This window comes from Pantherophis guttatus, chromosome 1, assembly GCF_059756535.1.
Source record: "Pantherophis guttatus breed Tessera chromosome 1, ASM5975653v1, whole genome shotgun sequence".
Lineage (NCBI taxonomy): Eukaryota > Metazoa > Chordata > Lepidosauria > Squamata > Colubridae > Pantherophis > Pantherophis guttatus.
In genome coordinates this window covers 118,607,539-118,725,180 of record NC_142063.1, presented here as the reverse complement: position 1 = coordinate 118,725,180, position 117,642 = coordinate 118,607,539, and the positions used below count along the sequence as shown (strand labels likewise).

Below are 117,642 nucleotides of genomic sequence, written 5' to 3'. Positions count from 1 at the left end.
TTCACGTCTTGCTTAATGACTATTAATGACTTAGTGATGGAGTTGGCGACCCCACTGTGGTTATTAAGCAAAATCTACTGTACTTTAGGAGAAAAGGCTACTAGAAGCCTTTTCTTATTTATTACCAATCTAGAAGTCTAGTATTTACCACCAATTTTCCCACAGTACAACTGATCACAGCTGCCCATACAAATCAGCAGCCTAATTTACACATCTTGCTAAGCCACCATGTGGCTTATTTGATTCTTACGTAGTTTTTGATATGAAATCTACCAAGAATATGATTTAAGGTAGAACTAAAGAATCCTCGGCCTAACGTGTGAACCCAATTTTTTTTTCTTCCCTCATCCAGAGATCCGTTGCTTTTCAAAATCAGAGACGTTTAACCTCTTTTCACTGGATTTTTCTAACAGCTCCCTTGTATTTATTCCGTCAATTGATTATCATGCACTTTTATGAGTCAATACGAATAGGGCTACTGGATCTGGACTGCAGACCAGAGGTGATATTCAGCAGGTTCTGATAGGTTCTGGAGAACTAGTAGCGGAAATTTTGAGTAGTTCGGAGAACTGGCAAATACCACCTCTGGCTGGCCCCTGAGTGGGATGGGAATGGAGATTTTGCAATATCCTTCTGCCAGAAGTGGGGAAGGAATGGGGATTTTGCAGTATCTTTCCCCTGGAGTGGGGTGGGAATGGAGATTTTGCAGTATCCTTCCCCTGCCACGCCCACCAAGCCACCCCACCCCCACAGAACCGGTAGTAAAAAAATATGAATTTCATCACTGCTGCAGACCAATAGATAATGGAAAAATTGAATGGTTTCATATCCTTTTGCTGTCATCTAATGGCTATCTTGATTTTTGCAACACGAGCCTGGTACTAAAACAATATTCAGTGAGACCTGGTAGGCTCTAGTGTCTTACTCACCCAGGCCAAGATTACCTCACCTTGGGATAGGGCCTTAAGTAAGTAATAATTGTCAATTCTCCATATAGCCACCATGAAGGAGCAGCTAGTAAACTAGGACACAGGTGAAAAGATGCATTTCTTCTCTCTCTATCCTATCGTTTCCACCCACAATGAATTTCTGCCCTTGCCTTAATTTTCTTTTATTACCACCAGATATAAATAAAAACCAGATTCATAATTATTAGTAAGACCAGCACTTTATGAATCTTCCTTCTCTCACCAACACAATAGTTGAAAAGGATTTTCAGTCAGTTACTACTTAGTCCTTTCTTTTTAACCAGCGAGACTGAAACAAATGCGATCTGCAAATTGATCTGAAAACAGTTTATGAAAATCAAACAAGACATTTCAAAATCAGAACTTATGAAAATGCGCCTCCTTTCCCTGAGGATTCCTCTGGTTCCATACAGAACGCTGGCAATACTCACAGCTGTAAGTATTTTCCTCTCCCCACCTACCCAGTTCATCTTGTGAAGGAAGACATTTATCCGTGTCAATGGTGGTAGGGCAAGGTGACTCTGGTCCTCTATTTCTCCCCTTTACTAGCAAGTCTGGGTCACCAAGCAACGTATTTTGCACCCGACAGCTGCTTGTAGGACAACTTGTGGTCCCATCACTATGAGCAGGCTAAGAATAAACAGAGTCTATGCTTCCTCTAAATTTGATTTCCATAACCACCTTGGTGGATCTGCTAAATGTTCTAGGGACCAGAGCTTTTCCATTGCGTGAGAAGCCATCACAAATGTCCAGGGTAAGGTAGCAGCCCCCCTTTTTAGTTTCAAGCTCCATCGTGCAGGAGACATTCAATGGTTTTTTCAGTTGCTTGGCTATGATTCATCCTCTGATTCATCCTCCTCTTCATCCTCCTCTTCTTCAGGCTCCTCTTCTTCAGGCTCCTCTTCTTCAGGCTCCTTTTCTTCAGGCTCCTCCTGAGTTTCGGGTTCATCCTGAGTTTCAGATTCAGCCTCCACACTACCTGCTTCTAATTCCTCAGGCCCAGCTTTCGATAGGCTGACCTTGCTGTCGATGTCTGAGCCACTAGGCATCTCACTCCCTTGGTGAGCCCACATGTCAGAGTAGAGGCCCCCTTTCTTTAGCAGCTGCTCGTGCCTGCAAAATGGAGCAAAAGTTAATTTAAAAGACTCCACAGAAAAGCACATCCCTTGCTTATGTTGCTCTGGACCTTCGCAGCGGAACTTTCCCAACATCACATGTACCTATCCCGTACAGTGCACTACCATCCTGTAAAGCCTGTCCTTTTGTCACAGGCGGTGATGGCTTTCCCAATCTGGACATTTGTCAGAAGGTTTGGTGATGGAGGGGATAAGCGGGAAATTAAGGGAGTAACAAGAAGGGCTCAACCTTTCTGACCCTTCCCCCCAGCTTCCACAGTACTGTCTTCCATCCTTAGAATGGGAGGAAGGTACGCCAGAATGAAACTCATTGCCCCAGGGCAATCCTCTTACCTTGCCTTGGGAATGAGGCCTGTAAAGTCACTGCCCTCACATGGGGACAGCACTTATCTGCACTTGCTGGTCTCTGGAGAGCAAAGGGCAGGGAAGGGGAAGACAGCTTTCTTCTCTGCAGCCTGCCCTGGCCCTCCTCTCCACCCAGACTAGTGCAGTTCTTTCACCTTTCCTGTTGCTCTCACATGTAAACAGAGGCAGGGAGGGTTCTCCGATAGACTGAAATCAATCCAAACAAATACTGGGGCTTCAGGAGAAGAATTTTCCTGCCAAATGGGTTTCACTTGCTGCCTCTATTGATACTTTGCACTAAACTGACTGGGTAGAGGGCAGGTGAGGAAGACAAGGGTGTGGGGGAATCAATGCCCAGAAAATAGTGCCATGATGGGGATGGGGTATGTGTGGAATAAATAAGGCTTGCGCTGAGCAAGGTTGACCAATAATTTGCATCTGAGGCTAATACTCCACTTCTGATTTGACTGTCTCAAACTAACCTTTTGGCAAAGTAATCTAAGGCAGTAGTAGAATCAACAATAATAATTGTCCTGTTGCCGTGATTCCACTGTCTATTTTGAACAGGACTTGAAAATGGGGAAATCCGCACTTCTGTTAAAACTTGTTTAGTGGAAAATAAAGTGGGGAGAATATAGCGGTTCACTTCCTCCTTTCCTAGGAATTGGCTTTTTAAACACAAGAAAAGCTGTTGTCACAGTCTCTTTTACTCTCTGAGATTTTTTGTATTTGTTTACCTTCCACGCTCTATCACATGGCCATTCCGGATAACAAGAATTTGATCAGCCTTAACTATGGTTGATAACCTATAAAGGACAGATAATCACTATTATTTAGAAGCCAGTATGTACAGTTCGACAGCTGTCAATAACATACAACACATGACGTGCACAGTTTGTCATCTCAGATGTAATCTGTCTCTGGGGAAAGATCTATACAAGGATGATGCTACCACAAAATGTTCTGAAGAGTGGAAGATGTACAACATAGCAACACGAATATCACATAAGATTTATATACCACTCCATAGTGCTTTACAGCACTCTCTAAATGATTTACAAATGTCAGCATATTGCCCCCAACAATTTGGTTCCTCATTTTACCAACCTCGGATGGAAGGCTGAGTTAATCTTTTTTTTTTCTTTTTGTAAACAGGTTTTACTAGAATTTTTCCTTCATCATACATATTTTATGAACAGAGTGTTGACCGGGTCACATCTTATACAACTTATATATTTTAATCTTTATAATCTATTCCAACGCAAATTTCTCTGGAAGGCTAAGTTAATCTTGAGCTGGTCAGGATCAAACTCCTGGCAGTGGGCAGAATTAGCCAATATTGCATTCTAACCAGTGGTGGGATTCTGCTGGTTCTAGGGGGTTCGGCTGAACCCTTTGTTAAATTGCTGGCTCACCCCGCCCCTTGCCCCGCCCCTCCGCACCACTATTTATTGCCAATAAATAGTGGTGGGCGAGGGGCGGGCGAGCCAGCAATTTAACAAACGGTTCGGTGTTTTTTTGTAATTTTATTGGCCCGTGGAGCTTCAGCATAGGCTAATTAACCCCTTGATTCTATCGGCCTCCCGACTTTCAGCTGATTTGCTCTCAGCTGTTTTGCTCAGGGCTCTGCTGCTTGCTTGCAAAGAGTGCAGATTTTTTTTCCTCTATCGATGCTGAAAAACAAAACTGAAAGTAAAGCAGGCTGTTGGCTTTGCTGTTGCTGCAACGTTGGAAAATTAGGCAGGCAAATTTATGTTCTTTTTCCTCACCAAAAAAGGTAGGTGCAAACTACCTTTAGTGGAAAGGTAGTTTTCCCTAAAGAGGTAGTTCCTCTTTAGGGAAAAAGAGGAGAGTTCAAGATTTTAAAACACAAAAAGAAAAAAAGCTCTATTTAAATAGGGAATTGTAATAATTGAGATACTATTAATTGTATATTGTGTTGAAAGCAGAAATGGTTAAATTGTGGTTTGGAGGAATATATGGGGGAAATTATTTGGTTTATTATTATTGGTAAATATAATTAATAGATTTGTAAGAAATTGGATTGCATGGAAATAATTGGAATATTCATGTTCATATTGATTAATATACAAAAAAGATAGTTATATAACTAATTGATTTATATTAAAATGTTGAATTTATATTAAACAACTGTAATATTACATAATTAACCAATGTGAGGATGGATATAAAAATAGATGACAATGAGAAGGGGTATAATATAGAATAGAAGGGAAAAATTGAATTTGATTAAGATTAGAGATGAGGATGAAGGGTAATATTGTTTTTTTTAAAAAAATAGATAAGGAATAAATATGGCAAAAAGGAAATATAGAAATTGTAAATTTAATTGAAATGACTAAACACTGTTTAAATTTGTGAACCGGCCAAATACTCTGTTCAAAGAAAATACATTGTATGTTTGTATGTGTGTTTCTAATTACTGCTATTTATTCATATTTATTCTCTTTTATTCTTTAAAGTTTAACAATTCATTCTTTATCTTAATATCTTTATGTTTGGGGTTGCCTTTCTTCCATTTCATCTTTTTTACTGTACAGCAATCTTTCTCCTCAAACCTACCACCTCTCTCTTTTCTTTCCTTCTTACTTTCTCTTCCCCCTCCCTCGTCTTCTCCTCCTCTCTTCCTCCCTCACTTACCCTCACTCCTACTCTAATTTCCCTTCTCTTCCTCCCTTCTCTTCCTTCCCTGTCTCTCCTTCTTTCTTCCATCTCTCTTCTCCTTCCTTCATCCCTCTCTATTGCTGTATCCTTTTATGCATATGGATTATTCAGAGGGCTGAAAAAGTTATTTTTGACTGGTCCTCACACTTTTGACCACTCCTCGAACTTATGACTGTCCTCACATTTTACGTTTTTTGCCCTATCTTGTCACCATGGTGAAGAGAAGCAGTTGTGAAATGAGTGACACGGTTGTTAAGAATGTTACAATGGGCATAAATGATGACCAGTCATAAGGGTGAGGACTGGTCAAAAGTGCGAAGACCGGTCAGAAATCACTTTTTTCAGCCCTCTGAATAGTCCCTATGTACATAGGGACTAGTCAGAAGGCTGAAAAAGTTATTTTTGACCGGTCTTCGCACTTTTGACCAGTCCTCGCACTTACGACTGTCCTCACATTTTATGTTTTGCGCCCTATCTTGTCACCGTGGTGAAGACAAGTAGTGGTGAAATGACTGACACAGTTATTAAGAATCCCACAACGGGCATAAATATGAGGAAGGTCATAAGTGCGAGGACCGGTCAAAAATGTGAAGACCAGTCAGAAATGACTTTTTTCAGCCCTCTGAATAGTCCCTATGTGCATATGGAGTAGTCAGAAGGCTGAAAAAGTTATTTTTGACCGGTTCTCGCACTTTTGACCAGTCCTTGAACTTACGACTGTCCTCACATTTTACGTTTTACGCCCTATCATGTCACCATGGTGAAGGAAGTAGTGGTGAAATGACTGACACGGTTGTTAAGAATGCCGCAATGGACATAAATGTGAGGATGGTCATAAGTGTGAGGACCAGTCAGAAATGACTTTTTTCAGCCCTCTGAGTAGTCCCTATGCACATAGCCATGCCCACCCGGTCACATGACCACCAAGCCACACAACCCAACTAAGCCACGCCCACAGAACCGGTTGTTAAAAATACTGAATCCCACCACTGATTCTAACCACTGCACCACTACGGTTCAGTGTGTAATGTATGTAATGAGTAGAATATTTAATATTTAGCAAAGCTGTCTTAAGATGTCTTGAACTCTCTTGGAATTCTAGCCATTCCAGATCCTATAGTGCTAATTCAGACATATGTAACAGCATTCAGGTGTGCGCCAACTATCTATAGTGTATCAACCCTTGTTTTCCCAACCTTGATGACTAATGTCTTGGAAAAAGGGGAGAGTAGCCGCAAATTGCTAAAAAGCCAAGGAACTCTCCTGAGGTGATTTCCTCTGATGCTGGATGCAACAAAGACGAAGCAAAAGAATATAACTCAACATAAAGGGTCTTTGGCAATTCTCTGCTAAACTGGGTTTCTTAAGGGCAGGACTCATCCCTGAAGGAAATTCCTCTGCAATATCCTGTCCAGATGCTCTGGAATCTAATCGTAATATAGGAAAAAAGTAAAATAGAAGGCAGGTACCTGCACATATCTCTTGGATACATATAATTCAAACTGACGTTAAGTGTCACATTCCATTTATGAGAATTCTCTAAAATTCTCTTGCTTTTGGCAAAGATTCTAAAGAAAATTCCTATACATCAAACTGAATGAGAATTGGCAGAAACAAATACAAATTTTATCTGTCTAGCCCTACAAAAGACCTAGCATCATTGCCTTTTCCTGTCCACTAAAATTGGGAAAAGATGCTTTCTAAACAATTAATAAATTATACATTATACATTATACATTATACATTATACATTATACATTATACTTATATTATATTATATTATATTATATTATATTATATTATATTATATTATATTATATTATATTATTATATTATATTATATTATATTATATATAATAAATTATACATTATATATTGTAATAATATACATTAATAAATGCTCCAACGTCGAGGTCCAGACACTATTCTTTATCCCATCAGACCTACAATGTTTTCCTTGCTATTTGCTCACTGACTTTACATTTTTAAAAGATCTTTTAAATATTAGGATGCAAAGCTTTCATTCTCATCTTTATTCCTACCAATGCCTCTGTGTTCCTTATGCATTATAGAAGAGTAAAAGGAGTAGGTAACCAGATTATTGCTTAAAAATTGTTAGATTCAGAAAAAAGAGATTAAACTAGAGAAAATGACCCAAAATATCCTGGGATGAGCAATTGTAGGGGATGACTGACTATCCCTCTACCATGTGACCTGATTATGTTTGTGATGGCCCTCTCACAAAATGGCTGTTACTGTTAAAACATTCTATTAAATGGGTAAAATGGGTAAAACATCCATTTCAAATGTGTTCCATGGTACAAAAAGATACTAAAGGTTCATTAGTGAAGCCGCATCAGTCAAAAAACGTGAAAGTTTCCAAATTTATAACAGGCTCTAAATTTGTCAAATGTAACTAAGGTCTTCCCCAAACTAGGAGGGCTGTACAACACTTCAGGAATAATTCAGGAAAAGTGCTTTGGATGAGCAGGAGCACAAATAGACCACTTCTATGCTGATCTTTAAAGCAGCTATATCTTTTTCCTACAATTTGGCATGTTGGAGATATTTCGAGAATGCAGCTTGCAAAATGCCCAGCCAGCCAGAGGCTGAAGCTGCAGTAGTACACTAGGAAGATACCAAGCCTGGGAGCTTGAGCATTACTATAATGCACAGCAGATAAAACAGTATCCACATCCAGAGACAAGGCAGTACTGAATACCAGATGCTGTGGAAGAAGAGGAGAGAGCTACTGCCTCTTTGCCCAACCCAAAATTTCTGGATTACATGAACATCTGGACTTACCCAGAGTGACTTCTATACTTTTCTTGCTAAAGAAGTTGAAGTCAGAGCTGCTTTAAGGATCCAGTTCAAGTTTTTTATCAATATTTAACAAATACGATTGCAGGCAAATGGAACAAAACAAGACAAGACATGCATCTGACCCTCTTTGTACAACAAGAACAGATTTCCTTTAGCTAGGATTATGCTTAAAACCTGTGATTTAAAATTCTTATGAAATGACATTTCATCTTACCTGTGAGCCACAATAATAGTGGTGCGATTGGCGCATACTTTAGCCAGCGATGACTGGATTTTTCTTTCCGTCTTAGTGTCCAGTGCTGATGTTGCCTGTAAGAGTCAGCACATTGTAGGACATTGCAAAGGGGGATATAGAGGAAGGTAATGGACCCTGAACTCCTTTTAGTGTCAAGTCACTGGCATATTAGTACCTATAAGCCACCCATGTTGTTTCGGTGCCATGATAAACAGCTGAGAGAAGCTCTTTGTAGTTCTATACTATTGTTATTGTGGGGAGAACTACTCAGGAACAGGATATAAATGGTCTGAGGGAATGGGGAAGAGAAACATGGTTGTAAAGAATAACAGAATTTGTGATGTTATCCTCCTCCCAAATGCTCCCAGAATTCAGACTTAAAAAAAAAAAAAGGCATGGAAGGGCAAAATGCAAATGTAACTTCGAATGTGGGAAACAAATAGATAGAAGTACAAGTAATTTTTGATTTATGACTGGTCCCTTAGCAACTTTTCAAAGCTATGATGGACCTTCCTGGAGGTACCTACAATCCAAATTCAAAGTTCGGAGGCTGTGCGCCCCCCCCCCCCCCCCCAAAATCATGACTGCACTTCAAGCACTCAGCAACTGAGCCACATTTATGGCTGTTTGCAGCTTCCCACAGTCATGTAACCACATTTTACGATGGTTTTGCCACTCCCACCCTCCACCAAAACAGCATTTACTTCCAGTTCTCAGCAAAATCATGCTCATAGTGAAGCACTGGTTCACTTTATGACTGTGGTTGTTTGTTTAATGATGTTGTGGCTCCGTCCTCCGAGCCTATCTTATCGGAGGAAGAAGGCTCCGAACATGAAGGAGAGGAGACGGCCAGGCCTCCCTTTCCAGGACCCTCCTCTCTGGCAATGCCTCAGGTGTCTCCCAAAGAAGAAGAGATTGGCCAGGAGCCAGGTGTTTCCGAGCCGTCGGATAGTGACGAAGAAACATTGTGGTTGGACCTACGCCAGCGTCGGAGAGACAAGTTTGCGCAGCAGAAAAGGAGGCGTGCCAGAGATTAAGCTGAGTCACTGGACCACACCCCACAGGCTATAAAAGGGAGTGTGGTGGCCATTCGGACTCTGTGACGGACAAAGCTAAATCTCTGGCGAGTCACTTTGCACCTTTGGACACAACGCCTATTTGCTGTGGATTTAATTACAAACTGGACTATTCAAACTGTGTGTATTTTTGTCTGTGTTATCGGAGTAAAAGTTCTTGGCAGGCAGCTACAAAGTTGCTGCCAAGTTCCTTATCACTGACGTTGAGTGTTTGAAGAGTTTATTTAACCCTCGGCTGGCTAGTTGGGTGCGTGTGTGGGACGGGGACAGAACAAATGACTATTGCAAAACAGTCATAAAATTGGGTTGGTCGTGTGGATGATCATTGTGAGTTACAATCATGATGAACAGGCTTCATTACCGTTGTAACTTGTGGACTACTTGAATACTTGCCACACAGGCTTGCAATGTGAAATGCAACCACCAATTGTGTCCTTTTCTAGGCTACTCCATTGGATATTAAACTTGATTCTTCTGTTCTCCTCCCTCCCATCAGCAAATATCCCATATCCAATAGATTGTTCTCTCTAAGGAACAGGTGGACCTTCTCTGGGACTGAGACAGATGTTAAGACAATCCTTCTCCATTACCTCATCAAACAAGAGGATGTCAGGGTTCTTCAAGATGGTGCGGGCAATAGCAACTCGTTGCTTTTCCCCACCACTCAGCTTCAGGCCTCGCTCACCAACCTGCGTCTCGTAACCTTTCAGGCATAAGCACAGAGGAAAGTAAAACTCTATGTAAAAAAGGAAGGCCATTGAGATACAAATTGCTGCTTTCTGCCATTTGGGCAGAGCATTTAAAATCTTTATGACTATTTCTAGTAGCAGTAGCACCATCCTAGATTTACCAGCAAAGAATATTTGGTGTTGCAGTAGACACTCTTAAAAAAAACCAACATTTCCTAAGCAGGTCACTTAAAAAATATGAAAAGGAAATAGGATGATTTTGCAAACTGAGACATAGAGGCCAATCTTATTTCTTTCACTAGTCAGGATCTCATTCATCAATTGGTCTTAGAAGACTGGTGGGATAGGGTGAGGCTGAACTGATTTGGCCCCTTAGTTTTGGTAACTGTTGGTCAACTTTTCCCATCTGACTTCCCAGATATGCCATCCCACAATGTCTATACTCACAGAAAAATGGGCTGGATGGGAACGATCGGAATTATTGTTCAACACGCAGAGCCTGGTTACTTGAAAGACCACCTGCCTCTCCTATTACCTGCTCAACTGGTTCAATCCAACAGGGTTGACATGCTCTGGATTCCTTCGAACAAATGACGCCACTAAATGGGACCTGAGAGCATGCCTTCTCTATTGCAGCATCTGCCCTCTGGAATGAAGTTCCCTAGAGATCAGAGTGGCTCCCACTCTGATGGCATTCTGGATGGTCTTAAAAGACCTGGTTATTATCTCAAGCTTTTCATTTTAGGCTGGGATAGTTCGAGCACCTTGTAGAATTGGCTGGATTTACCATCTTATTGCTTTCTAACTGAATATTCTATTCAAATATTTCTATTTGAATATTGTTGTTGGGTTTTATTTTGTGAGCTACCCAAATTTGATGACATGTAGATGGTGTCCAAGTCAAATAAATTAATAATAATAATAATAAAGGCTTCAGATAAGATTCAGATAAGAACAAAGGAGGTGCCTTTATACCAGGGATGAAATGCTCCCGGTTCGGACCGGATCACTCGATCCGGTAGCGATGGCAGCGGGTGGTTCGGAGAACCGGTAGCAAAACTCCCTGCGCCCCCCCCCCGCATGCCCAGCTGAGCCACACGATCATTAGAGGCTTTTTTTAAAAAAACTTTTAAAAGCATTTTTTCTAAAACCTCTTCGGCCGAAAAAATGCTTTTATAAGTAAAAAAAAAGCCTCTGATGATCACGCGGCTCAGCTGGGATCATCAGAGGCTTTTAAAAGCATTTTTTCTACAACCTCTTCAGCCGAAGAGGCTGTAGAAAAAAATGATTTTAAAAGCCTCTGACGATCCCAGCTGAGTTGTCTGTTCGTCACATGCTTTTAAAAGCACTTTTTTTACAACCTCTTCGGCCGAAGAGTTGTAGAAAAAATGCTTTTAAAAGAAAAAAAAAAAACTTGGCCACACCCACCAAGTCACACCACCACCACCAAGCCATGCCCACAGAACCGGTAATAACAAATTTTACATTTCACCACTGCTTTATACCAAATCAAATTATTGGTTCATACAGATCAAGAATAGTCCTGGCTCCCCCACCACACAACATCTCAAAATGTAGCTTGCTATTATTTGCACAGACCTACAGAGCTGTCAATGGCTTCCGTTTGGAATGTTCCCCAACTGTATCTGCAGAAATTAAGGAGTAAATCTGAGTCCTGTACTCAATCATCGAACAGGCATCCCAGGGTAATCACGTGAGATCAAGGCAAAGTGGTAGATAAAGCTGAGGTCGTCCTTACCATCAGGAAATGTGAGGATACGATCATGGATATTAGCAGTCATGGCAGCCTCCATAACTTCTTCATTGGTAGCATCAATACGGCCATATCGGATGTTGTTGCAAATGGTATCATTGAAGAGGACGGTATCCTGAGGCACTACCCCAATATGGGAACGCACAGAGACCTGCTTTGCCTGTGGATGTGGGCAGATGGAGGATGAAGTGAGAAACTGTGCAATTCACCTAGGTTATGGCTTAGAACAGTGATGGCTAATCTTTTCAGCACTGAGTGCAGAAACTGGAGTGTGTGTGCGTACGCAGGAGTGCCAGAACCCAGAAGAGAGCAGCTGGTCAGTGCACATGTGCGCGTGCCGGACAGCTGGTCTTCGCGCGACAGAATCCAAAAGAGCAACTTGCGACAGTGTGCATGCCCACAGAGAAGAGTCTGCGTGCCACCTCTGTCACGCGTGCCATAGGTTCGCCATCACGGGCTTAGAATATAGCTGGCATTTTCACACCCACACCAGTCTGATGGATAGTTAGCTTCAGGATAAACGCTAAAGACATTATGAATTATCAGGGCTTCCCATCCTGCACCAAGGTGAGGGAAACCCCAAATGACACCGATTCAGAAAGCCCACAATACAATTCAGAGAGTTGGCATTTCCAAACAGCCTTCCCTAACCAGCTACTCTTTTTATGTGCTTAGAGTGAAGCACATAATCTATCTGGATTGTAAGTACTGTTTGAAGTAAGCCCTGCTTAAGATAAACTAAACATTCTCCGAATAGCTCAAGCCTTAATGTTCTCAGTTTGCAGAATGCATTGTATGTCTATTGTCTCTGCTCAGCATCATAATAAGCAGTAGCTCAACCTTTTTAGTCACTTTGACGAATACAAGGGGAGGCAGAAAACAAAGGAATGCAAATGACTGCAGTGCTGCTGTGTTTCTATCTACTCTAGAGAATTGTGGCACTTTAAACCAGAAACCATCCCAAATCATGGACAGGCTCAATCATCTCTGGGGAGTTTGATTATTATATGACAAATTCTAGGGGAAATTGTTTGACTGGCAAAAATTTAAAAAAAAAAAGCCTGTGGGACACTGCGTTATGAACATGCACCCTGTAGGAAATCATGTATCTTGCAACTTGCCAAAACTATTTGTCATCTATCTCTAGATGCCATTTTATCCCTATCTCCTTCCATTGTTTCCTAGCATTGATTCCAGTAACCAGGACAGATCTGATGAATGAGATAGATCCTTAAGGAAAGGTATAACCATAGGGAGTAATAGAGAGAAAATTAAGAGGATGGATTTGGGGAACCACAGTAGAATAAGAACAGACACCAAACAGCTCTAATAGACATGAAAGAACCAGCTGTCCTTTGATATTCCCCCACCCCCAAAGACTATGGGCCATCTAAGAATCTCCCTCAATCTCCCTCCCGTAGTCCTTCCCCAGTGAGCTTGGGTGGCCACAGGAGAAGTGGAGGCCTGCTGAGCACAAACCTTTAATCTACCTTTAAATGGAATCATATGTCTGTTGCTGTGGCAATAAACATGAACAAGCAATTAAGCAGCTGGGTTGTGTCATCAAGCCTTGAGGAGCTCCGAGAGGAGAAGCATAAGTGGGTATATAACACATGCAAAGAGTGTATGCCAACTTGGCTCTATATAGGGGATCACACTGTACAGCAGAGGTATGGCACCTCTGGACCTCAGGGTATTGTTGATAGATAACTCCTAGCATCTTCTGCCACTGGATAGGGCCACTTGGAGTTACACTTTTAGTTTTCTGAAGGGAATGGGACAACTCGCCACAGACAACTTGCCACGAGACAACTCACCACAGGACAACTAGCTGTGGGACAATTCAGCAATTCAATTTAATCCTTTAAAATAGTTCAAAAATTATTTTAATTTTTGTCATTCACATTTCATTTTGTCCCTCCTTTGGCATCCTTTCTTTAATGATTCTATTCCACTATGTCTTTGATATTAGTCCCGTGGCGAGTTGGCCATGGCAAGTTGGCTATGGCAAGTTGTCATAGACCCTTCTGGAGAGCCAGTTTTTCATTTGTAGAGCCATTCATTTTCTGGATCATAAAGCATAGATAAGCAAAATATCCCTCCAACAATTTTTAATTTGACTTCACATATACAGAATGCATGTGAGAAACTAAACTATCTATATAACTTTCTTGCAAACAAATTCTGGTCAGACAATGGTTTCTCATATCCCCGACTTTAAACTGCTCCTATTCTCTCCCTTTTGTATTAGTACTAACTCCTCAGTACTAACTCCTCAGTACTTAGGCTTGTTTTCCTCTGATAGATTGTATTTCTCTATATTTGTGAGGTCAGAGCAGATTTTTTTTTGCCCTCAAATCTATTTATCTTAACATTTCATGGTATTTCCTAGCAGTTTAATTTTACATTTTGATGTAAAATTCTTCAAAATATCCAATTGCTTTAATCATCTCCAATAACTTGGTGCCACTAGGAGTCCTGATCAGTTAGGCAAGCTTAAAAACATGTTTCAATAGAGATCGCAGGAGGGCATATTCAGCTATATTCCTCTGCTGACTGGTCCCAATACAGTAATGCAAAGAAGTACATACAAGCTATGGTATGTAAGGTGAGGCTGAAACTTGGCAATTTATCTAGACAAATATTTTGGGGTACACTTCCCATCCTCCTCCCACCCCACTACCGTTGAAATGAACCTTCTCCATGCCTTCATCCATGATGGATGATCCTTTTATCATCAATACTTCCCAGTGTGTTTGTTACCTTAGAGATATCCTGCCCATCTATTCGTATGCAGCCTCCCCACACGTCATAAAAGCGGAACAGCAGGCGGACAATGGTACTCTTTCCTGACCCAGAAGGTCCCACCTGGAGAGAAAGAGAAAGCAAAGTGTTCCTATGGATTAACCCTGTGGGAAGAAATAGAAAGTAGACAGACTTAAGTTTCAACCTCTGCTTTTAACCCCTTATTTGGGGCCTGTCACTATTCCTATCAGATGGGAGACAAAAGAAAGCACTGTACGATTACAGAACATTTACAACAGAGCCATTTCTATCTCCTTACCAGTGCTATAGTTTGTCCAGGCATTGCGGTAAAGGAAACGTCATGTAAAATTTCCTTCCTGTGTGGAGAATAACAAAAGAGAGCAGTCACCCATCTCTCAACCATCACTGCTCTCCTGAAGCTCCCTGGTGAGATCTCCCACACGATGCCCTCCTCTGTTCCAGAAACAGACTTCCTCCAGTTTGCTGGGGAAGCAGCAGAACAGTTTGAATAACAATGACCACAAGCAACCTAGGTTAGGATTATGATACAGATAAAAGAAAGAAGGTTTTTGAACTATTTTACTATATTTACTAATTCCCCAAACAACTTTCAAGAAAGGTCCCTATCTTTCTCACTGGTCATAATTCAGAAGGTTTCTTTCTGACCTTTTATCTCATCCAGGGTTGGAAAGCTTTAATGAGATAGAATATGGTTCATATTCATATTGTCACCATCACTATATTTTCTCTTTCTTTCCTATGTTCACTGAGTATCTATTCTCCAGGTGACCTGCCTACTGTTGGAAAGATGTTGTTCAACCCTTCTTTTTCAAATTAACGTACAATTTTGTCACCATCAACACTATTTCCTTCTCTACTCACCCTTCTGTGTAGCCAAAATGGACGTTTTCGAATTCCACACGTCCTGACAGGAATCGAAGATCTCCAGCACCTGGTTCATCCTTCACCTACAAGTTAACACATCTGTGATATTTTCTGTATTAAGATCCTGGCTGGCTAAGTTGGCAGAGGCAGGAAGATTTGCCCCAGTGACTAAGAAGTTGCTCTTGGAAGCCATTTATAGCAGGGGTGTCCAACCTTGGCAATTTTAAGACTTGTGGACTTCAACTCCCAGAATTCCTCAGCCAGCAAAGCAAAGCTGGCTTAGGAATTCTGGGAGCTGAAGTCCACAAATTTTAAAGTTGCCAAGGTTGGAGACCCCTGATTTATAGTACAGAAGTGCCATCCCTGAGGTAGAACACTTGTTTTTCAGGCACAAAATTCAGTTTGTAGCAGTTGCAATAAATAAAAGCTAGATAGCAGATGGTAAGAAAGGCTTCTTTTGGAAGCTCTGAACAGTTGCTACCACAGTAGAAAAGTCTGATCTGGAACCTCATATTTCTATGTTCCAGAGATACACCTTGGAGAGGGCCAGATATAGATTCTAATGGTGACAAACCTAATTGCCAGTATTATGATGAAAAATTATCAGTCTGAAAATAGAAAATGCTATTTGGCTCCTGGCTAACTCAAATATAGCTATTTTTTTAAAAAAAAAACAAGTTACAACAGTGGCCAAACTAAGATATATCCTGTAAATTAATTAGGTTCTCTTCAATTTGTGTCCATCATCGATGCAGAGACTTCCAGATCCTAGAGCTGTCAGCCAAGAGGTTCAGGCCACTGTTGGAAGGTAGCTCTAAAGCAGCTGAATGACATCAGATTGGGAAAGGCTAAATTAAACTGCCATCCCTAAGCAGTGCAGTCATGGGAAGTTTTTAAGGACTGCTTTATTTAGTGACAGAAATTCCAGTCCCAATTAGGGTCATTAAACAATGATTACTGGCAGTTTATAATGTATGGGTTATAACATGCAATGAAGGGAAAATAAGATGATCCACTATAATCCGATACACAGATTCTCCACAGGTATGATGTGCCTTACCTCCTGTTCCTCACTGAAGAGCTCAAACATATTCTCCATGTCAACAAATGAGGACTGGATCATTCTGGAAAGGAAAAGCAGAAGCTCCATTGCACCAAAGTTATGAAGGTTTCAGAAAAGGAAAGGGGGTGAAGCAGACAAGTACTTATATCCCAATACAGCAATATTTTATACCTTAAGCATGAACATAAACCGCATCAGTCCCAGATTTTTAACACATATTCACATAGTAAATTATCTCATACCTTTTTGAAGATATCTTTGATAGGGGAAGTGTAAAGGAGAGGGCAACTTAAATTATTACAAACAATTCTTTTTAATGAAATCGACATATAATTCCTAGGGTTGCATTTTATTTTTCATATCTGAGCTCAACTTTCTAGGCATGAGAAATTCTAATGGTAATTTCTTTCATTGCTGGACATAAGAATTATTCATGCAAAAGGAATTATTATAATAAGAAAATTTGTACTTGAATAAAACAGAATATACTATTTAATATTTTTCCATGACTTATGATTACTTTTCAATAACCAACTAGTTACTAAACTTTATATTTTGTTAATTACCAAGATTTTTCTCTATATTCTCTATATTGATTAAACAATTAGCCCATTACAAAAAAGCTGAAGTACAAGCTGAAGTACAAGGGAAACATTCATTTGTACTTATTTTAGTTGTCGTATATCTCAAGGCAAAGATTCAACCTTGCCTGTGATATACTATATTCTGTGAGTTTTCTTTCCTACAAGATTAACAGACTGTTATAATCTGAAATTTTAAAATAAGTCTATATTTCAGCAATTAGTCTAATTCATCTTTTACATCAAGCATCTTAGAAATGGATACATTTCTATTTGCTGCCAGTCTCTGTATAAAAGTGTTAGACAAACGCTATTCACAAGAGTCATGATGGGCACAAAATAGATTGCTACCAATTGCCAGGTAATCTGAAATAGATTGTGCTGGGTGGCTATATAAATTTGTCAACAAATAAACAAAACGCCTGAATGCATTGTTCCTGAATTCTTACACCGTTCATCTGAGGTGCTCATCTAACCTGGTCCCTGTTCACAGTTCTGTTTATTGCTGATGTAGGTATTATTATTAGATTCAGATTAATAGTTCTTTTCTTGTTATGGGGAAAATCTGAGAAATGAGATATGGTGCTCTGCTTGGAGCAGGCTGTAAATCAAATAATGGTATAAACCCAGTTTAACTCCCTAAGCTCATTGACTCAATTCTCTTTGTTTCACTCCAAATGGCTAATAAATATACAACAAAGTAGCCTAGCAATCAAATTACCTGTAATATGTGCCAAACCAATTCAGTGGGGTATACAGCTGAATAATGTATGTGCCAAAGAGAACATAATCGCCTACCTGGAGGAAATAGGAAGAATATATCCATTTTTGCAATAATAATTGTTCCCTCCCACACAATACATTGAATAGGGAGTTTTCAAATTCAGATTCACATGATGAATCCTGAAGATCAAGTGACCAAGAGACCTGTTATATTTACTTCTCTTGTCTTTTGTTCAATGAAGGTGACTTATTTTTTATTTAAGTAGATTATAGGTTTGAGATATTCAACATTTCAAAAAAAATCAAGAGAAAATGTCCTATTGATATGCAGAGAATAGAAATACAAACATCACATATTCTGTTGAAGCAGAGGGATTGACCTAGGTCCTAGGACGATACCATGTGCAATATATACGTTTCTGCTGCATTTGTTTAAAAAAAATGATTAAGCCTCTCTTTGAATGTATAAGCCTATCACAGAATGACTTACATATTTTCCATTAATCCAGCCTTGAGACTGAAGAGGCTGAGCAAGGTAAAGTTCAATTTATATGACAACAACCAGTTATATCTCAGTTTTTCTGTCTTCTCCTCCCATCAATTAAATGGTAGATTTCCGTGTGTTCTAACACAGAGCTCATTTGTTGGACCAAGTTCCATATTTGGGGCAGTTTAAGGCTTTCTAGCGCTATATATGATCAAAACTACACCCCTCAATCTGTGGTTGATACATATGAAAGAAAAAAGATAAAGCAAACATTTCCATTGCTTATTTTTCTCCAAATCCATATGGCAGAGGAAGGAAGGAAGGAAGGAAGGAAGGAAGGAAGGAAGGAAGGAAGGAAGGAAGGAAGGAAGGAAGGAAGGAAGGAAGGAAGGAATTTATCAATTAAATCAACCTTAAGTCTCTGTTCTAAATCTTTCAGATTGCAGATGGAGGTTTACATGTCTCATATTAGGGAACAGTTTAGGCTAGCAACTTTTTTTCTGGCTTACTACTTTTCTCTGTGAAGAGATGTGAGGAAAACAGAAAATATGTGAATTTTTGTCTAGAGCTGAGGTGTAAATTAAGAATCTCAGTGACACTTAGACTATAGTCTAACACAAGTGGAAACCAGGTTGAAAATTATTCATGCATGGAAGAGTTTTTAACTTTGTACACTACTCAGTCACGTATGTGACATGGGTGGCTATATATTGAGTGAGTGAGTGAGTGATGAGTGAGTTAGTGAGGAAGGAAGGAAGGAAGGAAGGAACGGAGAGAGAGAGAGAGAGAGAGAGAGAGAAAGAAAGAAAGAAAGAAAGAAAGAAAGAAAGAAAGAAAGAAAGAAAGAAAGAAAGAAAGAAAGAAAGAAAGAAGGAAAGCTTGGCCTCTTGTAAGCAACTCCAACTCAGCATGGTCAATGGTCAGATCACAGAAGAAACACAAGTTCTTCACCACTTACTAATGTTTTTCAGAGAGGAAAGAAGAGTTAAAATAATCCCTTCCTGGAACCCTAAATGATGTTTCAAACTAGGCTGATGGTAAGACTGTTATACCTGCAGCATTCCTTGCAGCAAAAATTAATTGGAGTGGTTCAGTAACTCCCAGGTTTTTATTTTGTTTTGATTAGCATTTAATCAAGCTCAGTGTGAATGTGCCAGCCAGGTTACATTTTTATAGCCGTACTTCTCCATGACCTCCTCTGGTTTTAAAAAGTGCCTCCTGTCCCTCAGATTTCACTCCATGTGGGGAATGTGTTTTCACATCTGGAGTACAAACCCAAAACATCCGGATTTCTTTCTTCTGATGTTTGTGGAAACCAGCTCCCATTTGGCGAGGCCCACCCCACTCTCCTGCTTAGATCTCCTAACCTAATTGGTGACAAATCTTTTCCAGCTTGGCCTCTTGTTTGCAAAAGCTTTTGTTCTCCGAGGTCCAATTCTCCAGTTGGTTTTGTTTTAATCTTCTCCGCCCTGGTTGCCCATTTTTTCTCAGCATGCCCAGAGACTTACCTTCAGATCTTAAATTCAGAAAAAACTAGTTTATAGAATATTACATTAAATTCTTAAATTCAGAAAACACTAGTTTATAGAATAGCACAAAGACTTTTGTCCATCAGCCACCACGTCTCACAACTAAAATTAAAGACATCCAGCAACTTCTTTCATATTTTTGTGTGGCAAGTTCTTCCAGCTATTTAATTACTAGAGCAGTCCTGCTTTTCCTGGGACTCTGCACCTCATCGCAAGACTACCAGTGTTAGGCAGAGAAACCTAGCGCTGCTATATTTCCAGTATCCATTTCATGAATGTATTTTAAACAGGTCCGGTGCCTGTTTCTTTGCAAGCAGAGATATGTAGAACTACTCAGTGTTTAACTACAGACATTTTAAAAACATTGCTAAGTTTTGTAAAGGAGCACTGCAATGGTCTAAAAACTTCTTAACTCGTGGCAAATCATTCAGGAAGCCCGATGCTTCATCTGGAGGGGCCTCAGCTGTAAGCACGAGTTGTAGACTGGTTCTTGTTTCAGATTCTCCATACAGAGAGAATTCCAAAGCACTTCCAGTATGCAGTCAGCAAGAACTTACATAGAGCTTCTTCTTAATCACATAAGAAGCACATAGGAGGGATCCAGCCAGCAGTCCCAGACCAATCACCAGATTCTGTGTCTGATTTAACAGGGCCAGAGAGGCATTCACTTTCCATTCTGAAACCTACCAAAAGAAAAGGAAGAAAAAAAAAATCAAGAGCAGCATGGTGTAATCCTGAAAAACTCTGCAGCCCACAGAAATCGTTCAAAAAAACTTGCACCCTCTAGTCTCTACATCAGAGACCAATGAGGCATCCAGGAATGGACGAGTTATGTCTTCTTCATCCTTCTGCAGGACAATTTAGATCAACCACCTAATGCTTTTCTAGAATATTTCTCTCCTCTGGATATGCTGATTCTCCTATTTACAGGACAGGTTTCTGAGCCTATCCAAACTCTCCACAACAGAAAATCCTGCCCATGGCCTTGCGTGACCAAGCCTGCAGAATTTGGGCAGCAATTGAGCAGCTATATAGATAGTCCTCGGCTTACTACCATTTGTTTAGTGACCATTTGAAGTTACAATGGCACTGGGAAAAGTGACTTATGACTGTTTTCCACACTTACGATCATTGAAACATGCCTGTAGTCACGTGATCAAAATATGGATGCTTGGCAATTGGTTCATATTTATGACAGTTGTGGTGTCCCGGGATCATGTGATTACCTTTTGCTATCTTCTGACAAGCAAAGTCAACAGGGAAGCCAAATTCACTTAAGAACTTACTAATATAACAACTGTAGTGATTCACTTAACAACTATGGTCAGGAAGGTCGTAAAATGGGGCAACATTCACTTAACGACCACAGTTGAGCCCCTAAACTTCAGTTGTTAAATTGAGGACTATCTACTGTTTACTAGCAGATGGAGAGAATAATCTTTAACAAACATGCCAATGTTACAAAATCCCAGGAAACGTCTCCGATTTGCCATATCTTAAATCTCCCTTGTTATGATGTTCTTACTGAGTCCCTTCCTAGATGCTCATGTGCATCCCACTTCCTTCCCCAAGAAAATGGAACTATTCTTTCCCTTCCAAATTACTGTATGCATGTGCCCATACATTCAAACATAGGAGTATAGAGTTGATAGATAGGCAGACAGACAGGCCTCCCTCCCTCCATTTTTGCTGGTACTGAAGGGGAAACAGAAAAAGAAAGACTGAAAACCCCAAGAGTGCTTTATAACAGATGTGAAACAAGTCCAAACATTGAATTGATCCTTCTATACCTGATACTTGACAATGGCGTCATTGAAGCGTCTAGCCTCATAGTCCTCTGCATTGTAATACTTCACCTGCAACAAACGAAACCAGGGACTGGTCAGTAGAGAAATGATGTTCCCTACTCTAAGTCACCCAACTTTTATTCTAAGTTAATTCTTGACACACAAAGATATATTCATTAAACCTGGATTGGGGGGGGGGGAGGAAGAGGTTGAGCATTAGATCCAAGTGGAAATCTCTTTCTCCTCTAAGCAAAAACATGAAACTGAAGCAATTTCCAGCAATACACGGGGGGGGGGGGGGGGGGGAAGGCAGCCAGAATGGTTTGCTGCCACTCCTTGCCCTTCCTATTCCCACCCACCAGCTATGATAGGTGGAGGTCCTAAGTACCGTCTCAAAGTTGAGAAGTGAGTCAACAGCTCGAGATTTGGCATCATTGTCACGAAGATTCATGTCGCGGCGGTACTTTGTTCGCCATTCAGTCAGTATTATAGTCAGTGCTACATGGGAAAAAAAAGAGGCCAACTATCACTATAGCAAATTCACACAGGCATTATCAGAAATGGGATATGATTCCTTCCATTTCGACTCATAACCAAGACTATTAAAAAAAAATGGCATAGAGAAAAGCGTTTTTTAAAATTAAAATTATTTCAGCATGTATCTATTCAGCAAATTATTCAGCAAATTATTTCGGTATATATCTATATACATACACACTACTTCTTTCACCCTAATAAGAGACAGCTGAACAAAAGGTAAGCAGTGATAGCTCCTCTAGGAATGTACAAATTGTTCTGACCACAGAATAGCCATGCCTTTGTCCTAAACTCTGTCTTGAATTCAAGAAAAAATGAGACATTTTGTTTCACTTTGTCCGAGTGTTCAAATATCCTTCATTTTTTTAAAGAAAATCCTATAGGGTTTTAGAATACATTAATTAGCAAAACGGGAACATTCCACTTCTGCAGTCAATAGCATGAGATAGCGGGTGGAGAAGAAGGTGGGGCTAAGGACAAGTAAACAAGACATGGAAAAAATTGCTTTTTTTTTCTTAAAAAAGAAAAAGATTTTAGACAAGAAAAAGATTACTCCTTACTTGATACTAGGTTGACTGTTTATTTTTTTAAAATGTATTTGCTCTGGGAAAGTTAATGTTTCTGAATTCTGATATTGTCCCTGATTCCCCCCTCCCCTTTTTTTGGGCAGACTTCCAAAAATTATGTTATTTGCTTTGCCGATAACCAAATGCAAGAGTATTCTGTGCATATGCAACAGACCTAAACTGCCAGCCAAAAGTCTGTTTTTGATGTTGTTCCACTTTTATGATCTATTCAGAAGCCAATGCATTGTAGCTACTGCTTGTCGCTGCACTCATGTTGTTTGTGCAGGCACATTAAGGATTCCATTGTGTGAAATAGGGATTTTATTTGAGCCAAGTTTTTTTTTTTTTTTTAAGATTTGCTGGTAAGAGGCAATGAATTACACTTGCACCTATTTTGTGGCTTGTCGGATGAAATACAGAAAGTCATGGGCATCTTTCACTACCATTCACATTTCTCATTATTTCCTATGTTTGCACAGTCACAAGTTTTTTTACTTTTGTCCTATATGAAGACAATCCATTAAAACACTTTGAATAAGCATTCTGAACGGGACACTTTTATTTTAAGATTTTGGGCATTTCCCCCCATATTGTTTCCATTTCCCATTTAGGAATAAGTAGCTAAGCAGGGCCTTCTACTCTGACTTGCAAAAGAGCATTTCGTGCAAACTCACTATTAAATATGCTTAATACATATAATTTGCAGAGATACAATTAAATTAAAGATTGGACCAAGAGAAAATTTCTCATGCTTCTCCCAAAAGAGAGCAATCTGTTGGGGGTTGAAGGATTAAATTTTCAACGTTCATTGGGGTTGGAGGAGAGAAATACTGAACTCCATAGTAGGCAGGACAACATTATGACATTACTTATTCAAGGCTATTAGGGCATTTCATGGAGATTAGGTTTTGTGGCGACTTTAGTTAATTTGTGGCTTATATTTCATTTGGTTTTCTACTGAAAAATGACCCCCAAAAAATCCTTCCCTCCATTTTTCAGCAGTTTTACTTGGTGACTTTTGTAGCTTTATAAACCACATGCCACTCATGGATTACCTACCCCTATTTTAATCGCACCAGAACCAACAAGACAAATTAGTCATGCCTAATTTAAGTCCTACTGTGTTAAATTAGTGCTCCAATAGGCAAGAGTCTGAATCTATCTCAATGCAAAGTTAGCTTATTGTCTGAGATTTGCGTAAGATACTTTATGTCAGATCACAACAAAAAACTATGTATGTCTGTCATACTACCTGTATAGGTTCACTTCCTTTACTTATGAGATCTGAGAAGAGTAGAAGAGATACAGAATTCTCTCTCAGGGCAGCTGAAGGTCAAAGAACTTCATCCTGGGTGTCATTTACCTTGCTAAAATGAGACCCTGCTTGTTCAGCAATGTATTCAGAGAACTATTTGGATCAGTATCCCAGCAGGAGCAAAGTGTTAAAATCCCTTTTAATTATCTAGGTTGGGAACTGGATCAGGACTGAATCATCTGCTCTTTTTCTAAAACAGCCTCTCCTCCAAATATCTTGGCAATGTAACTCCAGAAGACCCGGCTATTCTGACCATTGGCCTTCACGGCTGGAAATTCTGGGTTGTAATCTTATTAAATTATAATTCCTAATTCCCTTAGGTCAGCACCATAGGCTTAATTCTGAAGACAATGGAAACCTTTCTCTGCCTTCCCCCCCCACACACACCCATACTGCTGCCCCTGGCATCAAAAAACTCACTGAGGTAAAGGCTCATGCAGAGGAAGATGATGAGGCCGAACCAGCCGCTGAAGGTAATGGCGAAATACACAATAGCAATTATAATATCGGCCACCGTGGGTAAGATGCTGAATATGATGTAACTGTAGGATGAGAGGGTGGTAAACTAAGATCACACAGTGTACAACAAGGCCCTTCCAAAACTCCTCCATTCCCCCACCCCGACTGGGATGAAAAGGAGAAGAGCTCACTACAGGAATCCCCGCCAGCTGTTGAACACTGACGGATTCCCACCAGTCAGACATGTCCTCATACCTGAGTAAGTTGTTGATGCTGCTAGTGCCTCGGTCAACGCTGCGTAACACCTCGCCAGTCTTGCGCTCCAAGTGCCAGCGAAGAGACAGGTTATGCAGGTGCCGGAGGAGCTCTACCTGGACTTCGCGGCTGGTGAACTGTTGCACGCGGATCCACAGAAAGGTGCGCATGTTGCTAATGAAGCCGGTTGTTCCTACGGCAAGCAGGTGTATTGTTCTTTCAGTGCATGCGCTTTTGATTCAGCTGAAAACCTGACTGTACTCCCAATATTTTGAACAGGAAGAATTCTTCCCTAATCTGGGGCCTGTCAGAAATAGTAGATTTCAATTGCTCAGAATCCCCAACCCATTTGGCCAAGTCTTGCATCAGTTTTGTAATTCTCCAGCCATCGTGATCCATTTATATTTTCCCCACAAATTCTTTTAGCTACACGGGAGCTGAGCACGCGAGCGTTTAAAGCTTCCAACCGTGCAAGTTTAAATAGGGTGGGGAGACACACATCTCATGACCGCAGTCTGTGGTTTATATTCCTATATTAGATAGGAAAGGGAAGTAGAAGAAATGCTTTTGTTCCAAAGCTGTTTGCCTCCGCTCCAACTACTTCCATTTCAAAAATTCAGTTATGCTGTAAAGCTGAGCTGGTATGTTTCTTGAACTGCATAAGGGTAATCAATGAAATGTCATACAGATGTTAAAGTGGAGGACAGGCATCCCATAGCAACTTTCAGCCAATCATATACACCTTATAATTTTCACACAATGACTTACCTGCTCCTCCTCCCTGAAGGAACTTCAGGAATGCATAGATGCAAATGGTCTGAAGCACTATGTGCCACGTCACTCTCTCTGTGAGGTCATCCACTAGAGGGTAGGAGGACAACAGTTAACCTGAAAGCCACAATCCTTTAACCCAACTTATTTGCCTGTCCACTGCCAATCCCCTCCATATAGCCTTTAGCCATTATTCACTGATCAATTGCCTGATTGCTCCTCATTGCTTTCTTTTGCATGCATAAAGTCACAGTTAGAAAAACTGTCTGGGAATGATGGGAGTAGCAGTTCAACACATTTGTAGAGTGCCAGGTTGCTAGTAGTTTGTGACTCAGGACTTCTGCCCTGCATTCAGCATGAGGTTAGGGTTAGAGTTAGAGGTTCCACACCAGCACTGCCATGGGAGGGAGGGGTGAGAGGTGGGGGAGGCAAGAACGGAGCAGAAAAAAGAAATTTTGTGTTACATACACAACTAATGCCAACATATTTTGCTCCGTTCCTTCTATCCTATCCTCCAGCAAGTTAGGCAGAATCCTAGTGGGGCCGGTCTCAGGCAATAAATCTCAAAACTGAGATGCTATGCCATCTGGCTCATGTCATAGCATGGCATGCTGGCCTGAGCAGTTCCAGAGTAGACTGGCCTCACTAGATCAAGAGGAAGCAGGGTTAAAATCAGAATTACCCAGCAGTGCCCTACTAATGAATCTCTTCTGATAGGACAAATCTCTCTTGCGGAAAGAAAGGGTAAGTACAATCCAGGTATCTTAGGAGGTGTTCTGTCAAGCTAGGATCTAAGAGAAGCCACCTAGATGCAGCTTGAGGTGGAGAAGAGACATTCATCATCAGTCATGGATGGTTAATAGGCAGGAAACAGCTTGATGAGTATCAAGTGGCCTCCTACTGGGAGCTCTTCACCTTCATCCCAGCATCCTATCCCCAAATTGCTTTGAATTCAAAGCAGTCTATTTTTTTTTCAATCCTCTTACCCATGTGTAAAGATCTTCAAAGAGGCCTTTCTTCCAGTGTTGGGACGGAAATAAATATCTTATGTTCTGACAAAAAGAAAACAGTGGGAGGGGCCTTCTCCGTGGTAGTGCCCGATTTTAAAGCTTTTCTTGAATGAAATATAGCCAGCAGCACTCCCTTTCCTTTTTTGGTGCCCCTATCAAAACACTGCCTGTTTTAAACCTTTGAATCTCCATCTGACTGCTGAGGAACGTTTGAGTCATTTTAGGTGCTGCTGCCTTGGGATCCCCTGGGAGCAGGTAACGCTTTCCACTCTTGGATTCATTTTCCACACCTGAACAGGCAACCCAGAACTAAAGTGTCATACTCTGGGTCAGATCCTGCTCTCCCCATGAGGATTTTCCTTCAGCAGTAACGGGGATGGGGTTTTCTGAATATCTCCCTCAAGATCGTCCAGCCGGAGAGCCTCCAGTGGAATCTCCTCGCTGCCTTTGTTCCCCCTTTCAAGGAACCGCACAGCAACAAAGGCCCCACTCCCAACCCCCTGCTAGGCTGCTGGGAGATACAAAGGCCCCTTGTTTGTTTGCCGCCAGCGGCACTTTGCTGGGTAATCCTAACTGGCAGGGTGGGTGACCCCATCTGGCAGTGCCCCCCTTTTGCCTTTCAATCCTTCCACATGGTGGGAAGAAGGGATCAGGAAGAGACTTCTCCTCCCACCCACCACCCACTTCCATTTTATTTTATTTTGCACATGGTAGGTGATGTTAAAACCATCTTGTTCCCAAACAAAGGTATAAAGTATACTATTTTACAAGGAGAAAATGGCAAATGCAAGGAGGGATAGTTGGGGAAATGGGGGCAAGTGACCTCGAAGGAATATGTGTCACTGATTTTTTTTTTTTAAACTTAAAATGGTCGTTCCCCCCCCTTTTTTTTAGCATGAAGAACCAACGCTGGCAGTGAGTGTCCCAAAGCCACAAAGTGAGGCAACACATTTCAAGCCAGATTTCCTTGAGTAAATTTCAGATTCACATTTCAACTCTCTGTGTCTCTCCAACTTCTGTCCACCTCATGATATGGAACAAAAATATGTGCCAAATTTCAACCTTAGAAATAGAGACGTTCGATAGGGAGAAAAGTTTGACAGACCCACCATCCAGGCAGAGGCTTTAATTGTCCTGCATCCACATGTAACCCTCCTATGTTTTCCCACCAAAATACTGAATGGGAAGCTGGTAGTGCTCTAACTTCCTCATGACATGTGTGTCTCTCGACACATATAAATCCAGGGTTATACTGCACATTACTTTAAAAATAATAGCATTATTTTTTTAATAATGTTATTTATTATTAAATAACAAAGCAGGGAAAACAATTAAATGAAGGGCCAACAGATTTACAAAGAAATAAGGTTTAAATGTAGAATTAAGCATTTGTAAGTGCCCAGAATGTAATCAATGTACTAAACATTGATAACTCTAGAAATCCAAAAGTTGACATCACTCCAGAGCTTTAGATATACAATGGAACAATTCAGAAGGATCATTAATTAAGCCTGTCATTGGTACATAATTTAATTTTGAGTCATTGAATGAGTCATGATTTAAATGTATTAGAAATGTATTTGTATTACTGGGATTACTATTTCTTTGGGGGATTTTGTTTTATACACCACCAGAAGTCCATATGGTATATGTTGAGTCTAGCGGTATACAAATGAAGAATTGAAATAATAATACTATATGTCCCACTGTAACCCCACCTAAATTATAGATGACTGAATTATAGATTAGTAATAGATTACTAATCATAGACTGATGTAGAACTAATCTACGAACAAAATATTTACCAAACTCATTCCTCTGGCTTGTAAATTGTTAAGAACCGAGATCCTTAATTCTATTCCTGAAAACTGACAGGTAGCCGAATTCCCTCCCCACCCCCCCACCCATCCATCCATAATAGTAGTACAAGTGAGTCAAAAGAAACAGGTAACTACTTGGGCATTAAGTGTATATGTGGAAGATGCTGGTAGCTGCTAGCTTTTGAGAGTTGAAAGCACAAAAGTTTCTACCAGAAACTGTGGATCAGCACACATAGACTACCCGTAGTCCTTGGTCACTCTGTGCTTAGCCCATAATTATCCAGCTCATCTTCACCTGCCAGGTGAATAGGCTGCTCTTTTGCTGCAGTAGAGAGCTGGGAGTCACATCCCACTCACTTGAATGGGAAGGTCTTCAGGGAACTTTGAGAAGCACCGTTAATCCCCAACACCCTGCTAATGGATACTGATGTGGTATGCATCGCATCAGAATTGTGACATTCATTATGGATAAACACTGACACTGGCAGTGTGTTTTATGAAACATTGCTCCTTCCACTACAGCTTCAGGTAGAGCACCATAAGCAACAGCAAGACTGTTAAGAAAATGGGACGAGGCTGAAGTGACCTGCTCAGGAGCACCATACCCTGTTCCACCCTTCCTATGTGCGCATGTGTGTGAGCGATTGAACAAGTATACTGGATATGGGCAGTCTAAAAGCTTCATAACTAAAGCATGTCCATCATTTCCTATTGGCAAAGGCAGGAGACTGAGCAAAATGGACTGCTGGCTTGACTCAGCAGGGATAACCACATTCGTAAGCCCATTGCTGGACAAGTGTGAGCTTTAGAGTACAGGCTGTCCTCGATTTACAACATTTAGTGACATCTGAAGCTACAGAGGCACTGGAAAAAGTGGCTTTTGATTGTTTTCCACGCTTACAACCGTGGCAGCATCCCCGTGATAAAAATTCAGACGCTTGGCAACTGACTCATATTTATGATGATTGCAGTGCTCTGAAGTCATGTGATCACCTTTTGCGACCTTCTGACAAGCAAAATCAATGGGGAAGCCAGGCTCACTTAACAACCGTGTTACTAACTGAGCAGTTGCAATGATTCACGTAACTACTGTTGTAAAAATGGGGCAAACTTCACTTAACAACTGTCTTGCTTAGCAACAGAAATTTTAGGCTCAACTGAGGTCATAAGTCGAGGACTCCCTATACCAGGCAGCTGCATTCAGACAAGGCCATGGGCACAGGATCTGATTAAAATCTGCAGAGCAGAGCCTCTTGCAGGTGGGTCCGAGGAGGAGTGTTCCTGCCTTGAAGCTACTTAGCATGTAGGACAGAGCCGTCCTGCTCCCAGATTCCTTCTCATCCAGCCATTTTGTATGCCGTTTACAGTTCCATGCCTCCCGCCTACAGGGATTCTTTTGTAAAGTCTAAAAGTCAGGGCTGAAAGGCAGGTCTAGAGTCCATCCCCTCTATTCAAATACCTCTCAATAGCTGCCCTGAATTGGCACTCACAGTGCCCACCAGGGCATGGGAACCTGGCAAACACCAACAGTTTCTACTAACAAAGAGCTAGCATTCCTCTCAGAAATTCAACAGAGAGTTAGTCTAGAAACATGCAAGATGGGAGGTCATAGTGGGGGCTCAGGATTGAAGATCTGGTGAGAGAATAAGAAGAGGTGTTCGGGAGAATTTAAAAAGCTACTGAATTCACATTTTCCCAGTCAAAAACTTCACCTTGATCCCCAGCCCTATAAAATCATAATCCCGTCACTACCCAAATTATGTGCTGTAATTTTGCAGATAAAGATGCAATTTTCCACCTAGAGATCAAAATGTACACGAGATGGAGACATTGGAGGTGGAAGAAGGGAAGGGAAGTGGGCAGAGAAAGTGGGGAATAACACAAGAGTGGTTGGAGAAGTGCAAGGTGAAGCCGCAGTTTTTTTACCAGGAAACGGCTTCCCTGAAGGGGTGAGTCCTGATGAAGAACAAAGATAGAAGACAGAAAATGTTGATGAAAAAGAGAGGTTTTCTAGGTGACGTGAAAATGAAATGGCAGAACTATCAAGAGTACCTTTGCTGGTAGAAATGGTGTGCGCACACTGCATTTGTTTTAGAATATGTGTGGTATTAAGGAATGAGTTCTGCAAAATGCCTCTCTCATCTGCTATTTTTCAACATGAAAGGTACGTTTATCCCATAAAGGAGCACTCGGATCTGATTTCTCTCTCTCAAAACTGCAACTCCAAGCGCTTTGTTATCCCAATCCATTGCATCACTTTTTGCAGATATATGGAAGTGCCTCTAAGGGACAAGAGGAACATGTCCTGACACATATAAAGCTCTTTCCCACCACCTATATATGTGTCAAGCCTTTTGCTGGCAGTCACTCTGGGGAGTGAAGTTGGTTAAGAGCCTCATCAAACATTACTTTGCAATCCGTGCTTAAGACAAGTGCTTGTTAAGGACTCACAACCTGGAGGGCTTCCAGATGGCTAGGGCTCACCAGAAACAAATATTTGTAATTACCAGAAATTTAACAGCTAATACCAAGTAACTGAGCTGGGTTCGTTGTACTTGACCCTTTCGATGAAAATATTCTGCATTCTGTAAGCAGTTGTGTAAGGGCACCCTCTGCTGGCTAATTTGGCGCACTAAGTAAAATAGAGGGCATTTCTTACACTGTCATCCTCCCTGCTGTACAGTACTTGCAAAACTCTCCCAGACACAGAGAAATCAACCCGCTAGCTCGGAGAACAAACCTTCAACCCCTATGGCACCAATGCAAGGGTGAGCAACCTGAAACCTGTTCCTCTTTGATTCTCCCCTGATTATATCACTGAGTTTGAGTTTCTTATTATTTTGACATGGGAAACAGAACCAGACGAGAAAAGTAAATTGAAAATAGGCTTAGCATAAATATAAAATGCAATGAAGAAAACTCTACATACCCTCTCCAGAAAAATAAATAAATCCCAATTTGCCCATATGCGTCACACAGTTCCTCTTGTTTTGTACCATCAATCAACTCTCTATAACTTGTTTTGTACCATCAATCAACTCACTCTTAAACCAGGGGTTTCTCAATCTCAGCAATCTTAAAGTGTGTGGACTTCAGCTCCCAGAATTCCTTAGTCAATGCTTAAAGTTGCTAAGATTGAGAAACACTGCCTTAAACCTTCCCACACATCATTAAGTGCAATTCCTGCTTGACCAGCCCTGCCCTAGAGGCAGCACTATGCCTGCCTGCAAGTCACCCACTCTTCTTACCGATATGCTTGTAGTAGATGGGCACAAAGACATTGATGGCACGCTCCATCCCCATAAGCATCAGGCAGAATATCACCATGCCCTGAAGTGGGTAGTTCTTCTTTGGCCACATGTATTGCATAAGGATGAGTATTTTCTGGCCCATATCCTTCCACGTGGAGGTGTTCTGCCTGGCATCTGGAAGCAGGGGCTAAAATAAGAGAAGAGAAATAAGTAAATGGGAAGGGAGGCGATTTGGGGCAGGTTTGCTAGAAATATTTGAGAAGGTTGGCACTTGTTCAATAAGGCAGAGACAAGAACTGACAAGTAAAAAAGAAAGGGACTTGAAGGATAAGCATCCCAGACTCACTTTAGATAGTAAGTTGGGCGGCATATAAATAAATAAGGAAAACAGACTTTTCTCATTAAAAGGCATAGAAAATAGCCTTTCCCATCCTGGTACACTCTCCAGAATGCCGAGGCTGCACTCTCAAAATCCTAGGCCACCATCTTGGTCATTTGGAACAGAATTCTGGGAAATGTGTTTTCAACTTACATAAGACTAGGGAAAGAAGAAATTAGGAATGATCAAACAATCCAATGACTTTTCAGGTATCTAATTTCAGGGGAAGAAAGCAACCTAGGAAAATATAATTAGAAAGAGTCCAGAGGGCAAAGGTTTTATCCAGAGCCATATTCATGAACACTGCTAACTAATAAATTAACACACATATAAGTAGGAAATGAGTTACAATGAGCCATGGCTTCAGAGGCTCCTCTTTTTGTTCCTTCTTCCTAGGCAACCAAGCAGACCACAAGCCACAATTCATTGTCTGGCCCAGAATTGTGGTTGCAAATAATCCCTACTTAGTTTGAATGGTTCAACTTTAAAATAAAGTAACTTATTTGAAACTAACTTTAACTTAATCTTTAATAATTTGCTACTGAAAAAGACACAAGTGATGAGTCTAAAAGTGATGAGTGTCTAAAAACAGAGTCTATTCCCAGTTGGGGGAGGGGCATGTGAGCTTAAAGTTCATGAAATCTTTTTCCCTTTGTGTATCATAGTGTAGTGGAAAAGTAGACAACAGTTTGCAGGCCAGGAGATGCAAAGCAGTTTTTATGAGTTAAGGACTGCAGTGGGGAGGTATATAATGCAAACAGGATTAGCTTTTTCCTTGTTTCTGGCGATGATTTTTCTTGTTAATAGCATTATTTTAAAACTATGTTAACGCCTACTATTACTCACATTACAGCTTTTCCACATGCTTCCTTCTGGCCACAGACTGACTGTTCCTCCTTTATGTCATATCCAAACATAGCTTTTGACTGTGTCTATTTCCAGATCTGACACTATGGGGTGGAATTCTTCCTAATCCTGGGAAAGGTTGTAGTCCAGTGGAAATTGTCACTTTTATGCAGAAGGTCCCAAGTATCTCCAGATAGAGTAAGAACAGACTCTGATCTGAAATCCTGGTAAATTGTTGCCAATTAGTCTACAGTATGTAAACTAGATTGACCAATGGTCTACTTTGGTGTAGCAGCTTTCTGTGTTTCTATTACACTGGGACTCTAATAATTTCTCTTTCTCAAGTCATTCTTCAAATGAAACATGGGAATATCTGATCCCTAGTATGCCAGTTGTATATTCACATATACATATATCCACATATTTGATAGTAAATACCCATACATCATCTGCTATATTTCTAAATATATAAATATTTAAAGAATAGATTTCTTATGCAACTAAAGCCTCAAAGTATTTCAAAAGTTGCTATATTCATAATGATATACCATATTTATCTTCAATGTTTTGTTGCAACAAATACAGTACACCTATCCCACTGAGGTTTTTAAAGTGTACTTTTATACATTAGGAATCATAGAGCTGAAAGCGGACTTGAAGGTCTTCTACTCCATTCCACTGACCAAGGCAGGAGACTTTATACCATACTAGACATATGGTTGTCCAATCTTTTCTTGAAAACCTCAAGCGATGTAGCACCACAAGTCTGGAGGCAAGCTGTTCCACTGATTAATCATTATCACTGTCAGGAAATTCCTCCTTATTTCCATATTGGATCTCCTTTTGACGAGCTTCTAGCCATTGCTTCTTGTCCTGTCCTCAGATCCTACAGAGAATAAATCAACCCCCTCTTCCCTGTGGCAGCCCTTCAAGTAATGGAAGACAACTGTCAGGTCTCCCCCAAGACTTCTCTTCATTAGGCTAAATGCTCTTCATTAGCCTTCATTAGGCTAAATCATGTAATTTAGATTCCAGACCCCTTATCATCTTTGTTGTCTTCTCTGCATTCTTTCTAGGGCCTCACCATCTTTTTTGCATCATGGTGACCAGAACTGGATGCCGTATTCCAAGGGTGACCTCACTAGCGCAGTATAGAGCAGTACTATCACTTCCTGTGACCTTGATACTATCCCTCTGCTGATGTAGCTTAGGACTGGGCTGGCTTTTCTGGCAGCTGCAGCACACTGTTGTTTCATACTTAAGTGGTAGTCCATCAGGACTAATTAGGATATTTTTATATAAAGCTATATAAATATTTGACCTGTGATCAATTAGATGCCCTGGAAAGCTAAAACAAGACATAATGATTACTCCTGCTCTAAATAACTATGAAGTAGCAATATAGAAATACTACTTGCATGTTTCATAGAAACAATAACAGGGAACAGCAGTTGGTGGTTGAGCTGCTGCTGGATTTCAAGTCTCACAATCTCTAAGTACTCACTGGTCTATATTATAATAAGATCTAGGTCTAAAATTCCTTATCCAATAATAATAATAACAACAACAACAACAACAACAACAACAAATAACAGCATTATATAAACTCTTCTTTTCAGGGAGAGTCTTATCATACCTTTCAATTTGTTCTACAAATATTATGACAAGATGAAACTAGACATGTATCTATTTTTAAAGCATGTTTTATCATGTTAATATCAGGTTATAATATTAAAATATGCTTATTAACACTTATCAATCTGTAACGCATAGAGGGACCTTACTTTTAAAATAGTGTGCATATGTGGAAGAGAGGAATGATCCATCTCCTTCCCAACCATAACTTAGCACTTTTAAACCATTTTTTCCTAGTCTAGCACACATAACTAGATGTGAACTGAGTGGGAGTAAATAGTTTCAAAATATCTGAGCACATCAAGGGATAGAGACCAAACCCTTATCTGGCTTCTTTCAAGGGGCCATTTATTGATAAGAAACTTAGATATCACACTACTTCAAATTCTGTAGATAAATAGCCATTTATTAGATAGACATATGTATTACAAACTTAGCACTCATATTTCCTACGAAGAATCTTGAGCATCTGCAAGCATTATTCTCAGCCTTTTCTCATTAAGTCTGGTTAGTTTCTGAATAGCATGTACAAAGAGCTGCTGGTAGATTAACTATCAGTCTGACTCAAAACCACTGGATTAGCCTCATAGTATGTTCATGTCCTGATAACTTTACATTTTTCCTTTATTTTTCTTTCTCTGATACAGTACAGTGGTAGAGGCTCCCATAGAGCTGAATGATTCTGAGAAATTCAGCAGGGGTTGCTGTTCCATTACTGGGTACCTGGTTTGGTATGTTTGCAGTAAGGGATGAATTGATTTTTACTGTAACAAAACCCGATTTAAAGTCCCTGAGATTTCTACAGCGGTATAAGGCTAAAGAATCCACACCTTTTCGTCAAGCTTTCTTTTGCTTTTCAGAGTTTCAGTCAGAAGTCCTCATTGCTTGAGTCAGTTTTAGCTGAAGGGGCCAGGGACTGAATTTGGGATCTTTGGCATATCAAGCAGCTGCTTAGTTACTAGGCTGTCAGTATTTGGGTTCAAGTAAAAGATGTTACTCTATAACATAATGATGTTTCTAATCCCAATCCTATCTCCAATTGAGATCAGCAACCTGGCAACCAGGAAAAGGAATCCTCCAGATGCATTGAACTAAACTCTCATAAAACCCATCAAAGTCGTGAAGAGAATGATGGGAACTGGCAAGATTTTCTACGACAAGTTCATTGCCATCTTCGGAATGGTACCTCCCTCTCACAACCTATTGCTGGCAGATGGCTGGGGTGGAGGAGGGACTAAAAGAGGAACATTAACTGTAAAGGTGTTTAGCACATTATTCGCAGCTACTTTAAGGAGTTGGTGAAAGGAGCTACATTTCGGCCCCACGAGCTCTGAAGCACTTCTCTTCAAAAAAAACAAAACAAAAAAACCACAGCAAGATTTATCTTGGATAGAGGAAAAGAAACTCACCTCGCTGATTTCCACATCACGCTCATCTTCATTGATTAAAAGCATGTAGGGTTTTCGGGGCAGCCCTGGGGCCTTGATCCCCAAAACGAAGAGGGTGAAGGTGCTGATGTAACGCAGGAACCACAGGCTGAACTGGACCTGGGAGGAATGGATTCAGGTCAGTGGCACTCTTCGGCAAGAGCTCCCCTTCTTCCTGCCCCACCCCTCCAATGGCTACAAACCAGCAGGCAGCTCTTCTTCTCCTCCAACGCCCAATTCCACAGTCAAACGGAGGAGAAGCTGGCATTTCACTGGCCAAACATAAAACTCTAAAGCGCGCGGCCAAAGATTGGTCCACCAAGAAATGATGGTCAAAGCACTGAAAACACTAGTTTATGAATAATGTAACCAAGAATAGAGAGAACTGCATCAATTACAAAAAGGCCCCACATTTTTTTATTTTGTATTTTTTTTGTAGCAAATCCCAGAGACAGCCCCTCCCAGTAGCTTTAGGGAGCGCTTAGTGGTAATCCTGACACCCCAACCCCCCCCAAAGGCACTTGATTCCACTACCTGGGGGAAGGCACTTCCTGTGGCTCCTTCACGCCTCTTCCTGTCCTGTGAGGCCTGCAAGTGCAGCACAGAAGCCCTAGGAAAGCTCGGTCATGTGAAGGGATCAGGGCCAGGAGAGGCTAGCATTTAAATGTGGGCTATTAAACAGATGGGAGATGAGTTTTCGGGGACCATCTCACTGGCAGTTTGCTCTCCAGGGACAAGCTGAACAAGCCAAACATTATTACTGTTACTTCTCCTTGGATCCACTTGTGCTAGCTAGGGCATTCTTAACCTACAGTGACACACACATCCTTTGTTCCAGAAAGCTGTCCTTTAGATAGGATAGTATAGTATACCGTGTTTCCCCGAAAATAAGACCCTGTCTTATATTTTTTTTGAACCCTGAAATAAGCGCTTGGCCTTATTGCCGTGCACTCAAAAGCCTGATTGGGCTTATTATCAGGGGATGTCTTATTTTGGGGGAACCAGTGTAGTATAGTATAGTATAGTATAGTATAGTATAGTATAGTATAGTATAGTATAGTATAGTATAGTATAGTATAGTATAGTATAGTATAGTATAGTATAGTATAGTATAGTATAGTATGAGTATGAGTATGAGTATGAGTATGAGTATAGTATAGTATATAGTATAGTATAGTATAGTATAGTATAAGTATAGTATAAGTATAGTGTATAGTATAGTATAGTATAGTATAGTATAGTATAGTATAGTATAGGAATAGAATAGAATAGAATAGAATAGAATAGAATAGAATAGAATAGAATAGAATAAGCTGGAAGGGACCTTGGAGGTCTTCTAATCCAGTCCCCTGCTCATTTATTTAATTATATATTCCCTCGGTGTCGCTCTTGAATTTTCCTTTGGAATGCAAAGTTATAAACAGAAATGATTGTTCTTGTCCAAATGAATCTCTTTCTGGTTTGGCCCCCCCACTCCCCCCACTTTCAGGTTTGCTTTCTATTTTTTCCAAGAAAATATGGTTACTATACTTTAACCTCATACAATATGCAACGGGATAAGAAACCAATAGCTGCTACTCCTGCTCTTGCCACACCTTCTACAGGTAGTCCTCGACTTACGACAGCAATTGAGCCCAAAATTTATATCGCTAGGTGAGAAATTTGTTAATTGAGTTTTGCCCCATTTTAGGATGTTTCTTGCCACATTTGTTTAAGTGAATCAATGCAGTTGTTAAGTTAGTAACATGGTTATTAAGTGAATCTGGCTTCCCCATTGACTTTGATTGTTTGGCAAAATGTGATCACATGACTCTGGGACACTGCATCCGTCATAAATATGAACCAGTTTTCAAGTGTCTGAATTTAAATCACGTGACCATGGGATCCTGCACCACTGCCACAGTCATAAGTGTGAAAAAGGGTCATAAGTCACTTTTTCAGTGCTGTCGTAACTCCAAATGGTCACTAAACAAACTGTTGTAAATCGAGGACTACTATAAATTTATGTGGGGACCCATCAGTGATAGTTACGCCCAAGTTCCAACTTTTAAGTGATTGTATGAACTGGCAGTGTGGAGTGGCAAAGCTGCCTACTCAGAGAAACAAACCTGAGGTTGGCCTATAGTAGTACTGTAATTCAGATAAGTAGCTTAGTAACAAATACAAATTAGAAGACCCTGTGACCTTCCAGATATTTTTGAATTCCAACTCCCCATTATCTCCGATAATGGAAATGCTATAAAGTGTAGAGAGCCACACTGTGAACCCAACATAAACCCAATATCATTTATTCTGATGTGTAGTAAAGAGCAGGGGGTCACAAACATGCAAAGGAAGCAATGGGCAACTCATTAATAAACCAATAAACCATCTGCACTACAGATGGAATTACATTCTGTCTTGTTTTTCAAGTTTTAGGGCCAGTCAAATTGATCTTCAGAGAGATGCCCTTTTTTCTCATGGTGTTCGTAGAGGGAAAGGGAGGAGGAAGCAAGCCTTCATCTCTTGTATATTCTTGCCAGAACAAAGAAATGAGAATTCAGCTTGTGGCTAGACCTGCTTGGTAAGTGAATATGCATAAAGACTCTTCCCCTATTATCAAAATTTAAAGAGAAAGTGGTTTGCCCTCCTTGCCCTCTTGTGAAACTGTTAAGCAATGATGACTAAGCAACAATGATTCAGCAAAAACATGCTGCCATGAGGAAAATGAGAGGAAAAAAGAAATAAGCAATAGCTTGCACCAAGGGCAATTTCTGACAGATTCATTCAATGCTAGTCCAGTTCATTCAGTGCTAGCTCATCTCCTTTATTTTCTATAAAATTTCAGCCTATAAATAATCTCTTTATAATTCTCAAACTTAAAAAAAGAGAATGCCTGTCTCTGATATAGGATGTCTTCCATTGCCTCCCAAGTCAAATGTCTTCACTAGGTGAAAAAAACACCTTATTTCCCTCCCGTATTAATCGTAATACAATTAAAAGGTACACCAAAGTTGACATTTATATTACTGACAATAGCTCCATATATATAAGGTAGCCTAAGGAGCATAGTATCACCATGTCTCAATCAACATGTTTCTGTAACAAATCATTTCTAATTTGTCTGTCTTCATTTGAACTTCAAAGTTACAAAGCCTTCTCTATTATAAATATGGCACGATCTAGGAAGGATCAAAGGAAGCTCAAGTAAGCAACGCATTATTGACTAAAAAACTCCTCTATTCTACTTTCAAAATAGGTTACCTATATTTGTTTAGTATAATTGATTTTCATAACTCAGTGCTGCACATGAAATTTATTTTCTGCTTACTAACACGAACTATGATTCAGATGGGCTATTTCATACTCAGTCACAACTTGAATGAAACAGATAAGGCCGAGTTATAAATTAATAGTAGAAAACAAGTTTTCCAAGATGATGTTTCCAACAACACTCTTTGGCACTAGACCCTGCTATAAATTCTGTGTGTACAAGACACACAGAAATTAGCTTTACTTACTGCCAGAGAAACTGTATCATCTTCCTATAACATATCATCCCCATGACCTTATCACTGACCCATCCTACCTTTTGGTTAGTGTCTTTTAATTTCCACCACCAAAGTGGGCTGTTCCATGAGATGAAGGCCAAATTCTCAGAAGAAAAAGCCAGAGCCCAGTAGAGGAGGAGGATTGCTCCATGGCCTCTGATCCGATCCTGCACCATCACCCTGGTGCGTTCCAGATGCAGCAGCCCAATTGAGGCGGCCCAGCTAATGGCTGACAAGCAAACATTCAGCACCATATATCCATAAAGTTCTTGGGTGCCCACCACTTGCCACAAGAAAGTGCAGAAGGGCATCAGGGCGAGGAATAGGGAGACCAGGATTTGGGTATAGAACAGGCGGGAGCGAGGGATATACTTTGGTTCCATAGTGCGGCTGAACTGAGCATAACAGGTATACTGTAGAGCACCCAATAGGAGACAGACACTGAGTAGCACTGCAGGGACTAGTGTGAAGTAGAAGCAGGGGGACAATCCCTCTTGGGTCCATGCTTGTGCCAGGGACTCATTTCCCTCACAATAGCTGTGTAACACCACCATCCTGCTGGGTGAGAAACTGTGGAGACATCAATAAAAGAAACAGAAAAAGAAATTAGGAAACAAGTTTAGACATATTACATAGAACTTCAACCCCATTGACATGACAAGTTATTCACATTACCTATTCACAATGTAGATGAGAATATTTATTTCATATTCATTACACATAGTTTATATACCACCACCTCCCAAGAGTCCAGGTAGTTTACAATTATAGAACTAAAACCATAATAAAACTATAATTAAAAAAAAAAATCCCTCAGCAACTGTCAACAAAAAAAGGCAGCAGACCAGTCACCCCAAAATCACATCTTGGGCATAGCAAGAGTTTCAACTCTGTGTTTACATTTTTTTTAGATGTTATTTTTTATATCATCATCAAGTATAGGTATTCTATATGTATTGACCACGCTCAAATTATCCTACTTCACATATTTTATGAGAAGGCCTAGTTCTTTAGAAAAAGCTCTAATGCTGGAAAGGTGAAAAGAAAAGAAAAAGGGGGTGACCCTTGGGATGGATTCAGTGGATGGATTCAGTTCCAACAGCGATGAGTGCCTATTGAAAGACCTGAAGGGCCCAGTTAGGGACAGATCATCGTCCATGCTGTTGCTAAGAGTTGACACAGACTTGATCACATATAATATTATGTGTATGATCCCCAACCTGAAATAGAGGCCAAGCTACTGTGATTACTCCTATTTTTGAGAGATGTAGTCTCAAGACATTTGGTGAGCACCTGCTGGACAGAACTTCTGGGAACTGCAGAAAGTGTATATCTCTTCTTGAAGAGGAAAAGAATATCCTTAATAAACCTATTTGAATGTTGCTTTATATATATGAACTATATATGGTGCTATCCAAGCTCAGGAACCTTGTTCCAGAATTTTTTGACTTTTCACTAACTTCATGAGGCTAGATATCCCATTGCCCAAATTTCTTGCCCAATTCGGATTCTCCTACAGTGTTTCCCCGTAAATAAGACCCTGTCTTATATTTTTTGAACCCTGAAATAAACTCTTGGCCTTATTGCCATGCATTCAAAAGCCCAATTGGGCTTCTTATCAGGGGATGTCTTATTTTGGGGGAAACAGGATACTTTCCCTGAATATCCTCTTTTTAGGAGTCAGAAACAGATCTCTGCTTCTGCTCACAAGACTGACATTTGTATGCCTATCCGGAGTTTGCTTCTCCTCCTTTATTTCACTCTGTCCTTTCAGAGGACATTTAAATGGTACTTGAATGTTATGTTGTTATGACTACATTTTGCAGGGGGTGGCAGGAGGGTTATATAGGCAAGGCACAGACCAGTCCTTTGCAATTTTCCTCAGGGCCATCCCCACAACAAGTATCAGCTGTTTCTCCAAGACCTGTGAACTTTCACAGAGAAAATGGTGAATCGACCAAGGAGACTCCCGGGAGTCCAAGGCTAACAGCGGGAGCTCCAACCCAGGCCACGTGGATTACGGTGACAGACCCAGGACTCCCAAAACATGCCTGATCCCCCGCACGAATTCCACTAGTGCTGCAAATAGCCCTTTGCCCAGTGTTTTCAATCCGGTCCGATGCTCTTCCACTGGATTTATTGGGAAAACAATAAAACCTGGGTCCTAGGTGGGAGCAAAGGAAAACGGCACGAGGCTCTGCATCCCACCCTAAGGCAGCGATGCTTTGCTGCGCTCGAGATCTCCCATCGTCCGCAGCCACCACGGCCAATTGCACTCCGACGTATCTGAAAGTAACTCTAACCGACCTTGTGCGGGTCTTGGAAAAAAAGCAGGTCCTGGGTGGGTTATGAAAAAAAAAAAAAAATCAACCCAGGGAGTGCCGTGCTGAGAATTGGAGGCGAGGATTTTCGGTCACCTGTACAGGTGGAAACGTTGCCACCACCCACCCACCCCTCTTCCCCGTGCGATCCCGTAGATGGGGGTTGCGCGTCTCCGGGCGCAGGAAGGATTTGGCGAGAGCTCCGCAGAGAAGCCACTCTCGACCCTTCACCTCGCCTACGTCCCGCTTGCCGGCACAGGGACTCAGACGCTTCTGCTTTAACCCATCCGGCCCCAAAGATTTTTCAAAACGCCCTACCTACCGGGTAACGTCCACTTGCTTGCACGAGTGCCGTCCGGCGCAGCGCGTCTCAGCAGCGCAGCAGAAGCCTCGGCAGGCTGTGCGGGGCTCCTCCGGGCCTAAAAAACCCCGCCCATGCATAGTACTGTACATGCTAGGAGACTTCCACTGGGTCCTAACTGCCGCTGATTTTGTTCTCAAGCAAACTAACTAAGCTGAGCTTCCCGCGGACTGAAGCATTTCTGTCGGAAAATGAGTGGTGGGGGGGGGGGGAGTCGTGAAAGTAGCTTCTCTCCCCGATTTTAATAATGGACCTATTTAATAATGGACCTAGGAGCCTGGTGGTGCAGTGGACTAAACTACTGTTAAAGTAATATTTAGCTGCCAGCTGCCTGCAATTACTGTGAGTTCAATTCTCACCAGGCTCAAGGTTGACTCAGCCTTCCATCCTTCTGAGGTAGGTAAAATGAGGACCCGGTTTGTGGGGGCAATAAGCTGACTTTGTATAAAATAGAACATCACTTAGGGGGGAGGCCAAAAAGCCCTACTAAGCAGGTATATACAAAAGTATGAAGGCTATTGCTTAAAAGCATTGTAAGCCGCCCCGAGTCTCCGGAGAAGGGCGGAATATAAATCGAACTAATTAATTTATATATTCCACCTGCTCCCTTCCCATTGCTCCATAATAAAAAAACAAGCGTGTCAAATGTTATGCAGCAGCTGATTTAATGACCAAAGTGGAGCACTTTCTACAGAAAATAAAGCATTCAAGCATGAGTTATACTGAACTCAAGACTTATTCGATAAACATATGCTACTGTGAATGTTTACTTTGTGTCATAAAGTAAACATTCATAGCAGCACCCGTTTCAACTGTGGAAACGGTGTGACCTTGGGTTCAAGGAGGCTGTGAAGGTAAAATGGGGTTTACGCCCAGCGTGCCAGACTGAGATCATTGGTGAGGAATAAAAATATTAATGGGATTCATGCCCAACTCCTATCTACTGCTCATTACTTAACTGAGCCAAGGGCCCAGTTTCAGCTCCGAAATACTAATGAAATGAAGATGTGTAGTTTAACATAGAGATTAGGGATGCAGATAGGGATGATCACAGGATGGCAGCGATTAACAGTATGATTGAACTTTTGCAGGTTAGTTAATGTGTGTTGTACATATTATACACATAAAAAGCTCTAATTACATCGTCACGGCTGCCATCGTGACTTTTTTTTTTTACCACAACCTGCAAACAACCCTGGCTGCACAAAGATCACCACAAATTGCAGCAAAGAGGCATGGTAACTTCCTCCCGTTACTTCCATCTGGTAATCAGCCAGATTTGTGAAACAGAGTTAACCATGCTTAGGGGAAATCACATTTTAAGAGGCAGAATCTACTGATATTATGGGTCTAATCTTCCCAAAGTAATTCCATACATTAGGACTTTCTAGAAATAAACATGATTTATCCTACTATAAACTAGGAGAGAGCTTGCCTAGGTTGACATTTTCAGTCAAGTGCATTGCTGAAAATGTCTGAAAAAGCAGCAAAAAGGAGTCCTTGGTGCTCTCTGAGTTTGCTTGTGCTGATGATATTACCTAGTTAGGGTAATGAAACATCTGCAAGAAAACAAGCAAGCTCAGCGAGCACCAAGGACCGCTTATTTCAACCCTGGGCTACAAATATTCTCCTTTATAAGCAGCAGAAAGTTTGTCACCTTCTGTAAGAAGTCTTAAGGTGCTATTTACTATGGAATCTCGCAATGGTTTCAATATTTTAACATTACAAGCTAGCTATGGATATATGCCAGTGAAACTTGTATCACAAATATTTCTTAAGTGACTTTCTTCCAAAGATGGCGAACTTTGGGCAAGTACTGGCTCTTTTGAAAAGTCTGTTGGACCTGGAGTGTACAATATAACAAGGACTTCAGTCTCAGAGAGCTCAATATTTATATGGTTCCCCTCCCCTTTACAAATGAGATAAAGATTTGGTTCAGAAATAATGATGCTAACAGTAAGAATGAGCAATCCAAGTGCATTTTTGAATGCCTATTGGCATTCAACTTCTATTTGGATTCAACTTCTATTTCAACCTAGTAACTAAAACAGTTAGTTTGATGAACTTCAAGATCCTTGGCTTAATTTGCAGGGCATGTCTTCTAAGTGCATTGCTGTATTGCATACAGTTCCCACTTCCAGTTTTGTGGCATTCATGGTGTCCATAGTTTGTATGATTTTCTCTAAAGACGTGCAAAAACAAAAACAAGGCATTCCGAAAGCAAAACAGGAAGGCAACATTTTGGATGCCCCTTTCCCAGTGATTCCACTGTGTCACTAGACATGTCCCTGTGCCTTTCAGAAGCTGGTAGGAGGAAAGAAAGTCACAATGCCCACCAGTTTAGAAAACATTTCCCCAAATTGCAAGGTATCTGTATTTGCATCCTGGAAGGGAATATCTGGTTCATATATTTCAAAAACGAAAAACCAAACACACAAAAAATGAAAGGTCTAAGTACCTCTACAGCCCCCACCCCCAAATAATTACATTATTTTTACAAAGTTTTCCCAAGGTTATTCTAAATATTCAGATTAGACTCAGCGCTAGAAATTAGGGCTAATATTCAATTCTAAAGTATCCCCATGATGCGCAGCTAATGTGCTAATCCTTTCACCATGGAAATATTTCACTATTTTTTCCCTTCCTGTCATGATTATATACAAAACTAAAATTCAATATATATTTTAAAAAACACTGAACATTTACTCATTTCAGCATTCTAGTTCTGAATGTAATATTTGCAGGTATGATACAGACTGTTATTATTCTTTGTACAATACTACTTCTGTAATAGTACATAGTACCAATAAAGGGGAATATTTGTAGTTCAAGGTTGAAACGAGGGATCCTTGGTGCTCTCTGAGCTTGGTTGTTTTCTTGCAGATGTTTTATTATTCAAACTAGGTAGCATTATCAGTGCTAGTGGTGATGATGTTACCTAGTTTGGATAATGAAACATCTGCAAGAAAACAATCAAGCTCAGAGAGCACTAAGGACCCCTCATAGTATCTTTTCTTTTATGTACACTGAGAGCATATGCACCAAGACAAATTCCTTGTGTGTCCAATCACACTTGGGCAATAAAGAATTCTATTCTATTCTATAGTACATGGTAACCTATGTCGTCAATAAGCACCAACATCACTCTTGATTTGCAGATGTAACATTCCACCTTTATAAGGTTTAATAAAACTGATGTGCTTTTTGACTTCTTAACTTGTAGAAGAGAGTTAACTCAACACTAAACAATTAAATTGTCTTAATGTCTCAAAAGTGATGACATACAATCTGGGATCCAGCTTGGTCCATTCTGCAAGCAGTCGATATTGAGACAGTGGCTTTATGCCAATAACACCTTTGAGAACAAGCGCATGGAGCAGGATATCCAAACCCTCACAATGAGGATCATTTGACCTGAGCACTCACACTCACTGTGTCTGCTGCACTCAAAATAAATGTTGTATTTCAACTACTGTACATGGATGAAGTGATTTAAGATGGCATTTGAAGAGGCATGTCATGATGAGTTGAAATCCTGGCTAAAATGTACCCTTTGCAGGTGGCTAACATAACTCTCTTCCATTTCTAATTTAAACTTGGGTGTATTGGATAATCCCACACAAATGGCCAGACCCCTCAAAGAAGAAAACACCTCCTTTATTCAGTAGATACGGCACTGTACAGGAAGCTGGACAATCAGCTCTGCTTTACAAACCACTTGCATTATTCACATACAAACTGGCCTCCCTAATGCCACAAATAAATGTGGAGGTAGAAGGTGGCCATTCCATGCAGATGCAGATGGAGCAAAGATAAGAAGGATGCATGACTGCTAGTACTGCCTCCCCTACTATCCTTTTGGCTAAGCTATATCAAGATGGATGCTGAAGAAGAGCCCATACTTGACCAGCACAATTCAAAGCAGCAATCTACAAAGTGATTCTGCTTTCTACAGGGATATGTCAATATTGCTGGATTTCTCCATATACTAGTAAGGAGTAGGCATAATGCTGATGCTAGCTGTATCTGTAGTGTTAAACCATCCTGACCCAATTTGGAGCACTAAACCACAGCCACATGAAGGTGAGCGAGTTGTGCATTGTACAAAGGCACCATGACACTGGCGGGGGGTGGGAGGGAATTATGGGAGCAGTAGTATCCCAGTGCCACACTGCAGGCAATTGGGTTGGAGGAAGAAGTTCTTTTAGTTACTATTCTGCGCATGTGCGCATGTGCTATAGAAGAAAAGAGAGACTGAAGCACTGGGAAACCACTGACGTGATTTGATGCTCTGGTGGTAAAAAACGTTTTGCACAAAGGCACCTTACAGGTCAGCGGTAGTCCTACTCCAGACATCCTGGACTACAACTCTTATCAGCCCAGGAAACAGCACCTGCAAGGTAGCTACTGAAAGTTCTTTTACTTCTTGGGAGACAACACTCTGCAGTTGCAGCTCAACAACATTTCCCTACCAGTAATGGGTTTCAATTTAGTTTGCTACTGGTTTGCACCTGTGTGCGCTCACGCACGCATGCAACACTTCTGCGCATGCGCAGAAGCGACTGGGTGGGTGGGCGGAGTCTCCCACTGCCGCCACTACTGGTTCACCCGATCTGGGGCAAACCAGTAGCAACCCACGACTGTTCCCTACCCCATAGATACTTGATAAAACTACTGGGAGAGAAATGATGAGTAGTACAGGAAAATACTGAGCCATGAACTAGAAACAAGTCTGTGGAAACTGAGGATACATAATCTGTTTTTGTTTTCCTTCAAAAAACCCCAGGAAAGCATATAAAATTCAGGAGTCTGGCTTCCCCAAACATGAAACATCCCCAGAAAAATCAGCTATAGGATCCTGCACAGCTTAGTCTGTGAAAAGCGAAAACAGAATATATTATCTGGGATAATTTACTTCATTAACAGTGGTTGTCTGTGATCATTACCTAAAAGGCTAATAAGAATTTAAAATACGGCCCATTGTGACAATGGGCTCTCCAAAAACAAAATTCAGAAAAAATAAGTGGTTTAAAAAGGAACAAACCACAGTAGTTCCTACTACTTAACTAGGCCCAGCTAGCCTACAAATAATACAGAAAGGACAGAAGACCGAGGGCAAGAATGGAAAACCAGTGTTTCTGCAGACAGTTTGAAATAGGGTTTTATCAGTTGAATTGTGAGCTTAATTAACTCTTTTTGTAAAAACATAAAAGTCATCCCTTCTTGAGTTTTTAAGATAGCTTTTTTTGGCATACAAAATGTGGTATTTCCATAAGAGCTGCATAATTACTATCAAGGCACCCAAAGGGAAAACAAAAAGAAAATCACGAATGGGGCAGCACCAATTTGGAGAAGCCAAGCAGGATATTAAAGAAGTACTTAAATATGATATGCCTATCATGCCTCTGATAAGCACTGGTAATCTCCACTCATCTCTCTCCCTCTCCCTCTGCCCCCCCCCCTCTCACCACACACTCACTCACACACACACAAACATACAGAGTACAAAGTCTTATTCTTGATTCTGAGTCTCAGCAGGAGAACCGAGGGCTTTTAGAGCAGAATTTTCTTTCAAGGCTTTTAGGCTGGGCATTATTTTATAAAGCTGACTTAGATCAGTTCAGATCCTGGCTCAGGCAAACATTACCATGATAAACCTGTGATCTGATATGGGGGTAGGACATGAAATGAATATGGCCCCCCAAGCAATGAGAAATCAATTATGCCCAAAGAAAGGCAAATCCTGTGATAGAAATGATGGCACTGCAAGGGTATTCTTTTCTTCTAGTCTGGCATCAACATGGAATGGAAAAATCGAAGAAGATGTATTCCCTTGCTGTGTGCAACCGCTTCAGTTGAGTCAGGCTGTGTCAGTGGGTGGAGGAAGCCTGGCCCTCAATTCTTGTTACAAAAATAATCTTTCACAGCCCTTCTTTTCCTGAGTCCAAATCTACATCCTGATTGCATCTTTGATCATGTTGCAGTCTAGACAACGGAGCAGCTCTTCTGGCTGCTGAACAGGATCCACAAGCAGGTCCTCTTCCCAACTGAAGAACATTTCATCAGGCAGGGTGAGCATTGCCTGTCTCTCCCATCTCTTGTGTGCTCTGTGGCATTCTGTGCAGGTCTTGGATGGTTCTCCAACACGGACAACACGTATGTAGATACAGACAATATATGTAAATACACACACACCCAGCCTATGCACAGCTAATGTGTCACCGGTATGATGCATGTCTGGATAGAGTTCTGCCCACCCCAAAGGCACCACTGACACCATCACATCGGTTACCCCTGTATTCTGATGTCCAGGCCATGGAAACTTGAGCTAACCCATATCTTCTAGGGCAGGGTAACTCACTGCTTCACCAGCCGAGACAGGCCCCAGGTCTGGAACCCCCACTGGATCTTCAGCCTTTGCAGTTATACCTGGAGGGGGTGATTTAAGACAGAGGTGGTTATTTTGAGAGGAAGGATACTGATTTAGTCAAAAATAAAACCTAGTATACATGCCCTTCTAAGGTCGATGGCACACCCGTTTCCATATCTACCTCAAAATCAATTAATATATTCTATGACAAAACAGTTCTTTGATAGCAACATGCAGCACTGCATTACTACTGGGCAATAGTGCTGGTCTGTGTGTGTGTGTGTTCAATTATGTGAAATCGGCAGCCACATCCAGGCAATTAAAGCATCACTCCTTTTCATGAACATGGAATGTGTAGGATGCATGTCAATAAGAGATGGGTGGGTTTTGATACATGGTCATGCCAGCTATTTTGCTGTTCTTGACCCTCCTGTTAATAGCAATAGCACTTAGATTTATATACCGCTTCACAGTGCTTTACAGCCCTCTCTAAGCGGTTTACAGAGTCAGCATATTGCCCCCAACAATCTGGGTCCTCATGTCCCCAATAACTACTTATTTAAGATATGGAAGATTCCTTCTTTTTGGCAGATAACACACCACACCCATTGCTAATCCCAGGGAATAAAACAAGCTGCACCTTGTGTAGCTGAGGTGGCAACTCATCTTCTGAGCTCTCTTCTGGGACTGGCTCTGGGTGTCGAGCAGCTTGGCCATCTTCTGCCCAGCCCCCAAGTGGCAAGCGAGCAAAGTGTGATGGAGCCCTATTCACTGGACCAGGGTCTGTAATAGGACAGAAGGAATGGAATGGAACTCACCCATTGCTTGAAGAAAACATTGTAACTTATTAAGAAGAGAAAATAAGAGTAAATATTACAGGATAAAATTAGCTTTCAGCTACAGAAGCAGTAAAGAGGAATGTTTGAGGAACTTTTCAAGCTTACGATGGTATCATTGTTACTCTTGGCTAGTATTCTGTATGCGATCATGTTCAGCTATAGTTCACAATTGTTAACAAAAATCAAAAGCTAAGAAGCTGACAGGGCGTCTCAGGGCAGCCTCATACGCCAGTTGCGTCCCTTTCTAGATCGGGACTCCCTACGCACGGTCACTCAGGCACTCGTCACCTCCCGCCTGGACTACTGCAACGCTCTCTACATGGGGCTCCCCCTGGGGTGCACCCGGAGGCTCCAGCTGGTCCAGAATGCGGCCGCGCAGGGGATTATGGGAGCGACGGGGCGCTCCCATGTGACACCTCTCCTGCGCAAGCTGCACTGGCTCCCGGTGGTCTTCCGGGTGCACTTCAAGGTGTTGGTGACCACCTTTAAAGCGCTCCATGGCTTAGGGCCGGGGTATTTACGAGACCGCCTTCTGCCACCAATAGCCTCCCATCGGCCAGTACGCTCGCACAGAGTGGGCCTCCTCAGGGTGCCGTCCGCCAGACAGTGTCGGCTGGCGACCCCCAGGGGGAGAGCCTTCTCTGTGGCGGCACCCGCCCTCTGGAACAACCTCCCCCCAGAGATACGTACAATATCAGACCTCCGGATTTTTCGTCGGGCCCTGAAAACTTATTTATTTCAACTAGCCGGGCTGGCTTGATCCCACAGTTTTGGGTTGAATTTAATTGATTTTAAATTGGGTTTGTTTTAAACTGCGGCCAAAAATATTTAATTATTTAAAATTGTTTTTAAATTTTGTATGTTCTGTTTTTATTCTGGCTGTTCACCACCCTGAGTCCTGTTGGAGAAGGGCGGTATACAAATTGAAACAAACAAACAAATAAATAAATAAATAAATAAATTACAAGGACAGCATCTTCTACTTGATGTATTCGCCATATTATTATGTATAAAGAAGTTCTCTATAGGATTTAGCATTTAAAATAACTCCTACCCTTAGTAATCTGGGAGTAATGAAAGAATAAGACCCTAATGTATAATTGATAAACAATGGAGTTAATGCAAGTCCTACTCACTGTGGTTTACAAATCATGGTTCATTGCATCATGTGAACTATTTTCTGTTGTGGCTTATTCAAAAGCCCTTTCAGCCCACCTGGCTGAAGAATGCAGGCTGACCATGGATTTACCAGACTTTATACATACCCGAGACACCACCATAACGGCGCTGGAAGCCTGCCTGTAGAGCAGATGCCTCATCACCAATTTGACGTGGGGAGGCAAAAGGATAACTGGCCGAGCGTGGCATGGTGCTGCTAGGGGTGTTCCTCTGGGCCTCTGGGTCTTCCTGGGCACTCTCACCACTCTCATCACTCTCCCGCCGGTGCCACAAGTGTCGTTCAAGGTCCAACTGGGCATGCTGCTTGTGCAGCTGTGAAAATGAGTTAATAAACAATGTTGTTTAGCCAAGTAAAGGTTATTGAGAGCTCCCAAGTAAATCTAGCTCCAGACCTAAAATTAATTGCCCTGCAGTCCTACATATGTGTGTTGAGTCGCCACCTGTACATACAGAAGGATCAGTTCTATTTTGTTTCCTAAAATGTGAATGCAAATGCACCTAGCTACACTGTATGATGCAGTTTTGCTTGAAGTTTTCTAATATGATCCAACTTGATCTCTTATATGTTTCCTATTTTTCAGATCCTGAATTCGGTTTGATACTTCAGGATAATACGAGTGCAATTCCCTATGCTAGCATTTTACAGGAAGTTTGAGTTTACAGCAAAATTCACAACCTACGTCCACAATTATAAAACGTCCTACCAGAAATGTGGATACAGTTCTAAAAGTTGCAGAAATGACTTGAGAACCATTATTTAAATACATGAGTAATCATCAGAGCTATGCAATGATTTGGCTGTAACTGAGAAGAAGTTCTTTGAAAGCATGATTGAACACCCATCTGTGATTCACTAAAACAGCCACCCTTGGGTCAAGGACAAGATAGCTATGGCAGAAGCTCTCCTGCACCAGTTGGGAATCCTGAAACAGATGTGCCTGTTGTGACTTCCCGGATGAATCCAAAGTACTGCACAGCCCTAATAACAGTATAAATCATGCTGAAGCTAACTTTAAAAATTAAGATTAAATGTAAAATAAATCCCATATAGTTTGTGTTTTCACCGTTATATCTTTCACCGTTCTGCCTCCGTTTCCTTTTTGTAATGCAGCGTTAGTATACAGAGACTTTTCTGGCCTCAAACCAAGACTTCATAATCATTGGCATCTCCAGCAAACTAGATGCCAAAGTGTCAACATGCCATGTGTACTTTTTATCTTTATTATTATGTATTGTTTTGTTATATGTTATGAGCCATCAAATCTACTTATGGTTGGAGCAGGATATTAATGTGACTTACAAATGAATAAATAAAACATGCACATAACAATACATATTCACATCTTTTAGATTTATACATCTTTACATATTAATATTTATGCAATGCCTTAGGCAAGCTCACAAGTGATCACATATGTACAATGACATTTTCACACCACTGTCATTTCTTTCACTTCCTCCTCTCCCCTGTCCCACAAACACCCCTTGCATAAGTCATTTTGATCACATTACCTCATGCATATAGAGAGCATGCAGACTCATCTCAGTAGAGGCATATTCCGAAAGAATTAGGCTCTGAAGCTGACCTTCCCAAGCACTGCTGCCAGAGCTTGCTGTCCTGGCATCCACCCTGCAGCCAAAAGTGAAGGAAAGAATCAAGATGTGGTGTTAGAAAAAAAAAATCCACTGATGTTCAGAAAAACTGCCTCCCCTTCCAGCACTCGTATGTTAAATAAATCAACTTTTTATCAATCATATGTGTGCTTTGCAGCTCTATTCTAACTGGGTACACAATCATGGCTTATGATTCTACATCATCCAGAATGGGACTGCAAAACACACATTCAAAATACAAAGCAGCTTTTGTAAAGCCTTGGAGAAGTGACCAACTTTATGAAGCTTCAATCATACAAAAAAAAAAAATGTAGATGGTGCAGGAAGGGACAATTAAAGGGCTTAAAATGTTCAGTTTAGAGGGGGAAATGACATTGCCCTCCCTCCCCTCTACCAGAAAAAGCATCAAGTAAAATTACACCTCAGAATATACTCTCAAAGCATCCCAGATAAAATACTGATGAGATGGTTGATCTCTAAGAATTTTTCCAGTAGATGCTTACTACACACTATTTCTTACCCCGAGCCTGTCATTGCACCATGTCTCCGAAGCTGGGCATCATCAGCATGGGAACTACCATGTATTGTCTGGGTAGATTGAAGAGGGGAGAAGGAACGCAAAGCAGATGCCACCTCAGAAACAGCAGACAGATGCCGTGAAGTCTGTGCATCACGGATTGTCTGGTACCCAAGTGCCGAGGAGCCAGCAATCACGTTGGCAATCAGACTGTGTGGCTGCAGACAGAAGAGAAGAGGGATTTTAATTCTGCAGGAACGGGATTCTCTCCCCATGTTTGTCACTAGAATTTCACCACCCCTTTCCAGTTTTAGCTCTGAACCTGCAGTGGGCAGAGCTGGAACCTCTCACTCTGGAAGCTAATCCATTCACTTAAAATCCCAACCCTAGAAGGCATGTAGGATTTTCAGGAAGAGGTTAAAACTGGATAGTTGACTCTTTACATAGAGAAAAGAAAAGCAAGCGATTCATTGGGAAACCTTTATAGAAATTCTACAAAAGGCACCTGAAATTGGTATGAGTGTGTCAGTAACAGAAATACTGTGAGGACTGGGGTTGGCTACTTCTAAAGTGTTTGGGACAAGGACTTTGTGATTTTCCGAGAGCCACATGAGGCCATTCACCGATGTCACTAGAAGATATATAGCAAAAAATATTTTATTTTTTTCATGCTTTTGAAAATGAGGTGAAAATCATCTGGAAACAAAAACAAATTGCTATTGTTTTTATCCTTAAACTCCTCAAAAAAAAAATGGGCAAAATGACAGTGTCAGAATTTGGGAATATTACTGAATTGAGGCTTAATTATTTTGGACTGCTAGAAGATGTTGCTTGCAGCTCCTAGATTGCCTGTTTCTATTTTAAGTAATGCAAATTAAAGATGGAATACAAGAAACTCAAAGCAGGGCATGGAACATTTCAACCTATACAACGGTTCTCGCAACAAAGATGGCTTCTCATGAACTGAGTTAATGCTACTCTGGTGAAAAGAGTTCCAGAGGTGTGAGGAAAGCCCTTATGCAGAACTGGTCAAGTCTTCTTGGAATACATAGAAGTGTTTGAGAGCAAATGACTATGCATGGTTGGCATCGTGCCTCAGTTCTTCTCAGCCTAACCAGCAAGAACACTATTCTTGGCTTAGATTCCTAAACAATTCCCCCATTCTCAAAGCCCTATAAAGTGACACCAATTTTCTCCTTTTTTGGGGCAGGACATCTCACAAAAGTAGCTTTGCCATTTGTTGGTTCTCATCATCTTCTATGTGAGTACCTCAGATTCAGACTGTAGTGACTGGATAGAGGTGAAAAGTGGATTGTCAGGCAAGACAGCCTGCTGGGCCAATGCCAGGCTGCTATCACGGTGCACCCGCTCCTTAAGCAAGCTAATGAAAGCTGTGCTCTCCCGAGGCGGCTGCCAGTGTGGATTGGTGATGGCAAAATGCATGAGGGACAGCTCTGTCTTGCCATCCTCAGCCTGCTGATAAATGGAGGCTTCTGTCTTCCCAGCTGACATCCACTGCAAAACAGAGCAAAGCAGAGGTCAGGAAAATATCAGAGCTAACTATTCCCCCATCCTTGCTTACTTGCTTTTGTGCAAGTAAAAAAATAATACACTGACTTCTCCTTTGAATCATTATTTGTTCCAATATACAGTTATTCCTTTAAAGGTACATCTGATATGTAAATCACATTTCATATTGTGAAAATGAAATTCTCAAGTGTACTATAAACCTAAAATAGTGATTTGGCTTTTACAGTAATTTAAGGCTACAGTAGAGGAAAAAACTATTTTGTACCTTGATAACTTGAAACCAATTACCACCAGATGTAAACTGCATTTTACTATTTGATCTCGTCACTTCTGTGCTCCGTGACTTAAACCATTTTTGTGATATACTTTCATTCAATTAACATCCTACTGAAGAATGCAAAGTAAATGGCCTTTTCTGAATTAATTTCCAATTTTTTTCATTTTTGCTGGGACTTACTGCAGGATGCCCATGCTGGCGCACATCCATTTGGGCAAAGGAGCAAGTGTCTCCCACACCCACCACCTCCACTGTAAAGTTGCGGAAGAAGTCGATGATCTCCAAAGCTTTGGGCCTCAGACAGAAAATGAGAATCAAGGGCGTCACAATGGGACTAAGCAGCTCTTCCAGAATGAACACCTTTGATGAACACAGAAAACAAACCATTAAGTCTTAAAAAACACCACAGTGAATATTACCAGCTCAGGATGACTATAGGCACGACTGTTGTTCCAAATGTTGTACACTTAAGAGAAGTCCCCAAATTTCTGGAGATTCTTATATAAACATCTTGTTTATAACTAGTAACTACTCAGGACCTCTCTTGATTGACAGTGCTCTCCCATCCTCTAAACTATCTTACCGCCTTGTACTGGAAGAGCTGAGCGAATTCATCTCTGGTTTCATAACGATGGGCATTTCCTTGCCAGTGGTCAGGCATGTAATGGATGTGTGCCAGAATCACCCGAAGCAGCTGCTCTGGGCAGAAAACCAGGTGTTGGTCTGGGATGAAGGACCTGCAGGGACAGATAGGGTGCACAAGCCACATCAACTGGAGCCAATGAGCTCTACATCCCTTGAGAAGAAGCAGCAGACAGGAAGTAGCTTGTTGGCAAAGGGTCATATTGCTACTATCTACGCTTCTTCTTTTTTTTTATAGTAAAGGATAGACTACAGATAAAGATTATATAGGAACTCTTAGTGGAGGAAAGCAATTAATCTTACAAATTTTCACACCACATTCTACTTTGAATACTTTCAGACTGAATTTCTTTTCTTTCAAAATGTTTTATAAAGTGCAATGTTAGTTTACATGTAAGGCAATCTTGTAATAATTCCTCCAATGCCAATTGTTAATTGACATGACATTGGCTGCAGATTACATCTCTCCAGAAACCTTTCAACTGTTGAACAACTTTATGTTGTAACTCATAAAATGTCAGGTTGATTTAAATGCTGATCCATAAACAACAATGCAAAAGATAAATATTTTACTTGCAATTATTTATACCAATAAAGGAGAATATTTGTACCTCAAGGTTGAAATAAGGGATCCTTGATACTCTCTTATTGTTTTCTTGTAGACGTTTCATTACCCAAACTAGGTAACATCATCAATGCTAATAAGGAGTGGGGTTTGCTCTCCGTTTATAGCAAGTCACTAGAATATAATCTGAGAGCAAACCCCACTCCTTACTAGCACTGATGATGTTACCTAGTTTGGGTAATGAAATGTCTGCAAGAAAACAACCAAGCTCAGAGAGCACCAAGGACCCCTCAAGTCAAGAGCCTTGGTGGTGCAGCAGACTAAAGTGCTGTTAAATAGCACCAGCTGCCTGTAATTACTGCAAGTTCAAATCTCACCAGGCTCAAGGTTGACTCAGCTTTCCATCCTTCCGATGTAGGTAAAATGAGGACCCGGATTGTGGGGGCAATAAACTGACTTTATATAAAAAAGAACACCGCTTGGGGGGGGGCGGGGGGGCAAAAGCCCTACTAAGCAAGTATATACAAAAGTATGACGGCTATTGCTTAATGCATTGTAAGCCGCCCTGAGTCTCTGGAGAAGGGCAGCATATAAATTGAACAAACAAACAAACAAACAAACAAACAAATAAATTATATCCTATTTCTTTCTTACTATTTCATCTCTTTATTTGCTAACTCTTCCACTTTCTTTCTCCACTTCAATTCCCTTAAGTAAACTGGTGACTTGACCATTAGTACTTTTTTCCTTTCAGCTATAAAGTTACAGTGTCTGTGCACTCTGTAGACAGTGAACAACTGTACCCCTGTTAGATTCAGTAAAAACCCCAGTAACACGTGACAAGTAAGTCTAAGATTCCTGAAAAACCAGATTTTGTTTCCTGACCTCTCAAAAGCTTTATGACGCAATGAATGAACTCTTCAAAGCATCCTGCCATCATGATTAATGAATTAGGAAAGGTCTTGCTTAACTGAATTGAAATACATGAATTGTGAAGCTTAGTTAAGTCTCAAACTCATGGTTTTTTTTTTTTAATAATAATTTTATTTCTATACCGCCCTTCTCCCGAAGGACTCAGGGCGGTGTACAGCCTATTTAAAAACACAAAAAACACGACAACAATTTAAAATTTAAAATCATTAAATAATTAGGCTCCAATTAAAATCCCAGAAATTTAAAATACCCCAATTTAAAACGTTATGTTAGTAACCCTGCCTGGCGGAACAACAGGGTCTTCAGAGCGCAGCGAAACACCCGGAGGTCGGAAATCTTTCGTATTTCGGGGGGCAGTTCATTCCACAGGGCTGGTACTCTAAAATGTTCTAGACTGGGGTGAAATGTAAAATTTGTTACTACTGGTTCTGTGGGCGTGGCTTGGTGTGGGGGGGTAATGTGACTGGGCAGGCGTGGCCAACTTTTTTTTTCTTCTTCTAATTTTTCTGCTTTGAAAAGCCTCTGCCGATCAGGCAACTCACCTGGGATCGTCAGAGACTTTTCAAAGCATTTTTTTTACCACCTCTTCGCCTAAGAGGTTGCAGAAAAAAATGCTTTGAAAAGCCTCTGATGATCCCAGCTGAGCCACGTGATCATCAGAGCCTTTTTTTTTACTTTTAAAAGCATTTTTTTGTCGGAAGAGGTTGTAGAAAAAATGCTTTTAAAAGTTAAAAAAAAAAAGCCTCTGATGATCGTGCGGCTCAGCTGGACATTGGGGGGGGGGCGCGCAGGGATTTTTGCTACCGGTTCTCCGAACCACCTGCTGCCATCACTACCGGATCGGGTGATCCGGTCCGAACCGGGAGCATTTCACCCCTGGTCCTAGACATAACTGCTAAACTAGGAATGAGTACCCCTGGTAATTTCTCTTCTAGCAGTAAAATCAGAGAGGGACCAAACATAAGAGCCCTTGCTGTTTAATAGATTTTTTAAAAAATTAATAGATTGCTTTTAATTACTACCTGCATAGTAACAATTATTATTCTCCAAGCATAAAGAAAGCCACCTAAACCATGAAAGCTTCAATCCAACCATTCCCACTCACCTGCAGACAGTGACAGCCACTCCCAGGATGGTGACAGTTGTGAGAACATGTTCTACGGCTAGTACATCTTCATCATAAATTGTGAGGGCAATGAGGACCGCAAGGATAGAACCAGCAAAGAAGGCCACGTTCTTCGCCACAACAGTAAACAGGGGAGAAATGAAACAGTTCATGTACTTGGAAGCTGGTTTATAGCCTTTGCTGAGTCTCGAGTGCAACTCGTGGTCCAGCTCATTGAAATGTCGCAGGTAGCAGCGGCCATAGAGAGACCAGCAACGGGCACCCAAGCTGCCTGGTTCTCTCTTGAGAATTTCAGTGTAACTGAAGAAAGCATAAAGAATCTGCCATATAAGTATAAGCGGACAAAGGAGAAAATTAGCAATGCCAATCCATAAGATACGGGTGCCCAGTTTTTCAGCCAGCTCCATGCGATTGCTACCACGCTTGTATTCAGTCTTCAGGCTCCATTCATTCTCAAAGAGTGAGCCAGGGCCCCAAAAGAAAATGAGTTCAAAGTTGTACTTGAGACCACGGGTGTAGAAGACAGTATCTCCCAGGAAGGGAAGATGGAAGCGCACAGGCAGGAGTGATTTGTTCACTATGGCTACCATGTAGTTCTTGAAGCGCAAGATGCGGTGGTAGATGTCCAGTTCTGTCAGCTCCTTCTTATGAATGCAGATCTGGTGCTCCTTTTGGATTTGTATAATCCGTGCTTGTACCTCCTGCCAGGTATAGTAGGGCAAATTGGACTGCAAGTAAGTAGACAGAGGATGTAATCAGTGGTATGATAAGGACAATGGAACAACTTTCCCTGAACTGACTGGAAGAAGGCAATAATTTTACCACTTCCATGCTAATTCCTATAAAAACCCAACATATCCATGTAGGCTTTAGGAATCAAGCTTCCAGGTTGAGAATTATGTACAGAACAAGTATTTTTAGTCTTGCGTCTAGTCAATTCTTCCATCCTCTTCCTATATCCCAATGTAAAGATAACACTTATTCACTTATTATTTGTAGAGATCTGTTCCTAAAATGCCAATCACTTCACAAGCATGTAATTACAAAACCTCTTGTATATCTCATGGAACTCCATTCACTTTCTTTTGAACTGTCAGATTTAACTATGTCAAAAAAAACAGTGCAGATTCCCAGTCACAAGTATATAAAATGAAGGCATCTAATTTTAAACTTGAAAGGATGACACCATGCACAGCAGCAAAGAAAAAAACCATACAGGCAGCTTTTCCGCATTAATTCATTTGCTTGCTTGTTCCTATGATTCTGACATTACACAATTAAGCTGAACATTCCGAAGACCTTGGGAAAGAGAAGCAAATTCTTAATAAAGAAACTCAGCTTCTAACAGAGCTGGCCAAGGGTCTAGAAATAGATACCGGCAAACCCAGAAAAGCAGCTGCAGAGAATAAAAGCCCTGCCACTCAACTAAGCAAATCAGAAGAGCAACATGGATCAATGGGCAGAACTAAGCTTCTTTCATGGGATCGTCACCAGACTGGAAAAATCAGCAACACTGCACAACTGCAAAGAAAGGTCAGTAAGGAGTAGCACATAGCAAGTAAATTCAGATAGACTAGCAAGGCCTCTTGGGAGAGGAAGGGTTTTAAAACATGGAGCAAGTTCTTATCTCCTCTTTATTGCTTTGACAAGAATCATATATCTACTAACTGATTATAAAATATTTGCAACTATATTGGCTGATATACTAAAAAAGATTTTTACATGATGATCAATTTTACCCAAAAGACAATGAAAAGATAATATGAAAATTGTATTGGATGTAATAAAGCAGCGGTCCTGAACTTTTCCGCCTCTGTGGATCAGCAGCGGCGGGGAGGGGGATAAGCGTGCTGCTTGCACAAATGCAGCTTTGCTCACACTCATCCGCCACTTACACAGGCCAGTTTCCAACAGGCTGCAGCCTGGCACAGGGCCAGGGGTGGGGGATCCCTGTAATAGAGTATTTGCAGCAGCATAATGAGAAGCAAGTGGCATTGATTTTTCTTGAAGCAGAGCAAACTTTTGATAATTTGGTCTTCTGTGTTCAAAATTTTGGAAGATCTGGACTTTGGGGAGAATTTTATCCAAGGGATAAACTACTTACATCTCAAAAGGCACGTATTATTGTTCATGGTGATCTAACTAAATCATTTGACATACAGAAGGGTGAAATACACAAGGATGTCCTTTGTCATCTTTTTTATTTTAGTTTTAAAAGTGTTAATTGAAGATATTAGGATGAGAAAATAACAGGGTTGAAAACCAAAATTTGCAAGAACCTCATAATAATATTGAGCACTTCATGAAATGAACAAAGTGAAAGAATTTGTTGCATTAGATGGATATAAGTACATCCAAAAGTTTTGTTTTTAAAATAAAAAAAAATATGAGCAGACAAGACCAAAAACTTCTGATGAAAAAGATGGCTTCTAAAATTGAGAAGAAGGTTAAATATCTGGGGGTTACATTGACTAATGTGAATTGTATGCAGTTTCAGAATAACTATGCTAAGGTATGGACTGATATTAAAAAAGACAGTAAGTAGGTAGGACAAACAACAATTGCCACTGTTGGGTAGAATTTGAATGATTACGATGAATATTTCACCTAGAATGTTATTTCTATTTCAGACAATACCAGTATTGATGACTGATGTACCATTTAACCATGGCAAAAAGAAACAACATTTTAACTTTGGGGTTTGATTATTAGAATTGTTTATGATTATAGAAATACTGTGCGTTATAGTTAATCTTATAAATAAAAGATTGTTGTATTTATACTTGAAAAAAAAAGAATATATCTACTACCTTGCTGATAGTAGAGTAGGATTGTTAACCCAGCATTCCCCCTCCCCGATTAGCCAGATGTCTCTGGGATACCTAAAGAAAGACACTGAACTCTCTGGTAATCATAAGGCCTCTAAACAAAAAAGTCTCACTTAGGCACCTTTTTACTTGAATGAACTGTAAGTGAAGTGAATCTCAATAGCTTACCATGGGAATCTTGAGGGCATTCACGTAAAAAGAATGTATTTCCCAGTAGCAGCAAATGTTGTAAATGAATTTAATCAGCCGGTGAATCCAAAAGACCCCTGCAATCACTAGGATGGAGAGAAGAAATCCATTGGCTTGGATCCTATGAGAGAGAGAGAGAGGGTAAAGAGAGAGACTGAGTCACTAGTGAGAAAGAATAGCTACTGCCTTTATGCTTTAGAAATATAAATAAACTCTTTCTTCTCCCATTGCCAGAATTCAGGCAACTCGGCAAAGTTTGGAGAATGTATAATACTAAGATACCAATTACCAAAACAACTGGGCTGGTAAGACTAATGGGAAAAATCAAGAACATCATTACATAAACAAAACAAAGCTCTATTAATCATATGACATCACCTACTCACTCCCAGTCAAACCGGTCCTTGATGATTCAAAACATAAATCAAAGCATCATAAATAAAATTATAATTTATAATTATAAAATTATAAAAAATAAAAAATAAATTGAATGTACATCCAGATAAACAATACTGCATACATTCAAGTTTAAAAATATGGAAGTGGTCTTTTTAAAACAGATTTCCCCCCCCCCCAAACTCTATGGGTGGCTAGTCCATTTACTGGGAACAGAAGATCAAAGATGGGCCAGCTAATCTTATTACAACTGTTGCAAGTAAACAATAAATGACAGGTTAAGGTCCATTACAACTGCTATTGAGGATCACAAATTAGCCAGTGTACAAGCTGGGACATGTAATATTCCATTTCCCAAGTCAAACAACTGAAAATATTTCTAACTAGAAGCTAAAATTCTCAGCATGCAGTACTGATGGAGTATTACCTATTATGAAGCTCAGGAACTTGTTTATCTAGGAGATCTTGTGTTAAGCCTCACAAAGATGAACTAAGGATGTGGCTGTATTTAGTCACTGCTATCTTTACCTGGCACTGCACTCATTGGGAGGCAGGAAAGCATCTGGCAGAGTCACCTTGACTGGGTCACTGGAATGTTGACTGTGATTCACCAATTTGTTGGCAAAGAGAATATCATAGTCAACACAGCTGACAAGGAATGTAGTAAAGGCCACAACAAAGATGAACTGCCTATAAGAAGAAAGAGGAAAAATTGGGTGCATTTTACTTCCTTCCCCTTCAAAGGACCTGGGCTAACAGGAAGTATCAGCTTTCCCGTTATCAATTTTCGAACCAAGTCAGGACATCAAGATAGGATTTCTTTCAACTGAAATAATTCGAATTGAGCATTGAGAAGCATCACCAACCTAGGTGAGATATTATTATATTTTTCACCTTCTGATTGACAAGAGGGCTTATAGCAGTGGGTCTCAACCTTCCTAATGCCGTGACCCTTTAATACAGTTCCTCATGTTGTGGTGACCCCCAACCATAAAATTATTCCTAAAACCATTGAAAATATGTGTTTTCTGATGGTCTTAGGCGACCCCTGTGAAAGGGTCGTTCGACCCCCAAAGGGGTCCCGACCCACAGGTTGAGAACCACTGTCTTATAGGAACATAAAAACGAATTCTACAAATCCCAGGAGCAAAAAATTATACTCACATTAACTCAAAGATCTCACTGATAAGCATGCATGTGAAGCCATTCTTCTGGTGCAGGTTATAGACGTGAAGATTACAGTCAAGGAGAATTGCCAACCTTTTTCAGAATCTACCCCCCATTTCATCTGTGATATACAAATGGCATTTTCTCTTGCACTTTAAACTGCCTTCATATAATACTAAGTAGTTAACGCCTGAGGTAAGGAGTCAGTAACTTTCTTCATAAAGAATTTCCTTTGGAAGTGCAGGTAGTTCTCGCTTAGGAAGTTACGACAGACACCCCCTCCCTTTCCCAAAGTTACTTATGACGTTCTTTTCAAAGTTATAACTGCTACATACTACCACAGTAATGTGATTGCATTTTGGGCACTTGGTATCATGACTGGTTGCAGTGTCCATCAGTCACATGGCATTTGAAATTATTTTGCTAGTTTCAGGCATTTATTGCTGGTTTCTAGTAAAATATCATCCATTCAGAAGAATGGACTCACTTTATAGTCACCTATAGTTCATTTAATAATCGCAATGACTGTTCTATAAAAAGGTTGCAAAATCAAGTCAGGTCACCTGGTGACTCACTTAACAACTGCAAAGACTTACAAGCAAAATTCCAGGGTCAATTGTGGTTATTAAGTGAGGACTATCTGTACGTACAGTTAACATCCTTGTATCTTTTGTTATCTTATCTGTGACGAATATATCAGTTGCAAGGATCATTTCTAAATGAAATATACAATATATGTGTATTTATACATATATAATTTATATGTTAAGTGTAATTGAAACTGAAACACACTGAAGTTTTATTCACTTATTAATAGTATCCTGTTGAATACAACTAATTTATCAATTATTTCCTAATTTATATCACTATGGTTTATTGTTGTAATAATTTCTTAATCCTGAAATTAAAAGGCTTCTTGTTAAGCGATTTCCAATTTGGTGTAATTTTGTCCCTGTAATCAGATAAGGATATACGAGAGAAAAAAAGATCCAGATTTTCAATGTGATGCCAGGGAGCTACAAAACAGAGACAAAATATCAAAAATATTCATTCCAACATTCACCATAGAAAATTTTACAGGACAAGGAGAAAGTCTGCCAAAAGAGCTGCAAATACCAGTTTCACTTAAACAATCTCATCCAAAGGGAATTGAGGCATTTGTGTTTCCATTTGGGTTTTGGATTATGAGATGAAACATTCCATTTCCAGGAGAAACGGACTGTAAGAATAGCATCTGAAATACCTAAAACCAATTATGGAAACACCCCTCCACTAAATTTAATGAAAATTAGGATCATATTGTATAAGAAATGCAGTTCTTCCACCAACATAGGGCACAATCCCCAATTTTCCTTTTCAACATGCATACCACTAGAGCAAGGGTGTCAAACTCGATCGCATCACGTGACATATCAAGACGTATTGAGACATTTTTTTGCCTTTGCAAAAAAGACGGGGTGGGTGTGGCCTGCATGTGACGCATCCGGCCTACAAGCAGCCAGTTTGACAGGCCTGCACTAGAGTTTTTGACACTGAGGTTAGCAGTCCATCTATACTTACATTTGCTGCCCTCAGGGACATGAACCATCAGATTCTCTTCTCCAGGGGGAGAGTCATTATATGAGGCCTCCAATCGCTGATACTCAGTATCAAAGTGAGCCATGTTGTCATCTAAATTCTTATAAACTCTGACATAAAAGGGCAGTGAAGGACAGAGAGAGGAGGGATCAGCAATTTGATGTAATTATGAGCCATCAGTCAAATAGGCAGTTCATAACTTCTTTTAAGCTATACTTATGTACAGAATACCAAACAGAGTAAAAGAAGAGGAAACTATTAAGAAACAATAGCAACAAGCGGGTAATAAAAATGAAAAGGTAGAAAATTATGGATTACTATTTTTTCTTTTTGCCCCCTCTTTTTCCTGAAGTCTGAGAGCTTACCTCTCTGATCACTACTTGAGGAGAAAACAACAAGGAAAAAGACTTCATTTCATTAAAAATCCTGTTCATTGTCCAGCCCTTCAACATTCATTGACTCCATGTTTACGAGCTGCAGTCTGTTACAAGATCCACTCCTAAAACAAAATAACATATTACATAAGCACAGATTTGACACAAATAGTTATGCTGTATCAAGCTCTCCCTAAATGCAAATGAAACTACATTTTCAGCTGAAATAAATATACCACTCCTCTTGGTTTTCATAATAATGTTTTTCTAGTTTTATTTTCAGTTTTATTACAGCATTAAAATGCATATAAGTGAAAAAAATACATGCTAATTAAAAATAAATCTTGAGTAATGTAACAAATGTATGGCATAAAATGCTATCAAGCAACCCTTTCATTTAAAAACAAACAAAAGATTACAGTAAGAAGTAGGAAAACAACAGAAAATTGACTGTCTCAGAAAACTAATTCTGCCACAAATGCTAAATTCTGGACTGTGAAGTTAACTCAAATTCACTGAGTGCACAAGGAGAGGATTAATCTATAGTTAGCACTGCTGGTAAACTACGTTCTATTAAAAATTGATCTGTTCAACATGCACAAATTAATATAGAATTAAAGCTTCATGCTAGATCAGATGAAAACTTATTGAACCTGGAATTGTGGGTTCAATAGACACAATACTCAATAGTCAGATAGACCCTCTAGGGAGACCGCAAGCAGGACATGTCCCTAACCCTAACCCTAACCATTTTCTATCATTGTCCTAAGAAACCAGGATTCAGACCACAAGGTTTCTGATATTAGAAAGCCAAGATTATTTGTGGCCATTGGAAGACTTTTTCATGAAATTTTAATGCTGTCCGCTTTGGACAGTCACTACATTCCAGGGCTTAACAGCTTCATAGTTTGCCATACCATGCATAATTTTATACACTAAACTAATTTCTTGCATATCCATCCTTTCTGTGGGACAGTCAGTGTTACTGTTGCTTTCTTGCAGTGTCCTTTGAGAACCCATATACTGGATTTCAAGTATCAGCACAACACTGTTTATATCAATTCATTATTTTACAGTACTGTATTAGCAATTTTAAATCAAGCATGGGATTTTTCTTTTTCACAACTGCCACAAATTGAGTCAAATTCCTTTACAGAGCTACACACCACAAATCCCACAAAGAATCCATTGGTGTATATATACTGCTTCCTTTGATTTTTTTTTTTTGCTCCACTGTATATCATTTTAGTATTACCTATACTAAATTATATTTGCCATTTTAATTCCTACACATTCTTTAAAAGAGATTCTTTTAAAGTGCTTCACACTCCATTTTTCTTTCAATCACTCTTAACTGTCTAGGTTTTCATAGATAGAGATCACTATGGGTTTTGTGATAGATTGTGAGAAAAATGTTTTTTTTTCCCTAAAAAAAAAATCACACATTTAGCAATCCTAGCACTTCTAGTGAAGGGAATTTTTACATACTGTGACTCAGTTGCTAGCATGCAGCTTTGTTGTTGCTGTAAACATAATTAAACCTGGTTTGTGTAGGTTAAAACTGAATGGTACAGTTTTTGAATTTTTTAATGGTTTTAATGCAGGGGTTCCCTGACATCTGGAGATTATTTTTGTTCCTCCTGAATAAAAAGTGTGAGAAAGGTTGGTCTATATAACATGAAATGTATTATTTGATTTAATCCTATTACCATAAAATAATATATTCTTTTACTCCATCATTGTTAAGTTTATTTGGAAGTTTTTGTTAATCCTGTTAATTAATCCTGTTAATTAATCCTGTTAATTAATCCTGTTAATAGTACTGGCAAAAATTATGCAATGTCTTTCAAATCAACTCATATGCATGTATATATAATGTTAACTAAAGAGAATGTTATTTAACCTGATATGTTTTCTAAATAGAATATAATTCTGAGCTCTCATAATTTCCAAGTATCCTTAACCTTTTAAAATTTATTTCAGTTTACTGATTGTTCTTATTTATTTTTTATTTATTTCACTTTTTAAAAAGATTAGTCTACTAAAATCAAACTTCCTTGGCTATTATATGTCTGTGTGTGTGTGTCACTGAATCTAACAGGATTATTGTTACTATTTCCAGTCAGTTCAACAATATTTTGCCTCATATTCATTTAGAAAACTTGTAACCACAACAACAGAACACAAGCCTGCTTCAGTCTTGTAATATTATCCCTCACAGATTTTTAAACAGAATTACTGTAGTTCCAAATGTATTTTAATTACAAAAAGCAATTTGTGCATACCTGGAACTGATCAATGCGCCTGTTATATATGTATGCATTCATACATGTCTTATTGGATAAGACCACAATTTATCTAGTCAAGAATTCTTTACAATAATTGTACCAAAGGGCCCTGTTGGGTGACCAACTGAAAATCAACTAGTGGTCCCTTACCAATATTCTGATGCTGCTGGGTTAAAAGGTCCCAGGAATACGATAGCATGACAGACGATGCTCTTGCCTTCTGAGCACATGCTTGCACTGTTGTCAGTTCTGCAAATAAAAACAATCACACCAAACTTTAGATGTTTCTCTTGGTGTGCTTAGGATAAAATCTATCTGTCCTTGTCCTGCAGAAAGGCAACCCAACCCACCAACAAGAAACAGCAGCTAACCTGCTACCCACCATTATTCTGACAAACTGCTTTCGTCTGTAGCGTGACAAAATTAAGGAATTAAGACAGTGGTGAAGTCCAATTTTTTTTACTACCGGTTCTGTGGGCGTGGTGGGGCTTGGTGGGCATGGCAGGGGAAGGATATAGCAAAATCCCCATTCCCACCCTACTCTGGCAGCCAGAGGTGGCATTTGCCGGTTCTCCGAACTGCTCAAAATTTCCACTACCGGTTCTCCAGAACCTGTCAGAACCTGCTGGATTTCACTCCTGAATTAAGGAGAAACTTCCTAACAGTGAGGACAATTAACCAGCTTGCCTTCAGAAGTTATAGGTGCTTCATCACTGGAGGTTTTTTTTTAAAGAAGAGACCGGACAGTCACTTGTCTGAAATGGCATAGGATCTCCTGCTTGAGCAGGGGGCTGGAACTAAGAAGACCTCCAAAAGGCCCCTTCCAGCTCATTCATTCTGTTCTAAAACAAACCCTCCCCAATGCATAAGACCAAAAACGGGACAAAAACTAACCTGTGCCATCTTGCCCTAATGCTGATGAAACATTCTCTTTGCTTTGTGGCTGGCAAGACAGAGCAGCGTGGTGGTGGTGGTGGTGGTGGTGGTGGTGGTGGTGGTGGTGTGTCTCTCAGCCTTGAATCTCCACAGCGTTTTTCTCACCTGGTAGGCTGACACCTGGGAGGGAAAACACACACACACATACAACCCAAAACACATTTCAGTGGCGGTTTCCAACAGGGGAAAGTGGTGATGGGGGTGGGGGGGGAGAGAACCCCTTATGTAAGCATCAGGAGAGCGAGAACCAAGAGCCGCCTCCTTTTCAGCAATTGCACCAGACCCGCAGAGCGCAGAAGCCGGCAGAGACCCGTCCACCCGGGGGCTCTAGCCAGGTGAGCCAAGGTGTGTAACCCACCCGGCCATTGGGACTTGCTACGTGGGGTCGGGGTCGGGGTCGGAAGTCTCCGTTGCCGAGGGACACCCCCCCCCCAACCCCCTCTTTTCCCCTTTATAGATCGGGCACGGCTGAGCTCCGGACTATATTCAGGCAGTCCCGAGATGTTGTTTTGTTTTGGCTGCGGGAGCTCCGGTAGGGAGGAGCCTCCCTTCCTCCGAGGTTGTTTACACGGGAGAAGGGAAGCCCGGTTTGGAGGAAGACGCGGGGCGCTCTCCTCCTCTTCCTCCTCCCCGCCGGCTTTTCCCCGGAGCTAAGGGAGGCTCACCCTCTGCGGTCGCCCCTGGTAACCTGCCAGGGGCGCCGCCGCCGCCGCCGCCACCGCGACTTGGGGGAATTGTCACTCACTCTTTTCTCCTCCGCCGCCTTTCCCTCCGTCTGGCGTCTTCCGCTACCAATCAGAGGTCACGACGGGCCGAAGAGGTAGAATCAGGGCGGACCAATGAGAAAGCCGTTGGGCAGGAGGAAGTGAGAAGGCGAGGATTGTCTTGTAAGGGAAACCCACGATGACGGGCGGAAGTGACGTCTCTCACCCGGTGACAGAGTCGACGAGCTCGTGGAGCGGGGGACCTTCCTTGCTCCGGTGGGCTGTGCGGAGGTATCGGGGGTGGCTTAGGGTGTCGCCTCTCCCCCCCACACACAACCGAACAGTTGTGGCGCAGGGTAGCTGAGCAAGAAGGGGGTTGTGAGGGTGACAACAGCCAGTTTGGTGGTCTAGAGGTTAAGAAAAGTGATTACAGAGGTGTTTTGAATGTTGCCCCTACACTTATTGTGTCTTGATTATAGGGAATACTAAATGGTTGATACAACACGCATAGACAAAGGGTCACAATTTCGACCTGTCTACTAACAAGTGTAAGCTCTTTCAAGGACATTCCCAGCAGTCTTTCCGATTTTGTCTGTTTTACCTGACCTACTTGTTTCCTCCCACCCCACACCCCATTTTCTATTTATCTCAACTTTGCCAAACAGTTTTATATAGTCCAACATCTACCCCGCATCACGTTATGAAATTGTGTATATTTCTACTTGCAGATTATTGACACAAGGGAACAGTCGGTTTTTTTTTTTATCCAGGATTGACTGGCTCTTCTTGCAGTCCACAGTTCACAATTTCCAGCTCCCTAAATCAAAGGTATATCGTCTTTCTTTCACTCTTTTTCATTATCTGCCTTTCATAGTTATACATTATCACTGAAAGATTATATCATTTAGCGATTCTTTTTGTTATAGAAATGCTTTTTCATCATGTATGTTTGTCTTCCTCTCTAGGGTTAATCTCCTTTTACATCTCAGACACAGTTAGTCTTGAGTCAAGAAAAATACCTCACCATCAGCTGTAAGTTCACAGAGCATGCTGCTCAATATTGTTTAATATTAACCCAAATGTTTTACTTTCCATTTTTTATTTTCACAACCAAATTTGTGTTATCTGCATTTCTCAAGGGTATTTTGGCAGTCGTTAGTCTGATTGTATTGCATACCGTATGCTGCTATGACTTACACCAGGGGTGTCAAACTCAACGCGTGGGGATTGGATCTGGTCAGCGGGGTGCTTAGATCTGGCTCACAGGGCCACCCTGGAAATAGCAAAGGACCGGCCTGCGGTGCCTCTGCCAGTAAAAACGGAGCTTGGGAGGACCGAGCTCTGTTTTCACTGGCAGAGGGTAGCAGGAGGTTTTCACAGCCAAAAATGGAGCTCATGAGGGCCGTCTGTGGCTCTCCTGAGCTCCGCTTTCGCTGGCAGAGGGTTGCAGGAGGCCGTTGCAGCCAAAAACGGAGCTCACAAGGGCTGCCTACAGCTCTCCTAAGCTCCATTTTCGCTGGCAGAGGGTTGCAGGAGGCCATCACAGCCGAAAACGGAGCTCGGGAACCTGTTTTTGCTGGCAGAGTGCTCAGGCCACCACAGGCACTTCCAACATAACTGACATTGAGTTGGCCACGCCCCCTGGCGCCCCCACCCCTCCAAGGTCAAACACAAACCTGATGCAGCCCTCAATGAAATCGAGTTTGACACCTTACACAATCAGTGGCCTAGATGTACTCATAAAAGCAATAACTTCCTCAAATTTTCTTGCTCTCTTCATTATCCATCTTGTTACGGTCATCTGATTCCATGTCCTTGCCTTTTTTGAAACTCGTTTGACATTTCCCTACCTTCAATTCTTCTTTTAAATTTTAAGCAAACATATATACATTCTATATATATAATGTTTATTTTCTCTCGATAAATATGTATCATTCTAGAATCCTGTATATAAAAAGTTTTGGTATTGTATATTTACTTTTAAGTCCACTTGTTTATTACAGCTCTCCAATGAATACTCCTATGTAGGAAATAATGTAGGAATACCTATGAATACTCATAGGTATTCCTACATTATTTTTAATTTTTTATTGGTTACCTCTAAATATTTTTCACTTATCCTTTTCCTTTCAGTTTTTTCAATTTGTTGGTATTCTTAATTGAGATGATTGCTTGTTCTTTCTTGCAACATATATGCATATTGACTTACAACCATTTAGTGACCATTTGAACTTACAGCAGCATCTCAGAGTAATGGTACTGAGAGTAATGGTAGGTCATCCTACCATATCAAGGTAGTGTGGAATAGCATCTTAATCTACTTAGGTAGATTAAGATGTTAGATCTCCAACATCTTAGGTAGATGTTGGAGATCCAGCCATTCCGAGTCTGACAGAGCACAGTTGAGGTCTTTCACTCAATCTTATCTGGTGGCGATGAAGGCGGCGAAACATGTTTACTTTTCCGCCCTCATCGCGTCCGCAGATAATCGCCCGGCTGCCCTATTTAGGGTGTCCCGCTCCCTTTTGAATCGGAGCGGGAGATGAACCTATGCGGGGGCGGGTCAAGAAGTATAGTCATCATCTGCGTGACAAGATCGCTCAGATTCGGGATGGGCTGGACTCCAGCTGGGCAGGGTCGGTTGGGGAGATGACGGCGGGACTGGTGATTTGGGACAAGTTTGATCCTGTTACTCCCAAGGAAGTAAGCTGAGTACCTCCACGTCTTTGTTGGACCCGTATCCCTCCTGGCTCATTTATTCGGCCCAGGAGGTTACACGTGGCTGGATCCAGGCAGTTATTACGGTTTCCTTGGGTGAGGGGAGTTTCACGGCCGCCTTGAAGGAGGCGGTGGTGAGACCCCTCCTCAAGAAACCGGCCTTGGGTCCAACTATTTTGAATAACTTTCGTCCTGTCTCCAACCTTTGCTTTATTGTGAAGGTTGTTGAGAGTGTGGTGGCACATCAGCTCCCGCTGGCCCTGATGAAACATTATATCTGGACCCGTACCAGTCGGGTTTCAGGCCCGGGTACAGCACGGAGACGGCATTGGTCGCACTGGTGGATGATCTCTGGAGGGTTTGGGACAAGGGATATTCCTCTGTCCTGGTCCTATTAGATCTCTCGGTGGCTTTTGATACCATCGACCATGGTATCCTGCTGCAGCACCTTGAGGGGTTGGAAGTGGGAGGCACTGTTTTACGGTGGTTCTCCTCCTACCTCTCCGGGCGCTCGCAAGCGGTGTTGGCGGGGGGACAGAGGTCTGCCTCGAGGCCCCTTACGTGTGGGGTCCCTCAGGGGTCGGTCCTCTCTCCCCTTCTGTTCAATATTTATATGAAGCCGCTGGGGGAGATCATCCGTGGTTTTGGGGTGGGGCATCATCAGTATGCTGATGATACCCAACTTTTTATAGCCACCCCGAATCAGCCCAGTGATGCCCTCAACGTGATGTCCCGGTGCCTTAAAGTGGTGTAGCTCTGGATGGGGAGGAACAGGCTTCAGCTCAACCCCGCCAAGACAGAGTGGCTGTGGATACCGGCATCCCGGTTCCAAGGGAATATTCCATCGTTGGCTATAGGGGGTGAGGTGTTGCCCCCTGTTGATAGGACGCGCAACTTAGGCGTCCTCCTGGATTCACGGTTGACTTTTGAAGATCATGTTATGACCGTGACCAGGGGGGCATTTGCCCAGATTCATCTGGTGCGCCAGTTGCGCCCCTACCTGGACCGTGATGTCCTACTCACAGTCACCCATGCCCTCGTCACGTCCCAGATCGACTACTGCAATGCTCTCTACATGGGGCTGCCCCTGAAGACCACTCGGAGGCTTCAGTGGTGCAGAATGCAGCCGCGCGGGTAGTAATGGGAGTGTCCCGACACTCTCATGTTACACCTCTCCTGCAGGACCTGCATTGGCTACCGGTTGCCCTCCGGGTGAGATTCAAGGTGCTGGTAATTACCTATAAAGCCCTACATGGCTTAGGCCTGGGGTATTTGGCGGACCATCTGCGGCCAGCGACAGCTCCCCATCACCCGGTGCATTCTCACAGGGAGGGCCTCCTTGGGGTGCCATGGGCCAGACAATGTCGGCTGGCAACCCGTAGGGAGCGGGCCTTCTCTGTGGGCGCACGTACCCTGTGGAATCAGCTCCCCCTGGAGTTCCGGGTGGCCCCTAACCTTCGCTCTTTCCACCATGACCTTAAAACATGGTTATTTCACTTGGCTGGTTTGGATTGAAGGGGTTTTAAAGGGGATTTTAATAGTCTTTTTATAATCTTATTTGGTATTTTTAACATTGATTTTGCTTGTTTATTGTTGTGAGCCTCCCTGAGTCCTTCGGAGATAGGGCTGCATACAAGTTTAAATAATAAATAAATAAATAAATAGGTAAGAATGAAATTAGTAGCTCTAGGCACGCTTCTTCCTGTCCTTTTCTACTCCCATTGGAGATGGAGAGAGGTAATTTGTATCACTTTCAGAAGCCCCTGTTGAATTTAAATAACAATTGTCTTTACTGTATATCTGTTCTTGAAATTTGCTGATTTTTCATCTTTTCAGATCATGCAACCTATTGAAACCTTATCTGTCTTTGAGGCTGTTCAGAATACAGCTTTAATGAATGGACTTTGTCTTGTCACTGAATCAACAGAAGATATCACTTCTGTGGCAGTTCCAGGTGCTGAATTTATTGGCAGTAAATGTTATAAATGTGGGTGGGGATATTTGGCAAATGGCCACTTTGTTTACCTGATTTTGGTTGGGACAACCATGACCTGGATGACTGAGAATCTCCATAGACATTTACCAGATTTAAAGTCTTCAGTTTCAAGTTGAAATTGGTTGTGTTTTCCATTTTAGTTTGCTTATCTAAAGAGGTTCTCTAGAATCCAGAAAATTAATGCTAGAGTTAGCTAGCCAAATTTTATTAGGCCACAGGTGTGTACCACAAATAAATAATTGACTGTTGTTCATATAATAGCTTGACCTTACAGAAACCTTGGACTGTGGAACATTGTGATATACTTGACATTCTTTGAAGTGTTGACCGATTTTTTTCCCTGTTGCCATTGCCTTGTACTCTTAGAACTACCATGTTTGGATTCAACAGTCTGGATGACCACTAAATGGCAGCAAAGAATTTGGTTAATAAAACAAAGTCTTTGAACTGGTCAGCTTTACCAAATCCATATCTTATATAGTGGGTTGCAATATAGTTTGACATACAGGTAGAATGGAATATGATCCAGGTAGCTAAAAATTTTCTGTGTTGTCCTGAAATTATAGCAGAAGGAATAATTCTGTAGGGTGTTCCAGGGAAAAGCTTGTTATAATGGATCCTTCTTGGTTAATTCTCAGATATCTGTATTTTATTAAGCATCTTTCTCAAAGCCAATGAAATCACTAGAGTTGACCAAGTGAATGACCTCATTGTTTTCCCACAATGTGACTGTACCTCAGCCAACCTTGAGTTTCTACATTTTCTTCCTGTCCTATTTTGGTCTACCAGTTAAAAACATTAGGAACATCTATTTTTAAGATAAAATTACCGTGTTAACAAAGAATGGTTTCCTTAGTTGTTACAGGGAGCTAAGGTTAATTGTAAACATTAGCTAAAAATAAGAAACAAATGCTTCTGATCATTTCAGATTATTAAAATAAGAGAAGTGACATGGAGAAAATACAGTCAGGTCCAGAAATATTGGGACATCAACACAATTCTAACATCTTTGGCTCTATACACCACCACAATGGAGTTGGAATGAAACAAACAATGTGCTTTAACTGCAGACTGTCAGCTTTAATTTGAGGGTATGTACATCCAACTCAGGTGAACGGTGTAGGATTTACAGCAGTTTGCATATGTGCCTCCCACTTATTAAGGGACCAAAAGTAATGGGACAGAATAATAATCATAAACTTTCCCTTCTTAATACTTGGTTGCAAATCCTTTTGCAGTCAATCACAGCCTGAAGTCTGGAACGCATAGACATCAGCAGACGCTGGGTTTCATCCCTGGTGATGCTCTGCCAGGCCTCTACTGCAACTGTTCCTGCTTGTTCTTGGGGCATTTTCCCTTCAGTTTTGTCTTCAGCAAGTGAAATGCATGCTCAATGGGATTCAGGTCAGGTGATTGACTTGGCCATTGCATAACATTCCACTTCTGTCCCTTCAAAAACTCTTTGGTTGCTTTTGCAGTATGCTTTGGGTCATTGTCCATCTGCACTGTGAAGCGCCGTCCAATGAGTTCTGCAGCATTTGGCTGAATGTGAGCAGATAATATTGCCCGAAACACTTCAGAATTCATCCTGCTATTTTTGTCAGCAGTCACATTATCAATAAATACAAGAGAACCAGTTCCATTGGCAGCCATACATGCCCATGCCATGACACTACCACCACCATGCTTCACTGATGAGGTGGTTTGCTTAGGATCATGAGCAGTTCCTTTCCTTCTCCATATTCTTCTCTTCCCATCACTCTGGTACAAGTTGATCTTGGTCTCATCTGTCCATAGGATCTTGTTCCAGAACTGTGAAGGCTTTATTAGATGTTGTTTGGCAAACTCTAATCTGGCCTTCCTGCTTTTGAGGCTCACCAATGGTTTACATCTTGTGGTGAACCCTCTGTATTCACTCTGGTGAAGTCTTCTCTTGATTGTTGACTTTGACACACATACACCTACCTCCTGGAGAGTGTTCTTGATCTGGCCAACTGTTGTGAAGGGTGTTTTCTTCACCAGGGAAAGAATTCTTTGGTCATCCACCACAGTTGTTTTCCGTGGTCTCCCGGGTCTTTTGGTGTTGCTGAGCTCACCGGTGCGTTCCTTCTTTTTGAGAATGTCCCAAACAGTTGTTTTGGCCACGCCTAATGTTCTTGCTATCTCTCTGATGGGTTTGTTTTGTTTCTTCAGCCTAATGATGACTTGCTTCACTGATAGTGACAGCTCTTTGGATCTCATCTAGAGAGTTGACAGCAACAGATTCCAAATGCAAATAGCACACTTGAAATGAACTCTGGGCCTTTTATCTGCACATTGTAATTGGGGTAATGAGGGAATATCACACACCTGGCCATGGAACAGCTGAAAAACCAATTGTCCCATTCCCTTTGGTCCCTTAATAAGTGGGAGGCACATATGCAAACTGCTGTAAATCCTACACCGTTCACCTGAGTTGGATGTACATACCCTCAAATTAAAGCTGACAGTCTGCAGTTAACGCACATTGTGTTTGTTTCATTCCAACTCCATTGTGGTGGTGTATAGAGCCAAAGATGTTAGAATTGTGTCGATGTCCCAATATTTCTGGACCTGACTGTAGAAATAAACCTGAAATCTTCATGATTAGTATGCAAATTTAGTACATTTATTTCTTTAGCAACTATTTAAAATTAATTTATTACTCTTCTGCTTTTATGTTTTATACATGGGAATATTGCAATCCAGATTTTGAGAGAATGGATTCGGGCTTACAACTGTATGGTTTACTTAACTGTCCTAAAAACAGTTATCAAATTGGATATGGTCACTTGGGTGACTTGAGTTATGGCCATTATGATTTATGACTGAAATCCAGTCCCAATACTGGTCATAAGTCAAGGAGTAACTGTATATGAATTCATCTTATTAAGCCAAATGACAGGATTGGGTTTTATTAAAAAATATGTTTTCATTTTAGTTTTAACGCTGGTATAAATCAATTTCTGTCACAGATAATGTGTTCCTTTCTGTGACTGATGAAATGCTGTGCTTTTTTTCAGTGAATTTTTATAAAGACATACATTCATCACATAGTTTTGTGTTATTAGTGCCCATTTTTTGCTGTTCTTGCAGAAACCAAGGAACTCCAGCAAGCTAAATTAATCCTAGAAGTATCAGACCGGATGTATTGTTCTGTTTGCTCAAAGGCTTTTGAGAATCGAGATGAACAGGTAGCCATTACTGCAAGTATTTTCTGTATGAACAGGGCAGTCTCTTTTGCTTCAAGTGAAATCTGGGGATTTTAAATTATTCAAACCATTGCAAAGATAGCCATGTATTGATGGGAATTGTTTCTATGTGTAAAGTCATAAAGGCATTTCAGGTTCATTAAGAGTTTTTGCCTATTCATGACAAGAAATTTAGATCAATCTTTTGAACTACTTACTATTTCTATTCAGAAAGAGCATTATCGGCTAGATTGGCATCGCTTCAACCTAAAACAGCGATTGTTGGGACGTCAGATGCTCACAGCTGAAGAATTTGAAGCGAAGACTCAAGCAGGTGAAGAAAAATATATGGATAAGAGCCATTATTGCTTGAGGATTCTGTTAATTCTTATGATTTCAATCAACTAACTTCTGGCCTAGCAGAAAGATTCTAATAATCCAGCTATGAAATCGTTAACAGATTACTGAAAGTGAATCCTTGGAATCACCAATTATGTGTTTATTATTTTTTTATCCTACCTCTATTAGTTTATAAATAACTCAAGGCAGCAAACATATATAATACTCCTTCCTTCTCCTGTTTTCCCCACAACAGTCCTGTGAGGTGGGTTGGATCGAGTGACTGGCACAAAGTCACCCAGCCGGCTTTCATGCCTAAAGTGGGACTAGAACTCTCCTGGTTTCTAGCTGGGTGACTTCACCACCAGACCACACTGTATATTTAAATACTATACCAATTATCATGATGGGAAACTATATTTCAATAGATGCTACCTAAATCTAGCACTTCATCTTTTTTGCTGCCCTATTCTAGCATTTCATATTCAATTAGATTATCTAATGTTCTATTATCATTGTAGTGTTTGAATCCTTTTTATTTTAGTGAAACTTCTATCTAGATAATAGGGATGTTTAATGCTTTAGCTCAAAAAGTCATTTTTACCCAACTGAAACCTTAAGGAGGAAAACGTCTAACATTAATAGTATGGACTAATTCTTTAGCAGAAGCTCTTTGGATTTTGGAGAGAGCAAAAAAAACCCACACACCTTCCAATGATGATATTTCTACCTTGTTATCTTTTTTTTCCCCTGTTACCTTGTATGCAGATGATGTCTCCAGTATCTCTGGTTCTGATTCCAGTGACTGTGAGTCAACTAGTGAATCTGAATCACAATCTTGTCTGAATGGTGAAAGAAAAGGAACCAGCTACTTCAATCCACGCTCTCAACGTGTATTGTTCAAAAATTCTGAAGCCCAACTCATTTCGGTCTTTCGCTGTGTACTGCTAAACACTACAAAGGCATGTCAGAAACACTATGGCTAAGAGTCAACTTGGTCTTATTCTAGCTTTTTCCTTTTTTAATCACTAGTTGCCCATTAGCAAATGAAGCACTTAAGTTTTCAGCTGTAAAACACAAAAGGACGCACATTGGACATCCGATCCAGGTTTTAAGTCGTCCAGTGTATGCTGCAGTATTATTAACTGCTTTTGTTTTTTCCACCTAGTTTTCTGCTTTCATGGGCTGCAGCCTCCCTTCCAAGCATTTTGAGTCTCTGACCAATATTGTTATCTCATCTATCTGAGGTTGCTCTTCAATTCTTGTGGTCAATACATTAGAATACAGCTAGTCCTAATTTAGTAGCCATGATTAGGACTGGCAGCTTGATCATTAAACAAAGTGATCGCTCAGTGAAAGCATAACTTCAGCTTTTCTTTGTTTTACAGACCTATAAAAGTCATAAATGTAATAAAAAAGTTACTGTTTCATCACTGATGTGTGAACAGTTGGTAAATGAGGCAGTTGCTAAACAATGATTACCAATATCTCTGTCAATTGCCCTAGTTTTTTTATTGTGATTTTTCTCTGCCAGCTTATTTCTAACAGGGATGTTTATGAACTAAAAACATGTTTTTTTAAAAACTTGGAACCAAATAGCCCTTTCAAAATCATTCTAACTTGGCTATGTGTTAACAAAGCAAGTCCCATACTGTCCCACTTTGCAATTTTCCCTCACTGAAATTATTTTTCCCGCCTCATGGTTACAGTTCCCTAGGAAAGAATAGTCTTTTTCTGTGGGATGAATGGTTGCGGTTTTCCAACTTCCCATGTTCTTCTGTGGAAAAGAACACCTTTTTGGAATCACTGTTTTTTACTTTTGTATTTATGTTGCTTGGAAATGCAGAACTTCCTTATCGTACATAAAAACCTTAACATTATAAAGGCTATTATAAAGGAAAGTCTTTGTCTGAGGGAGGCCACTGTACCTCAGATAGCTGGATGTGAGTCCTTGTGAGGTGGGGTCGTGGGGTGCAGATGGGTTTGCTGATTGCGTACCTGGCTCCCTGCCACGTAGTGGCGGCCGTGCCCGAGCTGCTCAATGTAATAGCCGGGGTGGCGGTGGATACCCCCAGACTTATGGTCATGGGGGATTTCAACCTGCCATCTGTCGGTGAAACGTCGGAGGCAGCCCAGGAGTTCATGGCTTCCATGACGGCCATGGACCTGACCCAGTTAATTCAAGGCCCTACTCACACAGGGGGACACACTCTGGACTTGATTTTTGTCTCTGGTCAGTGGTTGAATGGTCTAGAAACAGGGGACATAGTCATCGAGCCCTTGTCATGGTCAGATCATTCTCTCCTTCAACTAGACTTTTGAGCCGCTACCCCCCGCCGCAGGGAGACGGAACCGACTAGGTGGTTCCGTCCCAGGCGCCTGATGGATCCGGATAGGTTCCTGATGGAGCTTGGGCCATTCCCTGAGGCTCTGGCTCATGACTCGACTGAAGAACTAGTGGCCGCTGGAGCTTTGGACCGCGTCGTGCCTTTGCGGCCTCTGACCCAGTGCCGATCCCAATTGACTCCCTGGTTTTCTGAGGAGCTGAGGGAGATGAAGCACCGGAAAAGACACCTGGAGAGCGATTGGAGGGCCAGCCGCTCCGAATCTGACCGAACACTGGTGAGGTCTCATATTAAGATCTACCTAGTGGCAAAATCTAATTATTTTTCCGCTCTTATTGCGTCTGCAGAGAACCGCCCAGCCGCCCTGTTTAGGGTGACCCGCTCCCTTCTTCATTTGGGAGCGAGAGAAGACCCCTTGCAGGGAAGGGCTGAGGATTTTGTGCAATACCTGCATGACAAAATCGCTCAGGTTCGGGAAGGCTTGGACTCCGATTGGGTAGGTTCAGATGGGGTGATGGAGGTGGGTCTTGAGAGTGCTATCTGGGAGGAGTTTGACCTTGTGACTTCCGAGGACGTGGACAGGATGCTGGGTAGGCTTAGCGCTGCCACATGTTTATTGGACCCGTGTCCCTCCTGGTTGGTGCTGGCCTCCCGGGCGGTCACACAAGGCTGGCTCCAGGTGATTATTAACGTTTCTTTGAGTGAGGGTTTCTTCTCTCCCGCCTTGAAAGGGGCGGTGGTGAGGCCCCTCCTCAAGAAGCCTTCCCTGGACCTGGCTGTATTAGCGAACTATCGTCCAGTCTCCAACCTCTGCTTTGTGATGAAGGTTGTTGAGAGTGTGGTGGCGCGACAACTTCCCCAGTACCTGGATGAAGCTGTTTATCTAGTGCCGTACCAGTCGGGCTTCAGGCCGGGGTACAGCACGGAAACGGCATTGGTCGCATTGGTTGATGATCTCTGGAGGGCTCGGGACAGGGGTTGCTCCTCTGTCCTGGTCCTATTAGACCTCTCAGCGGCTTTTGATACCATCGACCATGGTATCATGCTGCGTCGGTTGGAGGGGTTAGGACTGGGGGGCACAATGTTGCAGTGGTTCTCCTTCCTCTCTGACCGTACGCAATCTGTGTTGGCAGGGGGACAGAGATCAACCTCGAGGCGCCTTGTTTGTGGGGTGCCGCAAGGGTTGGTCCTCTTGCCCCTCCTGTTCAACATTTATGTGAAGCCGCTGAGTGAGTGGTTTTGGGGTGAAGTTCCATCAGTACGCTGATGACATTCAGCTGTACATCTCCACCCCAGACCACCCCAATGATGCCCTTGACGTGATGTCCCGGTGCCTGGAGGCTGTGCGGATCTGGATGGGGAGAAACAAGCTCAGACTCAATCCCTCCAAGACCGAGTGGCTGTGGTTTTCGGCGTCCGGCATAGCCAGCTGGCTCCAACGCTGACTATTGGGGGTGAGACCTTGGCCCCCTCAGAGAGGGCTCGCAACTTGGGTGATCCCTGACCTACGTACCTTTCGCCGTGCCCTTAATACTCTTATTGTTTCAACAGGGTGGGCTGGCTTAGAAAATGAATTTTAATTGGGTGTTTGTAGTTTTTTAATATAAGGGCCAAATTTTTAATATATTTTAAACCATTTTTAAATTTTATGGGTATGTTGTTTTAGTATACCGCCCTGAGTCCTTTGGGAGAAAGGTGGTATAAAAATTTAAATAAATAAATAAATAAACATTTCTCTGGAGGCCAAGAATATCGTAAAGATTCCAAACAGCCATTTTGCAGGTGTTTGTGTGTGTGTGTGTGTGTGTGTGTGTGTGTGTGTGTGTGTGTGTGTTGCTTAGTTTAACCTTTCACTAACTGAAGAGGTTGCTGTATCTCCAGGGCAGTTTGGAAGAGCCTGCAGAGCTAGTGGCTTCCCTTCAGAGGCAGAACCCAAGAACCTCTTGGGTTATCCTGATGGCTGGTGGAGGTCACTTTGCTGGAGTGGTTTTTCAGGGGTAAGAAATGGAGGGTCTTGCTGTTATCGGGGTGTGTGTTGTCTTCTCTGCACTGTAAATCAAATCTGTTAGAAGGCTGAAGGACACCATGGCCTTGCGCATACCTAACATTAAAGCATCCTTGATTTAATTTTTGGTCAGATTATTTGGCTTGTTCTACCGGTATAAATCGTGTACTACAGTTTATTGAGGGGATGGATGGATGGATGGATGGATGGGTGGGTGGGTGGGTGGGTGGATGGAGACAGACAGACAGACAGACAGATCGACTGATTGATCTGTACTGCATATGCACATTATGGACACTGGCTTAGCTTTTTCTGAAGCAAGAAAGGTGATTAAAAAGAAAGGAGATTTCTCAGGCAAGCAGCATATATGAGAATTCTCCCTGGATGGAGGAATCCTTCTTCCCCACCGCCCCAATCCTTGAATTTATCACTCTTATTTCAGTCCTCTTGGGGATTAAATCAATTAAAATGAAACCCAGTTTCACTCCCTGTGACCCAGGATTTCAGAAGTCATTTTAAAATTTTGATTAGATAATAAGAAGAGAATGCTACATGTAATTAGCTTGAATTTTAGGACCATAGGTATTCTTTTTCTTTTAAATGCAACATTTTGTAGTAAAAAAACTCTAAGAGTTGTTTTGCGTATATGTATACATCCACACATATATACAGGAACACTGAGTTACAGTTCATTCCTTTTTTGCTTAGATCCAACAATTGGAATTTATGTAAGATACTATATAGTATCTATTTCCTTCAGGCAAACATTACAAGTGTTTGTATATGTTAGCAGAGAGGAATTAAAGTATTAAAAGAAGACAGAACTGTAATAGGGAAGCTGCCACTGTGCCTCTGTCAAGCTGCCTTTCCTTTCATTGCAGGCTGTCTCTGATAAAATATGGGGAAATAGCCTAAGTTTCCAGGCTAGTACTGATGTTGATGTCATGACAATTCACATAAGGGAGAGAATTGGTGGAAAAGGGAATGGTATATTAGGATATTTTACACATTTGTGTAACAAAGGAAGATGTCTGTCTGTCTGTCTCTGTCTCTGTCTCTCTCTCAGCTAGAACCTGAATTCATTTCATTGTGTAGTTTCTTAATGGTACTAAGTATTTACTTCTGCTGAAGGTTTATATTCTCTCTGTTCCCAGGAATGAGATATTGGCACACAAAACTTTCCATCGGTACACAGTGCGAGCTCGACGAGGTACAGGCCAAGGAATGAGGGATGCTCAGGGGACAATGCCAAAATCTGCTGGCGCCTCATTACGGCGCTACAATGAGGCTGCTCTCCTTAAAGTAAGTCCACAGCCAAGAGGGAACCTGCAAAGTGAGAGGTTTCAAGGGGTCTTGGATCCTTCGTATGGCCCTATTTCAGAGTGAGATTGCCCAGGTCTTCATGGAGAAAAAAATAATAATTTTGTGGGCCTGTCCAGCCAAGTAATGAAACATAAATATAGATGGATCATTATAGCTTAGCTACACAAATTCATCTTTTTGCAGTTTCTGCATATCAGTATGCTTTCTGCTGGAACATTTGAACTGTGTCTGCATTCCTGTCAGCCCTTTGAGATAGTCCAGGCAAGAAGCACAAACCATCAATACTAGCTCTAGCTTTATTGTAAGGTTACAGTAACAGAATCTTGCAGGTCTGAACGTACTTTTCTCCCCTCTAACGTACTAGAAAACTAAGGAGGTTCTCTTCTGAGACACCACCCGTACCCCTTTTTCTTTTTGTGGGCTGTGATACCTCTTACGCAATAGTTATCTAGGCTGCAGCTCTTTCTCCTGCTTACAAGATTATTGTCACAGACCATTATAATTCCCTCTCTGAGGGATGTTAAAAAAGATTCTGTGGGAAAAGAAAATACCTGGATCTCTTGAATCACATTTTGCATTTAAGCTGCAAACCAGTACTTATCGTAGTACCCTGCTGCTAAACTGGCTCACACCGATATTGAATATTGTGCATGAGTTGTTCCTATTATATTTTTTTACAGGAGATTCAGGAGCTGCTAACAAGCTGGACAAATTATTTAAAAGAAGCAGAGTGCATCTTCCTTCGTGCTCCACACAATAACCAAGCTCTCTTCTTTAGCAGCAAGCATGGCCCTCTTCTGCGAGGTGACCCACGTATCCGGCGTATTCCTTTCAGCACCCGAAGAGCCACCTTCCGTGAGGTGGAACGGGTCCATGGGACTTTAAGCAGTCTGCTAGTATACGGTGAGCTGTCATTTAATTTTTCTCTGTTGTTGGCTTGACTTTTAGCACTTGAAAGATAATTTTTTTGGTCTGTAATGCATTGCCAGTCAAATAATTAAACTTTCTCTGGAATGGTTTCTTTCTTTATTCCCTTCAGCACCACCCAAATACTTGTAACTATACCTTAAAAACTTTGCAAGTAGTTTTCTTAGTCTTATCCCAGCATATTGAAGTTCTGTTCTGTCCTGCTCTTGTAAGTTTTCCATTCTGTTATAGAAATTTAACTCAAAACTATGCCATTGAGGTGCTATTGGAAGTGTAATCTCAATTTGAGCATTTTAAGAGGAAAGAAACAAGTAAATTAAAATTACATTCTGATTTTTTTTTTAAGGAAATAATACAACAGTGGCAGATCTGACTAGTTCTCCTCGGAAGACCTGGAAAAAAGTAACTCGTAAGGATGAAGCATCTCTACAGCCTTCTGGCACTAGTGAGGAGGGCAGCCATTTTGAAGCTGAAGGAATACATTCCTATTCTGTCACCCTTCCTGATCAGTGTAGGTATCTTCTGCATCCTTTCTTTCTGACTTCTGGTGTACAGAATGAAAAGAGTACAAGTAGTGCTCAACTTACAACCATTCATTTAGTGACCATTCAAAATTACATTGAAAAAAAGTGACTTATGACCATTTTTCACACGACCTTTGCAGCATCCCCATGGTCATGTGATCAAAATTCAGATGCTTGGCAATTGGTTCATATTTATGACCGCTGCTGTGTCCCAAGCACATGTGATCCCCTTTGACAACCTTCTGACAAGCAGTCATGGGGAAGCCAGATTCACTTAACAACTGGGTACTAACATCAACTTCAGTCATTCGCTTAACAGCTGAGGCAAGAAAGGTCATAAAATGGGGCAAAACCCACTTAACAACAGAAAATTTGGATTCAATTGTAGTTGTAAGTCAAGGATTACCTGTATTACAGGTATTGAAGTTAACAAATATCCACAGCTGAATACTGCGCCCATTTGGCTTAATAGCTGCCACACTAGCAAGGTCGATGCTAGACTAAATGATACAATGAGGAACATAAGCGGTTGCATAAAATCTAACTCCTACTTGCTGGCTCCCGTCTAGAGCCACATTGCACCACCAGCTCTACGAAGGCAGGAAGCCTTAGTGAAGGAGTACAACAAAATTTTGAGAAACCCACTTCTTCCTGTGCATGCTGATCTTCCTCATCTATCAATTGGCAGGCTTAAATCCAGGAAGCCCTCTCTGGCACTCGCTCAACAGCTGTCTAACAACTTTTGACATTAACACACAGTGGAAAGCCAAATGGGCTGCTGAATGCCCAGATAAGGCAGTTACATAGATGACCCTACACAAAAGATGCCAGGTTTTGACCTTCCTCGCCAGCATTGGTCAACTCTGAACAGGATCTGTACCCAACATTTATTTTTATTTTTATTAATCATATTTCTATGCCGCCCACTCTCCGAGGACTCTGGGTGGCTTACACCAAAGACAGTATACTAAATAGCATATTGCCCCCAACAATCTGGGTCCTCATTTACCCACCTCAGAAGGATGGAAGGCTAAGTCAACCTTGAGCCAGTGAGATTTGATCTGCTGATCTGCTGAACTAGCAGTCAGCTGAAGTAGTTGCAGTACAGCACTCTAACCACTGCGCCACCTCGGCTCTATATATGGTGTCTGCTAGGATTCATTGTTCAAATGAGGTCTTGTCTCTACCCTTCATTGTACTGTGGGCTGCTTGACAAAATATCCATCACATCGTGTGTCAGGGTTCCAAGTAACACCCCCAACGAAAGAAGACTCCGAGGCTAGAAGTTCCTCAAAGTTCCACTTTATTAGAGATGTCATATTGGCACATCTGTGAAAACCCGAATCTGAAAGCTTCCAGGTTTTCCCTACCCAAAAGAAAGTCAAAGTCTCTTCCCCTGCACCCACATGTCCATCACATAGTCCAATCAATGCATCATCCCAAATGGAGATGCCTCCCAGTCACGCCACTCCAGGTGCAGGCAGAATGTCCTTGACTCTCAGAGAAAGGAATGTTATGGCTAGATATCTCCACCACTCTATGCAATTCCCGCCTCCCAATTTCCCACAGCACTTTGGCAGCCCTGAAGATCCAAAGAAAAAGATGGCCTCCAGGGCTGACATTGTGTCCGAATGTCCATCAAGAGCTTACACTGGCCCAATGTTTGATTTTTTTCAACATAGACCACCCTGTCCTTGAATGGCTGGGTGGACTGGACATTAACATTTGAACCACTATAAATCCATGTATTTGCCATATGCTAAATAAATAAATACTGGGGATTTTGCCTAGAGTGGTTAGTAGCCTAATGAGAAGTCCCTGGAGGAAAATGTTTCAGGCAGCACAGAGTTTACTAATGTATAGGGTGTGATCATAGCAGACTTTAATAATGACTGATGGCATACAGGTGAATAATATGAAATAACAAATGTAACCAGTTCTTTCTCTTCCCCTTCTTCCCATTCTCATCTGGAAATGAGAAGACCAAGCTATGCTTTTTTTTTTTACAGGCTCTGTAGCAAGGATAGAGGAAGAAGAAGTGGGGGAAGAAAATCTGGAACTGGTGGAGGAGACACTAAATTTATTAGATTTACGTGAATTTGAGGTGACACCAAAACAGAATCGTAAAAAGAGGAGGAGGAAACCCAAGACACCGCCAAGTAAGTGACTGAAATAATGACCCTACTTTTAGTATACCTATTAGGTTTATCGCTTTGTGGAATGATCTTCCAAGGATAGCAAGCAGGACAAGACTAGATTGACTTTTTTGGCAGATCCTTCTTTTTATAGTCTTGCAAACCAAGACAAGGAGCCAATGTACTATAGGTTCTGGGCGAAGAGTCTGCTAAGAGGTTGGTGATATCTTGAAACATCATCTGAGTCACCTAGAGTAGGAGATGCTCTGTAGCCTTCAGATGTTGCTGAACTGCAATTCTTGATTTCCCAGCCAGCATGGCTAGCGATAAGGAAAGTTAGAATTTGCAGGTTAGCAAATCCCAGGTATAATCTCATCTGTTTTTAAATCCTACTGGTGCTAAAATATTAGGCAAGGATTTAAGAGGACTGGTTAAAATCAGGGAATCTTCTACTATGTGTTCTGAAACAGAGTCTAACATGGAGACTTCAGGAAGTGTTGAACCCAGTACCTCAGTATGTAGAGGACCAGAGTCAACTGAGGTCCAAGAACAGCAAGAGTCTCAAGGTGAGTTTGGGAGCATGTGTGGGCCTTTATTCTAGACTATGATCCTGTGCTGGCAGGTTGGATCTGTGGCTAGATGCTTTTGGATTGTGGGGGTGGGTGTGTTGTATGTTGTTTTGTACTGATGATTTTATTGTTAGCTGCCCAGAAGCACTTTTTATGGAATGGGCAGCTATATAAACCCCAGTCATCTCATCTTTCCAAATAATAATCTCAAATGCACCTGGAACATACTTTTCGCTTCCTCCCAGATGCTCCCAGCACAACTCTGCAAGATGCCTTATTTACAGCATGTAAAATGGGAGACATCGGAGCCCTACAGCATCTTCTGGGAATGGCTGATAATACAACAGATAACAGTGAGTGCAGCGATAAAGTCACAAAACAGTTGCTCAACACACCCCTGGATGAGAGTGGCTGGACTGTTTTGCATGTGGCGGCAGCAGCAGGAAGAACTGCAGTTGTGCGGCTCTTGTTGGAGAGTGGGGCTGACCCTGCCATCAGGTAATGTCCATCAGGAGAGGGATATATTGAGGCCTGAGTTATCCCCAGTCTTAAACTGTATTTAATCTCTGCATGGGATCTGACTTGCAAACTTAGCAATAAGCAGCTGAGATAAGCAACAAGAAGTTCTTCTGTCGCATCTCCACCAGTGTCTTAGTTTCCCTTTCAGTCATTATGGGTCCAGGATTTTCATAAATATAAGGAATTAATATTTTACAAGAGCCAAGGTATTCAAAATTATTTTGGCATATTTACATGGAGGTTTCCATGAAATAGGACAACTAGAAGAGAGTTGTCCTATTTCATAGCTGGAAAAGTTTCCCCATCTCTTTGTCTCAGCAATGATTATCTTGAAGATGCTCCTTCTTGTAAGTGTTCTATGACTTTTGCTTTATAAATCATCCACTGTTTTATACGCCAGGGACAGAAAAGAACAGCCTCCATACTGTGTGTCTACCAACAAGCAAACCCGTAATGAATTCCGTAGATTCATGGGTGAACAGCCAGAGAGATACGACTACACCCGAGCTCAGGTGAGTGGAAACAAGGTCTTGACCAGGGGTCGGCAACCTGCAGCTCTGGAGCCGCATGTGGCTCTTTCATCCCTCTGCTGTGGCTCCCTGTCGCTGGTCGGCTCCACAATTGATAGGCCTTTCGGTTAGGACAGATAGAGGAAAAAGTAGGCCGTGCTAGGAGGAGACTCTATGGTGGGGGAACCGACTTCCAGTCAGCAGAGAAAAAAGGACACCGTGCTAGGAGGAGACTCTATAGTGGGGGAACCAGACTTCCGGTTGGCTCCAGAATTGAATGGGGGGCTTCTGGTTAGGCTTTCTGGTGGCTCTCTGAGTGTTTAAGGTTTCCGACCCCTGGTCTTGACCAACTTAGTCAGGGAGGAATGATGGGAGTTGACATCCATCAGCTAAAATGCCATCCATTGGATGTCCATTAATGAAGGTCATCTTTAGGTATGGAGAACTTTAAATTTTTGATTCAGTTGCCTAATCTACATCTTGTCTAAGAAGCATTCATACAGTGATGGGGAGGAAAGCTTTGCACAGGATATAGAGAAGATTAATGTCTTCTTTAAGATCATCTTTCTTTCTTTTTTTCTTTTTTTTTTCTTTTTCTTTTTTGCTATTGGGATCTCCTCCTGTTCTGCTTGATTCACATATGCAATATAACCACAGGTGCCTGGCCCTCTAACTGCAGAAATGGAAGCCAGACAAGCAGAACGCCGACGAACACAGAAAGCCCTACGGAAGCAGCGAGAACGAGAAGACCGTGAAGCACAATTACTTCTGGAGCAAGAACAGGAAGAGAAAAGGCGGTTTGCCCTGCTCAGTGATCGTGAGAAGGTTAGGGCTTAAAATGGCTTAAATAGCAGTTTTCATTCGTGTTTACTGAAATGTTCTGCTGCAATATGGCAATAGCACCTAGACTTACATAGCACCCCATAGTGCTTTACAGCACTCTCTGAGTGGTTTACAGAGTCAGCCTATTGCCCCCAACAGCTCATTACACCCATCTAACATTGCTACTCGAAGTTATTTTGCCTTCCAATAAGATTCAATAGGATTCAGGGTTCTGCTTATCACTTTTAAAGCTCTACACGGCCTAGTAGTAGTAAACTTGCAGAACCACCTTCTCCAAACATTTGCCCACTACACACACTCCCATAGAGAGAGCATGCCCCAGGTTCCCTCTCTTAAATTTTGCCACCTTATGGAAACTATTGTAAGCATGTCTTTTGGAAGGCTGCATCTGTGCTATGAAATAATCCCCCACCCACCCTAGGAGAGGTTTTTTTCATAGGCAAAGTTACTTTTTGATTGTTTTTGATTGTGCTTAGTTGCCATTTTATATTGATAAATTGTTTACGTTAGTATTATACGATTCTTTTAGTTTGTTTATTTTATGTTGTATGTTACTCCTAGTTATATTTTGTTAGGTAGCCTTATAAATCCAATAGATTAGAGATGTAGGAAGTTCTTTTACAGTTTGATATAATGTCCAAATTCTTTCATCAACGTTTGAGACTGTTTACGCATTGAACTTCATACAGAAAGATGGAGGCCATTCTTTTTCTATACAGTGACCTTTTCCTAAATGTTTGTTTTCATTCTAGCGTGCTCTGATGGCTGAGAGGAGATTTGCTTCTCAATTAAAAGACTCTGGTGCATCTTTGACCAATACCAGGTATTTTGGGAGGGTGGAAACTTCCTAAGAAACATTCTTTGTGTAAAAAAAACCATATGATTTTTCATCTTTTGTATCTGTAGGCGCTGCTGGTTTTGTGGGGAATCTCTACTGGGTTGCATTCCTTTCCATTATCTTGACTTCTCCTTCTGCTCCACAAATTGTCTCCAAGCCCATCGACGAGGGGAAACTGCCCCATCCTAGCTGGAAGTTTTGCTTTGGCATCAAGGGACTACAACAGAAATCTCACCCCGGGACAGTTATCATTTTAGAATGGTGAAAGATTAAGCACAGCAGGGAAGTCACAAGTAATGGTTTCCAAGTACTTCATAGGAAGCTAATATGGACTGCTGTTATTTGAGAAATGAACTTCTTTTGTAAGACTGTAGTTTTTTCAATTTTAAACTAGATTATTTAGGAACTGGTTAAAAAGAGCAACTTCTCTCGCCAGATATGTTGGGCCTGCCCCACTAGAATTAACTGCTGACTGGGAGTTCTGTAAGTTAAGAATTGTAATACATCTTTGCTGTGCTGGTTACAGAAGGCTATATTAAGGAATAACTGAACAAAGATCATAGATAACAAAAATGGAAGAATCCTTGAGTGCTGGTTTTTTTTACCTAATGCTATCTGATTATCTCTTAGTACTTTCACAAGTGGCAATAGATGTCTTAAGAATCAAGGTAGAGCCTTGATCTACTTCATATAAAGCACAAAGAACTTTACATCTGTTTCTGATGTTTAAAGGTGCCTTATCCCCAAGTATGTCTTGTGCTTATCTGATTCATCCTCCTTTCACTGAACTTTGCCAGTATCCAATTGCAACTCCATCTTTGATACTAATGCCATGCCAAGAATGTATTACAGTGCTATGCCAGGTACCTGCATATTTAATTTGGTGATGGGTATTATCCATCCTGAGCGCTTATACAGCATCAACTTCAACTAATAATCCAGTGAAAGACTTGATCTCCAAATATCTGTGGTTTACTTAATTTGTTCATTAGAGTTTAAGCTACAGTCCGATACTTTATTCGTTTGATTCTTACAAGACAGTGATTTCAACTACATTTCTTTTGCCATGGGTCTCAGCAATGTCATAATTGGATAGTATTTCCAGTTATTTCATGTCTTTTAGAGAGAAGCTAGAAGCGTTGAGAACGGGACGGTCAAGAAAAAGTACCTTTGGGCTCGATGGTGCATTCTGCAGTTCCAGCACTACAATAGTGTTGAGGACTGAGGTATTGAGGAGAAAGCCAGGCACAAAGAGGGTTTGCTGGGGTCCACGAACTGGCCAGAAACGGCCCAGGTTGAAACCGTTGATCCAGATCTGGCCCTATTTAAAAAGATAAAAGTGACTTTTATAAAGTAATATTTCATCTTTATTTGGGCACTCCAAGAGACTACTGTATTGATTTCATATTTTATTATCTACCCAAAGCCAGGAAAATCATTGATGGCAAGAGAAAATTTACTAGTACAAGGCTTAGAAGTTAATTCTGTATGTGTGTGGATTGCAATTCTATGATTTGAATATATAACAATAGGAAGACATACATTTAGATGGTAAAAAGAGATTATTCTTATTTATGTGATTATGTAATTTGAAATACTGAATGCATTTTATAGGAGTTTATAGGGGCAACTAGCAAGCATATTAATGTTCTACACCAGAGTTCTCAACCTTTCCGGCTTTGTAGACTGGTGTGGGGAGGAGGGCAGATGGTTCCACACTCACATGTGCGAATGCGCTCACCCGCTACTTGCACAAGTGGGGATGTACGTGCACGCTCACTCACCACTTCCCCAGTCCTGTTCCGAATGGCTCAAGGCCTGGTAGTGGGCTGTGGCCAGGGGATTGGGGACTCCTACACAATGCTATAACAAGTAAATCTTTGTTATTAACCCTAACCCAGGGTACTTCTATAAAGTAACTCTATTTAATTAGTTTAAATTACGTAAAACTTTTTTTGGCATTGTGATGTTTTGTCTTTCCTGTTCCCTATTTTGACCTTAATGGCCACTTAATTTTGATAATCTTAAAATTGTAAGTAAAGGCAACTTTTTGCTAATAAACTAATTTTTGAATTGCCTGTAATTATAAAGTGCTTAATGGATAAATATAGTAAAAGAGCTGCAGCTAGCAATCTGGATCCTAGAAGCTCCATTGCCTAAGCAATGAGATGAAGCAAAGAAATCACCTCGCTGCCTAATGGGAGATAAAATTGTGTTCAAGAGTGCTATACCTTGCTCCACCCTGGAAACTTCACATAGGTGTCATAGTTGATACCAGGTGTTTTGAAGACCCCAGTATAGAAAGCAGGTCCTGTGGTGCTATTGCTTCGTGGGACATACGGAGGCCATTGTTGGGCCACAGCTGAGTCAATATCAAGTGGATAGATGAGCCAGTCGCTTAGAATGGTAGAACCCAAAGTAAGATTGTGGGTCAGGCCCTGGGCAAAAAAGAGAAAAATGCACTAAGATGTGAAAAGGATACATACATTTGGCTTTTAATCTGTAGCCCTTGTGTGAGAAAAGAGTTGAGTCCTGCTGATTGTCAAAACTATCAGCTATTATCTGTAAGGTCCTAGTCATTTTCCATGCAGTAGGATTCTTTAGGGGTTTTTCCCCTTAAAACTGGAATAAAGCTATTCAAGCAACTAATAAAAGTTACCCTGTTTCCCGTAAAATAAGACATCCCCTGATAATAAGCCCAATTGGGCTTTTGAACACATGCGCTAAAATACCCCCCCCCCGGGAAATAAGCCCTCCCCAAAAATAAGCCCTCCCAAAAAATATTTAACGGCATGCGCAGCAGGTCCCCGCCATTTCCTCTGGTTAGGGAGACAGAGGTAGAAATCAGGTAAGACGGCAAGAGGAGTCCCATCTTGCTCCACGTGCCCCAAAGTAATAAGACATCCCCAAAAATAAGGCCAAGCATTTATTTCGGGTTTCAAAAAAAATATAAGATAGGGTCCTATTTCTGGGGAAACATGGTACATCAGAACTTGCAATGATTAAAAGTGAGTTCATTACACTTTTGCTTTACAACTCATTTTTCACAAGAGTGCCTAATATTCCAAGTCTCAAAAAAAAAAAACACCCCACCCCCAATTCTTTCAAATTACTTCTGTTGCTGCTTATTTCCTAGAAACTGCTTACTGTTCCAGAAAATACTGAACTTTGAAATGTGATAATGTAGCTGTCTAGAGCCCATCCCAATCCAATGTACCTCTATGAATAAAAGTGAAAGCATTACTCTTTACCTACCTTAAAGTCACTGTTATTTGCTCCAAAGTTGATATGACCCATGCTCTCCACCAGCAAATCCAATGAATCTCCTAGCTGACCAGTTATATTGATGGCATTTACTCTATCTCTTTCCAGTGTCCCTTTATATTTCTCAAGGGAGAAAGAATAAAGGATTAACAATTGAATAGCACTTGTAAAACTGAAACAAAACCCCTGTATCATTCAGCAACCTCAAGCAATCACCATGAGAACCAGGGACATTTCCCCCCTGGCAGTTAAACGTGGGGTGAAATCCTACCGGTTCTGGTGAACCGCTAGGGATTATGGGCATCAGTTCGCCGAACTTGTAGTAATTACCCCTCCTTGGTCCCACCCACATCCGGCCGGTCACCACTCACCTCTTCCGGCCACTCGATATTCCACAGAATTCAATGTTGAATTCTGTGGCAGAGAGAATGCTAACTTTTCTTCCTTCATTCAGAATGGAGCTGCTGCAGCCTGTCCCTTTAAGGTAGTCCCCAGGAGGGAGGGGGCCAGGAGGGAACCATAAAGGGAGCAGCAGCTCCGTTCTGAATGGAGGGAGAAAAGTTAGCATTCTCTCTGCCACAGAATTCAATGTTAAATGCAGCAGAGAGAATGCTAACTTTTCTCCCTCCATTCAGAACAGAGCTGCTGCAGCCTGTCTCTTTAAAGTAGTCCCCAGGAGGGAGGGGGACAGGGTGGGGGAGCAGCTGGAATGGAGCCGTTTTTGTGAAAGGCAGGAAAATGGGGAAGGGGATTTTTCCTGCCTGTCATCCATTCCTCAATCTCAGCACAGACTGAGAGAAGGATAGTAGGCAGGAATATTCCCCTCCCCATTTTCCTGCCATTTGTGACAAGAAGTAGCTGGGAGGGGAGGGGCTGGGGAGGGGCCCCTCGATGTGAGTGATGTTGAGTTGGCCATGCCCACCCAGTCACATGACCTCCCTACAACAAGCCACACCCATAGAACCGGTAGGGGATTTTTTTAAATTTTACCCCTGGTTAAATGCCTGGATTATACAAATGTCTCCACTTTTCAGCTTACTCCATTAAGTAAAACATAGGCAAGGTCATGGATCCCATTTTCAAGGACGGAGAGCAAAACAGGCTGTAGGATGTCATCTGGAAGAACAGTCCGGTACAACATAAAGCCATGGGTCTGAAATATAAAATGAAAACTAATGCAAATGTGGACTGCAATCCAAACATGAAACGCAAGATTTAAAGAGGATTTTTTTTCAGATTTGAGTTTTCTTGAATTTTCTAGTGGAACTACTCTTAGCTTCCCTTTTTGATGCTACAGACTTCACTTCTTACCTGCATCAGAGCCTCAAAAGTGAGGGGGAAAGAAGAATGGAATGGTAGGCCCGGGGAGAGAAGACTTAGAATATCCAAAAAGGCCACACACTGTAAGAAAAAACTGAAATTGTATTTATAATATTTAAAAAGTAAGATACAAAAAACGTATTTCCCCAAATCATTTCCATTAAAAATATCAAATAATATTACAAAGTAAGTATAAGCAACATTAAAACAAGCAGAAAGATAACTATATCATTTAAAAAATGCTTTACCATATAAATATATCACTTTTAAAAATGAGAAAAGTGGTTCTGCTAAATTCCTGATGTGGGCATGGAGCACAACATTTCAATACTGGTGCCATCAATACCATCAGACATGTTTTATATATCAACAACTCTTTTTTGTTCCAAAATCTGTTTTAATACCTTTGATTCCATCTTGGGAAACAACATGTAAGACTACAGGAATAGCTTACCCATTAACCAATTCATGAACATCTGATGGAATACAGTATCTTCAAACTCTAACTTACCAGTGGTAAAGATACATAACCATATGAAAATTTGGGAGTGGGAGGTGGCATTGGTCCTGCAGGCACAAGTTGAAACTGCAGTTTTTTAAAGAAAGCAAAAGAGGTCAAACTTAACATCAATTTCAGCTGATGACAACATCACATTTAGCAACTGAAGCACAGAAAGAATAAACCAGTTACCTTGCCTCGATGTGGCTCCTATCAGAAAAAAAAATCTTTAAAAATTGGAGGTGGGGAGATAACTTTTAAGCAATTCATCTAAAATCTTTATAAAAGATTTTTAAAATTTTAAATATCTTTTAGTATTTATATATTCAATTTTAAATTGGTTTTAAAAGTTTGGGGTTTTAAATTTGTCGGGGCCAAAATTATTTAATTTGATTTTATTCTATTTTTTAAATTTTGTATTGTATGTGTTTTTATTGTTTGGCTGTGCACCGCCCTGAGTCCTTCGGGAGTAGGGCGGTATAGAAATCTAATAAATAAAATAAATAAAATAAATAAATAAATCCCCAGTATTATCTACCATCTGCTAGTGAAACATCACCACTCTCTTGTTCCAAAAATAGTTGTACTACAAGTGGAGGAGAATGAGAAAATAATTGCTGAACTAAAGATTGGTACATGCAGTTCATTGGAGATTTGGATGTGGAAAGCCCAAATATAATTTACCACACTTTTACTTGATTGCATTATTGAACCAGATTTGGCTATATCATGGCTGTCTGGTGCAGTAATACCAAACTCTGGTAGTCATTCCATTCCTCCTCTTCTAGGAATCATGAATAGAACTTATCTCTTGCTTCTAAAACTTACTGCCAATAATTCATTCAAATGTACTTTGATTAAATTTAAAATTTTAGGCTGATATCCTACCCTGGCTGTGACTGCATGGCCGCAGCAATAACAAGAGCAGATTATTAATAGAACAAATAATTTCTTTCAATCAGTATAAAATGCAGCATTGCCTCTCACTCTACTGCCAAGAGTGCTGAATCGTTACCTTGCCAATAATGGTTCGAATGGCATATAGTTTTTCTGTAGGATCTCCAGCTTCTGAGAGAGGTGCATCATAGTCATAGCTAGTAGTGATAGGATAATACTTGTCCTTATAATCAGCACCTGAGTAGAGAAACCTTTGAGAACAAAACAGGCTTCTGGATTTTTAATTACCATCTGCAATTAGGTACCGTACGTCTATTTTCCATCCAGAAGCTAAGCCTCACAATGTCTGACTGAGGCAGCAACCCAAAGGACCCAGAAACTCACCACTCCAGTAACCAAAGTTGGTGCCACCCTGGAACATATACCTAGAAAAAGATCAGGCAGCAGAATAAGAATTCACTTTCCATCCAAGCACTGAAACAATGACTGGTCATGGAATTAGGAAAAAATGAACAGGTGCTACAACATGAACAAAGAACAGTTTTGCACACTGGATAAACCATAATGTGGCCTGTCTGGTTTTGCTTAGAATAATATGTGATTCCAGCCAGCCAGTTATAAAAAGTAAGATAAATAGTGAACCCAGGGTAGTCCCAAATATGCTCGAGTTTCACATTACATCTTCATTTTGCTAGAAATTTTTATCTGCTATGTATGAAAATCATTAAAGAAAAGATAATAACATTGTACACACACACACACACACACACACACACCATCTGACATATCAAAATACCCATACAGAATAAGATGAAGCTAAGAACCATGACTTGTATCTTAGACATACTTCATTTTTTTTAATAATAAATTCTATTACTTCTGTCCCCCTGCCACTCTCCCATATAGTCTCACGGTTACATGTTGACGTTGGCTCCTAATTCCAGGATCTTTTGTAGGCCATTAGTCACAACTGTAGTATTTTTCATGGAGTGTGGCTCACCCCAATAATCCAGCCAGCCTGTGTAATACTCAGAATTCACCTAGGGGAAAAGCATAATTAAGACTTTTATGGAATAGTAGCAAAGCTGTTTTCAACACCTAAAATGATATGTAAGTTTTGTTCCAACTCAAATGTTAAAATCTGAGAGTACAGGATAAATAAGTCAGACCTTAAAAATAGATTAGCTGATACATTATGATTTATGGTCCATGGAACCACATACTTCAACAATAATATCCAAGCTGTACATTATAATCAGCTGTGGTGGCTCTGCTCATGATCTCATTTGTGTCCAACATTAACCTGTGTACCAATTAGGAAACATACTCCAAGGTGAATACCTCTGGTCACTATGCTGTCTACTTTAAAGTGGTAATTTAATATATAATTGTGTGGGTGTCTATAGAAAAGCAACTTTTAATTATTGTTCATTTTATTTTTATTTTGTATTTATTTTATCATTATTTTGTACATCATTCTGGCTTCTTTTGGAAAAATGAGTGAAATACAATAAAATACTGTAAAGTACTTCTGATACACCTAACTAATTATTCTATAATTAAGCTCTCAGAAATTTTTGTAGACAGAGATGAATTTTGAGGCCTACAGATCTGGCATCACCCAAGACAGGCAAATGGAATCATAGCTTACTAGACATCCTTGAAATCATAGGACTAGAGTTTCTATTGCTTTAGCACCAACTTACAAACCACAGAGGCAAATAAGGATTTAACATACATGAATACTTTTGATTCCCTTTTCTTAGCAATTCCCTAGAAGCACCTCTAGGTGCTCAGAAGAAATGAACAGTATAAAGCCACAGGTTGCTTCTTCCTACATGGCAAGGGCAATTGCTCTCACCAGTGGCCCTCTTGGCTCAACCAGACGCTGCTGTTCAAATGCTCGTGTCTCATTTATCTCTGTCAAAGAACAAAAAACAGAGTAGAAGTCAAAGGATAATTCCATTCCAGATCCTATGAATTCTGTGCATATCATTTAGCCTTGCACTACCTGATCCAAAGTCCACAGTGGCATATAAATCTTGCAGGGTCCCACACAGCAGCTCAGATTCTTTGAGGCCATCAGTTGTGAAAAGCACGATTTCTTTGCCCAAATACAAGCGGAAAACAGCCAGGAGGTGACGCATATAGTCATAGTCACATGCGTAATAGCTTCCATATTCATTCTCCACCTGCCTAGAGAACAGTGGAGAATTAAAGGATGGTGACTTAGAGCCCCTCATTTGCCAAAGGATCAGATTTTAATAAGATGCATTTGTCAAATGCTGTATATGTAGCAGCTTATGCAACCTACTTGTCCCATATGTTGGTTTCCCAAGTAGATGCAGCTGAGCTAGTTTTAAAGGAAGCAGTTTGCTCCCCCTCTGCATAAGTCTGAAGAGTGCTAAAATGTCTTTGCTGTTTGATAGTGAAAAACAGCAAATATAGGTTGTGTAAAATGTTGGGCACTGGATAATATGATTTTAAGATCCAAAAGGATTCTGCTAGGCAAAAATTTGTCAACAGATTCCAGAATTCAATTTTTATAGCCACTAGGTCTGATCTCCACCTTTTCCAAAACATTGTTGTTTAGGGTCTGTCTATTTTAATGAAAGTGAAAAAACTTGCATGGGGGAATGCAATGTCAACCCCGAAGCTTTTCTGGCTGTGGGAGTTTTTCCTTTTCCTTTTCTGTAGTTCTAATAGGGGTTCTTTCACTTTGCTTCAGGCTTGATGGAGCTTGGGGGGGGGGTATTCGTAACTAAAATAAACTAGTTCATTCCTAGGTCAAGGACATTCCAACTGCTGGCTGGCTGGAGGTGGAGGAAGGAGTTGCCAGGTAACCAGCCAGTGCCTGGATTGGATAATGTGATTTATTATTTTGGGAGAAAGTTGCTTATATCTAGCTGGAAAGCCTGGGAAAACTCAGAGTTGGTTTTTCACTAGTTGATGACAAGATGATGTCTCCAAAATAAAAACTGTTCCTTGAGAATCTGTCTCGGATTTCTGTTTTGAAATGGGGTCATTTCTTGGAATCCTGACATTAAGCCAACTCTGATTTGTTTTCCAAACAAGCCCATCTGTTATTTGTCATAGCTTGCCCAGGGCTCCTGTCAGGAACCCTGACACCCTACTATATTCACCACATGGCTATTGCCAAGCAGACATAACTTACACACACACACACACAATAAAGAACTGAGAGGAAAAATGTCTGAAATGTTTTATGCTTCACGCACCTGGATACTGATGATGTTACCTCCATTTTGGTAAAGATGAGGTTTTATCTTGGGTAGCAGGACACTCAGCCATTTGTTAACAGCTTGCAGAAAACCTGAGAGTAGAAAGCAACTTGTTCAGCTAAAAATGAGCATACTCTGCTCAATTTCCCATGTAGTACTAAGATAAGAGCTGGTGATTACAAGGCTGCATGCAGAGAAGTCTGGAAGAATACATTGAGCTTTGTTATTAAGTTCATATACATGCTCTGCTTCTGCAGAAGGTAGAGGAAATTCTGTTTTCTTTCTCTGGTTCAGATTTCCCCTTTACCTGGATCAGATGTTCGTAGAATAATATTTGGTTCTGCCAACAGCCAAGATGGAAGGCCACCCTAGGAAAAAAGATATCAAAGTAATCCAATTGTGCAACAAAGGTCAAAGACATTATTTATACTCTTTTCCAGGGAGTAACAACTGAAGAACTGCCAAAAAATGAGAATTCAAAACTGCAAAAATAGGTTTGATTTTAATTATTGTAAAGTAGTTGCTTGAAGGATGAGATGAAATGCTAGCATGCACATATAATTATAAAGCAAGAAAAATACAAGATTTAAAAATGAAGAAAAGCTATAAAAGGAAACTGAGGGAAAGATACCTCGTCAAATTATTAACTGCTTAAAATAAGTTGTGGAGCATTCAAATGCTTAAAATATAAAGACTTATCTGAATCTTTGCACAGCCCTCACCATATCCCATTCAGCACAGATGTAGGGTCCAGGGCGCAAAATCACCAATAGCCCTAATTGGGCCACTAAGCCCAAGAATCCTTCCAAGTTTCTGTCCCCAGAAAAGTTGTAAATTCCAGGCATTGGTTCATGGTAATTCCACGGCACATAACTGAGGAATTAAAATACACATTTCAATCCAGAATAGATTTCTGAGAGACAAAAAAGAGTTACTGTAAAATAGAAGTGTAAATAGGGTAAATACTGTAAAATAGGGTAAACAGAACAAAACCATGTTTTTTACCTTCTGGCATTAAATATTAAACAATATTTTTGTACTTCAAGTACATTGTTCAATCCCTATTTCTCAACTTAGCTTGACAGCAAGTTCAGACATAAGTAATAGCAAGCAGGGAATGCGAACAAACATTTTCTCCCTTAGTTTTAAATTGGAATGATGGGCAGAGGTAATTATCCCAATTGTAGCAGAAAGATGTTCAGTAATTAAACATGCTGCTTTATATACCCGTGTTTCCCTGCAAATAAGACCGGGCCTTATTTTCTTTTGGGCCCCAAAATAAGCACTAGAGCTTATTTTTGGGGGGGTGTCTTATTTTTTCCCATGTATGGGAGGCCCACTTCTGCTTGCTCACGGTGGGGTAGGAGGCCAGGTAGTGCACCAGTGCCACCACCATGAGACAAGGTGGTGGAGCTGTCCCATGCGCCTCACACCGGTTTACCTCAGGGCCCCTGCAGCAGCCACGCCACCCACGTTCCGACACCTGTTTGCCTTGCGATGGCAGCTCCAGCAACCCCATCCAGCAGGACTCTGCGGGACTGCTGGCCCACTTCTTCTGCTTGTTTGTGGCCACAATGGAGCAGGAGGCCCAGTGATGCGCCTGTGCCATGGCCACGAGGCAAGGCGGAGGGGTGGAGCTATCCCACGTGCCCTGCACCAGCTTACCTCAGGGCCCCCACAGCCAGGCCCTCCACACCCTGACATCTGACACCCCTCATGGCATCAGCACACCACTTGGCCTCCTGCTCTACTGCAAGCAAGCAGAAGCGGGCTGGCAGCCCTGTGGGCTACTGCTGCACATGGCTGCTGGTATTGCTGCAGTGAGGCAGGTGTTAGGGCACGGATGGCCTGGCTGCAGGGGCCTTTAGGTAAGCTCCACCCCCCACCCTCCACCTCGTGGCTGCAGCACCGCAAACAACCAGGTGGAATACGTGGCCGGCCGGCTGCAAAGGCTTAAGTAGTGCTTATTTGAGGGGGTAGGGCCAGGGGTGTAATGCTCCCGGTTCGGACCGAATCGCCTGATCCGGTAGCAATGGAGGCAGGTGGTTCGGAGAACTGGTAGCAAAAATCCCTGCCCCCTCCCCCCATGCCCAGCTGAGCCGCACAATCATCAGAGGCTTTTTTTTTTTACTTTTAAAAGCATTTTTTCTACAACCTCTTCGGCTGAAAAAATGCTTTTAAAAGTAAAAAAGAAAAGCCTTTGATGATGGTTTTTAAAAAACTCAGCTTGGATCGTCAGAGGCATTTAAAAGAAAAAAAACTTTTTTTTTTCTTTTAAATGCCTCTGATGATCCCAGCTGAGTTGCCGATCAGGGAACTCAGCTGGGATCGTCAGAGCCTTTTGAAGCATTTTTTTACAGCCTCTTTGCCGAAAAAATGGTTTTAAAAGTAAAAAAAAAAAAAGTTGGCCACGCCCACCCAGTCACATTCCCCACCACCACCAAGCCATGCCCACAAAACCGATAGTAACAAATTCTAGATTTCACCACTGGGTAGGGCTTATATTAGGCACACATGTAAAAAACATGCTAGGTCTTATTTTTTGGATAGGTCTTATTTTTAGGAAAACAGGGTGCATACATACAGTTAGTGCTATACAGACATACTGTATGTGCACAAGGTTATATATATCCTAATGAGACCTTATGATAGAATAAAAGATTTTCATTACTTCGGTCAGATGCATTTTCAATAAGCACGAATTTCTTTGCTCACAATATTGGGTATAGTCCAAAGTATAACCTTCCAATTAGAAAATTGGAACATTTATGATCAGTTTCAGTCTCTAGTCTCTGTTACAGCAAACAGTAATGTCCCAGCTGGGAATCACTTCTGATCACTTACATTTGTACAGCATTGAGACCACTCATATACATCTTGAGGAGCCGGTCTTTCCAATAAATTGGTGGGATACGGAAGTAATGGATGCTGCCTGAGATATAACGAAACTTATTTCCATCCTTGAGGAAGCAGTTATTTTTATAATCAATGCTGAAGGAACGAACTGCTGCAGTGCCCTGTTATCCAGAAAAAGAAGGAAAGCTTCATATTGTCTTTTTCCATACAATCACAGTGCTGCTTTAACTATTTATTAAGGTTAGGGCTAGGGTAGAAGATCCATTTGTTCCATGGCCATAATAAGATATAATTACAGATTTTACATCATTGGTTCAAACTATATATTTAACACTGATTAGCTCCTTCATGTATTTCTGCTTTGCATAGGAGCTTTCAGACCTATGAATAGCTAGTATAAAACAATACAACATTTCAGAATGGAAGGACATTACAGTACTGTATACAATACTTTCCTGAGGAGGAAACATCTCATGTACCTAGACATGTCACATAAGGCATCCCAAGGTAACTCATATCTCATTCTCACTGATGCGCCAAATCTTGCAAGTTCAAATCTAACGTCTCAATCACAATTTATACCTGATATTTAGGTCTGCCCCTCACTTATTCACTTAAACTCTTTCTAGGTTACTGGCCGATGTAAGATCTTCTACTGAATCATATTGTGGAGTTACTCATCTCTTTATAACCCATGATATGGTTACCCATTATCAGCCAGCTAATCACACATGATCACATGATTGTTGAGAATTTATTTTGAAAAATAAATGATTAATTTGCTCTGTGTGACTTAGATCATAATCTAAAATACTTTGAACTCTATAGTGTTCTTTGTTGTGCCCTGAGTCACATGACTGTTGAGAATTTCTAATGAGCAGAACAGATTATGCTCCATGTATAAGAATTCCAAGATAATTATATTACACAGGAGCTTAATTCAATGGTATGGCAATCAACTCACTAATTACAAACAGAATATTAGGAGAAGGTTGTGAAGAAGTGCCAAAAAGATTCTAAAGAAAAACCTGGACTATGAGACTACATGGAAGATTACAAAGCAGATAAATAAATCTTTTATATTTCCCTTAAAAGTTGAAAAAAAATCATTTCAGCATTTTTCCCAATAAAATCCTTCTCTAATTGTTTTTGCTTACCTGAAATCGTAAGCCTCCCAAAACTACAATGAAAATATACAGCCACAGCCCCATCTGTTTAACGTTAACTTCAGCCTGTAACAAGAAGCTGCAAGAAGATATCACATGACAATCTGGTGGGCAGGCCCTGGTGCTTCCTATGAGTTGGGAGGGGAGAAGGACTGTCAACATTTTTTTTTAAATGAACTAAATCCAAAGCCAGTCATATCAGAGGATAATACAATACCGTGATGTACCAAGGTTCTTGTGAATTCAAAAATGAAACAGAGGAACTGAAACAGAGATTTTATTTACCATTACCAAGTATACAGTTTATGCAAAACATACATTTCCTCAAACTAGCAGGATAAAGACAAATAGTTATCTGTGAGAGTGTAAAGAAATATACCTAAGCTGATATTGCATTGTATGTTATTGATTCAAAAGCATCAATTATTTTTAAATAATAAATTATACACACTGTATTTAGAGATAACTCACACTTCTTGTAGATCTAATAAATGTTGAAATGATCAGAATCAAATATGGTGATTCTGAAACAAGCTAATACATACCTATTCTGAGAGAGCAAAAGGCTCCATAAGAATATCAAGTATTTTAATTATTAAATATTGTGTGCTGCTATCATGTAATTATATAATCTTCATGCTTTTCAGTGTTCTATGTCCCATTTATTGAAACTTGTCATTGGAAGTCCCTTTTACTCACCAGACCTGTATAATCATTGTATTCATTCATTAACAGGGAACCCATACAGACACCCAAGGTAACCAATGCATAATGTCCCAGCGGGGGGCACACTAACCTTGGCATCACCACATTCTGTGCCACCTCATAATGAGATGCTGTTATAAACTAAGGAATTAGGAGTCACTGAATAGTAAAGTTTAGGTAAAACCAATCAGGCTCTAGATGCCATTGCAATCTAAGCTACAAAAGAGTTACTTGATCAGAATGTCAAATGTCTGCTGTCAACATTAAAATGATCACAATTTCCCCCCCTCCCCCCTTTTAAGACCCTGTAGTCTCTATTCAGCATAGAGTTAGGGCGACTAGATGAAGCTGAGCATTTACTGGCCAGTGCCCTTCCTGATGCTTTTGCAGTGTTCACAACATATATTTTTTCTTTGTGCCCTAGGTAACATCTGCCACTATCTCAGTTTGAATTCTCAACCTTCCAAGAGGGAGGTGAGTGTCTTCACCACTAGGCCACCATGCCGCTCATTAAAATGATCACAATAATATTATTAAAATGGTCACAATTAAATTTTATTAAAACTCTCATTGCGATATCCAGCATGTTAAAGTGCCTAAAACTACATCTGCCTTGAATCCTTACACACTGTTCGCCACTATTGCATCCCTATACTTCTATAAATTTCACCAGAAGACTTTGGCCTACTGTGGTGGTGGTGATTTATACATGTTGCCCTAAGTTTTCTAGAGAAACGGTTGAAATTAAAAATAAATTGTCGTATCTAGAGGAACTCATTTAGAGCCTTTCACAGCTTGCTTGGCATTATCTTAACTGCTGTGTGAAGTACACTGAATATACACTGCTCAAAAAAATAAAGGGAACACAAGCAGAAGACATCCGAGATCTGAATGAATGAAATAGCCTTATTAAATACTTTGTTCGTTACATACAGTAGTTTTGTGTTTCCTTTAGTTGTTTGAGCAGTGTATAAACTACTGTATGTAAAGAACAAAATATTTAATAAGGCTATTTCATTCATTCAGATCTCGGATGTCTTCTGCTTGTGTTCCCTTTATTTTTTTGAGCAGTATATTATTTTCATGGCAGAATTCAAGTACATAAGAGCCTTTTGGGACTAAATGGTCTATGGAGATTCTCAGTCATCCAGGTCATGGTTGTCCCAAAGGTGCTTTTTTCCCCAAGAGGCAACTGGACTTTCTGGTTTTTCTTTGAAGATGTTTTGCTTCTCATCCAAGAAGCTTCTTCAATTTTCCCACCATCCAGTCAGAACTGAAGAAGCTTCTTGGATGAGAAGCAAAACATCTTCAAAGAAAAACCAGTAAGTCCAGTTGCCTCTTTGAGGGGGAAAAAAAAAAACACCTTTGGACTAAGTTATACGGCTATACGCATTTATTTAAAAATAAGTCTTTGCTGAATTCAAAGTGATACATTTTAAGAAATATTCAGTAACCCCCCCGTCAAATATAACCCACAATATTGAAGCCCAACACTTTTTGTCTAAAAACTCTACAGACTTGCTCTTGAGCTCATGGCTTCTGTCTGTTTTTCTCTGTTTGCTTATCATTTTTTCCCCCACTTCCCGCCCTCTTTTCCTCTTTCACAGATACTTTCTCCTTCCCTTCGAGTGGTTGCTTAGCTACCTCCAGGGCCGCAGAGCAGACGGCGCAGAGTGATAACGTCACCAGCCAGCGCACTGGCTCCTGTCGCGCTCCAGCTCTCCAGGACGCCTTCGAGCTCTAGACCGAGACTGGGTGAGTGTGTCGCCCCCTCCCCTCCCCTCCGCTCTGCTCTCCCCCCCCCGCCCCCGTGTGCCTCCGCAGATGGGCGGGGCGTGAAGATGAGCTTGGTCGACTTTGCGGCTGTTCTGAATTCGAGAGTGGCGGATCCAGAAAGGGCGACAGGACTTCCAGGGCAGGATATTTCCGTCTCCTGTTTTGAGAGTTTGAGCCATAACTCTGCCTCGGAATTTAATGCACTTATCCACTCTAGAACAAATGACATAACAGTAACTGCGACTGTGCCTCTGGTCATGTGCAGAGTGCATTATTCCCATGGCAGAACTCTGCACGTACTGCTTCCCTCGATGGGTTTTCGATGCACCGCCAATCAACGTATATATATTTCTGAACCACTGAACGTGATTGCTGCTCAACGCTTTGCTCTCCAGCTCTGAAGAACTAATATTTACCTTTTCTTCCCCCCTCCTTCTTTTTTTCCTTATGTGCCTTGCCCTTTTAGAATGTAATCCAAAGGGAAGGCTTCTGTCCTTTCACTTTGGATTATGGGTAACACTTAGGGAGACGGTAAGCAAGGGGAAATATATAAAAGAGGTTTATTACGTAGTTTTTAAAAAGTCACACTTTTCCTAGGCAGTTAAAGATACTTTTCTTCCCCCTTTCCATGCTATCAGTTCAGTTAGTGTCATACTTAAGTGCCTTTGCGTTTGGGAAGATGCCAATTGCATTTCATCATATGATTCAACAGAGAGCAGGTGGAAGGAAGTTCTGATTCTGGATTGTTCCATTCCTTGTTGAGATAACAGGGTTTTTTTGGTTTTTCCAGAAATAAACTACATAATTTTGGGTGACTGGAGTCAGGCCCTATTCCCTAGTTTTTCACAGTCTTTTTTTTTTCTTTTTAGAAGATTCATTGAGTATGTATTTCTTGGCTGCCAAACTGTTGACATGCAGCTGGCTGCCATTTTGGAGTTGACAATTAAGTCTCTCATTGTTCCACAGAGTGTATTTTATTATAACAGGACAGAGAATGGAGCATTTGTCTTCATCTGGGCTGGGAAGCTTGCAAGTCTGTGCTTCACCTGCTTTTGTTGCTTTTGGGGGTGTGTGTGTGTGGCAATTCTCAAAGTCTTTAAGATTGCACCATCAAAATTTAGTGGCAAGCATAGCAGTGCAATTTCTCTTTTTTCTGATACGCCCCCAAATAAATGTGCTAAACCTAGTTTTACTTTTATAAACCTCACTTCCTCTTCCCCACCAAAAAAGTAAAAAAGAAGGGCTTAAAATTCTGGTCATTGTCCTTCCATGACATTACCAGATGATATTTATTGTTTTTGTACTGTAGCTCTAAAAAGCTGGAGAAAATGTTCCCGGTTTCATTTTTTAGTCTGGCTCCTACCCACAGAAAGATAGCTTATATTACAGCCTGCAATTTGAGCTGTCTCATTTCCTCTCCAGTGCCAATGTTATGACCATGCTGTTTAAGTCTATATGATATTGGGAGAAAAGAAACTGATGGATGCACAATTCTGTTATTGGGCAAACAACTTGAACTATTCTCTTGAATTCCCCTTCAGTGCTATATCTTACATGAAAGGTCATTTGGTTTAATACACAGATAGTCCATGTTTAGCAACTACTTTGCACAGTGATTGTTCACATTTCTGACTGGTGATGAAAAAGTGACTTTGCATGTATATAACCTTTGCAGATCTGCAAAGCAAAGGAAAGCTGAAATAAGATCAGAAGCACACTTGCCGTTTTATTTAGCAACCACTTTGCTTAATGACCAGTCCCAATTGTGAATGCTAAACAAGGACTACTTGCATATGTATCCATTTATTAATATCTTGACATGAAACTGCCCCTCTTTTCTCAGCCTTAGGCCTTCACAATGGCTGTACCAAGGTCTGGAACTTTGCTTTCTTATCCTCTATAGAGTCTGAAGGATGTTGGAGCGACCACCATGGGCCATGCCCTGTGTATCTGTTCAAGGGGGACCATCACCATCAATAACAAACGCTATCTTTTAATCCACAGGCTTGGGGAGGGGTGAGTATTGGACCCTTTCCAGAGGGATCTTTTAAGATGCTTTGCAGTGATTCATTTTGAAATTTCACAGAGGATCCTTTAATCACTATCCTATCTTTTATCTTAATTTGGTCTATGTTTTCTTTTAACTGTGGTAATCAAGTTGGTAAGAAAGACCCAGAAGCAAAGCGCAAAACTTTAGCATTACCTAAAGGGCTTCTCATCATTGTCTCCCCATCACTGCCTTCTCTGACTTCCACTATTAATTCTCCATGTAGTTCTCCATCTGTAGGAAGATGTTTTGGCCGCATATGTCCGCTTTTAAAGTAGGAAATATATATATGTATATACATACTGTCTTTATTTGCCAGGGGTAGAATTATTGCATCTTCTAAGGTTTATTTATTCCAAATATGAGAAAGTTGTTCCTTTCAGATGATTCTGATCAGTATCGTCTGTCATCCTTACCATAGCTGGGTTCAACTGTTGTGAGTTGCAGTCCAGCAACATGGAGGGCCATTGGTTTTTCTATCCAATTCCCACCTTTTCCAAAATATTCCTCCAAAATTATCATTCAAGCTTCATTAAAGACAGATGTATTTTTTTTCTTCACTTGGTGCAGTTCCCTCCAGCTTTTCATCATGAATTGGGTTTCCTGTTCATCCAAGGAAGGTGATATCACAATTCCTCTGAGCATCTGATTTCATTGCTTACCACTCATTACAGTTAGAATGTTATTTCTGATGCATAATCATATACATGCTGTGCCTTATGTCTGCTGCTTCTCTTCCCTTAGTAATACCTCAGACTTTCACCCTCCTCTTCATGACACTTTATAAACTAAGTAGAAAATAGTTTTTAATGATAGAAAATATCAGATTCCTACAGAGCTGAGTGATCTTCCCCACTTTTTTCCAATTAATTAGGTATATTTTGGGGTATGCATGAACTCTTGTGATTGCTAAGCATATTCACTTGTTGTGCCTTTTTGTACAGTTTGTCAGTACTGTGATAAAGAATTAGGGAGAACCAGAATGCTGCTTAATGCCATATGATATTTATTTAAGCATTTCCCCCTTTATCAAGCCAACAATTGTACAGTGCCACACAAAGTACTGGTAATTTTGAAAAAAGCAACAACAGCTTTGTTGTCCCCAATTCGGGTCTGAGCCTGGTGCCGAGGCCAATGAAGGATGCCAGACACGAGGTGCAGGTTTTGATTGCTTTTTATTGGGGTACCCCAAGGAAAAGGGCTCCTGGCCAAAATGCCAAGAGAGCCAAGAACAAAGGATTAAGAAAGCTTTATACATTTTCACTAAAGGAGAAGGCAGGACAAGGCGGGATAACAAGAAATATCTAATAAACATTTTAGTAATAATTCTACAATTTATTCTATTGGTCTCTAGCTGTCCCTATTCCTAAACCTTGGCTAATGAATGCCCCAGGAGTTATCTAATAGACATTTTATTTGCTGCAGGCCTTCTCTATTCCTAACTTCTAGCTGAGGTCTACAAGTTGCCTAACTCTTGTTACTTTTATCAGCTTTCTAACTACCCAGAATTGTTACAAGCTTTACACATGCATATTTCCTGTGGATAAGCATTCTTTGTTCTTGCCAGACTGAGTCCACAATTACAGGCTTCTTGATTTACTTTCAAGTGTGTGCCATGACCTGGCTTTATTTTAGCAGACAACCCATCAGCTTCATGAAATTATAAACAACCAGGATATACAACATGAACAAGAGTCCTCTCTTGTTCTTCTTCCTGTTGTGGCATGTAGATATTTACCTTTTCTCTATAATCTCTTTAATATGTGTCAGCACTGAAGTTATATGAATAGCAACTATTAAGCTGGCATCAATGAACCAGCAATCCTATATGGAAAACACGGCCCTCATAGTGCTGCAAAGGTGTAGGATGTGGATGACAGCAGAACAGGGTCATAATTTAAGAATAAGGATGACCTTTTAAAGTAAAGAAAGACGTGGTAGAAAAGAGGAGAGAAAGAAAGTTGTTTGGGTTCCATTTACATCAGAATACATAAGTGTATGTATACATAAGTCCTCCTGCCCTGTGGCTTATTCTATTTTACTCCCTGCAGTGGCTTCAGCTATGTGGACCTTGTCGAAGGGCTGCAGGATGGGCGCTTCTATGCCTTGAAACGCATCATATGCCATGACAAGGATGATCGTCAGGGAGCTCTGCACGAGGTAGAGATGCACCTGCTTTTTGAGCACCCCAACATTTTGCCCCTCTGTGCACATGCCATGGTAGAGAAAGGATCCAAACACGAGGCCTGGCTCCTCTTGCCTTTCCTCAAGGTCAGTAGCCTCCAGACCAATTTCCTAGTTAAGGGGTAAGGTGCGGACGGGTTCAGTAGGTGCATGCCAAGAAATGTGTTCTCTAGATAAATTAGGTGTGACAGGGAGAAGAACGGGCTCTTCCAGCATTGTGCTAACCCTACTTTCAATTCACGGGAAGGCAATTTCTAAGGTATAGTTAATTAGTCAGCTAGTATAATTAAGATCCACGTTCTTACACTAAGAAGACTGTTGTATAATTGCTATAATTGCTTCAATCATGGCTTCTGCATATATTTTCTTATGCAATTGCATTTATTTTCCATTTTTGTCTTGTGTGCATGGCTTGTGATCACAAAGGTTAAAAGTATTTTCCTTTTAAATGAAACGATTTAAAACAAAAAATCTCATGAAGTATAGCTTGCAGAACAGGGAGGGTGGTGGCTCATGTGATTATAATGGTACGTTGACAGTCTGTAAACCTGCGTTTGAGACTGAGTACTGATGTGAGACGGGGTGAGCTCCTGTTATTTGCTCCAGATCATGCCAGCTTAGTAGTTTGAAAGCATGCAAATGCGAGTAGATAAATGGGTATCTCTTTGGTAGGCTTATTAATGGGGACATGAAAAGAATCCTCAGCAGGCGTCCCCTGGGCAACAGTGATGTCAGGATTAACTGAAAGGATCAGTTAATCCTTTCGACCCAGAAGGATCTCGTTGCTTCTGACACGAATACAATTTGCAGAAAAAGGACAAAAATTAAAATTTGCCCACTTCCAAAATTGGGCATAATGACACACACAGTAAAAGTTTACAACAGGATGCCAACAAGTCAACACCAATCAAGCCAATATATCTCGATGGCAAACTGGTATTCCACCTTCAAAGATTCTGCCGCTGCCAGCTTGGGGGAAGTAAGGAAGACCATGGCTGTTTAATGCCTAGAACTGTTATCTAGGCAAAAATGGCTGGAACATTTTTTATGTCCAGAAAAATGAGGTAATATTTAGAAACAGCTCAGGCAGACACCTCCCTAATTCACTAGAATAAATGAAGGGGGAGGAAGTACACAAAATCAGACTTGCAAGATTCTATTATTGCACTTGATCTCAATAAAGGTAGTTTTAGCCTTCTTGGCGAGTTGATTCCTCATCTGGTCAACCCAGTGGGGCTGACACAGTTAGGGCTCCAGTGAGGTTGGGACATTGAGCAAGGCCTCAGATGAAAAATACAGGGGATTGTGGGAGAAGGGGAAACTAGTCCCAAAGTGTCCATAGATAATAAGCAGCACTGGAATCATGTTTGGAAATAAAAATTAAATGACTGTACTTTTCTGAAAAACAGGCTTTGGATATTTTGAAATAGGTGAAGTTTGGAATGTTCTTCAAATGCAGTGTTACACCAGTTTAATTGGATGCAACCAAGGCACACGTAACAGAGGCTGATTTTTCCCTGAAAGGTATAGCTGTGGTCTATCCCAAACTGTATAAAAACAGTATAAAAGCTTTCTTTAGTACAGCCATCAACTGAGTATCCAGTGCCATACCTGGCCTCTCAAGGGGAGCAGAGTATTGTGCAGAAGAGACTCCAGTTATCATCAGCAATTGGCTTTCCACGTCAATGTTTTTCAAACTTAGAACCTTTAAGATGTGTGCATTTCCACTCCCAAAAAGCATGCTGTTTGGGGAATCCTGGGAGTTGGTCCACACATCTTAAAGGTGGTAAACTTGGAAAAACACTGTTCTACATGCAGTGCATTTGAAGTCAACTAAGGTCCTCTCATAAATGTTCCCTTTCCTCCTTCAAGCCAAATCAGGATGTTGTGACTGTAATTTTGCTCAGCAAGTTCTGCCACATTTTCCCTCTACAACCACAGGCACCTGAGAGTTCTAGGACAACTTATATATTTTAGAGCTTATGGTCAAGTAGCAAATACATTAATCAACCCTTAGAATAGCATGGTATTCGCTGTAGTTACAAAACCATGCATAGATTGTCCTGCTTTAGATAAACAATTTGTTTGTTTTGGATTGAACCAAAAGCAACCAAACCAATTTTTATTTTATTTTATTTTATTTTATTTTATTTTATTTTATTTTATTTTATTTTATTTTATTTTATTATTTTATTTTATTATTTTATTTTATTTTATTCGGCTTATATGCCGCCCTATCTCACAATGGACTCAGGGCGGCTCACAACAATAAAACACAAGCCACAATAAAAATAAAGACTAAAATCTAAAAAAATTAAAATTAACCCATTAAAACCCTTAAAACCCCATCATCAGACCAGGTCAAGGGATTTGAAAAGCCAGGTTTTTAATTCCCGGCGGAAGGTGCGAAGGTCGGGCGCTAGTCGGAGCTCCAAGGGGAGTTGATTCCAGAGGGTGGGCGCCCCAACCGAGAAGGCTCTACTCCTATGATAATATTGATTAAACCTTTGCAGTTGTGAGGCTCAAATAGAAAAGAAGGATAAATCATCCTAAGGCCAAATTGGGCCACAGTCTCTTAATATCTAGGGATAAATATTTTTCTTCACTCAATAAGTTTGGAGAAAATGCATTTCAGTTACCAACATACCTGGGTTTCTTTTCCAGAGAGGGACCCTCTGGCAGGAAGTGGAAGCTCAGAGAGATAAAGGCTCCTTCATGCCTGAAGAGCGGATCCTGGTCATTTTTCACGGCATCTGCCGAGGACTGCAGGCCATCCATAACAAGGGATATGCACACAGGTAAGAAGCTGGCCTTAGAAAGCAGGGTGCATGAATACAGAACTGAAGTCATGACAGACTGTCAGTCTTTGTAATAGGGTTGATGGCAAAGAGAAGTTTGCAGAGATAAAGAAAAACCTAAGGCACAGAACATCAGTGTGACAGTATGTTCAGTACAGGGAAAGACTTTGATTGGAATATTACAAGCTTCAAAATTCCTTTAAAGCAGGATTTGAGGACTCATGCCTTGGACTCTTGCCAAATGCAGATTTAGGGATCCATTTATATTCTGCTTGCCCTTTTCCAGAGATTTAAAACCAACAAATGTGCTGCTGGACAATGAAGATCAGCCACTGCTAATGGACCTAGGCTCCATGAATCAGGCTCGCATTGAGGTGCGGAGCTCACGGGAGGCTATGACTATTCAGGTATGAGGTTGATCTGTTCGAAGGGAAATGGGAGAGTAGCTCTAACGACGAAGGAAAACCATCCAATGAAATAAAACTATTCAGATTATAAAAGTCAGGGGTTTTCATTGATATCCCAGCACCCTTTATTTAATGGCAGAAGAAGGATATTATTAGAAAGTAGTAATATTATCTGTGCATGCAGAATGATGGCACAAAGTCTTTTGTGTCCCAACATGTTATCTCCCCTTAAAAGAAATGGTTGGGTAGCTTGATGGCAAAGTCTAGTATACATGCAAAAGATTTGGGAAAGTCAGCAATGGCATCTACAATGACTGTTGCTGTCATTGAGCAGGTGAGCCCAAAGTCCAACCTCAAATATGTGTCATACATATTGCATCCACAGAAGAAGCAGCAGGTCTCCACTTGTTTGGTTATGCCCGCTGTTTGGAAGATCATGACCATTGCTGAGGATGCCTCTGAAAATGAGGGTAGATGTCAAACTAGCAGATCCTGAATCAGAACTGTTTTTCTGTCTGGCACAGGATTGTTGATACTGAGTGGATCAGCTTATTTGGGTTTCCAGAAGAATCTTTTCCTTCCCTATCCAGGGCTGCTGACCAACTTGTTCTCTACCTCAAAGTTATGCATGGCCTTTGTCCCAAGACCTAAGAGATCCACAACCAGTCAAAATAGACATTAGTAATAGTATCTTTCTCTGTTTTTCACAAAACTCCCCCCATCCAAAGCTAAATAGTCCCCAGCCCTTGCTTTAAGAGACGGAGGTGATTGCTGCAGTGTTCCCTTTCCATCCAGATCAATATTTCAATATCAGCAAAAATAGTCATAGTTTCAACAGCAAGCAAGCAAAAGCAATAGAAATAGTTACTGTAATGAGATCTGTCCAGGAGAATATATTTATTTGTTATGGGATTTGGAAATCATAACTTCGGCCTCTTGAGTATTTTGAAAAATGCAGGCAGACCAAGGTGAGATTTCTTTCTTTTCTCAATAGTGACTTTGCTAGATCTCTCTTGGCTTTTCCTATTTCATATTAAAATCTCACTTGAACTTAGTTTCTAGTGACTGTAGGTACACATCCACCTAGTTTTTCTTAGTCAACAGCATGGGAGTAGTTTACCGGTGCCTTCTGCTGGAATCCCCCCCCCCCCAAAAAAATTACCAGTTTAGTCTACAGTCCTGAAATTTCCTACTTGTCTCCCACCCACTACTAAGCACATACTGCTATGTATTATATTTAATACTAGCTGGATACTCGTGCTCTGCTACAAAACTATGTGATCGGGCTTGATAAATCGACACAGCTTGAAAATTAATGAGTAGTTACAATCGGCCTCTCCTCTCCCCTTCTCTCCCTCAGGCTTGCCCCACAGAAACCTCCCCTATCCTATTTCCTGCTTGCTGCTGTGAAAGTAAAACTGAAACTCCTCTCCTCTGCTTGTGTTTTGAATTTGGAACAGATTTCTTTTCAGGTGGGGAGCGGGAGTAGGACTCCTTACCATCAAAGGGTTGTTTGGAAACTGAAACAGTATTTGCTGTGTGAGCAAGGAGACAGGAAGGAGCCTGGCTATGCCTTAGCTCAACTGTTCTATAGTAAAACTGCTTGCTGCTGTAAAAGTAAAACTGAAACTCTTCTCCTCTGCTTGTGTTTTGCATTTGGAACAGATTTCTTTTCAGGTGGGGAGGGGGAATAGAACTCCTTAGCATCAGAGCATAGGAATATAGGAAATACTAATGCTCTGATGGTCATTTCGAAAAATCCTTTCTTAGTGAGCACCTAGAAGCCAAGAGGAACATATGTGGCAAATTTCAAGTTTGTAGGCTTTATGGTTCCGGAGATTTTGTGATGATGCATGAGTGGTATTTCACTTTTATATATATAGATTAATGCCCTTAATTTAAAGTATTTTTTCCTTTTAACTATCCCCAATAGCAACCAGAGGGGTCTGTGGTAGAAACCTGCTAGCAGAGAAGACTTGAGATATTTCTCCTCTTTCTTCCCAGACTTTGTCTTAGATTTATCTTCCTTCCCCTGTTGATCCCACAGGACTGGGCTGCCCAACGCTGCACCATCTCCTATCGAGCCCCAGAACTGTTCAATGTTGAGCGTGAATGTGTTATTGATGAACGTACTGACATCTGGGTAAGGATCATCACTTCTCCTTAGAAAATATAAATATTTAATATTGCTGCACTACAGTCAAATATACCTTGTACAGAGGAGGAAAATCCTATTTCATTGTTCCACGATCAGCTTTTTGCTCCATAGGCTCACCTTACCTCTGCTTAGTCCTTAGGCTGTGTTCTCTACTGCATGATGTTTGGTGAAGGACCTTACGACATGATTTTCCAAAAGGGGGACAGTGTGGCCTTAGCTGTTCAGAATCGCCTTACGGTGCCCCAGAATACCAGGCAAGCATTTGCTATCTAGAAAGTGGGGAGGGGGTTGTGGCTGCTCTTAATCCAAGGACAGATTGATCTGAATTGGTTCTAAATTTCAGGTACTCTCCAGCCTTGGAACACCTCCTCTCTTCAACAATGGTGGTCAATCCTCAGGAGCGCCCATTTGTTGCTGACATAATCTGTCAGCTTGAAGCAATACAGCCACCTCTCACTGGACAGGATGCCACACGTATCTGAGACCACAGGATGTGCCGCTAAAAACAGAAGCAGCTGAAGGCATTTCAGCCCAGGTTGGACCTCAAGAGATGAAGTTCAGAGCAAACACTTGAGAAGACGTCATGCTGAAGGCCAGTCTTCTACTTGGAGGAACTGTCTTACAATGGGACTGCATTAAGGACAATGCTGGTCTTTGAGACTCACTCCTTTACTCTTTCCTGTATCTTACCAGGCTTTGACTGCTCCGATTAGTGGCCCTTATCAAATGCCTCCACAAAGCATGAAATTGCCCCAAGGGAGCAAAATTCTGTTTGTGAAAAAAAAAATGCTCCTAAATTTGTACCTGAATGTGTAAGTGTGGATTGATGCCAAGATTGTTTTGATAAAGGCAGGCCCTCAGGGCCTAAGTGTTAAATAAAATACAGCCACCATCTTAGACATTTTTAAACCACCAAAGTGATAAAAATGTGATCCAGCAATAGTGGTGTTTATTTATCACATACTGTATATACTGCTCAATCACACATTTTCCCCTCATGTTTCTTACATATTTCGTCACATTATCTTGGTTATTCCAGTAGATTTTTCTTTTTTACAAGCCTCAAAGAACTGCTTAACATCTACATACAGAAATCTTTTTTTATATTATTTACATTAATTGTTAATTGTTTTAAGGGAGAAGAGTCACATAAAGTAGGAAATTTTAACTCTCTGAAAAGTTCATTATTTCCACAGTAATAGGTATGTGCAGGACTTCCAAGCTTAAAATGTCTGTTTTAAGTGTTTTGAGTTTGGAACAAAATACCCAAATTGAGCATTTTGTCTCATTCTCGGGTTTTCCTTTGAGCTAAAACAAAATGGAGCAGTTTCAAGCATTTTACAATTATTGTGAATATGTCAGTAGGAGGCAGTGTATAACCAAGTTCATCCACATTGAGACTCATCAGATTGTCAGATCTTTTTCTATGGGGTTCAAACCAGGAGATGAATTTACCTTTTAGAAGTTATCCAAGTCTTTGCATTCAGTGATGTTTCTGGAAAGTACTGTATATATAGAATATATACATTATTCTGTACACCATTCTAATAGAACCATTGTTACTATCTCCTAGGAGACTCAAGTCCTTGTTTTACCCATTATAATTGGCTTAAGGCCTTTCCCTCAGCATAGCTGATAAGCGTAACGAATACTGTACGACTTTGTTTCTATTAACAGAATGGGATAGAGGAACAAGCAGCAATTATTTAAACACGGTTCAGAGAGATGTTGCTGCTGCAGCATCTGAATTAGTTTTGCTGAGTCAGACCAGATGTCCTGTGCATTCAGGCAATTCTGGACCATCAGTTTTCCACCTGATGGACTAATGTTACATGTCTATCTGAACAAAAACATTATTTATTCTTTGGTATAGAGAAGATAGACCTCCTAGATTGGGTTGTTTACCATTGTGTTGTGGTATTCTTCTACAGATAGGACTTTGAACATATTTGAATATGTGCTGTGCACACTGTATTACCCAAGTGTTGCCAATAACTGCAGAAATTGGTTCATTGTTATAAAATGCAAATGCTGCACTGTGTGGCTTTTTTCTTTTAGCTGAGAACATTGTATGCCCTCACTGAGGCTTGAGCTTTCAGGCTGCATGCTAAATGCCAAGACCATTCGTTTTAGTTTATTATGTACTCCTGGCTGCTGGTCAGATGCAAAAGTATGCACTGTGTACATTATGAAGACAGAAGTTTCAAACTCGGTTATTGAAGCGACTCTTTGCAAGACTTCTGAGCTTTGTGTAAGCAGGCTGAAAAAAAGGCCTAGAGAATCTTGTTTTTATTGTCTTCTATGAGAAAACATGACTTCCCTTTTCCAAAAACAATTTTTGTATATGGGATCACCAATAGTCACCAGCAAAGAACAGCAGTTTTCTCTAGCTATAGAGTGAAAAATGAAGGAGCAAAGAACTTGTGTTAAGTTCTCATTATTCCCCGTGACGAGTGCAGTTTTTAGAAACTGGTACAGGATACATTCTGAATGTTATTTCATTGGAATGTAACTCAAAAGAAAAAGCTTTCTTTTTCATACACATCATTACAAACATGTAGTGCATGCACAACATGTAATTAGTTGCTTTTTAAAGCTCTGGCATAGCAGGATGTCTGACTGAACAAAATAAGTGACATTAATACCAGTTTCAGGAATAAAATGTATATCTTTACACCACCCATCACTTTTTAAGGGTGATGGTGCTTCTAGCTTAAATTTCTGTGATACAATCCAGTTAGAACATAAATGGAGGGAAGAGAATACTGATATAGTCTGTATAAAAGGATGGCATATACAGTATAGACTCTTGCTGAATCAAGCATAGTAGGGGTTGGGGTTTTTTTGGGGGGGGGCTCAGTATACTATCTGATTACTGTAACTCCTTTTCATCTTTCCCCATCAGTTGTGAAACATGCATATATCCCTATCCAACCTAGAGTATGTTTCTTCTGATACAGCAGCCTTCAACATCAGAACAGTCAATGTGCTAGCAGGAATGTTGGGATTTTAGTCCTCCGTCCTTATGACGTTCAGTGTTGGGAGAGGTCATGTTAAGTCTTTGTACCAGTTGATTCATGAAGACATTTGAATTAACTGGGGGGCGGGGATAACCTATACAAGGAAAATGCAGGAAGGCAATAAGGTTTTAACTTTTTTACAGGATGCAGCACAAGTCTTTGGACAAAGACTAACTGTACCATATGTACAGTAGTTGCTCAATCAAAATGGAAACTGATCAAGAGATGTGTTTGGTAAGGGCCAAATGTAGCAAAGCTACCATGGCTGAACTTGACAGGCTGATTTTGGATGACATGTCAATATTTACCCACACCCAAAAACTATGTCCTGTTCTTGCACAATTTTCAGGGCCTGTAGAGGCTGTATGAGAATGGGATGCACTCAGATGCTGCCTCCAGCTCCACCAAAAAACCTTG

The 117,642-nt window shown here is 40.9% G+C and overlaps 5 protein-coding genes across 14 annotated transcripts; 2 read left to right on the top strand and 3 right to left on the bottom strand.

The window, feature by feature from the left end:
* Positions 1-1,149: 1,149 nt before the first annotated feature.
* On the bottom strand, positions 1,150-42,396 carry ABCB6 (ATP binding cassette subfamily B member 6 (LAN blood group)). Of its 2 annotated transcripts, none has more exons than XM_034433756.3 (20): positions 41,997-42,396; positions 39,392-39,923; positions 35,806-35,943; positions 31,534-31,723; positions 25,453-25,545; positions 24,685-24,877; positions 24,391-24,512; positions 21,941-22,050; positions 21,556-21,621; positions 20,323-20,448; positions 17,748-17,824; positions 16,443-16,506; positions 15,380-15,465; positions 14,796-14,853; positions 14,495-14,599; positions 11,717-11,891; positions 9,859-9,971; positions 8,172-8,266; positions 3,187-3,255; positions 1,150-2,081 (listed from the first exon to the last, which is right to left on the bottom strand). In XM_034433756.3, exons 1-20 carry the CDS (start codon positions 42,125-42,127, stop codon positions 1,799-1,801), a joined length of 2,826 nt encoding a protein of 941 aa, XP_034289647.2. In that variant the 5' UTR covers positions 42,128-42,396; the 3' UTR covers positions 1,150-1,798. The 2 variants fall into 2 exon arrangements, with proteins under 2 accessions (XP_034289647.2, XP_060543846.2); XM_060687863.2 differs by having other exon boundaries at positions 41,993-42,115.
* A 3,275-nt stretch (positions 42,397-45,671) lies between these two features.
* ATG9A (autophagy related 9A) lies at positions 45,672-68,265 on the bottom strand. Of its 3 annotated transcripts, none has more exons than XM_034433757.3 (18): positions 68,129-68,265; positions 67,342-67,503; positions 66,598-66,696; positions 64,151-64,284; positions 63,768-63,895; positions 63,180-63,223; positions 62,205-62,269; positions 61,569-61,730; positions 60,624-60,765; positions 57,607-58,355; positions 54,945-55,098; positions 54,542-54,721; positions 53,824-54,069; positions 52,558-52,772; positions 51,936-52,053; positions 50,510-50,735; positions 49,046-49,188; positions 45,672-48,464 (listed from the first exon to the last, which is right to left on the bottom strand). In XM_034433757.3, exons 5-18 carry the CDS (start codon positions 63,868-63,870, stop codon positions 48,459-48,461), a joined length of 2,553 nt encoding a protein of 850 aa, XP_034289648.1. In that variant the 5' UTR covers positions 63,871-63,895; positions 64,151-64,284; positions 66,598-66,696; positions 67,342-67,503; positions 68,129-68,265; the 3' UTR covers positions 45,672-48,458. The 3 variants fall into 3 exon arrangements, with proteins under 3 accessions (XP_034289648.1, XP_034289649.1, XP_087737747.1); XM_034433758.3 differs by having other exon boundaries at positions 68,049-68,169; XM_087881621.1 differs by lacking the exon at positions 61,569-61,730 and having other exon boundaries at positions 68,049-68,169.
* ANKZF1 (ankyrin repeat and zinc finger peptidyl tRNA hydrolase 1) lies at positions 67,711-89,459 on the top strand. Of its 5 annotated transcripts, none has more exons than XM_034433763.3 (18): positions 67,711-67,728; positions 68,816-68,915; positions 69,053-69,119; positions 72,642-72,759; positions 75,916-76,013; positions 76,242-76,344; positions 77,118-77,311; positions 80,576-80,691; positions 81,854-82,001; positions 82,703-82,925; positions 83,296-83,460; positions 85,483-85,632; positions 86,079-86,174; positions 86,423-86,675; positions 87,097-87,208; positions 87,863-88,030; positions 88,801-88,871; positions 88,955-89,459. In XM_034433763.3, the coding sequence occupies exons 4-18, from the start codon at positions 72,645-72,647 to the stop codon at positions 89,073-89,075; spliced, it is 2,133 nt and encodes a 710-aa protein (XP_034289654.1). In that variant the 5' UTR covers positions 67,711-67,728; positions 68,816-68,915; positions 69,053-69,119; positions 72,642-72,644; the 3' UTR covers positions 89,076-89,459. The 5 variants fall into 5 exon arrangements, with proteins under 5 accessions (XP_034289654.1, XP_034289652.1, XP_034289651.1 ...); XM_034433761.3 differs by lacking the exon at positions 67,711-67,728 and adding an exon at positions 68,164-68,363; XM_034433760.3 differs by lacking the exon at positions 67,711-67,728 and adding an exon at positions 68,259-68,378.
* A 428-nt stretch (positions 89,460-89,887) lies between these two features.
* Positions 89,888-106,429, bottom strand: GLB1L (galactosidase beta 1 like). Its single transcript, XM_034433765.3, has 17 exons — positions 104,480-106,429; positions 102,122-102,258; positions 100,953-101,125; positions 98,831-98,981; positions 98,416-98,476; positions 98,106-98,200; positions 96,878-97,058; positions 96,728-96,786; positions 95,785-95,906; positions 95,251-95,291; positions 94,985-95,103; positions 93,982-94,056; positions 93,462-93,551; positions 93,190-93,303; positions 92,142-92,273; positions 91,118-91,324; positions 89,888-90,207 (listed from the first exon to the last, which is right to left on the bottom strand). Exons 1-17 carry the CDS (start codon positions 104,868-104,870, stop codon positions 89,992-89,994), a joined length of 2,364 nt encoding a protein of 787 aa, XP_034289656.2. The 5' UTR covers positions 104,871-106,429; the 3' UTR covers positions 89,888-89,991.
* STK16 (serine/threonine kinase 16) lies at positions 104,497-116,241 on the top strand. 3 transcript variants are annotated; one of them, XM_087881628.1, is made up of 8 exons: positions 104,497-104,590; positions 106,455-106,627; positions 108,710-108,929; positions 111,507-111,640; positions 111,927-112,047; positions 114,095-114,190; positions 114,338-114,459; positions 114,549-116,241. In XM_087881628.1, the coding sequence occupies exons 2-8, from the start codon at positions 106,542-106,544 to the stop codon at positions 114,685-114,687; spliced, it is 918 nt and encodes a 305-aa protein (XP_087737754.1). In that variant the 5' UTR covers positions 104,497-104,590; positions 106,455-106,541; the 3' UTR covers positions 114,688-116,241. The 3 variants fall into 3 exon arrangements, with proteins under 3 accessions (XP_087737754.1, XP_034289657.1, XP_087737755.1); XM_034433766.2 differs by having other exon boundaries at positions 104,501-104,590; positions 106,515-106,627; XM_087881629.1 differs by having other exon boundaries at positions 104,504-104,590; positions 106,515-106,627; positions 108,710-108,818.
* Positions 116,242-117,642: the final 1,401 nt, after the last annotated feature.

What these genes read in the sequence shown, in the direction of transcription:
- ATG9A (XM_034433757.3), bottom strand. Translation starts at nt 63,870, where the DNA reads ATGGCTCACTTTGATACTGAGTATCAGCGATTGGAGGCCTCATATAAT. An exon ending in GCCAGCATGGGCATCCTGCA is followed by an intron (nt 54,070 to 54,541) that starts GTAAGTCCCAGC and finishes TCTGTTTTGCAG; the next exon opens with TGGATGTCAGCTGGGAAGAC. An exon ending in CACTACAGTCTGAATCTGAG is followed by an intron (nt 52,773 to 53,823) that starts GTACTCACATAG and finishes TTCTGTCTGCAG; the next exon opens with CCACACAGTCTGATTGCCAA.
- GLB1L (XM_034433765.3), bottom strand. Translation starts at nt 104,870, where the DNA reads ATGACCAGAGGCACAGTCGCAGTTACTGTTATGTCATTTGTTCTAGAG. An exon ending in TTAGGAGCCAACGTCAACAT is followed by an intron (nt 95,292 to 95,784) that starts GTAACCGTGAGA and finishes ATCTTTTTCTAG; the next exon opens with GTATATGTTCCAGGGTGGCA. An exon ending in CAACTTTGGTTACTGGAGTG is followed by an intron (nt 95,104 to 95,250) that starts GTGAGTTTCTGG and finishes TTCTCTACTCAG; the next exon opens with GTGCTGATTATAAGGACAAG.
- ANKZF1 (XM_034433763.3), top strand. Translation starts at nt 72,645, where the DNA reads ATGCAACCTATTGAAACCTTATCTGTCTTTGAGGCTGTTCAGAATACA. An exon ending in TGTCACCCTTCCTGATCAGT is followed by an intron (nt 83,461 to 85,482) that starts GTAGGTATCTTC and finishes TTTTTTTTACAG; the next exon opens with GCTCTGTAGCAAGGATAGAG. An exon ending in GAAACCCAAGACACCGCCAA is followed by an intron (nt 85,633 to 86,078) that starts GTAAGTGACTGA and finishes GTTCTGAAACAG; the next exon opens with AGTCTAACATGGAGACTTCA.
- ABCB6 (XM_034433756.3), bottom strand. Translation starts at nt 42,127, where the DNA reads ATGTACAGTACTATGCATGGGCGGGGTTTTTTAGGCCCGGAGGAGCCC. An exon ending in AGCATCAACAACTTACTCAG is followed by an intron (nt 24,513 to 24,684) that starts GTATGAGGACAT and finishes CTCATCCTACAG; the next exon opens with TTACATCATATTCAGCATCT. An exon ending in ACGCCATTGTCAAGTATCAG is followed by an intron (nt 20,449 to 21,555) that starts GTATAGAAGGAT and finishes TTCTTTTGGTAG; the next exon opens with GTTTCAGAATGGAAAGTGAA.
- STK16 (XM_087881628.1), top strand. Translation starts at nt 106,542, where the DNA reads ATGGGCCATGCCCTGTGTATCTGTTCAAGGGGGACCATCACCATCAAT. An exon ending in ATCCACAGGCTTGGGGAGGG is followed by an intron (nt 106,628 to 108,709) that starts GTGAGTATTGGA and finishes TACTCCCTGCAG; the next exon opens with TGGCTTCAGCTATGTGGACC. An exon ending in ACGGTGCCCCAGAATACCAG is followed by an intron (nt 114,460 to 114,548) that starts GCAAGCATTTGC and finishes TCTAAATTTCAG; the next exon opens with GTACTCTCCAGCCTTGGAAC.